Raw genomic sequence first — 144,179 nt, forward strand, 5'->3', positions numbered from 1 at the left:
AAACAAACGTTAGGTGAAAAATGGCTTAAATAACACTGGTTCAATATTTAAATTGTAAAAAATCGAAAAAAAAAAAAAAAAAAAAAAAAAAGAAGACATCTCACACCACAATTCAAACCCAAAGCTAATGAATCAACACGCTAACCAACTGAGCTAATGCGATGTACATGAAATTTAGTCAGTTTTTCAACTATTTAAAGTAAATCAGGTCATTACATCATCTGACGCATGCGTAGAACTGTCATCGTCACGAGGGGACGGTTTTTGTTGAAAATAAAAAAGCTTTCGTTTGCATTTATATAATAAATATATGTTTATGAAAGTATGAAAATAAAATTATTGAAATCAAAATAACAAAGTCTCAAACATCATAAAAAACATATCCAATCTATATATTTAAAAAGAAATAAATGAGAATATGCATGTGTGAGGACACTTCTCAACCTATATACTCAGCAAACTTTTGATCTACAGACCGGTGTATGTGTGTGTGTGTGGGGGGGGAGTGTCATCAGATTTTTATCTGTCAACTGTTTCATGAATACACATGCATAAATAGCTGATATGACAGATTCCTTATGTAAAGAATAAGTAGGTTTGAAAACACTTTTCCAAGATCATAGCAAGCTGGCCTAATGGTTATCGTACTTGATTCACTATCTTTGGATTTTGGTTTTGATCTCAGCTTGAGTATTTTTTTGTTTTACTTACAAGTAAACTGCTTAGAAAAAACACTCACATGCACATGTCTCAGTTTCTATATGAATTAAGATATAATATTTATGCATATTTCATGACTGGGCAACGCCAGGCAATCTGCTAGTACATTATAAAAGCAAAAGAACTGATTTGCCTTGTCACCGCTTCCCGTAGCACTTCTAAAAAAATTAGGAATATGTTAGCTGACTATAACCCTGTTCTCATTTTGAATGCTATTCTCAAAACATTTCTGCCAATGGAATCTCTGATCTTCTTCTGGTATGTCTTATCAAACTTGAGAATCTTTTGGTCAAACCATACATATATAATCTTGAGTTTATATACTTCAAAAACAGAAACTTTTATATATTCCTGATGATATACTCTAAATTGTTACAAATAAAAAGCTCAATAAAGTTAGTTTCGGGCTTCAGAGTATATATACTAGTAAGTTACATTTTAATGATGAAAGGATAGAATCAGTCCACAAGCATAATTTTTAATTTTTTTTTTTTTGTTTCTTATATTTTTAATTTTTTTTAAAATTTATTTAGGTACATAAATTAAATATATATATATATAAGAAATAAAAAACAAAAATATAAGTTTGTGTACTGATTCTTACATTTGGTCATTAGAATGTAACTTATATATATATATATATATATATATATATATATATATATATGAGAGAGAGCAGAACCTTCTAGACCTAGAGGATCTAGTTATTACTACAACTTTTATATTATTTTTAGCACTTGTAGTTTATAAAATGCTATTTCAAGTTACAATTTCAATGATTATTTACCATGCCAGCATACCTAACACATACGATTCATATTCAATTTTTTCAGGCTTTGCCCATCGTCAGAAAACTAATTTCCTAATTGAATCTGTCAGAGCAGATTGTAATAAGTCTGTGTTTTATGATCTTTAAGATATAATGGATACAAGAGATAATAGAATGGAACACAGAACTAAATCGGTCTGCTCCACTGGATTAAATAAACAGCTCCGTTTGAAAATTTGCAAAAGCCCAGTGATTACATTTAAACACGCACCAAAGAAAGTTATAGAGTAAAATGAGTGAAACATTGTAATAATGGCACAGCATCGATGATGATGATGATGATGATCAATGAAAAATAATGCAAATGCCAATACTTCATCTCAGAAATATTGACAAATTTAATTAAAAATCTTTTTTAAAAGATGCTTCGGATAGCTTTTTCCTTCTTCCTATATATTTTTTTTTGTCGTAAAAAATAAAAATCCTTATGTGATGTATCCTTTTGCTTGTTGCTGTTGCTCTTGTTGTACCCAGTTCGCCACAATCTGAGAACTTTCTGTACAGTGCATCTGCGTATATGTATGAACCTAGAAACATGAATAAAATTATATTTATACATACATACATAATTATATATGCATTTTAAAACGGCTTTCAAGCTTATTCAAAAAAAAAAAAATACTCAATGCAAAACAGTTTATAATTGTTTCAAAATTATTTTAATTCAGACTCAGCATTTAATAATATATTTTTTTCATTTCTAACAATAATAATAAAATAACAATAATAAAATAAAAATAATAAAATAATAAAAATAAAATAAAATCATAAAAATAAAATCATAAAATAAAACAAAATCATTAAATAAAAATAAAATCATAAAAATAATAATATAATAAAAATAATGAAATAATAAAATAAATAAAAATAAAATAAAATAAAAATAAGAAAGGAAAATAATAAAAATAATAAAATAAAATAATAAAACAATGAAAATAATAAAATAATAATAAAAATAATAATGAGATAATGAAAATAAAATAAAAATAAGATAATAAAATAAAATAACAAAATAAAATAATAAAATAACAATAAAAACGGTAATAACGCTAAAATAAAAATAATAAAAAATAATAAAATAATAAAGTAAAATAATAAAAATAAAAACAATGCACGAATCAAAATAATGTAAAAAGGAAAAAAATATACAATTAATTTTGAATAAGATATGAACATGTAGTCAAGGAATGCACAAGCGAAACGAATGCAATGGCACAAATGTGCAAGCATGAAAGAAAAAAATTGGATTTAACTCTTTCTTCCCCACCTACAAGGCAGGATGGGTATCTTTTCCGTTCTCTGGGTTTCCTCATAACTATGTTGTGGCCCTAGAAAAGGCTTATACAGAAAGACGCGAACAACAGGTTTAGGCAGAAAGAATATATTGCACAAGAAAGTGAATACAAAGAAAGGTTGTCAGTATTTCCAACTGTTGCGTTAGACAGTTTGTAGTCTCGCATTGTGTTGCAATAATTCTCCATGAGAATATTAAACTTTTATAATGATGTTCAGAAGAGTCCATTATGAGTGAATAGGTAAATCCCCATAACACTACTACAAACCAATGAAAAGACTTTCATAAGGCAATAAAACTGTAGCATTGCAGACCAGAAATGCTGCGTCTGATTCAAGTACTTCTCTATCTATATAAGAGCCAAGTACGTCCAAGGATGGAATACTGCTGCCATATCTAGGCTGGAGCTGCTAAAAACAGCCTATCCTGCCTTGACAGGGTACAAAATAGACTTCGTGCAACCTCTCTCCCACAGAAGAGACGTTGCAAGCCTATCTTTGTTTTATCATTATTTCCATGGCAGGTGCTCGTCTGAACTCCAATCTCTGGTCCCCCCTCGCCAATCTTTTACGAAAAACACCCGTCTAGCTGAATCCACTGTCAAAAATTTTCCCCACTCTTTATCTGTGCCTAAATCAAGACGTAGATTCCATGAACAAAGCTTCTTTCTTAGAACTGCACGCCTGTAGAACTCTGTTCCGTCTGCCTGCTTCCTACCTGACTACAACCTGGATGTCTTCAAGTCCAACGTAAACAAATTCCTGATGAACTGCCCCTTTAAGTAAACACTTCATTAAATCTCCACACTAACGTACTGTACTTGCAATAATCCTTATCCCTGAGTGGCTTCCGGGCCTTGATAAGTAGTGACCACTGTGTAAAAAAAAAGTACACATGTCACTTCTTTGATGATCATTGTGGCTTTATTTATCAAGTGGCCTTTCGTTGGTGTCCTTCCGTCTAGATAGATGATGAAGAATCGTGCCTGAAGGTTGTCATGAGTGGTGGCAACTGTTGCTGTGGTTGAGCAGACCAATGCAGGAGCAGCAGATTCTGTTGCACTTCCCACAGTGATACCCTCAGTCATGCTCTGCTGATGCTGCTGCTGTCCTTTTGTGTCTGCCTGTCTTCTCCTCCCACTGTTCATTTCTTCTCTCCTCACTCAGCCAGACACATTTCTTGACTTTGACCCACCAGGAGGCACGGTCTGCAGCATAGGATTCAAGGTCAGAGTTGATGGTTTTTTTTTTGGGTTTTTTTTACATGGAGTTCACCATGTATCAAGGCCCAATGGCCACTCAGGGATAAGGGTTATTGTGTGTACAGTAATCAAAGGGATAGTGTAGCAATAGTATTGGAGAATTGGTAAGGTGTCATTACTTGGGGGGGGGGGGCGGTTCATCAGGAATTTGTTTGTGTTGGACTTGAAGACATCCAGGTTGAAGTTGGGAGGGAAACAGGCAAGCGGAACAGAGTTCCACAGGCGTGCAGTTCTAAGAAAGAAGCTTTGTTCATGGTATCTACGTTTTTATTTAGGCACAGATAGGGAGTGGGGAAAATTATTGACGGTGGTTTCAGCTAGTCGGGTGTTTTTTGAGAAAGATTGGGGAGGGGGGACCAGAGAATGGAGCTCAGACGAGCACCTGCCATGGAAATAACGATAGAACAATGACAGGCTCGCTACGTCTCTTCTGTGGGAAAGAGGTTGCAGGGTAGAGAAAAGGGCATCCCCCACCAAGCCACGGAGTCTATTTTGTAATCTGTCAAGGCAGGATAGGCTGTTTTTAGCAGCCCCCGCCCAGATGTGGCAGCAGTACTCCATCTTTGGACGTACTTGGCTCCTATATAGATAGAGAATTGCATCATTAGTGAGATATCTTCTGGAGCGGTAGAAGGATCCCACCATTTTCCCAGTGACCTTGGCCACAGACTTGATGTCACACATCCTTAAATCTGAGGAGTGGTCTACCGGTTGGTCTGCTGCCAGCTGAGAACTCACCATACAGAATGTCTTTGGGGATTCGGCCATCCTGCATGCAAACGACGTGTCCTAGCCAGCACAGACGTCTATGGGAGAAGCGGCCAAACGTGTGGAAGATTTGCTTTGGCAAGAACGTCTTTGTTCAGAATGCGGTCCTGCCATGTAATGCCTAAGATCGTTCTTAGATTGCGCAGATAGAAGGTATTTAGTCTGCGCTCTTGATGCTTGTAGAAGGTCCATGTCTCACTGCAGTAGAGTAAGATGCTGAGGATACAGGCTTGATACATCCTCATCTTTGTGTTTATGGTCAGTATGTTGTTACTCCAATAATGGCCATAATCGTTGAACTGACATGTAAAAAATATACATACAATAAAATGCAGTAATCCCAATTTACTTAACTCCCTATGAAGACAAAGTTAGACACAAGGTTGTCTTTTTTTCAGTTCTCAAAAAAAAGAAAAAAGAAAAAAAAAAAATGGGGCATTCTGGTTGGTTGGTTGGTTGTTTTACGGCATATCAACCTTTTTCAGGTTATTTAATGCCGAATCTAGTTATTTTGAGGAACGATTTTTAATGGAGTATATTTTTTTTTTACGTCAGATTCTATTTCACCCATAGTTGGGACCCTAACAGGTACTACCACTCCGGGTCAGAGTGGACCAGGAAGCAATGGCAATTAAAGGGTGGCTCCACACTCCCCAAAGCCCGCAAGGTGGGACCTCACCATCGGATATAGTTTTAGGTCATATCCAGGACCGGGGCATTCTGGATATGACAAAAATAAAAATTGTTTCGGTCAAGAATGATCTGTTCTTTTTCAACCAAAGATACTACACTTTGATCTGGGGCTTCTGATGATCATTGTGGATTTGGTTATCAAGTGGCCATAATTGTTCAACTGACTCATTGCGAAATAAACCACATACAATAAAATGCAGTAATCTCAATTTACTTGACTCGGCATGAAGTCAAAATTAAATACAAGATTGTTTTTTATACAAAAAATGCCCAGCTCTCTAAAAAGAGACATTCCAGATCGGACAAAAATAAAAATTGTCCCAGTCAAACAGGATGTCCTCCTCAGACTAAAGATACTACGCTTTGATTATGGCCTTTGGGCTGGAAAATACTCCCTACTTTATTTTCTTTATAGACAAAGAACTTTGGCTGATTGAGACAAGAAGAGGTTACAGCCAGCTATAGATTTGGAAATTTCTTTAGAAGGTGAGTTATGATGGACAATAACTTTTTATAAAAATTTAATCTTTTTGTTATATGAGGGCTTCAGGAGGTTCATAGCTGGTTTAGACAGTTAGGTCACCACTATACTCAGTGACTAATACCCTCCAATATTTCCCCTTTACTGTAGGTTCCGCTATCAAACAAGATGGTGTCACCCAACATCATTATGAAAAGTGTAATTTGGTGGATAAAGAAAATTAAATTGGTGACAAAGCTACAAAAAGTGCAAGGCCTGACTAACTTCATTCCACTTTTTCTACATAGAGATGCACTTTTCCATTACCTTGAAACGAGTAATGAAGATCAGTTAGATGAGGAACAGATAGAAATGAAACTCGTGATGGTGTCAATTGAAAGATTTTTTTGAAGCCTATGAACAGCTAAAATGATTCAAGGAGACAGACATCTTAATTCTTGTGGTTAAATACAATGACTCCACAACTCAATCTTCAATCCTGCAGTCCAATGCACTTCTGACAGCAATTTCTTCTGCCAAACAAAAAAGACACCCTCTCTCCCAAATACAGGCTTTTTATAGGACAAAACCGTCCAAAGTTATTTGCATACTCTTCCCATGATCTCTAGTCTATAAATAGACGCAGTGGCCATTCTCTTCTTCTTTCACTCTCTGAAGCGGCCGTTGCCAGTGGTAAAAGGTTTGCACGATTTTTTTTTTTTTTTTTTACTACACGCCCCCATGATCATTAAAGATCATTCACATCTCATAATCCTGTGTCCAGATCGGCGCATTGCATTCTCTTTGCGGTCTCTGCATCGGCACCGGTTCATCTTCATCACTCCCTGGCTCAGTACCACCATCCTCATCACCTAAATGGACCACACGCCTTAAATCTAAAACATGTCGTGGCATTCCATTGACACTTAAGTTGTTTGGAGATTGCACTCCTGTTATCACTCCTCTTCCCCACTGCGTTGTGCATCGGGCATTAGGCGGTTTCACCCAAACTTCTTCTCCTATTTGGATTCTGGCTGGTCCTTGATCATTAATTTGCGGTGACATGTCTCTAGGATGTCTCCATTCGTAATTAAAGATTGCTCTATGTGACACTGTGTCATCTCTTTGCCCGACCTTAGGGGACATGTTGTACCAAAATGTGGCTTCTTCAGGCGATATTCTTCCTCTCTCAGCTATTGCTTTCATGGTCCGATGATGTCGCTCCACAATTTCCTCCAGGTTTGTAGGCTGCCCTGTAATAACTTTTAATCTTCCATTTTTTTAGCATCGTCTGAAAGATTTCTGAGCGAAAAACAGTGCCGTTGTCCATTATCACCTCCCTTACTAGACCTCGTTCAAGCATCACCTTTTCTAATTCAGTTGCAACTGCAGATGCGGCTTCCACTCGGAGTTCTTTCCATATCGCCAGTCTACTTGGCCCACAATCAATTATTGATAAGTACGCTCCCCCTCGGTAGTGTGCTATGTCAATAGCTAGTCTCGTTCAGTTCGTTAAAACTCCAATTTCCCCAGGATTATGTATATTTGGGGCAGGATCGATCGATTGACACCGAACACAGTTCTTTACTATCATCTGAATTTCTTCCCGTTTTACATTCGGATCCACTTGCCTCACCAAATATAATGTTCTCTCCACTCCCATGTGATGCATGTCATGCAACTCTTTAATTTCTCCAATTCCAAGACAGCATATCGGCGCCTCCTCTTTCTCAATTAACCACTGTTTTTTTATCCGTGTTAGCGCATCTGCCTTGTTTCTTTCAGAAGGCACAAACACTGCTTTTATCTGCAGTTTCAATTCAGACATCAACTCTCTAAGCATCCCTAATCTCCGCTTTATTATCACTTCTCCAGCACCCTTTGTTCGTATTCTGCCACTCTCCTCCACAGTAGAGTTCACCCAACTGAGTACAGTGGCTGAATCAGTTCTTATTTCAATATTTGTCAGTCTCCATTTGATAGCCAAATTGACACCCTTTAGAACAGCATCTAATTCAGCTATGTTAATGTGATTAAAGTCATCACTTTTCCTCAGCCAAGTTGCATCTTCCGCCACCACACCGTCAATCTCGACAACCACGCCAGTTGCAACATTGCTTGCATCACACCACACGACTCCTGTGCTCACTTCAGGTATGTGCCAAGCGCCATTAACAGGGTCTTCTTTTTTCACCTCAGCTAGAACCTCCTGCATCACTTTCATGGTTCTGCAATCAACTTTTTCTTCCCAATCCACTCCATTTGCTCTTCTTTTCACATAACTGCATGCTAATCGCAGCCATCCAGCAATTGGATAGTGCCCCAATAATTTACCACAGATCGAAAATAGCTCCCACCTACTAATTTCTCCTCCCATCTCTGGGATCTCGTTGCCTCTCCTGAACATTAGTGCACCCATCTTATTTTTCATAAGCTTAAGGCCCAGTGCTGCTCCTCCGTCCAGGGATTCCGGAGATTTTGCTGCTAACCCAAACCCCTTCAAATGTTCCACAACTTCCTGCGTCGATATTTTCGTTACGTCTACCATTATATCATCAATGTATGAATCAGTGGCCTCTTTCGTCCTACTTCCTTTCTTTAATACTGTTTTTAAAATGGCTGCCATAATCTTTGGTGCGACATTAAGTCCGAATCCTAATCGTGTTAGGCAATAGGTTTTTCCTTTATAACAGACCAGCTGGTACTGCCATAGTTCCTTTGCCACATGTAGTTGCAGGTAGGCAGACTTAAGGTCCACTATTGCGGTCCCTTCTACCAACTGTCTCCACTTTCTTATCTTTTCATCACATACATCTATTATGTCGCTCCCTGTATGACACGCCACAAAACGGTTCAACTCATGAAAGTCGAACACTGGCCTAACTTTCCCTTTTGTGGCCTGAAATACTGCCATCAATGGCAACACGCCTTTTCTTTCTCCTTTCCATGGTAACAGAATACCATCCGATATCCATCTTTCCACCTCTTTCTCGAATTCTAATTTCTTATCGCCTTCCAGAGAGTTTTTATAATATTGGACTTTGTTCTGCAATACTGGAGACTCTCCCTTCCATGTCCATCTTACTGTCCATTTATCTCCATCGAAGTTTGCTTCAAAGTCTTTATCCTCGATTTTGCAAACATTCAGCTGATGGGCAGCCACGGCACATTGTATATCTCCAAACTTCACTTTGGCTTTCTTTATAGTTACACCTCCCAGCTCATTAATCACGTCCATTCCAATTATGACGTCGATCCCATCAACGATGTGATTCATCAAGATTGCCCTCACCTTTACGTGCATTCCACAGACTTTTATCTCCACTTGTCTGGCTCCTTTACATTCTATATTCCTCCCATCAACTGCTTTCACTGTACCGCTCCTTCCATATCCCTTCAAAAGTTTGGAATTGATTAAAGTAGTGGTGCACCCAGTATCGACAAGTGCAGTCATTACAGAATCATTCACCTCTACTTCTATTATAGGAAGAGGCCAGTATCGCGCCTTCATTTCATTGCTAGGGTAGCTTGCGGCGCAGAAGCTCCCCCTTGCCCGTTTCCCTGAATCTGAGGACAATATCTCGCAATGTGGCCAAATTTTCCACAATTGTAGCATGTTGCCCTGGCCCTAGGGATCTCTGTGCAATCTTTTTTTAGGTGTGGTCCTTGACATCTAAAGCACTGAAGGCTTGATTCTTTCTTTCCCTTATTAGTCTCATTAGTTTGCGCACTTGCGGCCAATGTCCGAGTTTTTACGACTGTTTTGCTGACTAAAAGCCGTGCAGTCGGTATCAGTTTGCTGACATCCATTCTCTCTATGTTCGGTAGCTGCTGTAATGCCACAGATACATCGTCTGGGAATCCAGTTATGAATGCCAGTTTGGCTGTATGTTCCAGCCCTCTTCCCAGATATCCTGCCAGTCCAGCCAATCTTTTGATTTTATTAGCATAAACATCCACCGATTCTCCTGTCCACTTGAATCGTTGCAGTTTTTCGTATGCCTCAAAAGTCCCCTCAGTGAAGGCGGTCACGAGTCTCATCTCTATCAGTTCTGCATCTTCTTGTTCTGCATTATTCATCTCAAGATAGAGAGCGAGTGCATCTCCCTGCAAAAAAAGTGGAATAAAACTGGCAAGGTCTGGCACATTGAAAGCTTAGCCACCAGTTTTACTTTCTTTATCCATCCGACTACATCACCTTCTCCACTAAAAGGTGGTATCACATCTTTTCCCAATCTCAACATCCCAGATTCCATGATCTGTTCTTGGCCGAAATAGCTTGTGGTTAAATACAATGACTCCACAACTCAATCTTCAATCCTGCAGTCCAATGCACTTCTGACAGCAATTTCTTCTGCCAAACAAAAAAGACACCCTCTCTCCCAAATACAGGCTTTTTATAGGACAAAACCGTCCAAAGTTATTTGCATACTCTTCCCATGATCTCTAGTCTATAAATAGACGCAGTGGCCATTCTCTTCTTCTTTCACTCTCTGAAGCGGGCGTTGCCAGTGGTAAAAGGCTGGCACGATTTTTTTTTTTTTTTTTTTTTTTTTTTACTACAATTCTTGATAGCTAAACATTGGATCAATTTTCATAAAATAAAGAGTCTGTGTGACTTTTTCAAATTTCTACATGGAAGAGTTCAGACAAGACCTTGTTGTGTTCTTTTTGCAGCTTTGCACTCCAAATAAAATTGGAGATTTAATCATTCAACAGCTTAGCTTGTGTGTCAAAAACCAATCTCATCTTTTTCTGCACACCATCATTTCTATGATCAACCAGATCTCACCAAACTATCCTCACCAGAAGCACCGGTATAAAAAAAAAGCTATGTATATGTATATATATCATTCCAAAACGTTATCAAAGAAAATATGCAAGAAATGAAGCATATTGATGAAAACAAGATTGAAGAAAAATGTTACGATAGAACTATAATGAAGGGGAGGTAACTCCTTTTGTTTCAGGTGGAGTTACCTTTTCCTTTTTACTTCTGCCGTGCAAGTTCTCACGTGGAGAACAGGATATGACAGAGGGCGGCATCAACAAAAGGAGGACTTTGAATTAGAGTAGATGAAGGTGGAGATATATTACTTCTGTCTGTGGTAGTTCCTATTCACAATGCTTCCATACAGGACAGAGGTAGACACCAGGGTCGTTTTTTTTTAACATGGAGAAAAGGAACAAAGATTAAAAATTGTCTCATTTGTGAAGGATTTCTCCTCTACTGACAAAACAAGAAGTTGAAGCATAGCATTTGAAGAACAGATACTACACTTTGATCTTGGCCCATAAATGGTTATTTATTTGTTTCCCACGAAACAAAATGGGACACAAGGTCGTTTTTAATGTGGGAAATAAACCAGCTCCCCATCAAAAGGGGCATTTTGCAAAAAGTAAAATTGCCTTAGTATAGAAGGGTTTCCTCCTCCATTGACTAAGGACAATTAATTTAAGTGCAGCATCCAAGCAGACACTACACTTCAGACACCAGTCCAGTACGAGTACTGGATATCGGCTGACTTGGCCCGTAACTGTTTGTGATAGTTACTCAAGTAATATCGGACTAAGACTTATAGATGTAATTTGTATCATTCTGTGTTGCTTCCTTGTGAGTATCCTCACTTCTTCCACGACTTTCTTTCTGTAATATTATGCACACACACACACGTCTTTGGGCATAATCTTCTGCAAAGCATTAATAGCTATCATATGCTAACACTCCAATTCATAACAAAAGATAACGAGTTCATAAAAATAAACTCACCAATAAATCAGCTGCTGGTAATCGATCCTGAGGATTGGTCTGCATACTAAAAATAAACATAAAGATGTTTAGATCAATACAAGAAATTGAATAATTAGTATTTACACAGAATAAGGACTGTCCTATCGTCAGAATTTTCTGGACATCACAAATGCTGACCGATGTTTTTGATAAATACTGTGCTACAATGAAAAATTAATTGGGAAATGAGAATATTCTTTTTGTTGTTATAAAAAAAAAAAAAAATACAATGACTATTGGACAATTTTTTTATGAAACTTCAAGAAAATTTAAATTCAAATAATAAAAAATAACACTGTAAGGCAATTTCTTTGAATAAATACAGGGTGTTCCACAAGTTGTGAACACATTTGGACATTAAATATCTCAAAAACTATAAAGGATATAAAAAGTATGCTGATATATATATAATCACAGAAGAGATGTTGCGAGCTTGTCTCTGATTTATCGTTATTTTCATGGAAAGTGTTCGACTGAGCTTCAGTCTATGGTCCCCCCTCGCCAAACTTTCACAAGAAACACTCGTCTAGCTGAAAACACTATCAACAATTCCCCCCCACTCTTTATCTGTGCCTAAACCTAAACGTAGATTCCATGAACAAAGCTTCTTTCTTAGAACTGCACGCCTGTGGAATTGTCTTCCGTTTTCCTGCTTTCCGGCTGACTACAATATGGTTGTCTTCAAGTCTAATGTAAATAAGTTCTTGACGAGCCGTTCCATATAAGTTAACAAATTTACCGAATTCTCATTACTATTGATTACTATATTTTCCAATTTCTACTGTACACTCTTTAACCCTTATCCTTGAGTGGCCTCTTGGCCTTGATAATGTGGTGATGCCTGTGTAAAAAAAAAATCATTAATATTAAAGTTGAACTTGATAAATTTAGCTTTAAAATCATATCACTTTCATTTAACAAATATAGTTCAGTAGATATAAAGTCTTGAAATTTGTCCATGACTTCTGGAATACCCTGTGTTTATTTTTTTTTAATAATAACAACTGATAGCTAACAAAAAATGTTTGATCTTTTTAGATGATTTTTTTTTTTTTGGTATTTCTACACTACCAGAACGAAATTTCAGAAATTGTAAAACTGAATTTCACATGAAAACAATAGTATCTATCTATTCCTCGTATTTTTAAGATGATTATATCCAAAACAGAATTTGAAGAAAACAGTCATATTTGCTTATGTAAGACACGGGAAGGTAATTTCCTCCTGATAATTCTTGAAAAAAGCTTAATTGTAAAATCAACAGTTGCAAAAAGCTTGTATATATATATATATATATTATTTTTATGTTATTTAAGTTTTAGGCAGATAGTTATTTTTTATATTAAACAATTATGAAAAAATCTTGAAAACCAGACTCAGAAACACTATACATGTTATGCTTATTTTGTTATTTGTTTTACGTTAGTCACATTAAACATTTAGAATTACTTCCATTGTTTGTTTTCATTTCGATTTATTTTATAAAAACTAGATGGCCGCAATTTTTCACCTGCTAACACGATTAAAGTTATTTTTTAAAAATAATTCAGTAATATTCAGGTAATTTTGACTGCATAATTTGAAATCTAACATTTTAATTTATTAGAATTGACAAAAATATCAGCAAAAACCATTGTTTTTTTCTACCTGCATTATTAAAAAAAATTTTTTAATTGTGGTAGCAGGTGAAAAATTGCTGTAATCTTGTTTAAATCAAAACGGAACATTAACTCCTTTTTGAACTCTTCTGTGTCTTACGATCATTTTCATCAAATTCTATTTTTATTTTCTTGAATAAATAATTTTATACATTATCGATTTTCGTAATTTTTGGATATAATCATCTTAAAAATACGAGGAATACGTAGATACCATTGTTTCCATGTGAAATTCAGTTTTACGATTTCGGAAATTCTGTGCCAATAGTGTAGAAGCGCCGTAATATTTCTTTCCAGATATTTTATTTTGCTTATTTTTCTTATTTACTAAGAAGTCACCACCTACCAAGACCAAAAGCCACTCAAGGATAAGAGTTAATGAGAAGGATAGATTCTCAGTTGAAACGATGAAGAATATTATGAGAAGATTAAATATAACGAATAGAAGGAACAGAGTCTGATTAATTTGTAGACGGTTGATAACATTTATTTATTGACATTAGATTTTAAGATGACAGTGTTGTAGTCTGCAGGAAAGCAGCCTCATAGTAACAAACTCTACAAATGGGAAGTTATTAGAAACAAACTCTGTTTATGAAAATTCTGCCTGATACTAGGCACACAAAGGATGAAAAGAAAGTTCCTTTCAGTTGTGGCAGGAGGATAAGTTCTCGCTGTGAATGCTTTACAAGGATGAACCAAAGAGTGGAGTTCAGGCAAGTACCTTCCATGACAATAACGATAGAGTAGAGAAAGACTATGAACATCCGTTAGGTCTGCCTGCTTCCCTCCTGACTACAACTTGGATGTCTTCAAGTCCAACGTAAACAAATTCCTGATGAACCGTCTCCTTAAGTAGACACTTTAAATATCCACACTAACGTACTGTACTTACAATAACCTTTACCCCCGAGTGGCTTCCGAGCCTTGATAAGTGGTGACCACCTTGTAAAAAAAAAAAAAAAAAAAAAAAATCTCTTCTGTTCTTATAGAAGAGATTGTCTCCCACTAGATTGTGAAGTTGATTTTGAAAGTGTTTCATTTTAATATTCACACGAGTGTATATTGTTATATAACGAATGGCTCTATGTCTGACAGCGGGTACATCAGCTAGTGTTAATCTTGACAAGGGTTGAACAAAGTGCATGTTGAAGTAACAAAGTTTGGGGAGTAAACCAGTTTCCATGAAAGATGAACAAGAACAGATGTCATGTAAAATTAAGGAGGTCAAATATATCAAAAGTAAAATAAAACAAGAGACATCAGTGACATGATGCATGATGTTATGGATATCAAGGTTTACACAAAAGCTATGGTTTTAGATCAGTTTGCTGATGGGTTGTGGTGAGGCAGATCACCAATAATGCTAAAAATCACTGAAAGGAAAACTTTGATAATCGCCAAGAGCGAAATGCCACACTAAGAACTCTGTTCACTATACCCATTCATTTATCCGTGATAAAATAGTAATTAATTAGTTAAAAGAATACTAGTCTCTCTTATGTGTGGCCTGTTTCTCTCGAGAATAAACTGAATACTAAACTCGCAAAAAAACGTCTCAGCCTTCTATTCTGTAGAAATTTTTTTAAAATTACCCAAATTAAAGGAGTATTTAGAAATGGTAATGTGGTAATATTTCTTACCAAACCAGTTAAAATTCTCATAGTCTTGAAGTACATGGCGAAAATCATGAATATTACAAAAAATGCATAATCTAATATATGTTAATAATAATATCAATAAGACATATCATACCATCTTGTGACGTAGTTAACAAATTCTGCTGTAAAATGTTCATCAGGTAATCTGGGAGGTGGCTGAAAATAAGATAAAAGTTAAAGAATTTTTAAAACTTGAAATAAGAATAGCAATCTTTCTCTATATATAAAGTTAGGTATGTGTATCTGTTTATATATATATTAGATTGGTGCAAAAATAATGTTTTTTTTTATATATAGTTGAACGTCAAAAAACGACATTATTTGAACAACAACAATTCGCCGAGCAGTCCTTTTTATTTCAGCTGGCATGTTGTATATTATGGCACCCAAAAGTTGTTGTTCAGCCATATTCTTCTAACTATAACTGCACCAAGTCTCAAAGAAAAAGAAAAAAAAAAACAAGGCTTTTTATGACAATCTTTCTGAGAAGAATTATTCTTATGTCTCCTGGTGTCTGAAGATACTGACTTCCTGACCCAACACGCACTAAATATTTATGCTATTGTTTTTTTTTTCCTTTCTCTTTGCAAAACTCAATCATGCTCTGCAAAGTCTAAAACACAAACAATAATTTTCTTTACAAAACAACCAAACCAAACTCTACCAATAAATATTTGAAGATATAAAGAACTTGAAGCATAAAAATTACCATATTTGGTATTAAACAAAAACATAACAAAGTCAAACCAAATATAGTGAATAAACATTCGATGATATAAACTTTAAGCATAAATACTTTTACCAAAATACCAGGATTTGGTATTAAATAACCCGAAAGGGTTGATATGCCATAAAACAATCAAACTTATTTTTGATTCTAACTGTTATCCTTATCTTCATTGTTATTATGTTCAAAATGTTTTGCCATTGGACATTTAAGTGATATTGTTATTCGTACTTATATCATGCTCATCGTGAGAAGATGTGACACAGGGCCTAAAAAATTAGGGATTGAAAAGCAAGTGCTCAAGAGACTTGTGCATTTGGGCCCACAAAAATACCTGAGCAGCCCTATCAGCATTCCACAGCGGGAGTGCCTCAGGCGATTAACAATAGACTAACCCTTCTCACATAGAGAAAGTAAAGCCTGGGAGGGTGAATCGCCGAGAACTGCACAGAAGCAAGGTTGCCAACTCAAAAATGATCCAAACTGACAAACTGATTCTCAAAGACGTAGCTTTGACCAATATGAACCATAACTCAAGCTGAACTCCCTAGTTTATTGTTGTTCAACAATAAAGTACGGTTTGCAGATTTGCAACAAAGTTTATGAAAAAAAATATATCTTTATGATATATTTTTTTTCATAAACTTTGTTGCAAATCTGCAAACCGTACTTTATCGTAAAAAAAAAAAAAAAATGTGGAAGATTTTGTATCAAATACCATAGCACTTTTTCAATTATTTATTTATTTATTTTTATTTTTTTTTAAATCGCTTATTAGACAAAGCATGAAGCCACTGTGAAGTGCTAAAAAACATACTTCAAGGTAAAAATCTAGCCAATGATAAATGTTATATGGATAGATTCTTTCTCAAAAAACAGCAATTTCTCCCTCTTTGTCAGAAACATTGTTCATGAAATGTGAGGACTAAAGGACAAGATAAGAGAAGCGAGAGTTACAAGGCAGCTGTGGTGAAATGAACAAGATTATGTGTACAAAGTTCGAATCCAGCTGGTTCCATAGCATGCATTCATTATGGATGTTGGCAACCTTCATGTAAGTACTTGATTTTAGAAAGAACCGAGAAGACCAATGCCAATAACAGAATCGAACCAATCAAAAGTTGTACCACGCTCATCACTACAAAGCTACATGCTTTTTTTTTTCCATTCAGATATTCAGAATAAATTCTTTTGACTTTTCAGAATACTATTCTTATCTCATGTTTTGGCCGATGTAACCTCCAACTTTCTTTATGTCTATCTTGTTGAGATAAGGAGTTTTTGGTCAAACTTGTGATGTAATGGATAAAGTATTAAGTAAAATTCAGTTCTAAGTGACACTCTTCTGGAGATTGAAGGTTCAATCCTCAGTGTGGGCGATACTAAGAATACAATTGTGAATTACTTGACTTTCACTTGGTTATGGCTGACATAACAAGAATATGCTAAGCATGCAGATTAAATAAAAAGGTTTTGTTTGAAATTCTGTACAGAATCCAGAGTTTGACAAGATACACCTGAAAAAGATCAGTGGTTACATCGGTTGAAACGTTGTGAGAATAACCCTCAAGATGAGAACAGTAGTCCTAATCATCCAAAATATACAAATTATCAATCCTCATCTAAAAAAATTCAAAAGTATTATTAAATTAAGTTTTAAAAAAATTCAAAAGTATTATCAAATTAAGTTTAAAAAAGAAATAAATAAAAGATAAAAGAACATACTTACATTTTCAACAATTGCTTTTATCAATTCGCCAACCTGAAAAAGAAATTTATAACATAATCTGTTTGCTGGTTTCAGAAAAACATTGTAGAAACAATGATCATCTATCCATACAGACGGCCGTAATGGCACCATATTTATCTCATTTTTTTTTTTTTTAAAGTGTCCAGCTACGGTGCGGATGATCATTCGCTACAGTTGTAAAAAAAAAAAAAAAAAAAAAAATGTGGCTAATTAAAGCAGTTCATTTGCATAGGCTTGACGTCTTTGACAGCAACTGCCTTCACTGCAGTTTATGCTGTCACCTTATGGATCAAATACTTATGAACTTTATGTTGACAACTGAACTTCCAAACTTTCTGTCTGTTCTGCTTCATAGCTGTTTAAGATGGTTAAAACATGTAGCTCGATGTCCAGAAAGAGATCTCATTCACAAAGTCCTTCTCACCCCTTTTTTTACCTGCTTGATGTAAATGTGATAAATAGACAGTTGAACACCTGAGCGGTGAAAAGTAAAGATGGCCTTACAGCACTATCAGGCTCACACATAGTTAGCCTTTAACTATAGAATCAGAACTGGTCAGCCATATTGTGTAATTAGTTTAAGATCAGTGAAAGTGGACTATGATGGTCAGATGGTACAAGTATTCTAGCAAGTATTACTAGTGGACATAAAGTGGTTGCATAAGATTTCCTTTAGTTAGTTTGTATTACAAATGTTCATCATTGTTGTTTTTATTTTTATACTTACACGATTCTGACCAGGCATCTGTAAAAGAAGAAATGTTTTAAATTATGAAACAATTCAGAAAAATTTTGAATAAATTAGAGAAAACAAAGAAACCAACAGATTAAGAAGGAAAACAGAAAAAAAGGGACAAAAGGACATTTTCCTAATTGAATTTAAATTCAAGAATCACCAATTTATATAAAAGATTTAGAAAGCTATAACAATGCGAGGAATGGAATGTAGCCGGTGTTGAGGAAGAAAGATGAAAACAAGTGACAATGTGTAAATCAATATATATATATATGTATATATATTTTATTTATTTATTTATTTATTCAATTGTGTTATGTATCGATATGTCTTACTTGAAGCGGTCTACTGTGTGCGACAAAGTTCCATGATATATTTTGGGGAAGACCTTTTGTCAAATGGTAGATGTTACAGATCTATGCTAGATGGAAGAAGAAATAAACATTTTTTATTTCTTCTTCTCCAGAGTTCAATCTTGTAGACTCCAAACAGACTAGCCAAAAAGTAAGCCCTTCCACATCCCAATAAGAAAGGAAAGTGTTACAAAGCTGATTGATGAAAAAAAAATCTACTCTTAAAATATAACATTGGAATTAGAAATAAATAAATGCTAACTTACTAAAGTAAATGGAAATTTTCCAGTTGCAAGCTGAAAAAAAAAAAAAAAAAAAAAAAAATGTTAAAATATTTATTAATAAAGTTTTATGTTTGGATTATTCAGTCTTTTATTCTCATTTTAGTTGTTATTTTCACATAGTTTCAACAAAAATAACCTTCTTCAGGTGTATCTTTCCGAACTTGGAATCTATATGAAATTTCAAACTAAACCTTTTATTTAATCCACACGAATAGATTGTGCTTGTCACATCATTCTTGACTAGATAGAAATGTTGGTTGGTTGCTTTTGTTTTACGGCATATCAACCCTTTTCAGGTTATTTAATACTGAATCCGGTGATTTTGAAGAAAAATTTTTAATAGAATATATTTGATTTTTTTTTCAAGTCGGTTTCTATTTAACCCATAGTTGGGACCCTAACATGCACTACCACTCCGGGTGAGAGTGGACCTGGGAGCAATGGCAATTAAGGAGTGGCTCCACACTCCCCAAAGCCCACAAGCTGGGGCCTCACCATGGGTTATAGTTTAAGGTCATATCCAGGACCAGATAGAAATGTGAAGCAAGTAGTTTTTATTTTATTATTAGCTATTATTGCCTGCAGTGAGGATTGAACCTTCAACCTTCAGAACACCATCACTTAAAACTGATTGGTTTAATCCTCACTACTGATGATATTAACTAAAAATACAATAAAAATCACTTACTAAACACTTCTACCCATTTAAGGATGATAAAATAATATCAGCAAAATAATATATAGAGACTCCATTCTTTTACTCTCTCTTTTTTTCTCTCATCATCCCTCAGCTTTCCTTTATTACCTCCTCCCACAGCTTTCACACTTTATTTACTTATCCATTCACAAACTTGATCTCACTTTCTCGTAACCTGTGTAAGTGTGCACGTCTCCAGCGATAAAATATGATAAAATAAGAACAATCTACCCTGATAAATAATAATAATTAAAAAAAAGGCTCCAGTCATTTTTTTTTTTTTGCTAGTGTAATATTTAAGACAAATTTATTTTAAAAAATATGACCCTTTTCAGCTAGCTAGCTAGCTAGATAGAGATATAACTAATATTTAAGTCTATTTACATAAAAACAGTCCAAACCTTAATGGAGGTTTGAAAATTTTATTTGTTGCTGGTGGCATGCAGAATAAGAGGTGGCTAACTTTTTTTTTTTTTTTTTTTTTTCATTTTTCTTAAACTTTTTCTTCTAGGGGATGGGACATCCAACCAGATGTCTGACATTTACCCCTATTTTAGTGAGTCCAACCAAGAGATCTTTTCAGGATTCTAGCCGTCCCTTTCAGTGCAATCGTTTGTATTTCACTTGCACTTGGTTCACCGGGTATGCTTGCTATGTACTTTTTAAAGTTCTTTTTCATAAGCCCAGTTGCTCCTATGATGACTGGTATAATTGAAACGTCTTTTAATTTCCAATTTCGTTTCATATCATACATAAGTCCTTGATACTTTGTTATCTTTTCCCTCTCAACTCTGTTAAGCCCTGGATCATTGGGTACACTGACCTCTATTACTCAGTTTGCACAGTCTTGTGCATAATGAAAACCAAACTTCCTCAAAATGTGATGGTCTTTAAGTATATTTCTAGCGAAGGTCACGTAATGCCATCCCACATCTTGGAGATGGGACTAGCAGCAGAAGCAACTACATACGCCCACATCAACAATGACAGGAAGGTGACAGTGGTCCAGTAGTCAACAATGCGAGCTGACAACCTGGATGTACCAAGTTCAAACCCAGTTTGTTCCACAGAAACACTATCACTTAAGGATGTTGGCAATTGTTGAAGTGGGGTTCATTTGATTATATACCAAGACTATGGATGGAATTTTGTTATCAAGCATGTAGTGAAGCTCTTCAGAGTATGTGTAACATAGCATGGACACGCATATGTAAGGCCCTGTCGGTGGGGCATTAGAATACGCCGACTGCCCCCCTGCAGAGGGTAAAAGTGTGGCCTTCGTTATAAAGATGGCCGGCCAGCTGAAAAAATGACGTCATCGCCGAGGTCCCAACAAGCAAGATATGTGGAACTCTTAGACTGTCAATAATGAACAGTAATTTTTACAGACAGCGTTACAAAACTTCAAAATTGGATTGAAATGAAGAAAGAACACGATGATTTATACTGAAACTCATCTAATATTAATAATAAAAAAATAATAAAACACAAGTTGTTTGTTTAAGTATTATAAGCAATTGAATATTTTGTTGTATTATAGATTTTAAAGATTAGAATGCGTTCTTTAATTACTTATAAATTACATTTTTAAAAAGTGAAGGAACACGATTTGATTTGTAGTAAACTTGAAGTTTATTTAATATAATTAAATGAAAATTATGCATGTAAGATTATGAATATTTGAAGCAGAACACAAGCAAAACATTTGAAATATTAAAATTAAACTATTTTTTTAATCAAATGAACAATATTTTTTTAAATCAAAATGAATTTTTTTTTAATCAAAAGGAATATTTTTTAATCAAAGTGAACAATATTTTTTTTAAATCAAAATGAATATTTTTTAATCAAAATGAACAATATTTTTTTTTAAATCAAAATGAATATTTTTTAATCAAAATGAACCACAATATTTTTAAATGCAAATGAACCACAATATTTTTTCAAAATCAAAAACAATATTTTTAATAAATTCATGAAATATTGCACAGTAAAAAAATAATTAACCTAAAGAAAAAATCATGTTTCTTATTTAAGATTATTTCACCACATAACAAAAATAACATGCAAAATCATTTTTTTATATCCATATTTTCAGTTTGTTAAAATACGTGGGTTTGTATTACTGTAAACATAGATTCGAAAAAGTTGTCAAAAAACAAATAAATGTTATCAAAGGCAAGATAAGTTACTTTTCTACCAAACTGGACATATTTTTCGTGTTTTTATTCAATGTAACATGTTTATTCAGTTCGAAAACCATACAGTGTTTACCGATGTATTGGAAAATTTGGTTTGTATTACTGTACACATAGATTCGAAAAAGTTGTCAAAAAACAAATATATAATAAATAAATGTTATCAAAGGCAAGATAAATTACTTTTCTACCAAACTGGATATAATTTTCGTGTTTTTATTCAATTTAACATGTTTATTCAGCTCAAAAAGCATACAGTGTTTACCGATGAATTGGAAAATTTAAAATGGCGGCCGACTCTCTCTTTAACACGGTAAGTTCGGGAAAAGGTGTTATAAATAATAAACTAGACAAAATACTATTAAAAAACCACCGGATATATATCAAGTTATGTCACGGTAACTTATATTGAGCAAATTTCTAAGAGTATTTTGTCTAGTTTATTATTTATTACACCTTTTTCCGAACTTACCGTGTTAAAGAGAGAGTCGGCCGCCATTTAAAATTTTCCAATACATCGGTAAACACTGTATGTTTTTCGAGCTGAATAAATATGTTACATTGAATAAAAACACAAAAAATATATCCAGTTAGGTAGAAAAGTAACTTATCTTGCCTTTGATAACATTTATTTGTTATATATTAGTTTTTTGACAACTTTTTCGAATCTATGTGTACAGTAATACAAACCTGGAAATTTCAAGATGGCGTCTGACTCCCTCTTTAACACGGTAAGTTTGGGAAAAGGTTTTATAAATAAAAAACTGGTTAAAATACTGTAAAAAACTCGCTCAATATATGTTACCGTGACATAGCTTGACATATATTTTTTCTAGTTTTTTTATTTATAACACCTTGTTTTTCGAGCTGAATAAACATGTTACATTGAATAAAAACACGAAAAATATATCTAGTTTGGTAGAAAAGTAACTTATCTTGCGTTTGGTAACATTTATTTGTTATATATTTGTTTTTTGACAACTTTTTCGAATCTGTGTACAGTAATACAAATCCGAAATGAACGCGCGTTTTTTTTTTTTTTTACTTTTAAGTTTCATATATATATATATATAAATAAGTATTTTTAAATTTTATCTTTCTAGCTTTAAAAAAAGTTTTAAAATGTTATCAGCCGGCATAATTTATTTTTAAATATTGAAAATTTCAGGAAAATTAATTTTTGCTAAATTTTTAAAACATGTGTCAACAGCTTAAAAAAATCGTCTCTTCAAAAGAGTCGATGTTGTCTCGCATTTTCATTAGCTTTGTATGCTGTAAAAATTTTTTTTTTAATATTAGCAATTTATGTGACGCTTCTTTTGAATGGTAAAAAACTTAGGATGATAATATTGAATTAAATTATAGTTACATCGTGTTAAATACAGGGGGGAGCACGTTAAAACTTACTTTGTTGAATGGAGATATCCACGAGTCACTACCGGTGTTTACCGGTGTAAAGAAGCAACTAATGGACTACCCGTGATGACGTCAGCAGATTAAATTATTTTTGCCCACCGGCCATCTTGTCTTTTAAGACGGTCTTGGTAAAAGTCCCTCAATGGGGGTCCTGGATATGACCGTAAACTATATCCAGTGGTGAGGCCGCAGCTTGTGGGCTTTGGGGAGTGTGGAGCCACCCTTTAATTACCATTGCTCCCAGTTCCACTCTGACCCGGAGTGGTAGTACCTGTTAGGGTCCCAACTATGGGTTGAATAGAAACTGACGTGTAAACAACAAATATATTCTATTAAAAAAAATTTTCTTCAAAATCTTTGGATTCGGCATTAAATAACCCGAAAAGGGTTGATATGCCGTAAAACAAAAACAACCAACCAACGCATATGTAAATGCATGTGAAATGTTGTCACAGGTAGGGAAAAATAAAGACTTTAAAAAGATTACATGGCAGACATCACAATCATAACAATGAGGAAATAAATGTTACTGTGTTTGTATTATTTTGATTAATCGGACAATTGATCTCGTCTTGGGTGTTATTAGCACAATGTCATGGCCACTGTACCCTGCAATCTTCTTTGGGTATTGAATACATGTTTCCTTTTCTCTACTAAGGAAAAGAGAGGTTAAATCTGCATTGCAAGAATTCAAACCATGGGTTTGAGGGTGGGTCCATAGTGCCAATAACACCCAAGAATAATTGTCCGATTAATCAAAATAATACAAACACTCACATCTCATCTCAAAAATTCAGAAAATTTATTGTTACAAAAAATGTGAATCGAAGTTCTTTTCTATTCTTTGTCTGCTTTGTGATTGAAGCTACAATGTGTTGCAATGTTATATATGCACACAATGTAAGTTAAAAATGAACACATTTTGAATTCTATGTAATATATGCTATAAAAAAGAATAAAGTTTCTCTCTTTCTATAATTTACATGTTAAATTTTTTTGTCAGCCATTTTGTCATTATCAAACTTGATAAAGGCACCACTGAGAAGTTACTTAATCTGCGTTTTAAGGTTTAAATAATTTATTCATAGGTCATGTTAATAATAATAAAAATAACCTATTATGCAGCAATAATAATCAAATTCTTAATAAATGTAAATAAAGAATAAAAGAAAAAACTTACTTCAAATAAAGTAACCCCTAAACTCCAAACATCAGCTGGCATTCCGTAAACTTTGGCTTCAAGACGCTCAGGCTAAAAAAAAAAAAAAAAAGATGTAAAATAAACATGATCAGAAATAATAAAGTTATTTGTACTTAATTATTATCTCAAAGCACCAATAGCTTCATTGACCATCATGTCATAGCGCAAATAGCTTCATCGATCGTCATGTCATAGTGCAAACGGCTTCATCGATCAACATGTCATAACACAAATTCCTTCATCGATCGTCATGTCATAGTGCAAATAGCTTCATGGATCGTCATGTCATAGCGCCAATAGCTTCATGGATCGTCATGTCATAGTGCCAATAGCTTCATGGATCGTCATGTCATAGCGCCAATAGCTTCATGGATTGTGATGTCATAGAGGAAGTAGCTTCATCGACAGTCATATCATAGCGCAAATAGCTTCATCGATTGTCATGTCATAATGCCAATAGCTTCATCGACCATCATGTCATAGCGCAAATATCTTCATCGATTGTCATGTTATAGTGCAAATATCTTCATCGACTGTCATGTTATAGTGCAAATATCTTCATCGACTGTCATGTTATAGTGCAAATAGCTTCATCGATCGTCATGTCAATAGTTATCAATGGTTATGTCATAACACTAATAGCTTTATGAATATAACCCCTGATCTTCTTCAGGTGTATCTTATCAAAGTTGGGAAACTGCACCGAATTTCAGAACAGAACTTTTCATTTAATTTATGCAAAAAGCGTGATCTCATTCCATCAGCCATAACTGGGTAAAAGTCCGAAGTAATTTCCAATTACATTTTGAGAGTTCCCCACCTTGAGATTGACCTTTTAATCTCCAGAAGAGTGTAACTTACAACTGAATCTTACCAAGTACTTTATTCATTATACCAAGAGTCCTTGCCATATTTGACAGAAAAATTCTCAAGTTTGACAAAAGACACCTAAAAAATGTTGGAGGTTATTGACGGAAAGTTACAATAACACTGAAGATGATAACAGTAGTGTGAAGAATCCAAAAATTACAATTAAGTATAATTCATGCAAATATTGTCTTTGATGACTTTTTAAAATACTCACAGCCATATAAGCATTCGTACCGACATATGTTGTTGCTATGGATTCCACCAACTGTAGAACAAAACAAAAAAAATATTAATTTTGCTTCAGTGTAAAATATGAATAATTTACAATCAACCCGCAGCAATTATTATAATCCATCTAATAATAAATAGATTGAATGTTAAACATCAAATTTTTCATAATATTCATTGCAATAGTTTGCAAATTAAATTTCCTTTTATTATCATGATAGCTCATGAGAATATTGCTACAACTTAGAATTGATTATTTTTTTTTATTATTATATTTTCACCCCAAACAAGGCACATTGCCACTTTGGTGTAGGGGGCTACTATCAGGGGCAGCAACTACTGGAGCACTATGTTGGGATTTGGGCAGCAAGATGTTGGTTCACAATGCTGCAATATTTTAAGTTATAAATTTATTATATTTTTTACTAGAATATCTTGTCATTTTCTTTTCCAGTTTAAAAAACTAGTCCTTTACTTTTCCATGTTTAAACTTAACCATATTACTTTTCATGCTCACATTTTTCTATTGTAATCCATGACTTTTCCAGGCTTCCAGTAAATTCACTTGTTCTTTGTTTAATTTCAGTCTTATTTTTTTGCCCCATAAACATAACATACACATATCTAATAACAATGTACAATACTCGTCTGCTTTCAATAAAATCCTCCAATTATCTCCCTTTCATTCTTTCTGTTTCACTTGTTACTTCTCTTTTCCTGACAGCGGTGAATTGGTAGCAACACTAGTCGCTGAAGCGACGTAGTTGCTATGGAAACCAGTCATAAAAAACGTTGCTCACCTCCATACGTTTTTTACAATTTTGAACACCAGTAAATTCATCATAACTTTTGTTTTACTGAACGAAAATTGAAAATTTGCTTTTCACAATATAGCTGAGAAGGTGATCTATAAACTGTAATAATTATTTGAAATTTGGTTGAAAAATGAGTGAGCGGTGAAGTTTTAAAGCAGTTCTAAATGACTAAAACTGCCACTTAATCATATATTCAAACACAGTAGTGTTTGAATATAATGACTATTTTAAACAAATACTGACAATTTTTTTTCTCAAATAGTTTTTGGTAACAAATTTCAGAGAGAATCTCAAACAAAGTTTATATTTAAAATAAAACAAAATTAATATAAAAAAAAAACCTTTCACAGTTTTACTGTTGAGGTCAAGCTTAAACTACATGGTATATTAAATACAGAAACCTTAACTACCTTCTATGTCAGTGATTCTGTATCTTTTAGGGTGTCACAAACCCCTAAACTTAAGGACCATATTAAAAAATAAATGTTTCAAAAACTTAAAACGATAGTTATAATGAAAATTTTGTGTCTGTATTTAAAACTAGCAGGGCTACTCGGTGTTGCCTGGGACCATAAAAGTAAACAAAATAAAGTGTTTATTTTAAAATGAAGGAATAGGATAAAGGGCTTTCACGTTTTTCTCATGATACTAAGGGGAACTAATTATAGATCATATTTAGACATCCCCGCCTATGCCTAGCAGCTGTGCTCCAAAACTAATAATGATCAGTCAATTAGTTTAAAACATTTAATGCTGAAATTTTACTCTGGCTTCATTTAAGATTGCATTCAATTGTATGCCGACGGATCGTGCTGAAATAATAACATTATTATTTGTGTGTGTGTGTGTGTGTGTGTGTGTGTGTGTGTGTGTGTGTGTGTGTGTGTGTGTGTGTGCATACGTTATAGATTACACAAGGAGGGCGTAGGCCACAGTCAGGGATATTTCGTATACTTAAAAAATAGACTAACAGCTAGCGTCTAAAAAATGTAATTTACTCTAAAAATAAAAGTATATTTTAAAAAGTAAAAATGTGTGTTTGTATGCGTGTGTGTGTGTGTGCATACATTACAGATTACACAGGGCGTCGGGTTAGGGTTAGGGTTAGGGCGTAAGCCACATTTGGGATATAAATAGATAGTAAAAAGTAAAAATGTGTGTGTGTGTGTGTGTGTGTTAGAGAGGATGAGAAAGAGAAATATTGGATACACATGTTTTTTTTATCAAGTCCAAAAGTTACAAAAAAAATTGATAAATAAATAAAAGATTCCAACCCCGACATAATTAAACTGTGTAAGAAAGAAAAAAAGAAAACAAAACACAAATGAATTGATAATTAAAAAAATTGAAGGTTAAGAAGAAGAAATGTTATCGCATTCTCAGACAACAGAACCAAACACATGCACACAAATACACACATGCACAAACTAAAATTAATATTATTTGTGAAAGAAACTATGCGCTGTGAGAGAGAGAGAGCAAGAAAGAGGATGGAGAGAGTAACTCCTTTACACACTGTGGATCCCATATAAATGAAAGGAACACCAGTCTGCCTATTACGAAGCCACTATTAGATGGAGTTGTGTCATACAAACACACACGAGTGCAAACAAAACAAACTTGTCGACAAAAAAAGAAATAGAAAAGATAGTGTTGTAGTGTACATTGTGTTAAAGGCTCCATATGTTAAAATGTGTTCAATGGTTAACAAACTCAATCGCAAGGGCTGTCTAATTTTTTTATTGTTGTTTTGACGATAATGACGAAGGACTGGTTATTGAACGATTATTTAATGACTGAAATGACCAATGCATTAAATGAACTTGACGCTTAGTAGAATAATATGTCTCTTAGTGATGCCATAATTCAATGTTAGTAACCGTTCGTTTATCAAGTGAAGAACTGGATTCTGGAATATGAGAATTATCAGAACTCAGTCAATTAGAATGGACGGACTTTAGAAAGGGAGTCTTTATTATTTATGAATCGGAAATTGGAAAGGTTATGTTAGATCTATGTATATATAAGCCAGTTATGGCGGATGGTGTAATCACAGAATCTGTGGAACGTGTAGAATTCTTCTTGGTGACTACTGGTAGCACTAAATATTTAGAGAGAAAAATAGGGACTCCTTCCTCTAACAATGTTGTAATTGTGATGGTGTTGCTTGTAGGATGTAATGTAGTATTTTATTATCATGGCTGAATGCATCTTAAATGGTGTTTGAAACCTACATAAGATAGTGGCCATTAGCTTAGCTGTATTGAATGTGGCATCTGCTGTTTCAAACCTATGATACTTTTGTCCAGAGGGGAATTTCTTCGCCTACATTATCAATATACAGAAGACGCATAATGTTACATGATATTGATCATTATATTTATGGATTCATGTTTTCTTTTTCCTTACTAGTGAGTTACTACTTGTCATGGCCAAAAGCCATTCAAGGATAAAGGTTAATAAGATGTATTATCAGTTGAATGATGAGGAACATTACAAGAGGCTTAAAAATGATAAATATAATGAAGTTTGATTACTTATGGAAATGGTTTATAGCAAATATTTGTTGAAAGTTGAAATCATGTTATAGTATGCAGAGAAGCACTCCAGAGTCCAGATAAGAAGTTCTTGGAAAAAATAACTTTATAGAAATGCTGCCTGACTTTTGGTACAAAGAGGAAAAAAGGGAAAATACTTTTCAGTTGTTGTAGAAAATGAGTTCTTGTTGTGAATGTATTCACAAGTAAGAACCAGACATTGCACATCAGTCGAATGGTGCTGTTAAATCTAATAACCTGGGTTACTTAATACTTTGTTTCTTTTAAATAATATTTCGTGTTTTGGTTCCAAATAAACAGACACAAAGTCTTCATTATAATGTGATATCATTAATTATGCTGAATGCTAAGCAATTTCATTGGTTAACTTTTTAATTGCTTTTTTTATGAATGCAATTAGGACTGAAATAAATGAATAAAAAAAGTGATAAAATAGAATATATTTCAACACTGTAGGAAAAAAAAAACAAAAAAAAAACAAAAAAAAAAAACAAAAAAAAAACAAAAAAAAAAACACAATCACCGGAAAGAAACATATTCATAGCAATCACCATAGCAACCATTTGAAAAAAAAAAATAATAATTAAAAAAAATAACACTGAAATACACACCATTAACAACAAAAAAAAAAAGATGCAATTTCCCAACCAACAAAGAAAAAAGTTAATGACATAGAATTACAGGATGAAGGAATAAAGTGAAAATCAAAGATTGCCAACTGGGATCCACAGGGACACCTAGAGGTTCACAGAAGCTTTACTGAGGCAAATAAAAGTTTCTATTATGTTTTGTTTACTAGAAGATGTATGTGTGTTTATTGACATTTTATGTAGATTTTATGTTAAGAATATAAGAAAATTGATTCATTATTTGTTTTTACTAACCTAGAAACAGACATTTGATTTAAAAAAAAAATTATATAGGCATGTATGCAGTCGACAGATGATAAAATAGTTCTCAAAGGATCCACAAGCAAAATAAGGTTGGGAATCCCTAAGAACATGCGACCACAGTAGAGATTGAACTCACTACACGAGTTTGTAGTGTAATTCAAATCTTGTCCATAGCTGAATACTTGATACTTCGCTAGGGTTATCGAGGGTATTTTTTATCGTGATGCCATCATTAGGTGGATTGCCTACCATGGCTTAAGAGAGGCCCATCTACCCTTGAGAGAAGGATAGACCGCGCCAGTTTCCCAACCTGGTATTTTACCTCGCAGTAAACCTCTACTTTGTTCCTTATTTTTCTTGAACGTGATTATTGTCTTTTACTTTTTAGGATTTTTTTGTTTTAAGTATAAGACACTGCTTATTAAGGCTAAAAGCCATTCATGGATAAGAACTAATGAGGTGGATAGATTGTGACTTGAATGATGATGGTCGGTTGGTTTTTAACATGCAGAATTTCATTGTCTTATTAGACCGAAGGTTGCCATCAATTGACTGTTAGATCACTTAATGCTATGAAAGATGTATTTATTGTAGGTTCTAATGTGAAGGTTATTTGCAGTAGAATTAAATCAAATTGGTTTCTATTTTATTTAAATCAGTGGTTTGGTAGGTGGATAAAGAATGATTAAGAATATTATGAGAGGATTGAAAATGATAGATGGAAAGAACAAAATTCGATTACTTATAAGGGCGGTTTCTGACAACTATTTCTTGACAATGGATTTGAAAAGGTGAACGAGATGAATCATCAGTTGAATGATGACGGTTGGTTGATCTTTAACATGCAGAATTCCATAATTCTTATAAGATAAAAAGTTGACACCAATTGACCTTGTTAGATCACTTAATGCCATTTCATTTATTTATTGTAAATGCTAATGTGAAGGTTATTTACGGTGGTATTAAGTAGAATCGGTTTCTTTTTTTTTTTTATTTAAATCAGTCGTTCTCCAATCTTTTCTTTAGTCTGCACTCTTCAAGAAATTTCCCTCAATCCTTGCATCCCCTAAAATTTCTAAACTTGCAGTTAAATAGTTGGATTAAATCTATTCAGTCATGTATTCAATGCCCACTTAACAATACTTAACCCTAAAATGAAAGAAAGAAGTTAGTGCATCACAAAACAAAAAGAGCAACAACGTGAGAACGTCTGGTTTAAATATATAGTGGTATGAAGATTTGGGAGGTGGGTAAAGAATGATGAAGAATATTATGAGAGGATTGAAAATGATAAATGAAAATTTGATTACTTACAAAGGCGGTTTATGACAACTATTTCTTGACAATGGATTTGAAAGATAAACGAGATGAATCATCAGTTGAATGATGAGTAATATTATGAGAGGCTTGATAATGGTAAATGTATTGAACAAAGTTTGATTACTTATGAAGACGATTTATAGCAAATATTTGTTGACAGATTTTAAAATGACCATGTTGTAGTCTGCAAAGAAGCAGTCCAGATGAGAAGTCCTTGGAAAAAAATAACTGTTTATAGAAATGCTGCCCAACTCTTGGTACAAAGAGGAAAAAGGGAAATACTTTTCAGTTGTTGAAGAACATGAGTTCTTGTTGTGAATGTATTCACAAGTAAGAACCAGACATTAAACATCAATCGAATGGTGTTGTTAAATCTAATAACCAGGGTTACTTAATACTTTGTTTCTTTTAAATAATATTCTGTGCTTTGGTTCCAAACATACAAAGTCTCCATTGTAATATAATATCATTAATAATGCTGAACAGAAAACAATTTAAATTAGCCAAACAATTTCATTGGCTTACTTTATAATTACCTTTTTTTTTTTTAAGAATGCAATTAGAACTGAAATAAACGAATAAAAAAATAATAAAATAAGAAATATTTCAACACTGCAGGGAAAATAGAAAAAACAACAGCACAATCACTGGAAAAAAGCATATCCATAGCAATCACCATAGCAACCATTTGAAAAAAGAATAAAAGACAACATTGAAATGCACACCATTTAAAAAAAAAAAAAAAAAAAAAAAAAAAAAAAAAAAAGAAAAATTTTCCCAGCCAACAAAGAAAAAAGTTAATGATATAGAATTACAGAATGAAGGAATAAAGTGAGAGTCAAAGATTGCCAACTGGGGCCCACAGGGACACCTGGAGATTCACAGAAGCTTTACCGAGGCAAATAAAAGTTTCTATCATGTTTTGTTTACTAGAGGATTTACTTGTGTTTATTGAAATTTTATGTAGATTTTATGTTAAGAATATAAGAAAATTGATTCATTGCTAGTTTATACTTAGTGCACTGCAGCATCTGCTGTGGCTATAGAATTCGAAGCTGGAATTGGCTCTCCGAATTGAGGTGACATAAAGTTTCGAAAATAAACTAATTCCCATGAAAGATAACAGGAAAAGAAACCTGAAGGTTAGGTATGAGGTTCAACAAGTCAAAGTACATAGAATAAAATAAAGAAATGTCAGCTGAATAGCATGGGATCATGGATATCAAGGGTGATAAGACAACAAAGGTTTGAGATCAGTCTTTCCATGGGACATGCACAAGACATGTTGCCAATAATGCTGTAATAACTGAAAGGAAAACTTTCATAATTGCAAAGAGTGAAATGTCAGTCATTTATCTTTAATACGATAATTAATTACTTGAGTTAATATTAGTATCACTCTTGTGGGCAAGCTATTTCTCTTCCATGAAATTAAGTGACCCAAAAATACCTACATAAAAAGAATTCTTAGCACTTCAAACACTATGAGCCAGCTCATATAAACACAAATGTCTCTCTTTCCAGTTTCAACATTACAATCAACGTAGGTTAATGGTTGACCACATTATAACAAAAACCCTCAGATGGTGCTTGCAAACAAAACCTTTCTCTAAGTATTTACATACTTCCCGTTAAAATGATGTAGCACAAGTCTGGAAGGTGGAAGGAGAAAAAGTCAGTGCTCTAATGAAAATTGCAAGGTTGGCCTCTAAAAGTAGCCTTGTCAGCATTCTTTAGTAGGAGCGTCTCAGAGTCTCAAAGAAGGAAGGCAAAGTCTGGAAGTGTGGACCTCTTAAGTTTACCTAGGATAAATACCACAGTCCAACAGATAAAAGTCCACCAAAATGCCCCAATCTCTGCTAGACTGAGTGTTGAGAATGTACCTTCAACTGGTATTTAGGAAGAAGATTCAACAGGTTAATTTTATCATCAAAATCATTTTTTTCGCTTCCTCTTACAGCTGAAAGAGAGGCATTAGAAAAAAAAAAACCCTCAAATTCATCACTGGTTAACTCCCCTTTAAAATAGCTGTTCAGAAATAGTTTCAAATCAGTTTCATACATCATCGTAATGCCTACAAATTCCCATTACTCGTTTAAAAATGATTTTATTTTTAAAAATGAAACTACTTGATCAATTCACAGTTCTGAATTTTTGGAGATGAGGGATGTTTGTATTATTTGGTTTAATTGGACTAATGTTCTCATCTTGATTGTTATTTGAACAATGCTTTGGTCGGTGTAACCTTCCTTCCTTTCTTTCCTTTAGCAAACATGGCGACTTATACACCTGAGGAAGGTCGAAGGTTACATCGACCAAAACGTTGTGCAGATAACACTCAAGATGAAAACATTAGTCAGATTAAACCAAATAATACATACTTGATCAATTTACGTGATTTTTGGTATACAGTATTTTCTATTTGTCATGGGTATGTATATCATGTAAATTCACCTTTGTCTGTTCGTCTGTCCACACTTTTCTCAATAACTACGTCTTGAAATTTAAAAATTTTTTCCACAAACATTAAACATGATATGAGCAAAAAAGTATCAGAACAGATTTTCCAGGAAAACTCCGGTTGCCCCCCTAGGGGTGCCTTTCAGGTTAAAATGGTTAAAATTGACACTTTTGGGCTTATTAAAAAAAAAAGTGATACCTTGGATTTGTATAAAACTTTCTGAAAAGTTGTAACTAGCTGATTTTTATATAATTTTGTTTGTCTATACTTTGTGATAACTCTTGGGTGTGCCCCAGGGGCTCTTTATGGGCTAATAAAAACACTCCATTTTTGGGATTATTTTACCATATTTGTCCAAAATTTTCTGTGTATGTCTATTTAGCAGTTTTGAATGGTGCTGAACTCAAATTTAAATATATTAAGGCCTTGGGGACTTTGGAGGGGGAGGGGTAAATGATGGACTAAATCATTTCTTTTTTTGAATGGTGCAGAACTCAAATTTACATAAGGCCTAAAACTGTACCATTTGTTCTTTTTTACTAGAATTTGACGTCCCCTGAGGAATTTGGAGGCTAAATGGGGGTGGGGCAAATGCTGAACTTAGTCATTTTTTTTTATGCCTCGTTCACTGTGCACTCACAGGGCACAATGTATGCTTCACTTGTTTTTTTATTTTTCCTGAGGGTGGGAGTTATGGACAAAGCATCAAAATTTGTATTCTGTACATTTTTATTTTTTCGTTTCCTTTTTTCTTTATACATGGTTATGGACAATTTTTTTGTAAATTCTATTGAGCATTCATTAAAGAAGACAAGAGCAAAAAGCAGGAAGGACAGAAAGCAGAAGCAATTAGCTCAAATAGATAAAGCAAAAAAAATGGTTATAGTCAAAATCTGTTCTTTTTAACTTCCGATTTCTGCTGTCCATTTCACTGGATAATTAGATATGCTCAAACGGACAAGAAAGCCATTTTTAACATGGAGAAAAGGGAGATGGCTTTCATGTTATCTGAGAGAAAATAATCATTAATCAGAAGGGACTATATCTTGCTTGTTATCATTGTCCCATCTGCAAAGCAGAAACCAAAAGTCAAAAACAATCTTGACTATAACGGAAAAAATTAACAACCCTAAAAAGTTCACCTTAATTCTTAATTTGTTATTTTTCTTTCTTTAAGATCACGACATTTCAACTTGAAATTTTTCCTTCTAAGAGACAGTGTTTATTGATTGTTGGTCTGGCAACTCTCCTTTTAAAAGAAAATATTTAGAAAATAAAATTCGAAATGTTAAAAATAAAGCTTTTAGAAGCTATACAATGCAAATACTTTTTTTATCTTTGGCCCTATATCTGCCATAAACAACGCGTGAAACATAGTTAAAAATCTATTTCATATGAGCATTTACATATTAAGCAGTTACATATAACTAGTTTCATATATTACTAGCAGAAGTGTAACATATTTTCATCAAAATATCCATTTCTTATCTGTCTATCTATCTTTCCCCTTTCCACTAGTTTTCTCTCTCTCTCCCTGACCCTCTTTTTCTAGCTGGATATACATACACACAAACAACTCTCCTTTATATAAAAGATTACTCAAAGAATGACTCAACATTTTCTTTCCAACTGAGTGCATAATAACACTGGAAAAAAAAAAAAAAAAAAGACACTGATGAAACCTGACACAGTTAAACCCCCCCCCCCAAAATTAATACTTAAAATTTTTTAGATATTATTCATCTAGGGCAACACTGATAAAGAAAATGTGGATCTTTGTTTTATAGTTTTTGATTTTAACCTAGGTATATATAGATTATGCATACAAACAGATAAACAGACAACTACCCTTTATATAATAAACTAGATTCTCCGAGCCTAGACGAATGCAGACATCACAATATTATTAATATAAATAAATTAAAAGTAAAACGGTTTTTTTTAATAAATGTCAAGCAGCACAAATACAGACCCCACAATATTATTGGTATGAATAAATTAAAACATTGATATGAATAAAGTAGACCTAAATCGTACTTCATTTTTATAAATGTCAAATGCAAACACAGACACAATATTATTTGTAATTATTTATTTAAAAATTAAGTTGACGCAATAATTCATGGATATTTTTTTCATTCATTTAAAAATGCCTAGTCACAAAAAAATGTTTTCCATATAAATAAAATAAAATTATTGTTTTATAAAAGACTATTATTTTAACTATGGCGACTCTTGGTGATTGAGGAGTCTAACTAGGAACATAACAGACAAATCTTAGGTAAAGTGGCAAGGCTGACCATAGATCAAACACTTTTGATCTATGGTCTTATGCCTAATTTATTTTTCGATCATTATAAATTTTCAAAAATAGTTTTTTTAAGTGTAGTATCTGCTCTTCACAGCATAAGCGTCATTTGATGTCAGAAGTTTTCATGTAATTATGTCCCTTAAAAAAAAAAAAAATGAAAAATATGGATAGACACACAAAAAAACAATGAAAGTTCAACTTATGTAATAAGTGGATGTTCAGCAGATTTGTGCCATAATTTTTTTTTTTTTCATATCAAAAAGGTTGGATATACTTATGATGTGCCCATTCAATCTGCGGCACAATCACGTTGACACACCGGTTCTCGCCAGATGATTGAAGTTAAGCAAAGCTAAGCCTGGCCAATATGGGTGACCATTTGGGAAGGTGAGGCGTTGTATGTACTGCAAGGTAAAATACCAAGTTAGGACACTGGTGCAGTCTATCCTCCTCTCAAGGGTAGATGGGCCCCTCTTAAGCCATGGTAGGCAACCCATCTAGTGATGGCGTCATGATAAAAAATACTCTTGATTGCCCTGACGAAGCATCAAGTATTCAGCTACGGACAAGATTTGAATTACACTACAAAACTTGTGCAGTGAGTTCAATCTCGGCTGCGGCCGCATGTTACATTTATTCAATCTGCACATTTTATGATGAAAATGCTATTTGAAACTTATTACAGACTAACAAAAAAATCTATTTTACATTTCAAACTGATAGAGGATCATCATTTTCAATTTAACATCTGTTTTGGATGCTGACATGTGTTTGCCAACTTTTAGAAATTGACTTCAAAACTAACCTATCTCTGACCAGGTCATTATTTATACCTCTTTCTCTCAAATCATTTTTATCACTTTCCCTCAAGTTTTCCTTTATCTAACCCAGTTAATTGATTCTGCAACAGCAACCATTCTATATCTACTAATTCAAGGATTCTCATCCATTATTTCAAAGTGACCAAACCAATGAAGTCTCCTATTCTGTATCTCCCCATATTGTTCAGATTTAATCTTATCTTTCTCTGAACTAATCAGATCTAAGCCATGACAGACAGTTCTCGAACTGGAACCACAACCCGACTAACAGGATTCTGATGGAAACATAAGCAGAGTCAGCATCAGAATATGTTGTCCTCTGGTCATTTTTGTCTGTGTATGGTCAAAGACGTGTCCAGTGCAGAACCACAAATCAATAAATTGAAAGCCGCAACGTTGGTTCCTGCCATTCCTTTGTGTGTTCTGTATCAAACCTTCCCCGACTTTGCATGCAACTGCTGAGCTCTGCTTCTCTCAGTGTCAGGAGGAGAATAAAAGTCTGCAATCGTACAGGTTAACGAATAGTTGCAACGAACAAGGAGGGCTTTATACAGATCAGATAATCATGAGACATGATCTTGACACATTAGAAATAGTTGTGATAGGGTCCAGATTTATAAAATGGCAATTTAAACACAAAGTGGGGAATTGGGCAGCAAGATATGGCAATGACAACCTTGTTTTGCATCATTCCTTTGTGTATTCTGAGTCAAACATTCCCTAACTTTACATGTAACTGCTGAGCCTTGTCATTTTAGGTGTTGAAGCTAAAAACCTGCAATCTTGCTGGTTAAGTAATAGTGCTGGGTTGATTCCAATACAATTACCGATTCTGATTCCAATTCTTTCTAAATCTCTAAATATTCGGGTTTATATTACTGTACACATAGATTCGAAAAAGTTGTCAAAAAACAAATATATAACAAATAAATGTTATCAAAGGCAAGATAAGTTACTTTTCTACCAAACTGGATATATTTTTCGTGTTTTTATTCAATGTAACATATTTATTCAGCTCGAAAAACATATAGTGTTTACCGATGTATTGGAAAATTCAAGATGGCATCTGATTCTCTCTTTAACACGGTAAGTTTGGGAAAAGGTGTTATAAATAAAAAACTATACAAAATACTATTAAAAACCCGCCGAATATATGTCAACCTATGTCACGGTAACATATATTGAGAGAGTTTTTAACAGTATTTTATCTGGGTTTTTATTTATAACACCTTTTCCCAAACTTACCGTGTCAAAGAGAGAATCAGACGCCATCTTGAATTTTCCAATACATCGGTAAACACTGTATGTTTTTCGAGCTGAATAAACATGTTACATTGAATAAAAACATGAAAAATATATCCAGTTTGGTAGAAAAGTAACTTATCTTGCTTTTGATAACATTTATTTGTTATATATTTGTTTTTTGACAACTTTTTCGAATCTATGTGTACAGTAATACAAACCCAAATATTCAACTATAAAATTGTTATTTTTATCCTGATTACCATAAAAACTCATGTTAAATGTGCATATATTTTATCAAACGTAAAACAAATGAGGGGGAGGTGACTATAGATTTTAAATTTACTGGTTGTTTAAAATCAATAAATATTTGTTATTTCATTATTACTACCAGCAGTGGAAGATTTTTTAAACAAAATCAAATAAAAAAAAAGATAATTAAAGGAATCGTTTTAGGCATTGGAAAATAGGCACAAATTTTTCTGATTTTGATACCAAAAGTTTTGATTTTTCCAATTCCTGATTCCAATTAATCGTCCCAACATTATTAAGTAAAAACTATGGCCAACAAAAAGAACTTCAATCAAATTAAACAATCTAGAGGCACGATCTTCATGAGTTCTATGCAGAAGTCCAACTTATTTAACAACAATCATTAATTTACAGTCTTGACCCAGATTCCAACACTTTTGATTTCTACTGCCTCAATTATGAGAATAAGCCAAGTTTTGGGGCTAAACCTTTAATCTGGCATTGTAAGTGGACCGGATAAGTGTTGGGGTTAATAAACTGCATGTTTATGTTCTCATCATCAAGTAAATTAGCATATTTGCTAATTATGTAACTTTAAAAAAAAATATTATCCTATTAAATTTAGTAGAATTATCTCCCTTACATTTTTGATTTGGGGTTTCTTAAACTGTCATTGAATTAACATTAGATACTTTAGAACAAATAGTTTCCTTAAGTTAAAATTCCAATAATAGCAACAATACATATTCTGTGCTGATTAGAAAACCTTCATGTTGCAACAAAATAGCACAGCAGAAATACTTGGTGATGCATATCCCTTTTCCAATTATGATGTGACAGGGAACATATCGTGGCACAATAAGCTGGATTATTGTCGCAATAAAAAGATCGCAGGCAGTAATTATTTTATAGTAAAACTAGATGTACCTGGCCTTGCTCAGTATCAAATGTAACATTAAATTGCTTAAAAAAAATTTAAAAAATGAAGTAAAAAAAAAATCAGAAAGAAACTGGAGACATGTGCATGCGAGTATTATATTTTTCTAAACAGTTCACTTCTTGTAAGTAATAATAAAAAAAAATACTTAAGCTGAGATCAAAACCCAAATCTAAAGACAGTGAGTCAAGTACGATAACCATTACGCCAGCTTGACACGTTTAAAAAAGTGCTTTCAACCCTACTTATTCTTAACATAAGGAATCTGTCTTGTGAACTATTCAAGCATGTGCATTCATGAAGCAGTTGACAAACAGATAAAAATTCGCCCCCCCCTCCCATGTACCAAATTTTGCAATTTTGACCCCCTTAAGTAGCCCATTTTCTTTTTTTTTCGGATGAAAACGGATTAAAAAGTTTTCCACGTGTCTAAATACCCTATATACCAAATTTCAAGTATGTAGATCAAAAATTTGTTGAGTATATAGGTTGAGAACTGTCCACACACACATTCTCACTTTTATAGATACACAAGTAAAAAGGCCATGACATATTGCAGGATCCTCAGTATTGTTAAGTTAATTTATACAAAAGATATGAGAAAATATAACAGAAAACTTATATCAAAAGAACTACATTGTTAATGCAAGTAATTCATTAAGTTAGTTTCATGTCAATTTGTAAGCAGTTAGAATAATCAGCAAGGAAATTGAATTGTTAATCTGAAAACAAGCATTTTTAGTGCGCATGCATATATATATATATATATATATATATATATATATACTAGCAAAAGTACCCATCGTTGACTGGGTTCAAAAACAGCCTACAGAAAATGGACTCTGATTTATGAAAGTATGATAGGTTATGAAAAGGAAGGGTTGTAAAGAGAAAGCTTCAAATTTCAGGGTATCAAAACCAAAGCAAAATATGATGAAAGTAAAAATAAAATAGATAAACCCCATAATTTATTATACCATACCTGTTCACACTGAAACACTTATCACAATATTCTGTGGATCTATATTAAAAACCTTGTTAAACTTTGTGGCATATTTCCATTCTATTGAGGTCAGGCGCGAACGAACACCCCATAATTTTATTATACCATATTTCTTTAAACTGAAACATAATTATCAAAGTATACTTAACGCAGATAGATATGAAAAGTCTTTAAAGTTTGTGCCTATTTCCATTCTATGGAGGCCAGGCGTTAATGCAGACCACACAATTTTATTATACCATCCCTATTTAAGTTAAAACATACTTATCAAAGTATTATTATGTACGTCTATATCAAAAACGCTTGTAAACGTTTTTTTTAATTTTTAAATTTTTTATTTCATACTTTGTGGACAAGGCACGTACGCAGACCCCACAATTTTAATGAATCATCATTCTGCCAGATCAAACATACCCATTCCTGTGTCTCGATACATCTTCTATCATTATATGTGATTAGTTTGTTGACCATCTTCCAATTTATTCCTTTAATTTAGTTGAATTGTGTCAACTGAATTAAAGGAATAAATTGTAAGACGGTCAACATCTTGAAATTTGGAATATAGACTTTTGTCATTTACTCATTATATGTATATAATTCTAGGTTAATATTTTTCAGAGGTGAAACAACCAATGAATTTAATGAGGTTAATACAACCAAGAGTGCTCAATACCGAAGTAGGGCAAGATATGCTTTTTAATTGTTTGTCATAAGCATTTATATGTTGTTACACATCCATGCACATGCGCATGTTTTGGTCAGCCAGTTACAAGTAAGTTGAAACCTCTTCAGACGATGCTGCCTATACAAAGGTAGAGTTCGTAATGAAAATCGGAATTCACAGTAGATCTTAATCAAGAGGGCAGTCACATGATATTCAAAAATAAAGTAAATTAACAGCATTTTCCAAGCTTCATTACAGATTCTACTTTTGCATAAGCAGTATCACCTCAAGAGGTCTCTAGTTACTTGTAACTGGCTGACTGAAATATGTTCATGAATGTGTAGTGACATAAATGCTTATGTAAAACACAAATTCACTGAATTAAAAATAAATAATAAAATCAAAAATCAAATTGTGAACAGATTCTTTCTTTCGGTCATTTAAATGCAACCAACTAGTATTTATGCTCTGAAGTCAAAAACATAACTTCATTGAGCTTGTTATTTAAAGCAATTTGGACAATGTGATAAGGGATATACACCTTAAAAATACATAAGTAGGCAATAGTCATATATTATTTTTATATGAGGCTTCATAATTTTGTATTCATTTTTTTTTTTTTTTTTGCAGACTGTTATCCTCATCTTCATAGTTGTTGTTTTACCACATTCCAGCCAACTCATCCTGTAACCTTCTTCAGGTAGTTAACTGCAGTGGCATAGGAATGCTGAGTCTTGTAACTGTAACCAGTAATTACTGCCTTCCATAGTTGTTGTCGTATCACCACGTTTTGGCCAACTAATCCTTTGGCTGGCTTTGGGTAGGATTGAAACCGCTATCTTCAGACAATGCTCATCTGGAACCGTAGAGATTCAATGCCTCTATCCACTGTGCCACAGGCCCGGAAGGGCAATAAACGTCGGATTTTATGGTCTTATGATGCAATGGCTAGAGGCATGGAGTCTCTACGTCTAGACACATGTGTTAACTGTAGGAAAGGGGAAGTTGGTTTAACCAGCAGTTACCTATATATATATATACATGAATATATATAAGTACATATGTCGCTCCTAAAATAATGAACTAATCATTATGAATTTTGAAACATAGCTGCAGTGAGTAATATGGGTTAAATTTAATTTAATTCACGACAAATGAAACTAACCTGGATGCTGACCCCAAAATCACAAAGTTTCACCTCTCCTCCTGTGTTGACTAAAATATTTGAAGGTTTCACATCTGTAATGAAGGCAAAAGAGTAAAATCTTAAAAATTAATGCAAATCAAAAGCAGCAAAATTTAAGAAATTGTGTTACATAATGGATGGCACTATGCCAGATATCGAATACATCAGCTAATGTTAATCTTGGCAAGAGTTGAACTAAGTACAGCTTGAAGTGGCACAAAGTTTGGGAAATAAACCAGTTTCCACCACCAAAAAAGATGAACTTAAGTTTAGAAGAGGTTAAATAGGTAAAAAAAGAGACAGTCGACATGATGCAACTGATATTGAGATTGACAAAGAAACAAAAGTTTCAATCAGTCTGACTATAGAAACTGCTTAGGACAGATCGCCAATAATGCTGTAATAATTGAAAAGAAAACTTCGAGAATTACTAACAGTGAAATGGCAAGATCTCTGTTCAATATGTGAGTGTAAATAATATTTTGGAAGCTTAAAACATTACAATTGACTATTCATTGATTTAAGGAAAAGTAAGATCTCTTGTCAATTCATCAAAGATACATATCCAACAAGATATTGGCAGGTAAATAACTTTGAGAGTGAAATAAATAAATTAAAAAAAATAAAAATAAAATATGCATCAAGCGCACTTGAAAGCCAAAACATAACGAAATATTAGGAAAATAAACAAATATTTTACTTATTTGAAATTTATAAAAAATATATTTTTCGGCGCTATACTTCATCCTCAGTATGTTGTTTTCTTTCTTTTCTTTTCTTCTTCCTTGCCATGATGTAAAGTTGGAGAAAGAAAAGTCTGTAAAGAGCGGCGCATTGTATCTCAACAGTTATATTTTGAAATGTTGGAACTGTGTATAGGCAACGCAAGAATAACGTCAAGGGTGTGAGTTCTATATAGAAACGTTGATTTAATTTCAATAAAATAAAAATCAGAGTAGAAACAGAAAAAAACAGTAAAAGAAAAGAAAATGAAAAATAAAAATAAAACAAAAAATAAAAAACAGAACAGGAAAAGAAAAAAGAAAAAGAAAAACAGAAAAAATAGAGAAGGAATAAGGGAAATAGAAAAGAAAAACAACAAAAAGGAAAAGAAAACAGAAAAAGAAAAAAATACAGGAAAAGAAAAGAAAACAAAACTCAGAAAAACAGAAGAAGAAAAAACAGAGCAGGATAAAAACAGAAAAAATAAATAAAACGCAAAAAATATTGAAGGAATAAAAAAACAATAAAAAAAGACAGTAAAAAAACAAAAAAACTTTAGAATTAAACAGAAAAAAAAACAACAAAAAGGAAAAGAAACAGAAAAAGAAAAAAAAATACAGGAAAAGAAAAGAAAACAAAACTCAGAAAAACAGAAGAAAAAACAGACAAGAAAAACAGAGCAGGATAAAAACAGAAAAAATAAATAAAACAAAAAATATTGAAGGAATAAGAAAAACAATAAAAAAAAAACAGTAAAAAAAACAAAAAAAAAACAACTTTAGAACTAAACAGAAAAAAGCAGAAAAATAACAGTTGAAATAAAACCCTAATAGGGAAAAAACCCCACCCCAAAACACAAAATAAAAAAAAGATTAAAAAAGCAAAACATTTCTTTTTACCTCTGTGAAGAATTTTAAGACTCCATAGATATTGTAATCCTTGAACAACCTGGCATGTTATTTTTCCAAGGACAGACTGGGGAACTTGACCATATTTATCTAAGGAGCCACCTGGAATGGAAAAAACTTGAACATGTAATGATGCTTCAATTATCATTTACAATAACAGAGTCGGGACAAGATCAAAGTGTAGTATCTGTTCTTCAGATGCTGCACTTCTATTTCTTGTTCTCTTTCGGTGGAGGAGAAATCCTTCACGACTGAGACAATTTTTATTTTTGTACCTTTTCTCCACGTTTAAAAAACGACCCTGGTGTCTAACTCTGTCCCGTGGGGAGGCATAGTAAATAGGTACAATAACAGAGTATTACTAAAAAGCAAACAGTTAAAAAAAAAAAAAAAAAAATCATACAAACGAAAATAATAAAGATAAGGAATTAATATGCAGTTTCATGAAGAAACTCTAGAAATTTATGTTACTTAATTTAAAAAAAAAAAGTAAAAACAGAAATGAGAAAACATCTTGACTGAAAAGTTTACAAAAATATAAAGTAAAGAAAAAATTATGAATCAGCATAGAATACACAGAAGGAAAACATTGCATTATGGAAATAAATTTGTGCTCTCTTTTTTTATTCATTGGACATACTTTTATGTAATGGCATCAGTATATAATCTATTATATAAAGAGCAGTTGTCTATATGTATGTCTGTATGTTTGTATGACTAGAACAAAAAACAACAAAACAAATAACCACAAAGTTGATTTTCTTGATCGATGTTGCATTGAATGAATAATTTCTAAAATTCAGAAAAAATTATTTAGCTTTCATCCTAAATGTTGACACATTCCTTGAGGAATCTATAAAAGGAGTTTGTGTGGATATGTGTGTGTGCGTGTCTAGAGAGAGGAATAGGCTAGGTGGAGAAGAAAATGAGAGGTTGGAGAGGGAAAATGGAAAGGAGAAAAGAGAGAAAGATAGAGAAAGAAGTATATGCCATTTCCTCCAAATATTCCATACATGCATTGGCCAGTACTGAGGACTATCCTCCTCTTTCTAACTTCCTGACCTAAAATGCATCAAACATTGATGTTATTGTTTTTTCCGTTCTCTTTGCATGCCTCAATCAGGTTCTGCAAAGTTTAAGAGAAAAACAATTTTCCTCAACAAAACAACCAAAGCAAACATCATAAATAAATATTTGAAGATATAAAGAACTTGAAGCATAAAACCTTTTTCCAAAACTTCCTGGATTTGGCATTAAACAACTTGAAAAGGGTTGATATGTCATAAAACAAAACAACCAAACCAAACCTCTTTCTAATGCAGACACAACTTGCAAGTCGGCAGTGCTTCAATTGACATGAGCAGTCGTTATCACAGGAATAGTGACCAATTCAATATTCATATCAGCTCCACTCCATTATAACACTTAAAATTATGTGACACGAGGGCCACATAGGGTGATAAATAATAAATCAACCAATAGCTGGGAGAGTGCTCATTCTAGAACCAAGACAGGATACATCATCTTGACAGAATGCCAATGCTGTCATAGGAGCAAGTGGCTAAAAGTTCAACGAATCCTTAACGGACTTCAACGGATGAAGAGACAAAGGACTAGTTAATGAACAGAATCTACAACAAACACCAGTTATCTTAATCGGAAGCAAGCTAACAATGAAAACCGACTTAAACTGACTGAATAGGCAAAATATGCATGCTTATATAAAGTCTAAAATTTCATTGACTCGTCATCAAAAATAATTATTTTTATAATCGGATGCAGCTTACTCTGTTGTTCTAGGTGCTGGTCTGCAACGGCTTATTTCCACCACAGACATAGCACATAACTTCTTTGGAAATATGACACACATAAATATTTCTTTAGAAATGTGACATAAATATTTCTTTAGAAATGTGACACACATAAATATTTCTTTAGAAATGTGACATACATAAATATTTCTTTAGAAATGTGACATACATAAATATTTCTTTAGAAATGTGACATACATAAATATTTCTTTAGAAATGTGACATACATAAATATTTCTTTAGAAATGTGACATAAATATTTCTTTAGAAATGTGACATACATAAATATTTCTTTAGAAATGTGACATACATAAATATTTCTTTAGAAATGTGACACACATAAATATTTCTTTAGAAATATGACACATATAAATATTTCTTTAGAAATATGACATACATAAATATTTCTTTAGAAATATGACATACATAAATATTTCTTTAGAAATGTGACACACATAAATATTTCTTTAGAAATGTGACACATAAATATTTCTTTAGAAATGTGACACACATAAATATTTCTTTAGAAATATGACACACATAAATATTTCTTTAGAAATATGACACATAAATGTTTCTTAAGAAATATGAAATGCAAATATTTCTTTAGAAATGTGACATAAATATTTCTTTAGAAATATGACATACATAAATATTTCTTTAGAAATATGACACATAAATGTTTCTTAAGAAATATGAAACGCAAATATTTCTTTAGAAATGTGACATAAATATTTCTTTAGAAATATGACATACATAAATATTTCTTTAGAAATGTGACACACATAAATATTTCTTTAGAAATGTGACACACATAAATATTTCTTTAGAAATGTGACACATAAATATTTCTTTAGAAATATGACACATATAATTATTTCTTTAGAAATATGACATACATAAATATTTCTTTAGAAATGTGACATACATAAATATTTCTTTAGAAATATGACACTATGGCTGACTGGGATAGCTTCCGTACATTTATATCAGATCTACCTCTGCGTTCCATGTTTAAAAAGGATGTGTCCTCTATAGTATCAGACCTGACAGAATGGTTAATTATAGGTATAGACCGTTTCATACCTTCAAAAAAGTTCCAGCAAAAACCTAACAGCCAGCCATGGTTCTCTCCAGAATGTGCTGCTGTCATTGCGCACAGAAATCACTTTTTCCATTGCTTCCAACGTAATAGATGTATGGAGACTAAAGCCACTTTCAGGATTGCCAGCAACCATTGTAAGAAAGTAATAAAGAATGCAAGAGACTTGTATGCTCAGTCTGTGAAGTCCAAAGTAGCTGAGCAGCGGCTTGATTCCTACCAGTTTTGGTAAATAGCAAACAGAATCCTTAACAGAAGCGTGTGTTCTATCCCAACCATCATCAATGGACCTGAAGTCATCTCATCAGCATCAAACAAAGCCAAATTATTCGCCAAGAACTTTGCAGCTAATTCTACCCTATGCGACGAAGGCCATCAACTCCCTGTATTTCCTCCTATAACAGAAAACACACTATGCAACATACAAATATCTGTGCATGATGTCGCCAAGCTAATCAAGAACCTTGATTCCAGTAAATTAACTAGCCTTAACGGCATTCCAATTATAGAGTTGAAAAAGCTTCAACCAGAACTTGCCCCCATACTTACAAAACTGTTTAAGCATTGTCTTAAGGAGAATTGCTTCCCAACACCCTGGAAAACCTCATCAGTATGCCCTGTATTAAAGAATTCAGGTGACAGGTCATCTCCCTCTCAGTAAAGACTAATAAGTCTCCTGTGTGTCATGAGTAAATTGCTGGAATCCATATTAAATAAAGAAGTAGTCAACCACCTCAGTAGAAATAACCTTCTTAGTGACATGCAATATGGTTTCCGTTCTGCTAGATCTACAGTAGATGTGCTAACGGTTATATCTCATAGGATTAGTGAATCTCTCGACAAAGGCTTCCTTTCTAGGGCAATTGCTCTTGACATATCAAACGTCTTCGATAAGGTATGGCATAAAAGCCTACTTCACAAGATTTCCAGCTACGGTATAACTGGAAATGTTTTCTCAATTATTAAATCATTTCTCTCTGAGAGGCTCTTAAGAGTAGTGGTTGATCGGCAGAAATCAGAAGACCACAGTATTAATGCTGGTATCCCGCAAGGGTCCATCCTGGGCCCAACTCTCTATCTGATCTACATCAATGATCTCCCAAAACAAATCATTTGTTGAAATCTATGCTGATGACAACCATCTATGGCAACACATCAAAGGCCGTAAATGACAAAGTTCTCTCCTCTGATCTTGAGCGCGTTGTACAATGGGGAAAGAGGTGGCTGGTTACGTTTAATGCATCTTAAACCAAGTTTCTATCTTTACATCATCAACACTGACCTCATCTGGCATCAATTGAAATGGATGGCTCTCGTCTTGGGGGGGCTCCATGTTTTGACAAGCTTCTGGGATTGATCTTTATTCCTGATCTGAAATGGAACACGTACATCAAATCTATTGTCAAGGTCGCTGGAAAAATGATGGGATCCTTCTACCACTCCAGCAGATATCTCACTGCTGATGCAACTATCTATATAAAAGCCAAGTACATCCAAGGATGGAGTACTGCTGGCATATCTGGGAAGGAGCTGCTAAAAACAGCCTATCCTGCCTTGACAGAGTACAAAATAGACTTTGTAGCCTAGTGGGGGGATGCCCTTTTCTCTTCCCTGCAACTTCTCCCTCACAGAAGGGACGTTGCGAGCCTGTCTTTGTTTTATCGTTATTTCCATGGGAAGTGCTCGTCTGAACTCCAACCTCTGATCCCCACCTCGCCAATCTTTCACGAAAAACACCAGTCTCGCTGAAACCACTATCAGTAATTTTCCCCACACTTTATCTGTGCCTAAATCAAAATGTAGATTCCATGAACAAAGCTTCTTTTTTAGAACTGCCGGTTGCCTGTTTCCCACCTGACTACAACTTGAATGTCTTCAAGTCCAACATAAACAAGTTCCTGATAAACCACCCCCTTAAGTAAGACACTTTATCAGATCGCCATTACTAACGATTACTACGACATTGTCCCATTGATTACTGTACACGCAATAACCCTTATCCCCGAGTGGCCTCCAGACCTTGATAAGTGGTAACTTCCATGTAAAAAAAAAAAAAAAAAAATGTGACACACAAATATTTTTTTTAGAAATGTGACACATAAATATTTCTTTAGAAATATGATACACATAAATATTTCTTTAGAAATATGAAACATAAATATTTTTTTAGAAATGTGACACATAAATTTTTTTAGAAATGTGACACACAAATATTTCTTTAGAAATATGACATACATAAATATTTCTTTAGAAATGTGACACATACATATTTCTTTAGAAATATGACACACATAAATATTTCTTTAGAAATGCGACACCTAAATATTTTTTTAGAAATATGACACACAAATATTTTTTTAGAAATGTGACACATAAATATTTCTTTAGATATATAACACATAAATATTTCTTTAGATATATAACACATAAATATTTCTTTAGATATATAACACATAAATATTTCTTTAGATATATAACACATAAATATTTCTTTAGAAAAATGACATGCATAAATATTTTTTTAGAAATATGACATACATAAATATTTCTTTAGAAATATCACATACATAAATATTTCTTTAGAAATATGACATACATAAATATTTATTTCGAAATATGACATACATAAATATTTCTTTAGATATATGACACACATAAATATTTATTTCGAAATATGACACAATATTTCTTTAGAAATGTGACACACATAAATATTATACATAGCTAAATTCTTTGACTCACCGTCCATAAATTCTGTACAAATTGAGATGCGGTTCTCAACAAAGAAAGCTCCGTAAAATCCAATAATCGACGGAGAATGACACTGAAAAACAAATGGAATAAAACAGTTAATAAAAATGGGTTTAGTTTTGGTAATTCTATTAGAATGAATCCAACCTGACTCTAGTATTTCTGATTGTGATTTATGGAACAGACTGGAAATGGCCCACCATAACTGAACAGTCAATTAATAGCAACATTAAATAAACTGCTTTAATCATTTTCAGTTAGTTCTGACAATTGTAATTGGAAACATTTGGATTGAGTTGAGACCTCTTGTATAGAAGCATCTTTAAGTAAATTTCTCTCTTAAGAATAAATCTTTCAACTACTCTCTTACAGAAATATATTGTTAGAGTTGTAATTGCAATTTGACCATACAAACACTCACAAACTTAATTATTTCTTCATTAATTATTTTCATTCTTTAAATTATTTAAAGCTTGTTCTTAATTTGTTTGTTTATTTAATTACTGTTTGCGTGTCCTAAAGTCATAATTACTTGACATTTTAAATTTAAATTGTACCGTTATATTTTTTGACAAATATTTCAAAGTGTAATATCTACACATCATTTTTTCTGTCCTTCTCCATTGAAACAATTTATATCACAATCCAGTTGCCCCCTTTTTGGTATCTGGATTCCCATGTTCGACAAAATATACTTGAAGAAGGTCATAGATAACATTGGCCAAAACATGAGAATAAACACTCAAGATGAGAACAGTAGTCCAAATAATCCAAATAAATTACGAATATAAATATTTCTTATGGATTTTCATATACTTTATTAAGCAACCTAATTTCATGACTATAACACAGCATTTTTTTTTTTTAAGTTTTATTTTTATTTTAAAATCTTTTTTTATTTTAAATTATTATATTGAATAGCTAAAAAAAAAAAAAAAAAGAGGGGAATATAATAATAAGAGTTTAGTATAGTGTACCATTTCCTTAGGCTCGATTAACAATGACTACGTTTAAATTTTAAATATAAATTTATTATAAACTTTTAAATAAAAATTTAATTTTGACATTGGAAGTGATTTTAAATTGAAGTCAGTTTTAATTTTAAATTTGGAGTTAATATAAAAATTTAATTAAAATTGTTTAACAATTGGTTTTTAAAATTAATAAATTTGTCAAATCTTATAAATTAGTTTTTAGAATGAAATTTCGAATATATAATATAATTAAAATTTATATATAATAGGTTTCTTCAGGATATTTAAAGGAAATTTATATTTTACCCATATTGAATAAGGCGGGTGAAGGAATATAAACATATAGTATATAATAATACATATAGAAGAAAATTAAATAAAAATAATAATAAAAATAATTATTATAAATTTTAAATAAATCTTAGACTTTTACAACGTTATCTCCCTTACACTAGTTAGGATAAAATAATTCTGTTTAACACCGAAAAAATTTGAAATTAATAGATTTACAAAAACATAGTTTTTCATAGATGATGCAATAAACAATCCAAATATATAAGAATAACATATAACAGAAAAATTTTAAGTATATACAATTTCTCCTTTTCTTTTTCCCTTTTCTTTTGGTTTCTTTAGTGTCCAAAACAATAAAGTGACAAATTTTTCAATTTTATTATTTGAATTTTAAGGTTGTTTAAAAAAAAAACAAGATTTGCACGAGATCTTATAATATAAATGTATGTTTCCAATTCCAATTATAAAACAGATGAGTATCATATGAAGAGAGCTTGATATGGATATTACATCAGGTTTGAAACCGACAGTACCGATAACTTATGTAAACTTTCTGTAAATAAAAATATAAATAATACGCTCTTAGAAAATTTTCCCTATATATAGAGCACTCTGCTGGAATCCTTTTTTCCAAAAAAATATAACTAATTATAACACAGTATTAGTAGGATCTTTAATTCTGTCCTATTGTAATTTCTAAGCCATCTTGTAGTATTGTGTGGTGTTCAATCAGTACAAAATCTGAAGAAAATGCATTGTTCATCAACACTTTCCTTACAATTGCTTTATCCATAATTTCATAAAAGCAAAAGTATGATTTATTAGAAAAATTAAAAAAAAAAAAAAGGAGACTGTACCTTGCACAAAATTTCCAATTCTGAAATAATTCCATATTGTACCTCTTGGCTAACATCAAGCTGTACAACCTTTTGAGAAATAAAAAAAAAAATTTGAAGAGTTGAAAGTTTTTAACTGCTGAATACCATTTGGTGTACAAAAAAAAAAAAAAAATTGTTTTTCTCCCTCTGACACACAAGTTAACTGTATGACAAAAAAAAAAATCTGTATTTTCTTTCCGACTAACACGCAGAGTACGTACAAAATGACTCCGAGTGAGCAAAAAACATCTTTCCAATCAAAGAAATACGGGGTGAACGCAGTTGAATTTGAGTATCGGTAATTTTTTTGTGTCCTATCAGTTGGGTTTCAAGTTTTGAACATCGCACATGCCACCCTTGGCCACTTGTTTCCATGACTGTTGTCACACTCCTCCCTGATCTCATGATCATACAGGCTATATCTCGGTGGTGGTAGTCATTGTTGGGTGCTTCTTCATAATTGTGGGGCCTCTTCAGAACCATGGGCTTCATCGGGGGCGCGCATGTCTTTTACTCCTGGCTCTTAACAATCTTCTGAGTATGTTTCGTCATCAGGTATCACTTGCCGATCTGCTCTCCAAGGATGTTGTGCTGTCGGAATATTCTGATAAGAGTACACGATATTGGGGATGTAGGTCCTTCCCGTGTTGGGGCATCCCATCCATCAAGATGGACTGTCGACTGATTATCTCAATTACACAACCCTGGCTAAATCTCGTGGTACCCTGACTCTCTGGTGTCGTCACTCACACATACTCTCCAATTTGGTATGGACTATGCTCGGGGCCTGCAACTGGTGGCACAACATCGATTCCTTTCACCCAGACCTCATACTGGTATATAGCATTGGCTGGTTAGGTCAAAGATGATTCGTCTTTTGGAGTCACATTGTACAAATAGACGCCCTTTGGTATGGAGCAGTGCATTTTAGCCACAATCTGTTTTACATTGCAATAAGTACGCTTCCAATTGGTGAATTATAGTTGCCGAGTCCTGTCGTATTAATTGCCTTCACACTGAAAACCGAGAATGGCCCATAATTCATAATAGTTAGGAAATGGTAAGCACCGTAGTGTGTAATGTCCATTCCCAACCGTTGCCAGTCACTGTTCACCTCCAGCTTTCCTTTCTCCCAATGGACTGGCGCTGGATCTATAGATTGGCATTCCAAACATGTTTGTAGTGCTAATCTGACTCCTGCTTTTGTTGTAGCAGGGAAAACTCTCCGGGCAAAATAACCGGTGCATCACACTCCTGGATGTCCACTGCGTCCAGCTCAGCAACATGCACTGCACTGATTAGTGGCTTGGATCCCGCATCCTTCTTCATGGCATTGAACTATCATTGTGGTATGCACATCAATTGATCCATCATGTTGTGAAGTGACGCAACCAATGTCACATCTACTGAGAGCTCAATTCTTTGAATGTATTCAGGCGTCTTCTAATGAGCATCTCACTGGCAGCCTCGGTATGAATTCCCACTTTCCCGCTGAGAGTTTCCGACGCCCAGTTTTGTACACACGCAGAGTCTGTCTTCATGTGTAACACCTTGGTCTGCCACAGGAGTTAATTCCTCTCAACACCACATCCAATTTATCCAGATTAATATACTGCGCATCGTTCTCAGGTCGCAGCCAACAAGTGTCGTCCACCACAATTCCATCTCTTTCTAATGCTGCTCTGGTTGCTAGCATGCTGGCATTGACCTATACATTCAGTTCCTGGCTGTCCACGCACCAGTTCTCACAAGCTGGATCGTTCTGCTTTACCGAGTCCACAGTCTCGCACATCATATGGCGGAGTAGGGAGTCTGTAATCTTGTCATTCCAGCCATTTGTGATTGAACAGGTTCTTCTCTTTATGCCATGCACAGCCACACACATACTGGGAGGTGCCTTGTGAACATTCCACACAAAAAAACACAGTCCACTGCATTATGATATTTTCAATTTTATAAGAAATATGTTTTCGAAATTATAAAAAAATTTTTCTTTTTCATTTTAAAAATAAGTTTTTTTATTTGAATTTATATATTAAATATATGTTTATGAAAGTTATATATAAGATAAAATTATTGAAATCAAAATAACAAAATTTGAAATACATAATATTCCCCAAATAGTTTTAAAATAATTAAAAAAATATTTTCAATAAAAACTAAAACTAATTTCAATAATTTTTAATAAAAATAAGACTGAAAAAACTTTTCAATGATTATTAAATAAAAAAAAAAACAATTGGAAAAAAATCGTAATAAAAACGAGCACATGAACGAGGAAGATAAAGTCGTGACAGATAAAAATGAAGAAAGTAATTTGACTTGTCACCGTTTTCGGTAATGATACACTGGAAGTTAGGAAGTACGTTCCATCCGTCCATAACTTTGTAGATGCTTTTGTAGTGAGCGAGGAGTTATTTTTTTCAAAGTAGAGGGGCTCGCCTCGCACCCAACCTTCCCAGAAGGTACATACAGTGCCTAGCCTTCCAAAATGGTCACTCATCTGGTACTGGCCAAGCCCAACGTTGCTTAACTTCAGTGATCTGTTGAGAACCAGTATGTGAACGTGATTGTGCCACACTAGGAAGTACATTAACTGACTATAACCTTTTTTTATATATATACTTGCGCGCATCTCTTCAATAGCCACTATTGTGAGAAATGATGACTCGGACAGAAGAGAAGACAAAGGAGAAGTTCACGGAGACAGCGTTGGCGAGCAGGGAACTACATGGTATCACACCACAAAATTGAACTCAGTTCTCAGAGCCAAGGTATAATGACGATATGGATAAGAGAAGGTTTGATTTTAATAACTTGAATTGATTGAACGATTGAGATGAGTGAATTTTACAAGTAAATGATTATGGTATATAAGCGCTTTTAATGTGAGAAATTCAGTCAAGAAAATAACTGTATAAATAACCACTTACTTTTACAGCCATAATTTTCTGAGTTGGTCCATGTAGTGATCTAGAAGTAAAAGAAAAATCACTGTTGTTCATTGTATCGGTCATTAATTCATATCGTATAAATCCGAAGATACTAGTGTCTGCATTGGTTTCCCTAATAGTTTTCTAGTTAGAATTCTTTCCAGAAAGAGATTGGCTACTTGCCAACATCTGAAGTGAAAATGATTTTGTGCAATTGTATTGGTAAATGTGTTAAACTCAAAGTATATTTTCTTTTATATTTATAGAAATGGTGCCAAACAAGGCCAGAAGCCACTTGATGTAACTGACTGACTGATTGACCGTCAGTTGTAGACAGGTTTCCATAACTTGCATGGGTGTGTCTTTTTATGGTTACTTTGATGTCTATTCACCGTGTCTTGCAAACTTACTTAGAGCAGACAAAGTTTGAAACAAAATTTTTACAGTTGGTTGTCTTTCCTATTATCAACTCTTTTAAAAGGATGAGTATTTTATCAAGACACCATCTCACCATAGTTCTCCGCTAACTGAGGCATTGTGTTTGTCCATTGTCAAGATTATGATCATCCGTAGAACTAAGCTGTTCTCTAATGTGCCACCAGATTTTTGTTGGATGCCATAAAAACTACTGCTACCAATAGGAATAACAGAATTGTTTATTGTGGTTTATTCCTCTAGATCAGCCGTGTTCTGTCTTTGGCCATGCATATTAATAAGGTTATCTCTTGAATGGTGTGACTCTTCATCATGTACTGACTGTCATTTAGTATAGAGAGGTTGTTGCAAACTGTAACTACACAATGGGTCATTTTAAACATCCCATAGTGCTGGGTGATAAAAAATACTACTACTTTCAGATTAAAAACTGGCCAATGATAAGTGTAAGGCGGATATATTTTAACCCAGAAAACAGATTCTTTCTCTTTTGTCAAGATCATCGCTCATGAAGTCAGATTACAAACAAAGCTATTTGAGGGATATCTTCAAGCCGCCCTTGAACAGCTTCTGCTGTCCTCGTATGGTTATTTTGCCTTCGTCCACCTTTCTGAATTGCATGTTTTGTCTCATGTACTTCAACGTATGCAGATTCAGCAACCATTTGTGGCTTGCAGTCAGCTAGGAGAAACTGTTTTGAACTGTTTGAGGGATACCGTTAGGTTGTCCTAGAATCATTCCTACAGTCCTTCTATGATTCTTTTGCCTTTGGCCAGCTGAACATAAACGAGTTATCAATATATAATCATTTATTTTATCAATATTTACCATTAGAGAGGTTTGTAAGTAATAAATAAAAAAATTGGTCATATGAATGGTTGCACTCCCAAATGTGAGGAAATAAGCCATAAATTTGTTTTCGTAAGTGAATTCCTTCAACCTAATTAGCACCTCCAACCAATTAGCTTAAAGTCATTAAATATACAAAATGACAAAAAAAATAAAATGTACTTTAAATTTTTATAATTAAACAAAAAAAAAATAATAATCATCATAAGAGTAATAAATTTTATTGCAAGCAAATAATTAGTTTATATATTTCTAAAAACAATCTGGTGTTCTCCATGGTTCTACCAAGATAGAATGTGGATGCTAAATAAAAATAAAAAAATTGCAACAAATCTGTATGATGTATTTACATTTTAGGGAAAATGAATACCAGTCCAAAAAATTTACAGAAATTCATCAGTTAGTTTGGTTTTTAGAAAATAAATATTGAATGCTGAATATACCTGCCATTATTAGTATTATTATGAAAGTCAAAGGAGATGGAGGTAAAAAAAATAGGAATTATCTCCCTTGGATATAATGATTTTTTTTTTATAGATTTTCTAAAAACAAAACTAATGGACGAATTTCTGTAAATTTTTGTCATTATTTTCTCTCAAAAGTATTTACATCAAACAAGTTTACTAAACTTTTACCCACAATTGCCTCTGTATTAAAAAACAAAAATAAAAAACATGTATGATGTACATATCCATGACAGAATGAAAATGTCACATTCCAAAAATCACATAAATTGAGCAAGTAGTTTTATCTTTAAGAAAATCGAATTTTATGAGTCTGCGAGGAGGGTCTGTTTTGCATCTCCATCTTGAAGAAACAATAGGAGATAACTAAACAATAATTGAAACTTGCAAGATCAGCATTGTAATGACTGCAATTTCTCATTTATTGCCTAAAATCATTTAAAAATGATTTTATTTATGAAAAAATAAAACTACTTCATCAATTTATGAAATTTTTAGAATATGATTTTTTTGTTCTTTCACGAGTGTACATCATAAAGATTTTTCTGTATTCTGAATAAGAACCTGTTTATTACTTTTTTTTTCTAGATGGAATTATAGAGAAGCACTAAAAATCTGTTGATTTCGTTAAAATATCAAATTATCTTTCCTTAGTTCAATTTTGTTACCCACCTGCTCACTTTGCCACTGTTTCCAGAGCCAACGACTTCAATAGTCTGCAGATCTTCAGCAGCGATGTTACCACATGCCAGGATATCTTTAATGTTCTCAGCTTGAGCAGATCTTATTTAAAAAAAAAAAAAAGATACAAAAAAATAAAAAATGAAAATCTTAAAATAATAACTAACCAAATTAGCCAATCATCATCTTCATAACATGATTCTCTTGTTAGCATTGGTTTCACCAATATTTTTCTAGTTTGAATTCTTTCTAAAAAGACATTCGGTGCTTATGGGAGCGACCACATGAAGGTCGGAGTTCAGGAGAGTACTTACCATCAAAATAGCGATAGAACAGAGACAGGCTGGCGACGTCTCTTCTGTAGGAAGGAAAAGAAAAGGGCAGCACCTACTAGGTTTCGAAGCCGGTTTTGAATTCTATCAAGGGAGGATAGGGCTGCTGAGCAGCTCCTGTCCAGATGTGGCAACAGTACTCCATTGTAGGGCGCACCTGTCTCTTATACAGATAGAGGATCACATCGGGAGTGAGATACTTAGTAAATCGATAGAGTGATCCAAATATCTTTCCAGTGATCTTGGCAACCAATCTGATGTATGTGTTTCATCTCAGATCAGGAGTGAATGTCAGTCCCAAAAGCTTGCAACATTGTAGTTATGAAGATTTAATTAAATATTACTTAAATATTTGAAATTTTAAAAATATTTTTTAACGTAGCTAAAACAGGTATTTCACGATTTAGAGAAATGTGCTTACCTTTTCTTTTTTTGACTTGGTATAAACCGGCTGAATGAATTGGACAATTGTCGAGTGTTGATCTAAAACAAGAAACAAAGTAAATATGAATAGAATCAACAATCCAAGATTTGTTTTTAAAGAAAATTAAATGAATTTTCAAAATTGAGGCTATTTTTTTTTTTTTTTTTTTTTTACACAGGCATCACCACATTATCAAGGCCAAGAGGCCACTCAAGGATAAGGGTTAAAGAGTGTACACCAGAAATTGGACAATATAGTAATCATTAGTAATGAAAATTCGGTAAATTTGATGACTTATATGGAACGGCTCATCAAGAACTTATTTATGTTAGACTTGAACACAACCATATTGTAGTCAGAAAATTTTGTTACCATAGGACCATAAGGAATTGATATCGATGTGATTGCAAAAGTTATATATGGATGGAGTAAATTCAGAAACCTTCTTCCATTACTAACCAGCAAAGCGTTACTATTGCTAACCAAGGGAAGTAGAAAGTGGATGTTGGGTTTACTTTTAGAAGCCTTGTAACTCTCATTTCCCTTATTTTTGGTCCCCCGACAAAAGGAGGGTGGACCTGTAAATTCAACCTTGTCCGTTCGTCTGTCCACACTTTTGCACAAACATTAAACATGATATGAGTAAAAAGTAACTGAATGGATTTTCCAGGAAAACTCCAATTCCCCCCCCCCATCCTTGGGGTGCCTTTCGGGTTAAAATAGTTAAAATTTACACTTTTGTGCTTATTAAAATAAATTGATGCCTTGGATTTTTATAAAATTTTCTGAAAAGTTGTAACTGATTTCTATATAAATTTTGTTTGTCTATACTTCGCGATAACCCTTGGGTGTGCCCCAGGGGCTCTTTTAGGGCTAATAAAAACATTCCATTTTGAGGACTATTTTACTATAGTTGTCCAAAATTTTCTATGTGTATGTTTATTTAGCAGTTTTGTATGGTGCTGAACTCAAATTTAAATATGTTAAGGCCTTGGGGACTTTTGAGGCTTTTTTTTGCGTGGTGCAGAACTCAAATTTACATATGTTAAGGCCTAAAACTGCATTGTTTGTTCATTTTCACTAAGATCTGACATCCCCTGGGAATTTTGGGACTGGTTGGGAGTGGGGCAAATACTGAACTTAGTCATTTTTTTATGCCTTGTTCACTGTGAACTAATGAGGGACCAATGTTTCTGACAAAGTTGGAAGAATTGTTTTCTGGGTCAAAATTTATTTACTGAACACTTGCTGTTGGCTAGTTTTAAACCTTGAAGTAATATTTTGTTTTATATCCTTACATCAAGTAGCTTTATACCTTGTCTGGTGCAATTTCCATTATTGCAATATTTTTGGCATACTAAAGAGATAAGATCTAGAAAGATTTATACAATTACATATATAATCATGGATAATAAGAATGAACCAGTCTGATACCAGAATCACTTTATAAAACATAGTGAATCTCTGAATTCTTCAGTGATAACTTTCCATCTTGACACGAGAACTGCTGACTGCAATTGGATTAACACTTTACCTTGAAAAGTTTCTGACTGGATTTATGCCGCCACTTCTTTTGATTGGGACAACTACATTTTTCTACTACAAAAGTGGCTCTACACTCCAAATCCATTAAAAAAAAGAGTCTGTAAGGCATGCATATGCAGGGTGACGATGTATGGAAGTGAAACCTGATCAGTGAGAGTTGAGGACATGTGTTGCATGAAGAAATGATATGAAAGTAATAGAATAGTTGTGTACTGCAAGGCTTAAAGACTGGCTAAGATATGATGAGCTCAAAGGAAGACTAAATCTGGACAGTATAGGGTGATGCATGCAGAACAGGAGACTTTGATCGTATGGTCACATTTAAAGAATGGATAAGAATTACTGGGTTAACAGGTGTAGAACAGTTGAAGTAGCAGAGTCAGAAACAGAAAAACAAACTTTTACTTACTGTTAAACCATGGATATTTCGATGCTGAGGAGTTTTACAAACTGTAAAAGAAAAATGAAAAGTTAAAAAGCAAAAATAAAAGAAAATGAAAAGAAAACATGAAACAAAATAAAAATTATGTAAAAATAAAAACATGACACAGAAATTTTTAACAATGAAATAAACAAAAAATGAAACGTTAAAAAACAAAAAATGAAACGTTAAAAAACACAAAATGAAACGTTAAAAAACAAAATGAAACGTTAAAAAACAAAATGAAACGTTAAAAAACACAAAATGAAACGTTAAAAAACACAAAATGAAACATTAAAAAACACAAAATGAAACATTAAAAAACACAAAATGAAACGTTAAAAAACACAAAATGAAACGTTAAAAAACACAAAATGAAACGTTAAAAAACACAAAATGCAACAAAAACACAAAATGTAACAAAAACGTAAAATGTAACAAAAGCGCAAAATGTAACAAAAAACGCAAAATATCACAAAAACAAAAAATGTAACAAAAAAAAACACAAAATGTAAAAAAACGCAAAATGTAATAAAAAAACACAAAATGTAACAAAAAACACAAAATATAACAAAAAACGCAAAATTTAACAAAAAAAATATAATATAAAACACAAAGTGGAATGTAAAAAAACACAAAATGGAACATAAATAAACAAATTTGAATATAAACAAAAACAAAATGGCATGTTAAAAAATAATTGAAATGCATAAAAACAAAAATGAAAAGAATCAAACAGCCAAACAAACAAAATATATTCAAGAAAATATTTCCCTATTGTAAACTGAAAGAAATAACAAATGTTAGTTTAAGAATTAAAATATACCATTTTGATTTTAGTCATGGTCATGATAAGCCAAATACAATATTTATATAACGACAACTAAGAGTATAATAGTATGAAACATGTAAATTTTGTTATAGTACAGAGTCACCCCCTCACTAACAAAATTGCCATCAATAGAATTAGTGATAAAATTCATAGTAAATTTGTACATGTCCATCATATGTTAATTTATCCAAAAATGAAAAAAGATTCTACTTTTTTCATGAAAAACTAAAAAACAATTATTTTAGAATTTAGAGTGGGGGATCTGTTACATATATAAATTAGCATGAAATGATCATAAATTTTTGGAGCAGCAGTTTCTAATAAAATAGCATTTTAAGAACAAAACTAATGTCTAAGAAAAACGGAAAGAGCATTTTTGAGAATTGGCAAATTGAAACATTGATGAAGAAATAGGATGTGATACACCGATTGATTTCGACGTATGAGGTCTGCCACAACAACTAATTGTAAGGAAATCTACATGTGATTTGTTTATAGTGAAAGGGACGGTTAGAATCTTTAAAAGATCTCTCGGTTGGAGTAACTAAACTAAGGAGACAATGTTTGGCATCCCCAGCAAAAACAAAGTGATAAGAAAATTAAAACAAAAAAGCGAAGAAGGTTTTGTGCAGAATGAACCACACGTTTCAGTAACAACTGCTAATCTCAGTCAGTACAATGGCTGTCACAAGATCAAGTAGATAGTAGACCTCAGGTTTTACATTAGAGTTTTCCTACTCCTAGATACATGTCTTAATAAAAACTGAGGATGCATCTCTCCCATAGAAGTAGGGAATTGCATGTAAACAGCCTGAAAAAATTAGCAGTAAAAATAATTAAAAATTATGATATTTCCTCCTTACATACTACTACTACTACTACCACCCTCAAATTTGTTGGTTGGTTGTTTTTGTTTTATGGCATATCAACCCTTTTCGGGTCATTTAATGCAGAATCCAGTGATTTTGAAGAACAATTTTTTAATAGAGTATATTTGTTTTTTCAAGTCGGTTTCTATTTAACCCATAGTTAGGACCCTAACAGGTACTACCACTCCGGGTCAGAGTGGACCTGGGAGCAATGGCAATTGAAGGGTGGCTCCACACTCCCCAAAGCCTGCAAGCTGGGGCCTCACCATCGGATATAGTTTAAGGTCATATCAAGGACCCCCCAAATTTGAGATGGTAAAAAAAATTTATGATCACTAACCCTAAGTCCGGGTGGCAATAGACAAAATCGCACAGAAAAAATATCCCAACGCTATTTTTCCAAGAAATTAAAAAAGGTGGCAAAGAGTTCCTATTTACTTTACCTCCCCATGGTACAGAGTTAGACACCAGCGTCATTTTTTAACGTGGAGAAAAGAACAAAAATAAAAATTGTCTCAGTCGTGAAAGATTTCTCCTCCACCGACAGAACAAGAAATTGAAATGTAGCATCTGAAGAACAGATACTACACTTTGATCTTGGCATGAAGACTAAGAACGTCTGCTTTTAACTAAAGATAAAAACTGGTTAGATGTCCTTAAAACACTATCTCATCAGAAAATGAGTGATCATTTTATGGTAAATTTATATGCTAAACTGATCCCCTACTTTAAAATCTAAAATATGTTATTTTGTTTTATTTACATTTACCACACACTTTTCCAAGCTGTTTACATATAATTGTCAAAAAAAAAAAAAAAAAAGTATAATCTCAGTTTTCTTTTTTGGAGTGAAATAGTATATGGTGTATTAATACAATAATAACAAATTGACCACCATTTCTCTAAGCTAACCATATCAGGTACAAATAAACTTCACTCTATGCTTTACTTATCCACCAAGTTTCAACAATGAATTTCCAACAGTCTCTGTTTCATTGCCATCTATAATATAAATTTCATCTGTCTGTTTAAATGTATGTATGTTTGTATATATGTATGTATGTATGTTTGTATGTCTGCCTAAAACTTTCGACAGAGGTGACGGATTTTTACAAGATCAGTATCATTTTGAAGTGCGACCCTTCGGACGACAAATACAAAAAATTTGGGTAGAAACATTAATTCCTTCACCCTCAACTGGGCACTTTTCTACAGGGAGGGGCAGCTTTTTTCGCCAATATTTTTTAAAGTAATCCCCTCTTTTTGATTAACTAGCCTTAATTTAAACATTCGTCACTTCCGGTTTGGTGATGGGCGCAACGGCAAAGATGTCACGTTTTATTTTTCACATTCTTTTCCCCCTTCGCAGCATGGGTTCGAGCCTGCCTGCTTACTACCACATTTTTTTTTTTTTGCTCAACACACACCTCCAAACACAATGACGGGAACCCAGGCTAGTTCAATGATAAACGGAAACACTTTAATGATCATCTTATCAATAGATGTGATCCTGAATGGTCTTCACATTCACCTGAATAAATAACCTCCCAGAGTTTTATCAGTGGAATCATCTTTAAGATAATGTCTATCAAAACAATCCCTAAACTATTCTCATTTTCTTAGTTTCTTTCACTATATACAAGTCTATAAGTGAATAAACTAAGAAATGAAATGAAATACTCTAAGAAAAGAAAAAAAGCGATAAACTTGATTATATACAAGTCTACAAGAAACTAAACAAAGAGGAAGGCCCTGAAATGGCCAGTTTTCTCTTGTGATAACCGACATTAACTGAAAGCCGAAATGGATTACATAAAGGAAAACAGCTGAAAAACATTGTCATATACAAGCCTACAAGGTAAGCTGTTTCTTTCAAAACACAATATTTTTTGTTGTCCGCTTACTTCATGGCGAGTTTCTGTTACTGTTCTGGTAGTGATTTTTATCCCTTAACTGAAGAAAAACATCACAACTCAAACCAAGGCAGTGTCAAGAAAGGAGTGGATAAGAATTATCAATAATTTGCACATCATATTCGAATGTGTTTATCATTGAACTAGCAGTGGGGGTGAAAGGCGCCTTTGCCCATGAAATACGCTTAAATATGATATTTTAATTTGTCCAGATTTTGTATATATTTTTATAGTCGTGATTTCAAAAGTAAAAAAAAAAAAAAGTATATAGGTGCCATCAGTTAGAATCGAAACCAAAACTGTAGCATTCAAAGCTGGTGAAGTTACCACTGTATCAACGTGACATGTATATGAACTGATTAAAAATTAAAAATAAACTAAGATGAATGTTCAAAATGTATAACGATTTTTTTTCAATTTTGACCAATTTGTGACCCATGAAAAACAATTTTAACCAGCTAAAGACCCATCAAAGAACAGCCTATAAAAAAGCCAATCATCTCAGGCCCCTAACGCCACTCTGCGACTTTTAGTTTCGGAGGAGATAGAGTTTTAAAATATAGAGATAGACAGACTGACCGACAGACCTACAGCTGTTTATATATTAGATTACAATAAAACAAAGACTTTTGAAAATTCATAACTGAAACTTGGTGGACAAGTCAAAGATAAATTGAAGTCTATTTGTACTAAATATAGGTGGATTGCAGAAAGGATTGTGATTTTTATTAATGACGTGAGGGATGACATTTGGGGGAGTCATCAGTACTTTTTACAGTTTAGTCAAGACATTAAAAAATGAAAATATCGAAAAAAGTTTAAATTGTATGTACCCATTATAGAACAAAGTCCTCCGAAAAACAATTTCACTTAATTTCATCAAGTAGTTTTTTTTTACAGCGGAAAAACACGTTTTTATGAGAGCGCGTTGAAGGCGGCCATCTTGGATGTAAAAAAAAAAAATTGTTTGAATTTTAGAAATGACAAAGGGAGATAACTCCAGTTAAAGCACTGACACCTCTCCCCATCTCTAATACTAGTTTTTCTTCCTAAAAATCGAACATTTTGCTCGGTATCATAACAAATTGTTTTTTTGCTCTAAAAAAAAATTAAAAAAAAAAAAAAACTACTTGATGAAATTAAGTGAAATTTTTTTTCAGAGAACTTCGTCCCATAACGGATACATACAATTTAAACTTTTTTTTGATATTTTCATTTTTTAATGTCTTGACTAAACTGTAAAAGTACTGAGTCATCTTCTATCATTCATATTGATTATTTGGATATGTTCGTGTTTCTTATATCGTAAAATATGATGAACAAGGTCTTTGGATTTTCTTTTGTCTGTTCCGTCTGTTCGGGGAATTGTCCATGTCTCGATCCATATAACGCTTATGAATTCAAGAAACAAACATGAAAATTATCAGTCCATCGGATTCTACTACTTAAGAAACATCAAGGTCTTTTGGCTAGGAATAAAGTGTAGTATCTGTTCTGATGCTTTACTTCATCTTTTGGTTCTTGTCCAAAATTCTCCTATAGTAAAGAACAAAAATAAAGAATGCAAATGTATGTACTAGTGATGAAATGAAAATATTATATTCCAAAAATCATATAAATAGATCAAGTAGCTTTATTTTTAGATAAGAAAATCAAATTTTATAAGTAACAGAATAGCTGCCATTTGGAAAACAATCTGAAAAAAGAAAAAAGAAAAAACAAAAGGAGTTAATTCAATAATTCAAATTTGCAAGATTTATGTTGTAATGCCTATAAATTCCCATTAATTGCTGAAAAGTGATTTTCTTTATAAAAAATAAAACTACTTGATCAATTTACATAATTTTTGGAACATGATATTTTCGTTTCATTAGAGGTACATACATCATACAGATTTTTCTTTATTTTTATTTTTTAATATAGAGGAAATTCTAAATAAGAACATATCTTTTTTCTCTTTTATTGATGACTGGGGGGGGGGTACCCGGCGTTGCCCAGGTGTTTTTAGGTGTGTGTATGGGGGGGGATAAGTAATAACCCTGAAACGATGTTAAAAGAAATCGGAAAAACCAAATCAAAAAAAAAAAAAAAAAACAGCGGAAAAAAAAAACGCTGTGTGTATGGGGGGAGGGGGGAGTAAACTAAAGAATAAGCGAAGTAAAAAAAATATAGAAACGTTGCCCGCGTGTCTAAAGATGTAAAAGTAAAAAAATAGTTTTCGTCGTGAGGCTGGATTGAACCCGGAACGTGGAGGTGAAACTAACTCCAACCACTTAACTGTCTAGACTAAGAGTAAGAGGAATTGATTATAGTGTTAAAATAAGGGTTATAAAGCGAGTGAAAGAGGTTTGATTGACAGATAGGCACTAAATGAGGTCATCGGGGGAACGTTACGAGATGACGTAGCAGTATTTTATTTTTTATTAAATTACGTATTTCGTTTCCTGTCCAGACATCTCTCTCTATCTGTCTCTGTCTCTGTCTCTCTCTGTTTGCGTTTGTGTATGTGTCTCTCTCACTTCGTCTTCCTTACTCTAAAGACTGGAAAATGGCGTCTGGCTGTTTTTATTTTTAAAAACTTTGATCGTTAATATTTTTTGTAAGCATATTTTTTTTTTACTTCACATGTTTGGCTTATTATTTTTCGTTTAACTATCATATCTAACTATTTTGAATGTGCTAATAAATTTGATAACGTTGCCATAGCGTAGAAGTTCATAGTTTAGCTTTAATTAATTATTTTTTTGCCGATAACAACATTTTTAAATTGTAAATTCAGACTGCCATTAGAGCTTGCTGATGTCAAGATCACGTGACATGACTCAGCGGGTTTTAAATACAAGTTGACCCAAAATAAACAGCCGCGTGTATACTTTATGTAGAAGAGTTGGTGCCCGTTTTTTTTGGGACAGTTATAAATCGATTTAAAAATATGTAATCTTTAACATTAAAATGTCACTTTTTTTTGCCCCCCCCCTGCAGAAAATCGATCATTTGGCGCACTTTTGATGGTCATTTTGGGCTAATTTTTCGATATTTGTCGTCCAGAAGGTGGGGCTTTCATATGAGACCAAGTTTGTGAATTTTTATCCCGTCGGTCAAAAGTTTTTAGCAGACACACAAACATACATACATTTTCGCTTTTATATATATAGACTAGCGGGGAGTACCTGGCGTTGCCCGGGTATTTGTAGGTGTGTGTGTTTGGGGGGGGTAAATCAGAACAAAAAGGAAACTTAACGATAGCGATTTAAAAAAAAAAAAAAAGATGGGGGGGGGGCATGTGGGCTCGAACCCACAGCCCTTAGGCCTATAGACTGAGCCTGAACACCTGCGCTACGGTGACAATATTAATGTTAGAGCGATTAAAGTGAGTCAAGTCAAGGAGGTTTGATTGACAGGTGGACGCTTAATGAGGTCATCGCGGGAGCGTTACGATGATGGGCCGTTTTTCGGCGTTTGTTTACTTTGTTTCACTGTGGGATCGTTTTTTCATTCACTGCGGGGCAGTTTGGGCTTCCTCAAGATGATGAGGGGGGGGGGACCAGCTTCCCATTGTGAAAGGGGATTGTCCAAATTGAATAGCAATTGTTTGATATAAGGAAAAAACCGCATTGATCAAAGCTAATTGCTTTTGGACGCTGGGAACGATGCAACAAACTTCGTATTAGTTTCGCTTTTATTATCCAAAAAAGGCAAATCTACACGCGCCGATCGAATAATGTTGAATATTTAGCTTTTAAAAGTCGGGCAAATTAAATACACACACGACCCCGTTTGTAACGCGTAGATATTATGATTTCAACGGGATATAAAAAGTTTTAAAAATGAGCGACGGCCTTGAGAAGCCAAAAAGCAAACATACATACACACATTTTCGCTTTTATATATATATAGATTTCATGAGTGGCATTTTGAGGAAGTCATTTTATAGTAGGTCTTTGCCTTTTTTTAATATATAAAAGAGTCACCACTTATCAAGGCCCGAAGGCCACTCGAGAATAAGGGTTAATGAATGTAAGGTGGTAGTTTAGTAATCATTAATGGTATAGAATTTGGATTATTTAAGGGGACGGCTCAACAAAAACCTGTTTACATTGGACTTGAAGGCTACCATATTGTAATCATCTGGGAAGCAGGTCAGTGGAACAATGTTCCCCAGGTAGGCAGTTCTAGGAAAGAAGCCTTGTTCATAGAATCTGCGTTTAGATTTAGGTACAGATAAAAAGTGGGAGAAATCGTTGATAGTGGTTGTAGTTAGTCGAATGCCTTAAAATATTTTGGTGTTTGACCTGCTTACATTTTTCATAGAAATGCAAACAGAACTCGGTATTATGAAGTGTATTAGATTCTGTTAGTGCTATTATAAACAAAGTTCAAATACCTTTTGGATATACAATGAGGGGTGGCAGCAATCCTCTAACTAAATCATCTTCTTTAAGACAATTAAAATACTAGAAAATAAAAAAGAAAGAAAAAGAAATTAAAATAATTAAAAAATAATAAGCAGATTTTTTAGTTTTATTTTCTTTGTACGATTCATCATGCTATGATTTTTTGGTACTTATGCAGATTTTGAACCGGATATATAAGCATCCACTCAGCTTTGCCTGGAACATGACTGCAGGATTATGCCGAGTATGGCTGATGATCAAATCTTAATGGTATGAAACAAAAAAACAGTAAACTAAATGGAAATTGTAGGATAAAAAAGGGGGAAAAAATAATGATGTACTGTAATTTTGCTTTATTATTCATTTAATGTTTCATGACAGACAATTTTTGTATGCAAGGGAGGGGGATTACAATAACCACTTTTTTTTGCAATTTTTTTTTTCATTTTTGATAGGGAATGCTTAGCAAACAGTAATTTTTTTTCAAAGAAAATTGCATGAAAAAGTTAAAAAAAAAAAAAAAAAAAAAAAAAAAAAAAGATTCAATCATTAAAACCTATTTTCTTTTTTTTTGTCAAAGAAAATTGTACAAAAGCGTTTGTTCACCTCCAGCCCCATCTGTCACTTACGGAGCCTCTCTTTGCAATGATGCATCTAACACCACATATAATGCAATTCTTATTAGGATCTGATTAATTTCTTATTTTAATTAAAAAAAAACAAAAAAAAACAAAAAAAAAACTACTTCTTCAGGCGTCAGCAGTTGTTTGTCTAACATTGAAAAATCTATAGTGCTCTTAGTCTCCATGCTTTCTATACAACATACACTTTCTTATTTTTTTCCTATTTCAATATTTATCTGAAAGTCGTCTGCTTGTTGCCACGCATTGTGATTGGCTGATCAATGTCTTACATCAAATTACAGGCAAAGCTGAGCGGTTGATGCCATGTTTCAGGCAAAGCCAAGCGAACGCTTATATATAAGTGCTGACAAGGCAAATCAATTCCTCCACTGTTATGCACATTGGATATATTTTTTTTTTTTTTTTTTTTACAATGTTTGAAATTTTATTTTAATTTCAATAATTTCATTTGTTATTTTGATTTCAATAATTTTATTTTTATGTTTTCATAAACATATATTTATTATAGAAATTCAAATGAAAACCTTTTATTTTTAAAATAAAAAAAAAACTTTTATTTTACAATTTCATAAACATAAATTTCTTATAAATTTTCAAAGAAAATAAAAACTTTCTATTATTTATAATTTTGTTATTAAAAGTGCAAATAAAGACTAATTTTCATCGTTTTGTTAATTTTTATTTTATATTTTTCAACAATGTCCTTCTCTTATATTTTATTTCAATAAATCACTTCACAATAGAAAAGTGAAAGAACTGATTTGCCTTGTCACTGCTCCCAGTAGCGCTCTGCAGAAAATTAGGAAGTACGTTAGCTTACGTTTGACTTTATAATTTTGTTTTGCTTTCTGTAAGTGTAGCTTTGGAAAAAAAAATTTCTGGCTCCATAATTTTTAAATACACTGAAAAAACAATTATTTATTCACATTTCCATTTTTTTTATGCACTCTTATCATTTAAACCAAAAAAATTGTGTTTGCATTTACTGCTGGAAAGAATAAACCACAGCATTGATTTGGATGAAGAGATTTTCCTTTGCCTTATCAATCTTATCTACTGCGGCTGTTTTTTCTTTTCAACTTTTAGATATGTCTGGGGTTCTCAATGAGAGGCTGTGTTCATCAATCAGTCGGTTTGTCACACTTTTGTTTGAAAGAACATTTTCATTAATCTTGAATACTTAAGTCAAGTTAACAGCATAATCACGTTTGACACACCAGTTCCTGTCAGATCATCAAAGTTAAGCAACGATGAGCCTGGCTAGTACTAGATGGGTAACCATTTGGGACTTTCAGATGCTGTATATGCTCTCCACTTATCTCAGCATTGTTTTCAATTATCCTGGACTTTTCCTTGCCACTGGACTCAAACAGTGCGGATTCAGGAGAGGTATAGTTGGGGATAACACAACCCTTGCTACACAATTACACGCACAGCTGCCCCTATAGAGATTATCCTTTGTCTTTCAAGGCATCATCTTTTTTTTCATTCGTCAACTGTTTAAGTAGCATTCTCATCATTAAAGGAAAAGTAAATTTGTATCAGTAATTCTGGTACTTTTTAGATTGGCTGGATTCCATTGTTTGCATTGATTTACCTTCATTTTTTCTAGAATCAGGTGCTTAAGGGTAGGATCACATGAAGGTTGCCAACATCCATAATTGAAAGTAGCATTGTGGAACAAACTGGATTTGAACTTTGCACACCTAGATTATCATTCTAGATCATTATGCATTAAATTTTTTCTTTTTTTATTATGCAAAATATAAATTAATAAAAATATACAACAGTTGCCTTTTACAGGATTTGTGTGGATTGTGGGGTCGTCGGAGTTATGAAAGTGGTATCTACGGTTTACTATTGCACGTTGCAGTAGAGAAGTATGCATAATGAGTAAAAGAGTCGCTGCATTTCTCTTATCTGCAGGCATCATTATTGCCTATTTGTTTTCGCTCAACTATATCAAGAACCCTTTGACCAGTTTTAAAATCTGCAAAAGTTGAACAGGGCAAAAATAATATAGCGCATTACGCATATTATTTTTGCGTCCACACGTTTGCAATGCAAGATGAAACTAATCACAAACATTTGGCAGCCATTATAGAGCTGGAAAAGAGCAAATATAATATGGCATGCTATTTTTGCCCTTACACTGATTGCAATGCGAGACAAAACTAATCAAACATTTGCCTGCCTTGACAGACTTCAAGATAACCAAAAAGTGAATCTTTCATTCCTGGAGATTTTGAGATATTTAATACGATATGGGAAATGCCTGAATACTTAACAGATGTAGTGAATAAAACTGGATCAGCGTACTGCTTATAACCCAACTCACATGGCACAGCAAACCAACCCTACATAATATACTACATATTTCCTGCTGCAACCTAATTCCCTCTGGAGTATATGATATGCTTGGATTAGATTTGCTGTCTATTCACTGGAATGTAACAGTGGCTTCTGTCGCCTACAGATTATTTTATGGTTCTTGCCCCACAGCAATGCTTAAATACCACCCTGTGCTGTGGCTGAACAGACCAAATCTGTGATAATGTACATTCATATTAGACCCTCTGCATAATCACACTGTTTGCTCAGAGATGTATTGACGATTTCCTTTCACAATATGTTCTGCAGTCCTGAACGTACTGCCACAATATTGTGTGAATGAACATGTATCAATGTCACATTTTCAGAGTTCTGTATTGACTAACTATCGTGATGCTCCTAAGTTTTATGCATCATTAGTTTCGTAGCCTCTGTCTATTGCTAACAATTTCATAACCATGGCTTAATAAAGGGAAAAAATTAATTAAAATAAAATTTAAAAAATAAAGTCAAAGGACTTTTTTAAGCCTTTTACTAAGTACAATAGAATCAATTTTGTATGACATTTCATCTTTTTTGTCTTTAGTCAGTAAAGGAGAAATCCTTCTAGATGGAAGCAATTTTAAGTTTTGTTTGCAATATAAAATGCTTCCTTTTGAGAAGATGGATTTTCCTCAACCAACCTTGCATCTCACTCTACACCAGTGGAATGATAAATGAAAACTGCTGGGTCCTTCAGCCTCACTTTCTTTCTCACTTTGAGACAGAACTTTCTTTAGGAAGGGACTTTCCTCTCCTTTCACTGTTTTCTCTGCTTGAGCAAAAGTACAGTCGCCTATCTGTCCGAGTTCAGTCTTTTATTCTTCTAAAATCTCGGGAATTCTTGCGGTTAGTCCCGCCCTCTTTCACATAAAACCAACCACGCCTACCGCTTCCTCTTCTTCCTCTCCCAGCCCGTGTATTGACAGCAAACAGAACAGACTTTCTGTCTTTTGGAAGTGAGTGCATTAGAAGAATTACTACTACAATAAGCGAATATAGATTTGAATTCTGACAGATTAACAAACCAAAAGCTACATTTTCAACAAACAGGACTTTCAATGAACATCATCTTAAAAAAAAAAAAAAAAAGAGTTTATCACAATGAGAAGTGAGCTTACAGCGAAACTAAGAACTAAGCGGCAACTTAGTCATTGAACTGAATAGCTGGAATACAATGCTAGTTAGTAATGGCAGAAGTTAACCTAAACTTACTTCATCCACATCTCAATTCTTATAATCACACTAGCACCTGTTCCAGTCAGTGTGCCAATGGTATCACTAAGATGACAAAACTTCTCAACAGCAACAATGAAATGAAATTGAAAACCTGTTTTTGAATAAATGTATCATGTGTGACAGGCAATAAACCTATACCTCCATTGAAAGGAGGATGTAATGCCTGGAACAATAACTTCATGAGAAGAAATACAATATTTTAATGATCACAGCCAGAATAATCTGTGGATAGCAGCATGCTATATAAAACTCAAAACGTCCTTGATTGGTTAATAAAACCAATCATTTTTATAATTTGTTATGCAGCTCACTTTATTGTATCGGATGTCTGTCTACAACTGCGAGTTTGGGATAAGCACTGTCCACTTTGCACTGCAGGTGCAACACATAAAAATAAATTGATGCAGCTTCTACTGGCATGGGTGGGTGTTATCACCAGAGACAGCAAACAATTCATTATTCATATCAGCTTGACTTTAGTAGATGGATCTGAAGACGTGTGGAAAACGTCATCTTATTTTGGACGAGAAAAGCAATTTTGTTTTTCATAATTAAAATAGAAAGAAAAAAATAAAAAGCTGTAAATTTTTACACTTGTCAGCATTGTTTGCAATTCATCGTCACTCCGAACAGTTATCCGCTCTCCATCTTCATCAACATCTAAAAAGAAAAAAAAAAGATAATTAGAAAGATTTTTTTTGTTTTTTTAAATTTGGCATTCTACAAGGAGCATTCCAAAAGTAATGCTTCCTACCGTTTTATTCCACCTGAATGGATCAGAAAGGATTTCAAATTGCATTGCTATTATGACTGAACTTATGCATTCAAGACCTAAAAGTTTCACCTCTCTGTTGCAGATATTCACGTTGTGAGACTAAAAAAAAGTAACCCTTGTCATGGATGTGTTTCAGAAGCAGAGATGCGTCCTTGAATTCCTGGAAAAAGTCAATTGAGAATGGGGGTGTCTATGTAGAAAAATAAATTCCGGAGCACAAAAAGTTTCTCATTTTAATGGTACTATCCTTGTCTTCATAGCACTTTGACTTTTTTTTTTTTTTTTTTTGTTAAAAATAGGATGCATTAATTTTTGAATGACCCCTATATTTCCTTTTTTGTCTTAGGTTCTCTTGTGAACTATTATTGCCACTTGGAAACTTATTATTTTTAGATGATTTTGTTAATCAGATATAACCATTTCTTAACAGATTATTTATTCAGCTCGTCTACCCAACACTAATAGTTTATTTTGTTTTATCTTTTATACTTATTAACATGTACTTGTGCGCTCACTACCCATATCATAATCGTCCCATTCACTGTGCCAGTATTAAGTTATTTGATCCAGAGCTGCAACAAAAGGATTTTTTACCCAAACAAAAACCATAACTACTTGAAAACAAATAACATGTCTATATTTTGGGGTGATTACAAGTGCTGCTCGTTTTCCTAAATCAAATAAGAGATTTACAAAGTGAGAATTTTGCCTGACCAAACCAAGATGTATAAATCCTATTAATGCAGTCATTTAGCTAAGAGTCCTAAGTGCTCACCTAGCTCAGAGAGGCAAATTGGTCCAACTGACCAAAATTTCTCAGAAAAAACAACACCTTGAACATCCAATTCCAACTGTCTGTTAGAAATTTAGCGTACATGATGATGAAACAAATGATGCAGTAACAGGCTGGATCTTACTGCCTCCCATCAACTCCCAGAATCTCTTCACCTCCCCCCCCCACCACCACTGGAAATCTTAAATTCTGGCTTTTGTTAATGTATCATCCAGAAGCAGACTACTCGAGATATCCAATAGAGATAAATGACTAGACAGTGTCCATTCAAGTTTTATCTGAAGCCCGTTTAGAAAAATTACCTTTTCTCAAATAGATCGGTCTCAACATGTTTCCCTGTTTAATGAGGCACTTATTTTATATACAGTATAATCACATTGACACACTGCTTCTTGTTAGATCACCAAACTTAAGCAATGTTGAGCTTGGTCAGTACTAAAATGAATGACCATTTTGGAATTCCAGGTGTTGTATGTGCTCCCTGCTTATCTCAGCATTGTTTTCAGTCATCATGGACTTCTCCTTACCACTGGACTCAAACAGTGCCGATTCAAGTGTGGTTGGGATTGTGCAATCCTTGCCTCACAAATATACATGCAACCAACCTTACAGGATATCGTCTTTTGATACTGAACAGAGGTGTTTTTGCATCGTTGTTATATTTAGAATGAAAACGTTCTAGCACACAGACCTGTTATATATATATGTGTGTGTGTGAGATCTTTTCTGTCTGTGTGCGTGCAAAATTTCTCTACTAAACTCCTTCTCTGAACATTTGCTTTACAGACTTAAAAAACTTAATATACAGGGTATCAGGACCGTGGGACACTTTCAATTTGGTTTTTAGCCTGTAGAAATAGCTGCTAAGGGGTCAAAATTTAAAAAAAAAAAAAAAAAACAGCTGACCGTGGCAGGAGTAAATTGACTAACTCCTGAGCATGCACACATTGCTTAATTTTTAGTCTTTTTTATCTATCTGGCGATACCTAGGATGGTAACGATGAAAGCTGAAGCGCTAAATAACAACTAAGGGAAGAGCACTGAATGTTATGGTTTCAGTTCCAGTTGATGGCATCAAAATCATTTTTTTTTTTACTTTTAAAATCATTAGATATTGAGTACAATATATATAATCAATAGGATATTTGTTCTACAATAATAAATACAAAATCTGCATGAATTAAAATATTAAGTGTATTTTATGACCGGGCAACTAGAGAAAAAAAATACTTACAGTCAAATGCTGTCAATGGAAATTTGTGATGTAAAACCTCACTGATGACTTCCTGAAAATAAAAACAAATCTATTAGAACAATTGATTGAATTATTTGCACATTGCACTACAGGTCACATCTTAGATGTTTTTTTTGTTTTGTTTACTTGAGTACGGGAGGGGGGGAACCACCATCAAGGCCCAGAGGCCACTCTAGGATAAGGGTTAATAAGTATGCGATAGACAGTAAAATGATCAGTAATGACAGCATTTGGGTAGGGCTTGATTATTCAAGAGGATGGCTCCACGGGAACTTATTTACATTAGATTAAAAAATGACCATGTTGTAGTCAGATGGAAAGCAGTTCGCCTGTTATTCTCACAACATTTCAGCTGATATAACCTCCGACTCACTTCAAGTGAATCTTATTGAACTCAAGAATCTGTACAGAATTTTGACTTGAAACTCTTTATCTAATCCATGAGGGTTGATCATTCTTGTTCTGTCAGCCATGATCAGGTAGAAGTCATAAGTAATTTTAAATATATTCTTAGTATTGACTGTATTGAGTATTACAACTTCAGAAAACTGAAACTTAGAATTTACTATTATTTAATATTATGTTACTTAAAACTTGCACTTGGAAATGGCTGACTAAACAAGAACAATCTACTTTCTTTTTTTTTAATCCTTTTGAGATGAGGCTTCATAATTTGTGTATTCTTTTTTTTTTTTTGCGCAATGTTGTTTTGTAATTACTGGGGATAAGTTACAAAACTCAGCATTCCTATCCCATTGCAGTCAATCACCTGAAGAAGGCCAGAGGATGAGTTGGCTGAAATATGGTAGAACAATAACAACTATGAAGATGAGAATAACAGTCTGCAAAAAGAATGAAAACAAAAGAACAATCTATCTCAATGTATGAAATAATAATGGGACGATTCCAATATTATTCCCGATTCCGATACAATTACCGATTCCGCACTAAATTCCCCGATTCTGATACAATTACAGATTCCGATTCTGATTCTTTATAAATCTCTAAATGTTTAACTATATAGTTGTATTTTTCTAGGATTACCGTAGAAACACACATGTTAAATGTGCAAATATTTTCCTAAACGTAAAAATATACTTGTGGGAAACGATCTATCGATTTTAGCTTCACTGATGGCTTAAAATCAATCAATATTAATTATTTTATCATTATAACCAGCAATGGAAGATTTAGCTTTAAACAAAATTAAATAAAAAAGACGATTAAAAGAATCGTTTTGGCATCGGAAAAATCGGTACAAATTTTTCAGATTCCGATACCGATTCCAATACCCTCAAATATTCTGCATTTTTCCCATTCCGATTAATCCTCCCAAGACTAGTATTAAATAAAGGATTTAGTTCACAATTCCATAATGGTTTCTGGGTTCAGCAAGAAGCATTTGAAGAAGGTTGAAGACTATCATGGGTGAAATGAGACCAGTCATTGTAATTATCCAAATAATCAATGCTCATCTCAATAATTTTCATATATCTTTATTTTGTAAATCCCTATTGATAAAACATTGAAAAGATTATGCACACAATATCCTCAGTACTCTGAGCAAAAATTTAAATCTTTATTTACTTGGTCGTACTAAATGGACATATAAGCACAATATACAAGTTCTTTTACTAATGCTCTCGTACAATATAAATGGACGGTATCGGATAAGTTGGTCTTTTACTTAAGCCGCACTTAGCTTGCAAGACATTTATAATTTCAATACATATATCATTAATTTGTCTGAATTGCGTTTTCATTTCATCATGAAAAACACAATTCCTATCAAGACAACAACAGTTGAGCAACTGGAGCATGCAATCCACTTTTGTCAGCAACAGTTGTCCATTGGCAAACCAACTTTTTTTTTTTTTTTTTTACATGGTGGTAACCACTTATCAAGGCTCGGAAGCCACTCAGGGATAAGGGTTATTGCAAGTACAGTACGTTAGTGTGGAGATTTGATGAAGTGTTTACTTAAGGGGGCGGTTCATTAGGAATTTGTTAACGTTGGACTTGAAGACATCCAGGTTGTAGTCAGGTGGGAAGCAGGCAGATGGAACAGAATTCCACAGGCGTGCAGTTCTAAGAAAGAAGCTTTGTTCATGGAATCCACGTTTTGATTTAGGCACAGATAAAGAGTGGGGAAAATTTTTCACAGTGGATTCAGCTAGACGGGTGTTTTCTGTGAAAGATTGGCGAGGGGGGGGCCAGAAATTGGAGTTCAGACGAGCACCTGCCATGGAAATAACGATAAACAAGGATAGGCTCGCAACGTCTCTTCTGTGGGAGAGAGGCATTTATGCTGATGACACTACAATCTATGGTAGCATATCTAAGACCAGAAATGACCAAGTTCTCTACGATTCTCTCTCCTCTGATCTTGAGCATGTGGTACAATGGGGAAAGAAGTAGCTGGTTACTTTTAATGCATCTAAAACCAAGCTTCTATCTTTATATCATCAACGTTCTGATCCCCATCTGGCATCAATTAAAATGAATGGCTCTTGTCTTGGGGAGGCCTCATGTTTGGGCAAGCTTCTGGGCTTCACCTTTACTCCTGATCTTAAATGGAACACGTACATCAAATCTGTTGCCAAGGCTGCTGGAAAAATGGTGGGATCCTTCTATCGATCTAGTATGATATCTCACTGCTGATGCAATTCTCTATCTATATAAGAGCCAGGTACGTCCAAGGATGGAGTACTGTTGCCACATCTGGGCAGCAGCTGCTAGAAAGGACATCCTGCTTTGATAGTTTAAAATAGACTCTGTAGCCTCATAGGGGATGTCCTTTTCTCTTCCTTGCAACCTCTATCTTACAGAAGAGATGTTGCGAGTTTGTCTATCGCTATTTTCATGGCAAGTGCTCGACTGAGCTTCAATCTATGATCCCAGCTTGCCAAATTTTCACAAGAAACACTCGTCTAGCTGAAAACACTATTTATCTGTGCCTAAACCTAAACATAGATTCCATGAACAAAGCTTCTTTCTTAGAACTGCACGCCTGTGGAATTGTCTTCCGTGTTCCTGCTTTCCAGCTGACTACAATATAGTTATCTTCAAGTCCAATGTAAACAAGTTCTTGATGAGCCGTTTCACTTAAGTCAACAAACGGAATTTCCATTATTAACGATTACTATAGTGTCCAATTGACTACTGTATACTTTTAACCCTTATCCTCGAGTGGTCTTTGGCCTTGATAAGTTGTTATGCCTATGTAAAAAAAAAAAAAAAAAGCTTATCTTTCCTTCATTCTGCACACAAGAACTTCAAATTCACTTCAATTTTTTTTTTTCAGCGAGGTCCATCTTAGCAATAATTCTGACTACTTAATCACTAAACGTGGATTCCATGAACAAAACCTCTTTCTTAGAACTGCACGCCTGTGGAACTCTGTTCCGTCTGCCTGCTTCCCACCTGACTACAACTTGGATGTGTTCAAGTCCAACATTAACAAATTCCTAATGAACCGCCCCCTTAAGTAAACACTTCATCAAATCTCCACACTAACGTAATGTACTTGCAATAACCCTTATCCCTGAGTGGCTTCCGGGCTTTGATAAGTGGTGACCACTGTGTAAAAAAAAAAAAAAAAAAAAATAGATCCTCTTTTGTCAGAATGAAGTATAATCTGGTTTGTGTCCAAGGAAGTAAGCCCTTTCAGGCATTAACTCCTTTTGGAGTGGAAGTTGATTTATTGCCAATTGCCTGCTGTGCTCCTCACTGGGAAGTATAACAAATTCATTCATGGCTATTTTTGTACCCAAATAGAATGCCCTTGGGTGGTGTGGTGAGATGATTTTACCCATCTTCCAACTTTGTGCATTATCTTGCTGCTGCGGGGAGCCAGTGACTACCAAGGGTGTGAAGTTGGAAATTTGAAAGAAGCTGAACTCATAAGAATGCTCAGAGTCAGATTTTTTAATCTCTGAAAAATCAACAGAAAGTCTGAATATCGGAAAACTTGAAAATAAGGACTTGAAGTTGAGGTTGGATATTTTGGAATCCTAGAAGTCAGATTTTACCTTCCAACTCTGCAACCATGATACATGCCCATCACTACAGTCAGCAGATGCATGACTGGCCTAATGAATACCGTCCTGGCGTTGCATAATCTTATGCTTTAACTGGACTTGGTTCTTGTCCGATGAAGGCGATGATGATATTGATCTTGCAGTTATTTAGCTTTGATTTAAAGGATGGTGGTCATGCTGAAAAAGAAAAGCTTTCCATCTGTGCAACACGTTACCACCAGATTGCTTCCCTGAGGGCTACAACACGGTCTTCTTCAAATCAATAAACACTCATCATGAACCATCCTCTTAAGTCATCAAATTTTATTCATTCCATTTATTCTTTTCAATTCTCCCATAATATTCATCACCATTTAACTTTCAATTGATTTATGTCATTAACCCTTATCCTTGAATAGATTTGTTTTCACCGGTCGCCATGTTTGTTTTCTTGCGCAAGCAAAATTTGAATGCATGCGCGTGAAAACAAACATGACCAGTGAAAACAATGTGGAATACGGATCAAAATACCACTAAAAATAAACTTTTTAAAGGTAAGCCTTTAGTTGGTACTCTAGCGCACATCGACCATTAATTATTGCCCTTAGATTGAAAAATGAAAAATCAATTATGTAATTATGTTGTGCGTGTTCTTGTCGATGGTTCCAATATGGGGATCGATTTATTGTATTAGAACTTCTGCACACATTCAAATATACCAAAGAGTTTTCCTGTCAATTTAAAAAAAATTGTAAATGTCGGGTAAGGAAACTTGAAGATAGCTATAAATCTGCATATAAAATAATCGGAAAAGGGCAAATTTCAAGCGAAATTAAAAAAAAAAAGGTCAAAATACTTTAAAAAGGCTAAAATCGCGAAATCGGTCCTGAAAATGTAGAGTGGTTCTAAATTGGGTGATCAATTTATTACAACGATGTATTAGAAACTGAGCACCCTCTACGAATATTTAAATATTAACTTTTTTTTTTTTTTTTTTTTTAATTTTTTTCATAATCTGGTTAGTGTCCATTCGACAATAATCCGCTGAAACATTGAAAATAAGATGAAACTAAAAAACATAGGGGGGGGTACAGCGTTCGTCACGTGAACCAATGTTTGTCCCCTCTCCGCTATTAGCACCTAGATTTTTACGTTTTTTTTTTTTTTTAATTTAATTTTATTTATTTTACACCTTATTGCTTTAAATCGTAGACATTTTTTAGTAAAAAAAAAACAAACAAAAAACAACGTATTCTGTTAAAATGTCAAGTCGAAACAATTCCAAGAAAATTGTCAAACTCAAAAAAAAAAAAAGGTCGTTAACAAATAAACAAACTTTAAAAAAAAAAAAAAATGTAATAATTATTATTTCAAATTTGTTTGAAAGTTTGTTTATTTATAAAATAACGATGATTAGGTATTGGAAAATCGGTGCTAGTGCAGAGTGACCGCGCTATTTTTTTAAATCATATTTCCAAGTTTAATTAAAGTTTTATGTTTTTTTTTATTCAATTGTAAGGTTGAAGTATAGAATAGGCACAAAACACCTTCCCCTCCTCATGTTAAGAACGGCGTTTTTAAATAATAACGTTATTATTTACGTCCGGATCACTCTCTGCACTAGTACCGGAAAATCAAGTACGACCGATTGGACTTATACGGTTTACATCTTTTAACCAGCAGATATACATTTCCTTACAAAATAGAAGATAATACAAATAAACAAACAAATGAAATAAGTTTTGTTTACATTTTTTTATGACACAAGAATAAGAAGCAAGAAAAAAAAAAGATTTTGGAAAAAAGAAAATTATCAGAAAAGATCTTCTACGGAAATGTTTGTTGTGAACAGGAAAAGCAAAATTGCGGGACTTGTTGCTTCATGTCGTTTCTAGACTTAAGTAAACTTTGCAAAAAGTTTTGTTTTGTAAGAGGTCAAAGTACGAAAGAAAAACGTTACCAATGATTGTCGAAAAGTAACTTGATCCGGACGAACCATCCAATCCATGTCCATATCTTGATCCATTTCGGTTCGGATCCGAATTGTTAATCGCGGTAAAGTCATTTTCTATACACCTTAAAAAAAAATCTGTTGACTATTCTATTTTTACTACTTTGAAAACTTGTGCGAAAAAATAACTTTTCAGAACCGGTGATCGAAATCAGATTTCCTTCAAAATATTTATACCGCATTAAAAAAATAATAATCGTAGAGGAGTTGAATTAGCGCATGTGAATAAAGTTTGGGCGAAGTATTTATTATAGAATCACTCCCATTTTCAAACTGAGTTCCAAACCGGTTTATTTCTTATGTATTTTGGACCATGAGAAAAAAAAAAAAAAAAAAGAAAGCGGAATATTAGTGTTAGGCTAGGTGTATCAGAATTTTTGTAGGAATTTTTGACGCCCCTAACATGAAACTGCGAATAAAATATAAAAAAACTCTTAATTTCTCTTTTAAAAGTGGGTTGCTAATTTTCTTTATGGATTATACTTCCAAAATAAGCTATTACAATTGTATAAAAAGTAATAGAAATAGTATTTTTTTTATTTATTTAAAAAAACAGTAATGAAATTAAATGAATTTTACGAGTTCAGTATTTTTCAATTTTTAAACTTTAAAAATCTATCAAAATTTTTCTATTGATTTTATTTTTACGATATTTTCAGGGTCAATGTGAAATTTTATGCTCTTTTCAATAAACCGAATATAATTTAGACAAACGTTTTGTTTTTTTTAATTCACGCGATCCCCCCACCTATTTGGAAATGTCTATTAAAAAGTAAATAATTTATGTGCCAAAGTTTTATATATCACAAATTGAAGATAAAAGATCAATAAATAATATATTCAAATTTAAAACAAAAAAAGAAAATTTTTTTGGAAATTTACCTGTAAAGTTCGAAGTTTAAAACCCTTTTTTTTTTCAGACGACTTTGTATTTTTTTTTTTATGAATCCTTTAATTGAAAAAAAAATTAGGGTTTGAATTACATTTTTCGAGTAGTTATAAGCTTGGAAAGACAGGGGGTCGAATTATTCAATATTTTTCAGGAAGTTTCTTAGGGCACTTGAAAATCCCCCCCACTAAATAACACTCTCTTGAAAGTATTTACTTAATCTTCCACTGCAAGAACTTTGATAGCACTTTCACTTGAAAAAAGTGCTTGGGCAGCCCCGTCAACATTCCCAGGGACGGTGCCTCAGGCAATTAGCAATAAACTAACTTTTTCTCCAAGAGAGAAACAAAGCCTGAGAGAGTGGACCTCCTAGAACTGCACAGAACTAGCATCACACTGCAATCAACATGGACCAGATCAATACAGAAATGCTCTAATCTCTGTTGGTTTTGAGGTTGAAGATTGTAGGGAAACGCGTGACTTACCTAACTAGCACGTGTGCATAATTCAACGGGACGGTTGTGGAATGAAATGAATGAAGAAGAAAGAAACAAAACATATGCCTGCAATGTTACCACCTGATATGCAGATGAGATGCTCCTGGTTGGAGATAAAAGAGGGTTGATTTTTCAGAGGGCACGTTCATTTTGAAGTTGGATTTTAAAGAAGTAAGTTCACTCAGCAGAAGTGCGTTTGCAGTTAACAGAAGGTGCGTTACATATACAAAAGTTTGGAAGTTGGAAGTTTGGACAACAGTGTCAAACTTACCCAAGAAATTATTGATGTGAAGGGCAGAAGAAATAATACTCAAGTTATTAAATTATAAGCTATTTCGGTTCTCGGTGTACGGTGGCTCAAAAAGCAGTAAAAAAAAAAAAAAATGGACAGATTCGACTTTCGCTTGATACCTGAGTTTGACAGATCTACCACTGGATCGTCTATCGTCGAATAGGTTGAAAAGGCTGAGAAAATCTGTAAACTGTGCAAAATTAAAAACCCTGCCACAGTAATTCCTCTGAGGTTAACCGGAGGAGCCTATGCAGTCTATTAGCAACTCGGGGATGAATCAGACTGGGATGAAATCAAGCAAAGCCTGTATACAGCATTTGGTACAAATCCATTTGTTGCATGATAACAGTTCACGAGCCGGCGACTTCACCCCAAGGAAACAGTTGACGTGTACCTAGCTGACCTACGAAAGTTATCGGTACCATTTAGTGGGGTCAACGACAAGATATTAAGCTGTGCCTTTTTAGTAGGCTTACCTGAGGAGATCAGTAAACTGTTGCGGGCATCATCGCAAATTGATGAATTGACAACAGACGAGTTATTAGCCTGAGCTCAAAACATCTGTAAGGAACAGAAGCCAATTGCAGCAGCAGCTAGTATTCGACATGCAGCAGTCGAACCGCATGGAGGCAATGTAGATTCTCTCCCAGGTAGTAATAAGCATGTAGGCCCAGTGTGCTATAAATGTGGGGAGGCCAATCATTTTGCTAAGGAGTGTTGGAGTAATAGGAGGTGTGTATGTCCACGAGCACAGAGAACAGTACAATGCTATCGCTGCAATAAGTTTGGGCACATATCTCGCAATTGTTCGGGAAATGATGTTGGGAGCACGGTACTATCACCACCCTTGTCCCCTGCCAACCAATAAACACAGGATTACGGGTCATTGGCGTTAAAATTGACGATGTGCAGTGTTCAGCACTCGTAGACATGGGGTGTTCCCGGTCTATAGTTAGTGCACATCACTGTCAGATGTGGCAGGAGCAACCAGTCAGTATTATGACGATCAATGGCTTATCCCGAGCATGTTGTGGTGAAGGGACAGTCACAATCTGTACTGAAAAAGGTGACACAGCCCTTGGCTACGACATGTTGATTGGAATTGATGCAATACAAACACTAGGAGGCATCATAATCACAGCGACTGGAGGTGTAATGCTTGGAGAAGGGAAAGAAGTCTGTACAGCCATGTCTATTGAAGAAAAGCATAGAAATGCTACATTTGATGACAATGAAAGGGTGCGGACTGCAAAGTGGAAATGGACTATGAGCCAGGCACCAGATCGGCTGTGCAACACCATTCCAGAGTATGCAGTTTCTATGAAGAATAGGACTGCATATGGAGAAGAACTTCAGATTTGGATTGATAACGGTTGGTTAATACGATACTCACAAGAATGTCTGGGACCACCCAAAGGATTAATTCCGCTCATGGCTGTTGAACAACCTACTAAAGACAAAATTTGGCCTGTAATGGATTACCGAGAATTGAATCAACATGTTGATGCTTTCACTGGAAACTCAGATGTGTGTGCTGCTAAATTAAGAGAATGGCATCAGAAAGGGAGTAATGTAGCCCTGATGGATTTGAAGAATGAGTCATTATGGCCACTTCAGACAGTGATAATCAAGGGAAAACGATATTGTTTGATACGTTTAGGTTTTGGCCTAAACGTAGCACCCTTAATAATGACAACTATTATTAAAACTGTTTTGATGCAGGATAAGACCACAGCAAAAGCTGCTTCAGCTTACATTGACGACATCTACGTTAATGAGTATATAATGTCTGCAGATGTGGTTCGATAAAACTGGAATCGTTTGGGTTAATAAGCAAAGACCCTAAGTGCCTAAAGGATGGGGTGCCCGTGTTAGGCCTAGAGGTCTGGGAGGAGGGCAATACTTTGCAATGGAAGTGAGGGGGCGCGATTCCAGAGTTACCCAGTGTATTGACAAGATGCATAGTGTTTTCTATTTGCGGTAAATACCTGTCTGTGGATGGCTCCGATCGGCAACAGGAGTGTTAAAAAGACGAGTAAGCAGTAACCAAATGATGGGACAACATGGTGGATGATGATTCTTTCCAGCAAATGATGGCTGAAACGTTGTCCAGAGTACATAGAAACGACCCTGCCCGGGATGAGTGGCAAGTATTTGGAAACGAACTGAATGCATGAGTTGACGCAAGTTCACTGGCTACAGGTGTCGTGTTGGAACAATTGGGTGCTGTTGTGGAAGATGCGTGCTGGCTTTGTCCGAAAAATGATGCCCAGCATATAAATTTTGCAGGACTTGATGCCACGTTAAAAGGGCTTAATCTTGCATTGCAATGGCAGGCTAAGGTTGTGCATCTCCACACTGACTCATTGTATGTTTACCACTGGTTGACCGACACCTTGACTGGAAAGGCTCGAGTTAAGACTAGAGCTGCAAGTGAGTACAAATGAGATGCTCCTGGTTGGAGATAAAAGAGGGTTGATTTTTTAGAGGGCATGTTCATTTTGAAGTTGGATTTTGAAGAAGTAAGTTCAATCAGCAGAAGTGCGTTTGCAGTTGAGAGAAGGTGCGTTACAGAAGTTTGGAAGTTGGAAGTTTGGACCAGTGTCAAACTTACCCAAGAAATTATTGATGTGAAGGGCAGAAGAAATAACACCCAAGTTATTGAATTATAAAGATAAAAATCCCTAACACTCACTCGCTTGAAGAAAGGAGTGATTCTATAAAATTAACTTCAGTTGATTGAGTAGTTAACATGGTGTCAGGCAAAACAGAAGACTTTCCAACTCAAAGTCAGCAGCAAATGGTGTTCGATCATATTCAGTTCCAGAAATTAATCTTCATCCATAATATCATTTTCATCAAGAGTTTCAGTTTCCCAAATTTATAAATTAAATTCTGGGGTGATAGTTAATAAAATTCCCTCTTTTCATGTTAAGAATGGCTTTCTAAATAGTAACATTATTATTTCAGCATGGCCAGTAAACCCTAGAAGATTATTTAGAAAGACATTCTTAATGTGGGGAGTTTGTTAACTATTTTTATTTTCATTTTTAAAAAGTAAATTAATGAATAAAAATTTGTAAAAAACTTGGCAAACCATATGAGTGAGCGACCTAAAACAAGGAGTATTTAATATCAGGAACTGAATCTGACTGAACACCGTTTATTTCAGACTTTGAGTCGGAATTTTTCTGGTTTGTCATGGTGTTGGCTAATTTCTGTGCAAAAAAGGTTTATGCCACCCTAGAAATTAAAGCGAGTGTGGCCCGAATGGGGGCGGGGGACATAGGAAGGCAAGTGTTGTATCATTAATAAAGATCCGTTATTCTGACCGTTTTATTTGAATCTTTGTAGCAGACGAAAATTGCAACAAGCATAAACAGAAGCAAATTCTCGCAGTTGAAGATTTTGAATACATTTCCTTCCTGGCATGTCCAATCAGAAGCCAGCTCTCAGTCACATACCCGAATTTATAAAAAGTTAAGCTGCCAACAAGCACTCACTCTCTTTTTCCCAAGATCTTAGATGGACAATAACTCCACGTGGAACTATAGAGTTGAATGTAATAATGAAAGAGGAAAGTGCCCCCGTGTGTGTGTGTCATGCGGTCATACAACTTACCTTCGGATGGGATCCGAGAGAAAGAGAAATTAAAGATGGCAGCCATGGATTTATAAGGTGTAGTCTCGTGGAATCTCACGAGATCTCATCTTCCACTTCCGCTGCACACGTATGCAAATGGAATGGGGTCAGTTTTCTGATAAAATGTCTGTTGGCAATGGCAGTTGGGAGAGACGTGCTGAAAGTTGAGAGAGAAAGTTTTCAGTGACGAATTCTAGCTGGACTTTTGCGTATTGTATTTGGTTTATTTTGTTTTGCTGTTTACCAGCCCATTTAATGTCAAGCTATTTCGGCATAATGGGGGACAAATTCGACCTTAAATTAATACTGGAATTCGACGGCTCGACCCTGGTACTTGACTGGGTGGAGAAGGTGGAACTACATTGCTTGTTGTCTAGTGTGAAGAACATTGAACATGCGGTTCCACTTTCGCAATATATCAACAGCTTAGTCCTGAGGAAAAACAGGATTATGAAAGGATCAAGGCGGTATTATACAAGGCGTTTGCTATCGACTCCACCACTGCTTGAGAGCAATTTGAGGCAAGAACCTTGCATCCCGGTGAAACTGTTGATGTTTATTTGGCCGAGTTGACGAAATTGACGGTATTGTTTGGTGGGCTGCCTGAGTGGGCCTTGGCATGCAAATTTTTGGCAGGGCTCCCAACCAGAGCAAAGCAACTCCTACGGGCTAGCTCAATCATAGCTTCATTGTCCCTTAACGACCTTGTAGACCAGGCCAGGACCGTGATGATGAATACTTGAGATGGGAGAACCGGTAGTCGCTGCTGCACAGCGTGCATTAAATGAGGATAGACCGTCCCAGGGGCCCGTCCTGCATGGTGAAGTCATGTGTTATAGGTGCAATGACCAGGGCAACATTGTGAGGAACTGCAGGCGGCGACTGATAGCTATTCGCTGCTACTGATGTAATAAGACTGGTCATATGGCCTGGAATTATTCGGGAAAAGGGGTCGGGGACAAGTGCCAGCGTCAACCTCTTCTCCAAACAGAAATTAGATGAGACTCTTCCGACCATTCAGGTCTATGTCAATGAGACATTGTGCTCAGCACTCTTCAACCCTGGGTGCTCTCGCACACGTATGCAAATGGAATGGGGTCAGTTTTCTGATAAAATGTCTGTTGGCAATGGCAGTTGGGAGAGACGTGCTGAAAGTTGAGAGAGAAAGTTGTCAGCGACAAATTCTAGCTGGACTTTTGCATATTGTATTTGGTTTATTTTGTTTTGCTGTTTACTAGCCCATTTTAACGTCAGGAACGGACCTGTCGCTCCCAACTTATCTCTTATGATACCCTAGAAATTAAAGTGAGTACAGCCTGAATGGGGCGGGGGAGTAGGAAGGCAAACAAACACAATGTTTTCCAATTTATTCTCGCTCTTTATCACCATGATGATAATGAGGGAAGAGAGAGAATGCCAGTCTCTGTACATTGAAGTGTCTACTCAAACTGATTTATATTTGCCCAGGAAATAGCTGGGTGGAAACAAGTAGGCTTCCAATGTATATGTCCTTGATGTGCTAATCACCTGTGTATCAATACACCTATTTGTACCAAGTGGACTATAACTTACCATAATGAACAATATTTTGCATATATATATATATATATATATATATATATATACATACATAAAACAAAAAAGTCAGTTGTGTAACTGCTACAGAACTTTTCCTTCCGCCATGTGCCTAACATCAGATAAAATTTTCTTAACCAGAGTTTCTTTTCTGGCATGTCCAATCCAAAGCCAGCTCTCAGTCACATGATCGAGTTTATAGAAAGTTAAGCCGGCAACACTCTCTCTCTCTCTCTCTCTCTCTCTCTCTCTCTCTCTTTCTCCCCAGATCTTGGATGAACAACAACTTTCAAGAAGTTCTCACTTGTTGAATGCATTACCACAGGTGAGGTTCATTGTAGACTAAAACACGGTTGTCTGCAAATCAAACATCAACAAATAGTTGTCATAAACCATTCCCATAAGTAATCACGCTCTGTTCATCATTTTCAATCCTCTCATAATATTCATCATCTCATAACATTATTCAACTGGCAGTCTATCCATCTTGTTAACCTTAATCCTTGAGTTACTTTTCGCCTTAATAAGTAAAAAAAACAAAAAAATTAGTAAATTATTATAATTAGTAAAATTATCTATATATCTATGAAAGTGAAAATATCTGTGTGTGTTAGTATATGTGTGTGTGTGTGTGTGTGTGTATTTGTCTGTCTGTGTACATTTCCTTACGCAATAACTTTGTCAATTTTCAGTCTGCAGACTTGAGATTTGACATAAGGGGTATTGAGATTTGGGAAAATCTTTTTAATCAGTTTTTGGCCAGAAATTTGGCTGTTAAAGGGTCAAAGTTCAATGTTTGAACCATTGAGGTCTCTACCTTAAAATTTTAGATATAGGTTACTTGGACATGGATCTAACTTTATAATTTGATTTGAGCCCAAAACAATGAATTTTAAGGGGTCATAATTGATTAGTTATTTAAAAAAACTGCGGTCTCTACCAAATTAATCAGCCAATTTTTGGGCTAAACATTTAAAATTTTACATTATGTGTATTGAGACATAGAGCAAGCTTTTTAATCGTTTTTTTTTTTCTGAAAATTTGGCTTCCAAGGGGTCAAAGTTCAAAAGATTTGACATTTGTGGTCTCTAGCAAACTAATTAGCCAATTTTGGGTCTAAACATTTGAAATTTTACATAAAAAGTATTCAGACATGCAGCAAGCTTTTTAATCAGTTTTTGAGCGAAAATTTGGCTGGCAAGAAGTCAAAGTTTACAGAGTTGACTTTGCAGACTCTACCAGTCACGTCGACCGAATCCACCAGCCGAAGGATTCCCAGCAGCAGCTACACCAGCCGTCTCAGCAGCAGTTCAAACAGCCCTTATCAGGGCTAAACAACCAGCCCTTATCAGGGCTAATAAGTTTTTCTACTAATGCAATTCACTACTGCTTGCCTCCTGAAACCCACCAGCAGCGAACTTCACTCCCAGTCTCCAGTGCTTCCAGCTCACTCCAACGGCTTCTTGCTCATTTCTGCAGCCTTTCCAGCCCTATGGTGCCTCCAGCGCGTCTAGCTCTGCAGCTTTCCAGCCCTCAGTGCCTTCCAGCTCCTCCTGCAGCTTTCCGGCCTGCAACCTCACTTGCACCTTGTTCCTCCGGCCTGCGACCTCACCTGCACCTTGCTCCTCCTGTCTGCAACCTTGAATGCACCTTGCTCCTTTGATCTGCAACCTTGCCTGCACCTAGCTCTCTACTGACCATCCGTTCCTTAACGCTGGGCCACCTCATTCTCAGTGTCCACCATCTGTTCTGGATCGCCCCAACATCCAGCTGATTGTTCCAGACCCAGTGAACAACCCTAAACCACGCTACGTCTAGAGTACCTGTTCCAGACCTTAAGACCTTAGCCTCTGATGACGTGCGACCTTCCGGACAACCAGCATCCAGATCATACGATTTTTTCATTTCCTTTACAAATAAAGGGCGAACACTCATCTTTAACCAAACAACCTCTGTCTGTCATTCTTCTTTGCCTATTTGCTGTTTACCTTTTGCCCGTGTCTACCTTGTTAGTTGTTGGGGCGATTGTCCCCGGGCAACCGGCCTCGCAACAAACCAAAGCATTCAGTTCTTTTCTTTTTTCTTTCACTTCTCCTTACAGTTTGCATTTGTGAATTCTTCAATTTTGGAGAGTGACTAGTTTTTGGAGTTACTGATACTTCCCTTAGTATTTCCTTGTTGTTTGGAGGTTAAATTTGGAAAGTGTCATACAACACTTCCATTCGTAGCTCTCGGTTTTTGACCGTTTCCATGCATCTTGGTCTCAATTAGTTTACATGTCTTTTATGGGTAAATGTGCATCCTTTTATGATATAGATCATTCTCCTGATTTTGTTTTAGGCTATTCCATCTTTCTAAAAACTCTTTCCTGCTTTTAAAGAAAACTTTATCATTGTCCTTATATGTCCTGTACTTTGTATTATCTTTAATAATTTTTTTCTCTTTTTTTTCTCCAAATTAATCGGTCAAACCCAGAATGTACTTTTCTGGCAAACATTATTTCAGCTGGTGATAAATTTACATTAGTATTCTGGTTTGGGGTTATCCTATAAATTGTTAGAAATTTTTTAATAGTTTTTCCTCAGTGTCAATGCTGTTGTTGTTTTCAATGCTCTTTTGAAGGTATCAACAAGCCTTTCTGCTTGCCCATTGGACCGAGGGTTACAAGTTAGTACTGTGATATGTTCCATGGCCAGTCACTCACAGTAGTCCTTAAATTCTTATTCTATGAACATTATCGCAAACAATTGTTTTTGGTACTCCAAAACGACCAAATACCTTGTCTAATGCCTTTATAGTGTTTGCAGCTGTGGAGTGTTTGTATTTATAAATTTCCGGACATTTTGAAAAACTATCTATGATTACCAGGTAATAATATCCTTTCAGTGGTCCTGCGTAATGTATATGGATGTGTGTCCAGGGTACATCTATTTTAGGCTAAGATTGCGTCCTTATGGGTGTAGCTTTTGCTGCTAGTTGGCAACCTTTGCATAATTTTACCATTTTTCTATGTCCTAGTCCATTTTAGGCTAGTATGTATATCGTCTCATTAGAGCTTTCATTCTGGAGATTCTAAGATGGCCCATATGAAATTCTTTCAGGATTTTCATTTGTAACACTTGTGGTATTACCATTCTACATGCATACATTAGAGTTTTGTCACATATCAAAAACAGAAACTCTTTTAATCTTTTTTCTTTTTTTCATTTTGCCACACTTGTTTTTTTTTTTTTATCTTGTTAATGAATTCGTCCATTTTTTGCTGCATTTTTATTCTTTGAGTGGTACCGGTAGTTCTCTAACAATATTTATTAGTATGTCTATTAATTCATTTTCTTTCTTTTACTGCTGCTATAACCGTTTCTTTGAGCAATTTCGTTTTCCTTAGAATCAATCTGGACAGACCATCTGCATGTGCAATTTTGTTAGATGGTAAGTGTTGCATTTTAAAATTGTAATTGAGCAAAATAATGTCCCATCGCTGCAATCTGTTTGTGGTATGGGTAGGAAGTCTTTTTTTGAACCAAAAATCGACAGCAATGGTTTATGGTCGGTTTGCAGGAAAAATGATCTTCCATGGAATAATCTATGAAATTTTTTCATAGCGTACACAATTGCCAGACCTTCTTTCTCAATGTGACTGTAATTTCTTTCTGCATTGAGGCGTAAGCAATTGGTTTAGTAGACCCATCTTTTAATCTGTGTAGAAGCACTACTCCTAAACCATATTTGCTCGCATCTGCTACTACAATTAACTCCTTCTTCAGATCGTAATGTGCCAAAGTTAGAGCCGATAACAAACACTTTTTTTACTTTTTGGAATGTTTCCTTGCATTCTTTTTGCCCAGTGCCATTTTTTTTTATTCTTCTTCTATAATTCATTCAACAGTGCTCTTAATTTATGCATATTTGAGATATAAGGATTATAGTAATTTGCTAGACCCAAGAATGACTGTAATTATACTACATTGTCTGCTCTAGGCATGTCTCTAATTGCTTCTGTCATATTTAGGTTAGGTCTTCTACCTTTCCAATCAATTATTTGTACTAAATATTCAATTTTGTCCATATCAAATTCACATTTTTCGAGAACCACTTTGAATATGTAGTTTGCTATTCTCTCGAATACCTCACGAATATGGATTTTATGTTCTTCAATATTCTTGCTTCTTATTAGAATGTCGTCTAAGTAAGCCATTGCAAAATCTAGGCCTGATAACATGGTATCCATAATTTGTTGGAATAAATTTAGGGCTACTTACAACCCAAAAGCCAACCGTTTTAGGGCAAATAATTCTTTATGGGTATTTATAACAATCTTCCTGGACTTTAACCTGCAAATATGCTTTTGATAAATCAATTTTTGAGAAAATTTTCCCCTATTCAACTTTGAAAAAAATTCCTCGGCTGTAGGGAGGGGATAGTTATGATCTTTTAAGCAATCATTTAGTCCAGTTGAGAAATTTGCACATACCCTGATCTTTTTCTTTTTCTTTTTTATATATACTGTGGGTAATACCCACTCAGAGTAGTCTACTTTTTTAATTACTCCATTTTCTTTGAGTCTCTTTAGTTCTTCATCTATTGTTTCCAGTGAAGAGAATGGTACCTTCCTTTTAAGTTTGAACACCAATTTAACTTTACCCTTCAGTTCAAATTTAACTTCAATCTTAGTACAATAACCCAGTCCCTCAGAAAATACATTTGTAAAATCCTTTTTTAAATCCTTAATAAATTTTTCTGGCAGTTTGGAATTTTATATCCCTGTCACATTTACTTTTCTACAAAATGAGTTTATGGGTTTCTCCCATAAATGTAATAGTATCATCAAGTCGATACCAAATAAATTAGAATTTGTTCCTGGTATGACATAAAGTTTGCGCTTTACTGTATTTTCATTCAGTGTCACGTTTATATAAAATTCACCTTTGAATTTTAGTCCATTTCCAGAAACACCTCTGGCAATTTTTTAAGTATTTTGTAACTTTGGATATCCAATTTTCTTCCAAGTTACTTCAGCAATTAAGGATATATCAATATATTGATGTCAAAATTAACGGCTGAAAACTAAACTGTCTTCTGGATACTGGGAGCAGTATCCAGAAGACAGTTTAGTTTTCAGCCGTTAATTTTGACATCAATATATTTTCTTTTCTTACAATTCATGGGCTCTTTTTTTAGATCCAATGGTATTTATTCTTTCAGGCTTATGCAGGCTTATGTTATTTTTTCTTTTTGCATACTGTTTATTTGTGACCTTTATGTCCGCACTCATAGCATATTTTATTTTTAAAGTAACACTCTTTTGTGAAGTGATTTTTTTCTTCAGTATTTTTTTTTTCATAGTCGACACACTGTTTAACTCTTTGTACTTTGGCAATATTTTTTCTTCAATGCTTGTATTGTCCTATTTTAAATTCAACAGCTTTTGACACTCTTTCGTAACTTTTTGTAAAGCTATCTCATGATTGATAATATCCTTGAATGAATCTCTTTATCTTTAGTGGCTGTTAAACCCTGAACAAATATTAAACATTTAAACATATCTTCTTTGAGGTCTTTTATCCTGAATAATTGACATTGGGCATTTTCTTTTCCTGCTTAAGCAATAAAATCCTCCTCGTTTTGTTTCACAATATTTAGACATTTATGACGCGTATAAAATAAGCTGTCCCGATCCCCGACCATTCTCGATAATATATCTATCATTTCTTTAAAAGAAATATCTCCAGGTTTCTTTGGAAGAATGAAATTTCTATACTTGGTATTTTCCTGAGTACCAAGTTTTTGTAACGGCAGAATAAGTTTTCCCTTGTCAGAACATGACTGATATATTTTAGAAAAAATATTTTCATATCTTCTAAAATACGCAGGAAAAGTTAGACCATTTGTTGCTTCATACAAAACTTCTGATACAGAATTTGTAATTCCTTCAGGTGTAAACCGACAATATTTTTTTTCTACTTTCCTCATTAATATAGTTTGTAATACTTCACTTTGTTTTTATTGTTGTTCTTGTAAATATTCCATTTGCTTTTGTTGCGTTTGCAGGGCCAACTGCATGGTTTTTGTGAGTTCAGTTATTTGCTCCATATTAAACTTTTAAGCTCAGAAAAAAAAAGAATAAAAATATTAATTGTAAAAAAAAGTGCAAAATAAATTCAATGAATTTGTTTAAAAAGACACATTATTTCATAACAATTTAGAAAAATTTTGGATAAGAACATGATCCTTTTTTTTTGCAATCTTATTTATTCTTACTAATTTTTTCTTATTAGAAGAAAATAAATTTGAAATGGATTAGCAATAGAAAAGATATTTTTCTTTCCCTTTTTTAGTTTTTAGTATGAAACTAAACAGATTGAATTACATTTTTTTTTCTTTGGAAAAAAAAATACTTACTTTTTTGTGTGTCTTATTTTGTGTTGTCTTTTTGTATTCTTTAAAAAATTTTCTTTTTCATTTGGTTGAATTATTTCATTAGTTAAGTTTTTAGAAGTTATTTCCATCTTTCGTTCAGGCTCAATGATTTTCTTTGATCATGAGGATTCCTAAATTCAGTCTCACTCTTTTTCCTTTTGAGTTCTTCTTAGAAAGATTTTTTTTTATCTCCAAAATATCATATGCTCATCTTTCGTCGCCAAATGATATATCTTTCTTTAGATAATCATAACACAGGACATTCACTTAGGGTTAATACAAAGGTTTATTTACAAAGGGGATACAAGGCGAGAGTCTCTCTCTCTCTCAGTGTCTTGGAACTCTCTGATTCCCGGAGGAGTATATCTACATTGTCTGTATATTATTGTATAGAGGGGTGCTAGGTCATTCCATTATAACAGTGGTATTTATTAATGCTCTTTAAAGTGCTACTATAGGCAGTTGTGTTATCTGCACAAATATCAACAAATGATGTCAGAATACAATTTGTAAGATCCTTAATGAAAATCCAGAAGAGAGTTGGGCCGATAATAGATTATTGAGGTTCACTAACATTTATACTATGTGCCCATAAACAATCACAATTATAGACCTATAAGAAAGAAAGGATTTAGAAGACATTTTCAGATACTCCATATCTAGCAACATTGTGAAACAACCCTTTGAGCTAGACTTTATCAAAGGCGTTTGTCATGTTAAGAATTTTTGCATTAGTGACAAAGCCTGCATTGAGTGATTCACTGATCCGGTGTAATATTAAAGTCAACTCATCAGCAGTTGACCTTGCAAAACGAAATTCAAATTGCTTGTTATTAAAGTAGATGGATTTTGTTAATTTGATTAATGATTTTAGGATTTATCACAGACTAGCAGGGAGACTCAACGTTGCCCAGGATTGAATAAGGATCAATGAGTGTTTCACCCTCCCATTTTTTATTGTCATCAAAATCAGTGAAATCGCCCATTTTTTAATAAAATTGATTGCCTGTTCTAGTTGAGGACCCTCTGTGGTGCACAAAGAGGAAGTTTCACATGCCTTCCTGCAGTGATTTAGTCCACAATACATTGTAGTTTACATTGCACTGTAGAGACCGTACTGTTGATTTTATAAAGTTTTATGTAATGGCTTGAATTAAAGCTTGAAATACAAAAGTCAAGTATCATGGTTCAATTCTGCTCTAAACAAAACATTCATTTCGAACGCGCCCATGTCATATCAAAGAACTGTTGATTTTATATGCTGGGATTTTCTACTTGGCTTGCATTAAAGTTTAAAATGCAAAACTCAAATATTATGGTTCAATTGTGCTCTAAACAGAAACATTCATTTCAAACATGCCTCTGTCATATCAAAGAACCTCCCGTTGATTTTATATACCCTGCCTTTCTACTTGTGCGGCAATAAAACTCCTCAATTGCACTTGTGATGTCTAGCTGTATAAGGTGTTAACTTTAGGTAAAATCACTTATTCCTTCTTTCATTGGATTTTTTTTCGATTATCGATTACACTGGTCTGCAAAGTTTCAAAGGTAAAGCATCTGGTAAGTGATTCTAGGGTAATTTTCTATGCAGAATCTAATAATCACACTCATTTTGTTCAATCAGGTCACGTATTTGAGATACAAGGCAGTAAAAATAATTAAAAACGCCATTTAGTGCCATTTATTACTTTTAATTTTGGAAAACAATCTTGACAAACGAATAACTTTTTCTTGCATAGTTCAGAAGATAAAGAGGATATATTACAGAAAATCTAATCATGGATGAAAGACCTTTCTAGTGACTTTCTTTTGCGTTGGGCAGCTACCATGTCTCATTTCAAACACCAACAGTAGTCCACAAGAAAGTTCACATCCCACCAGCCGTGGTAGCCTTCTTCCATGACACAAATATCCTGGTGGAAACGTTCTCCCTGTTCCTCACTGAAGTCACCACAGTTCTAAGAAAAATAGTCTAACTGGGACCGTAAAAAGTGCATTTTGACTGACATACGAGCCCTTAATTTTTGATAACTGTTCAAGAGCTCATCGACTTCTTTCTACTATTCTGCACTTCAGTTATTTCCTAGAAAGTTTTTTTTATCACTGACTTAAGCGACCACCAAACGGACAGCTCAGCTGCATTCAGTGCAACATCAAATATTGAATCCTTCATAAGTTCCCCTTATCTGAGGCCCATTAAAGATGCCAGCCTTAAGCTTTTCCAGACTGATTCGAGGAAACTTCTGCTGAAGAAAAGTAAACCCCATGCTGTCCTTGTCCATTGTCTTCACAAAGTTCTTCATCAGTTCCAGTTTGATATGTAAAGGTCGGAGTAAGACTTTGTTTGGTTCAACAAGAGAACGAGCCTGAACATTGTGTGAACCAGGTTCCAAACGTTGTTGTAGTGGCCATTCTTGTCTGACAAAATGTTAATTATCAGCCTGACTATCCCACGAACACAAAAAGCATGGATACTTTGTGTACCTACCCTGTAGTCCCAAAACCAATCCAACTACCTTAAGATATCCACAGATCAACCAATGATGGTCATTGTGGTTCAGAGCAGACAATAGCTGATCCATGTTGTCAAGAGTTTCTTTCATTTGCACCGAATGACCGATTGGGATTGAAGAGTATTTATTTCCATTGTGAAGGAGGACTACCTTGAGACTTCTGCTGGAAGAGTCGATGAACAGTCTTCATTCAGTAGCAACATAGTCCAGCCCCATTGATTGAGTCAAACCAGCAATGTTGTTGCAGTAAACTAATGATGAGTCCTTCTGGGTTGTGAAGAACTGTCTAAATTCTCTTTCACGCTCTTGGTACCAAAAGAATATTGTTTCAGGTGCTAGCAATTTTTTCTCACAAAGACGAGAATCCAGAAGCTGTGCTTATTCCTTTGATAGGTTTAGATCCCGTGTCAGGTTATTGAGATCTGCGTGTGTTAGAGGCACTGGTCGGTCATTCTCTTCTGGCATGTATTCTCCACCCTCTGCCCTTTCTAGTGTGTGATCAGATACCGATTTGGAGCTAGATTCTATTGCAACATCTGGCTTGGGAACGGGCAGGTCTGGACCATGAGGGACTGACCGTATGGTAGATGGAACATTAGGATACTGAATACAATGTTTGATCTTGTGGTTGACTCCTTTAAGATTAATCATGCAGAAATAGCAATCTGACACATGATCTTTACCATCTCTCCAAACCATTGGAACAGCGAATGGCATACTCTTCCTTTTTTTATTTCTCCAATCATGCAAGTTCTCGACACATGTTTTGCAGCTAACATGAGGTGCAAATGGTTTGTCCTGGTCCCCAAGCTTAACTCCAAAGCAAGCATGATATGCCTTCTTCACAAAATCAGTTATATTTGCGAGTCGACGAGGAAGAATCACACTACCACATATGTAGCAGAACCTATCAGGATGATTTGTTCATTTGCGTTCCATTTTCTGTCAATTTAAAATATGTGTCCAAAATAGAAACACAAGAAGCACAAATTCTTGTAAAAAGCACAGATTCTTATAAAATCAGTCACATTGATTGGAGATCACACTTTTTTAAACCATTTTCAGTTTCAGTGTTGTCAATGCAGGTTGGCAATATAGTCAATGCAGTTTCATTTTCAGTTTCGATTTCAGCTTCCTGAAAGTAAACAAAAACATCACTAGATTTCAGTATCAGTTTCGTGGTGCTACAGCATAATTTTTATGCAAAAAAAAAAAAAAAAAAAGAATAGACTATACCTGCAGCCTCGTTTTCCTTATTCTTAGTAGTGGACAAGGCCCAAAAGTTGCACTTCTCATATCTCAAAAACTAGAGCTCATCCAAGGAAACGGATGCCATTTTTGGATTCAGTGCACCAAAAAGCTTATAAATCACTTGAAAAACCTTTGACCCTTGAAAAAAAAATGCAGACCAGTGTTATTGATATTTATCGAAGACATTCCAATACAAAGCCTATTTAAAAACATTGCCAGGCACATAAAGTACCTTTGTGTAAAATTTGGAAAAAGTCGCCCCCCCACCCCCAAGTTCTTTTTATATAATAGTAGAATAGAATAGATAGAGTGATAGATAAATTCAAACAACTTACTTATGATACACAGACGACTGTTTGGTTCTGATTGTACTGAGATAAAGAAAACTGATTATAAGTATTAAAAAAAAACTGATAATAAGTATTAAAAAAACTAATAATAAGTATTAAAAAAACTGATAATAAGTATTAAAAAAACTAATAATAAGTATTAAAAAACTGATTATAATATTAAAAAAACCTGATTATAAGTATTAAAAAAAACTGATTATAAGTATTAAAAAAACTGATTATAAGTATTAAAAAACTGATTATAAGTATTTAAAAAAACTGATTATAAGTATTAAAAAAACTGATTATAAGTATTTAAAAAACTGATTATAAGTATTAAAAAAAACTGATTATAAGTATTAAAAAAACCTGATTTGACCAACAAAGTTTTCCAAGATGGAAAATATTTTCCTTTTAAGCAACGATAACGATAGGAACAATCAGATTTTTAATCCAAATGAGTTGGTTTATTGGTGTATAAAGTTTACAATAATATGAAAACAATTTTATAAAAAGTATTGGAAAAATTACACAACGAGTGCGGCACAAGTGTAACATAGCACGGATGGCTAAATGCAAATACTGAGCTGTGAGCAAAAAAGAATATCAAAAGGAGAGAGAGCATGTTCGAGAACATGGTCATGTGTCAGACATCACAGCTGTAATGAGAAGTCATCTGTGGTGGGAGAATAAGGAAATAAATGTCGTTAAAGAAAAAAAAATGTGAGTTGAAGTTTTTGTCGTTGTCTTCTTTGCAACTGAAACTACAACATATTGAATCAGATTGCACAAGGCCAAATTAAATGAAGTTGGATAATGGTCGTGTATCATTCTTTTGGTGTATTTTCTTTAACTAATTTCACTCACAACAATACCACATTCACATTACAGTCAATCCTAATTAATGTGGTCCCCAGGTTTTGACTATTTTTATTTACAAGAAAATATATATTCAATTTCAATTCCATCTGTAGGGGGTAAGAAGTATTTACAGCAAAATGGAATAAAAAGGTAGTTAGTAAGACTCACCCAAATCAATCAGGATAGAAATGAGCTGCTCACTGTTTTTCAGAGTCTTTTTGCCACTGAAAACGAGCAAATCGCAATGACTAATAACTGTTGGCGGACCTTTGGCAACCTAAAGAACTTTCTATCTTTCCTTTCTTCACTTGGAATGGACACTATTCAACTTTCTTCTATTCTTCTAGCTATACCAAATGGTGCAGATGATTAAATAAACTCTTCTGTTGATAGTTATAAAAAAAAGGTCTATCAATAATGGTGAGAATAGAAGTCTTACATCTGTTCAGCACTGTTTAGTATTCTACAAAATTCTTAAAAACCAAGTCTCTTTTTACCAATTCTGGATTCAACAGATTGTGCATAGGACTCTATGTCGCTACACGAAGGAGAGAGAGCGCTAGAAAAAAAAAAAATAAAAAAAATAAAATAAAATAAAAAAATAAATATATATATATATATATATATATATATCTTCTATAATATAAAGCTGAATGTGTGTGTGTGTGTGTGTGTGTGTATGTCTGGTCATGAATAGGCTCCTATATGGTTGACTATTTCAAAAAACTGATTACATATAATGATAGAAGATGTATCGAGACACAGGAATGGGTATGTTTGATCTGGCAGAACGGTGGTTCATTAAAATTGTGTGGTCTGCGTTCACGCCTGGTCCACAAAGTATGGAAATAAAAAATGTAAAAATTAAAAAAAACGTGTACAAGTGTTTTTGATATAGATGTACATAAGAATACTTTGATAAGTATGTTTTAACTTAAATAGGGATGGTATAATAAAATTGTGGGGTCTGTGTTCGCACCTGGCCGCCATAAAATGGAAATAGGCACAAACTTTAATAAAGACTTTTCATATCTATCTGCGTAAGTATACTTTGATAATTATGTTTCAGTTTGAAGAAATATGGTATAATAAAATTATGGGGTATTCGTTCGCACCTGACCTCCATAGAATGGAAATATGTCACAAAGTTTAACAAGGTTTTTTAATATAGATCCACAGAATATTGTGATAAGCGTTTCAGTGTGAACAGGTATGGTATAATAAATTATGGGGTTTATCTATTTTATTTTTACTTTCATCATATTTTGCTTTGGTTTTGATACCCCCAAATTCAACCCTAATTTACAACCCTTCCTTTTCATAACCTATCATACTTTCATAAATCAGAGTCCCTTTTCTGTAGGCTGTTTTTGAACCCAGTCAACGACGGGTACTTTTGCTAGAGTATATATATATATATATATATACATACATTATATATATATATATATATATATATATATATATAATGTATGTATATGTATATATATATTTGTTTTCACAAGTGACAGAACGGTCCTTAACAAATTCGTCCACGCAATTTCGAACACCATCGCCGAATCGACACGCCACAAACAAATAGCGCTGAATTAACACACACGTTCCCAAGCAGGACCAAATAATCTCGCCGAATCAACACACCACGATACGAAAATGCAGTAATGTAAGACACGTTATCAAAGAAGTCTATTTCAAAACCTGCAAATCACTTATCGGCTTATTCTTTTCATAGCTGTGGGGTGAAACTAAATCCTCACTTTGAGGTAAGATGGGTGTAGTTCATTAGTGGACTTGATTTGTAATCGAAACGTCCTGGGTTCGCTTTTCACCGCAAGTAGACCTGACTCCTATGCTTGTGCGCATACTCAGCGCACTCTATAACCCTTTTCTGTGAGCAATGGCAGTAACACATTCTGGATTATATCATGACTAGTTGTTTGGTCTCTACTAGAATTTCTTAAGAGTGTATGTCGGGAAAAACCATCTCCTCCAAAAAGGATACTCTGAATTGGGACCAAAATAAAACTTGCCATAGTCTAGAAAGATTTCCTCTTCACTGACTGAGAAGAGAAAAGATCAAACATAGTATTGAAACACAACTTTGCCGGCCTTCGTGACAAGATCAAAGTGTAGCATCTGTTCCGGCAGATGTTGCACTTTGTGACCATTGCCCTTGTGGCAATTGGTTATTGGTACATGTAGGGGCAACCCTATATGTACCATCCCCTTCCCCTCCCTCCCCCTTCACCTCACATAAAACCGACCTTGTGTCACATTTTGCTTACGTGGGGAAGCAAATAAATACCTACTACACTTTAACGTTAATTCTATTTTGAAAAGTAAAAAGTAAACCGAAAAGGAAAAACAGAAACCCAACATTGTATCGAGAACAGAGTTTAAAAGAAGGTTGGTTCTAGGTAAAATCCACCGACTAAAAAGAAAAATTATTGTAACATTGGCCAATATTCAGAAAGGACGTAAAAATCAGCACTGATTTTTATTTTTTACAAGTATCAAAGGCAGATGATTTTATTTATTTTTTAATTGATTGGTTAATTTGAGTCCTGTTAGATAAATCTTTAATTGTGGTACAGGTGGCCACTAGCAATCAGAGGCAGATATAAAATGTGCTGCTAAGCAATCATTTTCCAAATAGTGAGAAATGTAGCTTCTTTAAAAGGTGTAGGGTGCTCCAGATAAGTCCCAAATTTGCCATGATTGGACCTGCCAGCATTTCTTAGAACATTTCAGGACATCAGAAATACTGCCTAACCCCCAATGAGGATAGACTAATATCATTAAACCCACCACCAAAACTGTATATAATTAGGAGTTATAAGTTTTCCCCAAGCCTCCAAGCTACCAGAGTCTATACCATTTTTGAAATGGATTGTTCTTTTTGGGCTGAGGTATGGTCCTGTGCAGTTCTAGAAGGTTCATCCTCCGAGGCTTTGCCTTCTCACCCTTTAAGAAGAGTTTAGTTTATTGCTAATCGTCAAGAATGCTGATGGGGCTGCCCATGCATTTTTTGTAGGTCAGAGTGTCCTTCCTCTGGGACACTGGCTTTTCAAATCACACTTTTCTGGCTTTGTGTCAGATCTTCCAATATTATTTATTCAAAAATAATACATATGAAATGTATTTCAAAGGCTAAAAAAGAGGTATGGAGAATAATTGGATCTAACTAACATTATTTAAATAATTTAATTCTCTCCCACTGCAAGAACACTGACACCAGGATCAGAAAGTGGGATTAAGAAATCAGCGTCCAGAGGAGGGTCATTCTGACCTGGGCAGCACCGTCGGTATTACCCAGTAAAGGTGCCTCAGGCGATTAGCTATAAACTAACCTCTTCTCAAAGAAAGGAGGCAAAACCTGGTAGGGTGGACCTCCTAGAACTGCACAGAACTAGCTTCACACTGCAATCAACAGCAACTAGATTATTACTGGAATACGCTAATCTGTTGATTTTGAGGTCGAGGATCAAAATCCTTTCCCGGATTTAACTTAACTAGTCACAATCACAAACAGAAAGTACATAAAAAATTAACCAACAATATATTCTAATAGTGAAAAGGAAATAAATAGTAAGCCTTTAAGGGGAAATAATCTGGAAAATCTATTTCCGGTACATCTACGCATGCGCAAAGCATACTTCCTTTTTAACCGTACCTACGCTACTGGTACGTGTTTACTTTTGCAGATAAGCTTGAGATCATTTAATTCAGAAATATCCCTGATCGTTTGGATAAAATACAAACATGGTAAGTAATTTTTTAAGTGTAGATTATGTTAGAATAATCATTTCAAATATAGACGTCGAGTTTTTGTGTAGTATTTGTAAATATTCTGTGTGTGTGTGTGTGTGTTAAAAAAAAAAACCAAACGCACGTGTCATATCATACTTTTTTACTTACTAGTAAATAAAGAAATAGTTTGTTTTATTTAATTTCTGTTTTACGCCCAAATATTTTTTTTGAAATTAAATAATGTCTATAACGGTAATACGTTCAGTTGTAGAAAGAATACGCAGCATTGAAAATGTCACATTTTTTTCGTCTATATTTTGGATTAATTGTGTTTTGCTTTTTAACTTTGTAAAGATTTGAACTTTTTATTCAACGATTTTTTTTTCAGTCCCTGCGCACACTAAAAGATATTATTGGCGATCGTTATTGAATTATCGATTACCAATGTTTTCAGGGTGCTTGTGCACTTATTGAACCGCGCTATTTTAAAACTTTAATTTAACTTAAAGTTTTACGTTTTTTTTTTTTTTTTTTTTTTTTTGTAAATATTTATTTAAACTGTAGCACAACGCCAAACCTTCTAGTTGTGTTTTCGGGGACGCTGACAACGAATCTGATATCCAAACACGTCGTAAATTTACCGTTTGCATAATATTAACCCCTGGATGATAGGACTATTTTGCGTCATTTCACCTATTTCATTTATAAATTAGATACAACGCCATTTGTGTTGGGGTTGTAGTCCTGTCTATAACTCTTAACTACATTCATTTTTACTCATTCGTACAAGTATTGTTCTTTCATTCTTTTGACATGTGTTCATCCACTTTCACTTTAGCAGTCGCCACAATACCACATTTACTTTATGGACTATCTTCCCCATCTCCGGTGGTTTCAAATTGGTTTTATTTACAAAATATCATTCATAATTTTATGAGTGGGGCAACCAAAAAGAAAGAAATTAAATAAAATCTAGTAAAAATTAGCGAAACCCTTGAAGCAGATTGCTTACCGAAAAACAAGCAGGTTGATCTCGAAATTAAAGTGAGATTTAAGTAAGAAGAAATGAAACCGGGGTGCATAATAAAAGTGGGGCGTATGCCTTTTGAAGGAATTCGGCGCTTTTACACTATTGGGACGAGATTTTGTAGTCAATAAATGGAGTTTTCAGATAAAAACGATGATTTCAACTGATTTTTTTTGTCAGTTCTAATAGGTTACAGTGGTAGCCTCCAAATTATGCAGTCGGAATTACCTGAACAGTACTGAATTATTTAAAAAAAAAAAGAAAAAAAAAGCAACTTTAATCGTGGTAGCAGGTAAAATTGCCGCCATCTTGTTCAAATCGAAACGGAAAATTACCTCAATTTTGAACTCTCCTGTGTCTTACGATCGTTTTCATCCAATTCTATTTTTTATTATCTTAATAAATAATTTTCTACCTTATCGATTTTCGTAATTTTTGGATATAATCATCTTAAAAATATGCGGAATACGTAGATACCATTGCTTTCATGTGAAATTCAGTATTACGATTTTCGAAATTCCGTCCCAATAGTGTAAAAGCGCCAAGCCTTCTATTACCGAAAAATAATAGGTGACAAGACTCTTTCATTTAAAAGTCTATCATAACTTGAGTTTAAAAAGCCCTAGAATTAAATGCACCATGATGAGGCAGGAAACTCATACCTGACTCCCTGAAATGCCCCAAAACTTGCAATTTCTACCTTTTGTTGAATTCTATGCAAATGTAATCTTTTTCGATACTAATCCAGTTTATAGTTCAGTCTCTGACAACTTCATCATCTTCTGGCGGGTTACATAAGCAGCTGAAAGATGCTTAAGCAGTTAGCCAATCAACTTTCAAAAGATGACAAATTTTGACGAAAGCGTAAAATTCATTAAATCAAGAACATTTTTTTTCATCAAAAAATATCTTTCCACATGCTATGTCAATGTTAAGAATGGCATTCTAAACAGAAAACCATTCTTAACAAGGGAAGGAGGATGAAGTTCACATTTTGAATTAATCATCTGGCAATCTGACATCTTCCGGCTGCTTTTCTGTTGAAAGGTGCGAATGCAAAGTTGCTGAAGATCAGCTTGTAAACTGAATAAGTGTCTCTCTTTCTATCCCATCTAACTTTAACCTTAAGCAGAAGCTTGAAACAAAAAAATAGAATTCTGAAGAGAAAAAGGTTCAACCTCAATCATTCATATTGTATTTCTAGCTATGGCCAGGATTGTGAGAAACATTGGTACAAGTCCAACTCGAGACTTTTCCCAAACTTCCAACACGGCACAAAGGGGCACTCTAAGTTAGGATAAAAATAATTTCATTGGTCTCGAAGAATTTCTCGCTGGATAATCTATAAATATAAAAGCGAAAATGTATGTATGTGTGTTTGCTTTTTCTGTATGTCTATAAAAAGGCTTTTTTCAGAGAAGCGATCGGTCGGTTCGCAACTTTTTAAAACTTTTTATATCACATATAAATCGTAATATCTTAACAACGAAGCTCGCCTGTCTATTTAATTTGCTCGATTTCGGGAAGATAAATATTCAACATTTGTCGCTCGCCGCATGTGGGTTAGTCTTTTTCCTATAACATCTTGGGAAGCATTCCCGCAGTAAATGAAATACTGTCCCGCAGTCAAACTTGACCTCATTAACTCATTAAAACGGGCACCTGCCAAATCCAAGTAATTACTAAATTCAAACGTGTTTCCGTTAGCATCTCGCGGTGGGGCAATGGTTAACGTTGCACTTTATTTTTTTCACACTTTAATTTACAACTGTATCTCAAGGGTTCGGGTTCGATCCTCATACTTACTTTTTTTTTTACCCCCCCCCCCGAGTTTCCACACACACCTCCAAACACCTGGGCAACGCCGGGTACCCCTCGGTAGTTGGAAATAGAACACTTTGATAATGCTAGAGTTTTTTTAAATAATAAACATAGACTAAATGTAAATTCACAGTCGGAACACATTGTACTGCTTCCAAGATTAGGAAATCTAAGACTGATAGCAGTCACAAAAACAAGCAGCAAAGGGTGGCGTGTGTGATACTTGAAACCCGACTGATAGGATATGAAAGGCGACATGCTCAAGTTCGACCACATTTTAATTTGCATATGTCGAATTTGAACATATAAAAAGCTTGTATTTCTTTAAAGAGAAGCTTTTTTTTCTTTTTTTGCTCACTTGGAGTCATATGAAAAAAAAAGACATTTTTTTATTTCATATGGTTAACTTGTGTGTCAGAGGGAGAAAAGAACGATGGATTTTTTTTTTTGTACACAAAATGGTATTCGGCAGTTAAAAAGTTCAATTTCAACACTTCAGAGACAAAAATAATTTAAGATAAACAGAATGCTTAGTAGTAGTGAAGCGGCATTCACTTAATTAGGTTGAACCAGCTTCTTCCAAGGGAGGAAGTATCATGGGAATATCAAATTCACAAGCGATCCCAATCACATATATATCCCAGTATGGGGAGATGACGACATTAGTTTTTGCAGGGAGGTGTCTACATATACAAATGCAGCACCTGGTATTCCCAAATACACACCCATCTTGTACTGACCAGGCTCAATGTTGCTTAACTTTGGTGATCTAATGGCCACTGGTGTGTCAATCTGATTATGCTGTATAAAGAATGCATAGTAGATGCTAAGATATTTCATTTGTGAATCTAAATTGGAGTATAAAAATAAATTGGTAATTTTATAGAATCGCTCTTCGTTTGAAGACTAAAATGATTCTATAAAAATAAGTTAATTTCAGATTTTGTTTTTTGAGAAACTAATTTAAAAAAATTTTTTATTTTAAAACAGCCACAGAACGAACATATAGAACTTCACCGGAAACGGCATGGACGTCGTCTGGATTATGAAGAAAAAAAGTAAATTATTTGTTTACACTTAAAATTATATATTTTTTTAAATAATTTTTTTTAATAATTTTTTTTTTTCCTTGAATTGCCATGCATGAATATGTGTAAATATTATGTAATGTTTATATTTTGATTTATAGGATTAAATTAAAAGATTATATCCTTCAGAACAAAGGGAGATAATTCTTTTATTGTTTTCCATAAAGTACTAATGTTTTTAGCAATCCACAAAATAGATACTTTTCATATACATAACTTATGTATATTAATAATTAAAATTTTGACATTCTTTAATATTTTAGTGTCATTTCTTTTAAGTATAAATTTATATTTTATTTACTTTTTAAGAGATCAAATGGTGAAAACGAAACCTTTTATTTCATTGTTTAGATTATTATGTTTCATTGTATTTATTTTTTTGATTTTCAGGAGGAAGAAGGAAGGGCGTATGCCTCATATTATGTCAGACAAAGCCCAGAAACTCCGTGGATTAAAGTAAGTGTTTGAAAAAAAATATGATTTAAATTTATTGAAATACATGTTTTGGATCTCGTTTAAACTATACAAGTAGAATTTTCCAACTATCTTAATGTTACGTTTAAAAAAATTTTTTTTTTATTTTTCGAAATCATAAATAAATTTTACTCAATTTATTTTGGAAAATCATTCATAATATAACTTGCTACTCGCGATCGAATTCACAACAGCTTTGTCCATAGTGCAATGTTATATGCGCGTAAATGCTGGACTCCCACTAGCTATGGTGGTATAGATATTTTAAATTATGTTTTTACTCAAAATTCTTTCTAGAACACACTGAATGCTTATGGGAAGGGACCACAAGAAGATTGCCAACATCCTAAGTGAAAGTGATTTTTGTGGAATGAACTGGATTCTCCCAAAACGATTCACAACCAATTTTCCTCGATGAAGAAATCCTTGAAGAGATCCAAAGTTTCAAATCCATTTATCCATAGCCTTGAGCCTCTGGAAGGGCATAGGCCATTTACAACTTTGTAGATACTTTTATAGTGAGGATTTTTTTTTTTGGAGGGTGGGTGCTGGTGCATGCCCAACCTTCCCAGAAGATACATACAGTGCCCAGCCTTCCCAAATGGTCACCCATCTGGTACTGGCCAGGCACAACGTTGCTTAATTTTGGTGATCTGGCAAGAACCGGGGTATCAATGTAATTGTGCCGTACAAAGTTTCAAATACCTGGGCTCTGTCACCACAACAGGCTAAGGAGAAGAAGATATTGGTAACTGTTTCAACAATATCTGTATCGCCTTCACACCTTAACTCTGGTCCAGAAATGAAATCAAACTCCGTACAAAAACTTGAATATACCAAGTTCTTGTCACCACCATTCTCCTATACAGATGCGAAACCTGGCCAGTATGAGTTTGTGACCTGCACAGACTGGAAGTTTTTTGACCACTAATGTCTTCATCTTCAGGTTTGCTGGCACCAATTCTGTTCCAAATGTCACCATCTGTTTGCGCTGCTGGATACCATCCCTCAAACAGACTCTCTTTTCAAAACGTCTCTGATGGTTTGGACAAATTCTGCGCCAGCAAACAGATGACTTCATCTAGGTCACCATCAACCTAGCCTTACTCCAGGGTTGAAAGCATGGCTCAGCACGGTGAAACAAGATACCGATATGATCCTATGTTCTCACCTCTATGGAGTGCCCTGCTGGAACCATGAATGGCTGGACCTGATATTGACTACAGCTTCAAACCGACATGCCTGGGCAACGTCTATATGAGATGCAGAGAATTCAGTTAGAGAAGCCGGTTTAACTGACCCACAGTGAATGCTGACACAACAACTGGATTTGAACTCTGGACTTCCAGGTCCTCAGTCCATGTCGTTACACTTCACTACCACCTCTTATGAGGAAAAGGCAGGCAGACTTGGAATGACTCTATCAAAGATGGTCTCAAACAATAGTACATCAAAACCAATGTAAATGATAGTTTTATAGAGAAAGCCAGCTTGTGTAGCACTAGTCACTGTCTAATTCAAATCTGATGTGAGAAAGACCTGTCAATTTAAGAAGAATGAATTTTTATATTTTTAAAAACTCCAAAGATAAATCTTGATTTTAGTAATTTTTTTTTTTTTTTTTTTTTATTGAAGATTTTAGTTTTTTCATCATTCAGTAATAATGTAGGAATATTTGATATTTTATTTTTATGTTTTTATATTGATGCACAAGTGTCACTTCTCTGACACGCATTAGCTATGTTTAGCATGTTGGGTTAGTGTGAATGGCACTAGGTCAGAATATAAAAGAAAAAGACAATGATGAAACTTGAAACTAACAATGAAGGAACAGTTGAATAATTAGGTTGGCAGAGCATTCATTTTGCATGTAAGTGGCTTGGGGTTTCAAATCCTGAGTTCAGATGTGTTCTAACAGTGAGTTTAAAAGTAGTGCTTCTAGTCTGCGCCTTTCATTATTTGTGTGAGCTGTGGCATTGTTTGATGACATGTGTATAGTTATTTCTCAAGATAAATGTAGGAGAGACATAATTTAATATGAAAATATGATGTAAATGCGAATATATTTACATTAATATTCCCTAAACACAATTGTAATAAATATAATTGCCAGAACAAACAATTTATAGAATGAGTAAAATAAAAATAGATACGATTCATATTATCTGGAATGAATGCTGCAGCCAACGGAAAAGAGTCATGCTAAGATGGCTAGCTGTGAAATACCAAGTAAAAATGTAGAGCGAGATAAACATTGACATATTTTAAAATTAATTGCCTGAAAAGAAAAGCCTCATTTTGAATCTCGCACATGTGTGGAACTAATTTTTCTTTAACATCTTGAATAGAAGAGTCCAATTTCTTGTTTTCCAGTAAAGTTCAAGGGAAATAACTCTTGCATATTCTGAGCCTACACCAGTTTTGCTTACTACTGCATAACAGAAAAATTATTCATAATTAAAACTAAAATAATATTGTATCTCTGAGTATTAAAATAAGCTGTTATAAAACTGTACTAGTTAACATCAATTTCTATTAAGAATATATTAATATGTATATATATTTGTTTTAAGAATATATTAATATATATATATATATTTGTTTTAAGGGCTAAACTTTATCACAAGAAGCGACATGCTGAAAAGGTGCAGATGAAGAAAACGTAAGTAATTTTATTTTTTTACTTTTTATTTTTTTTATCGTGAGATTAGATTGATATGAAATATTTTTTTTTATCAAAAAATGGTAAAAATCTGGTATAACGATTATTTGTATTAACTGCAAATAATATTGTGAAGACTACTTGGCTTGAAAATAGTATTTTATATATTAAATTTTATTGTTTCACTAAGAATGACATCTCCTTATTAATAAAATTGTAAGACGGCTTTATGTATGTCTGTTTTTCTTGCGACTGCATGAATTATTGATATATTTATAAAATTTATTAATCAAATATTTATTGAAATTAATAGTGTAAAATAAAACAAAATTTTAAAAATCTTGTTTAAAAAAATTTAATTTTGAAATTAAATCCATCAGAATTCGTAAACAAGTCAACCATTTTAATCTTTTAATACTAGTTGAAAAAAAAGATGCAATATTTTGATCATTTGAAATTTGTAAGCATGTAGTGATGTTATTTGTGAGATATACAATGAACATAAAGAAGAATTGCATAAAAGTCTTGTATAAATCAATCATCACAAAGTGAAAAAATAATTACTTCTTAATCCAGAAACCTCTTACTTGGAGAGAGGTCTGTAACATATTAATCCAAGATTATCTTTCTGGGAATGTGCAAGGGACATGATCCTACTCGTGAAATCTTTTTGGAGCAAGTAAGATCATCAAGGCAAAGAGTTGCTTCCCTTTTAATGTTATCTTGCTGAAAATCTTTCATTTAACTGAATAAAACAATTTCTGATTTTAAAATTAGCAAATCCTCATGTATTGAATGTTTTGAAGCTAATTACATCCAATAATTTTATAAATAGAGGTTAAAACAACATCACCTTAACAAGCATGAGTTATAGCAGGGCTCTACAGACAAATTTATCTTTAGTTGACCTTTGACAACTAAATATTTTTGTTTACTAGCCAAATAGAAAAGTTACTAGCCAAACCCACATGATTTTTAGAATATGACATCTTCGTTTCATGACGAGTATGTACATCATAAAGATATTTTGTTTTTTTAATAAGTGTAATTCTAAATATACAACAAATTTTATGTTGATACTTGAAGGTATAAACATTCTAATTTCTTTAGATATTTTTTTTAAACAGCCTTTGTTAAAAAAAGTATATTGTTCTATTAAATTTTTATTGTTTAAATAATTTAACTTTGTTTGTTTTTATAAAAAAGAGTTGAAAAGATATTTTTCACTCAGTAGTGAGCCTTGGAAGAGTGTCAATGAAAGCAATACAATCGCCAAAAGATAAGCGTTTTGTTATTTCAAGTCGACACTTTGAAAAATCACTCACAAATGTGAGTGTTTCACTTGCAATGTAGAACCCTGTATAGTTTCAGCTCGGGTGATAATCAGTTCATACCACTAAGTTAAATTTATCATTCAAACTCATAATTAAAACCAAATCATAATCTTAAAACCATGATTGAAACAAAAATGATATAAAATTTTTTTTAAAAGACTAGACGAATAATCATAGAATATTAAATTAAATGTTAATACGTCTGTTATTAAACTTTTTTGTTATGCATTCATTTTTGTTTTAACCTCTGAGGAAACTAATTGCTAATTTTCAGAATTAAGATGCATGAACAGAAGAAGACCAAGCAAAAGAATGATGATGTTGTGCCTGAAGGAGCTGTCCCAGCCTACTTGTTGGACAGAGAAGGACAAAGCAGAGCTAAAGTATTGTCCAACATGATCAAACAGAAGCGAAAAGAGAAAGCTGTAAGTTACTGTTTCCTGTATTTCATTCAATTAAGAATACAGGGTGATCCAAAAAAAAAAAACCCAAAGCTAAATGGAGGCCATCTAGAACATATGCTGTAGAACGGAGAAAAAAAGGCCAAAGACCCTAGTGTTTTGATGTGATGTTTTGAATATAATAAACTAGTTATGACCAAATTTTCATTTCATTTGGACAAAACACTAAGAAACGGGGCCTAATTAAAGTTGGGGCCCGTTTTTTTTTTGGGGGGGTCACCCTGTATTAGTGAAATCTAAAATATTTTACTATTTAATTCTAAGTATTAAACATAGCAATGAACATTTTTCTGTTAATAAACTCCGATCAGACTCTGCATATCGGCTCTAATTCCCTGTTGTTGAGGGATAAGGAAACACAAGCCATGAAGTGGAAAGCGAGAAAAATTGGATGTTTTGAGAAAGCTTGATTGCTAACAGTCAACAAGGATTTAATGTGAATTTGAACGAACTTGCTTCTCAAGGCTGTCAGGAAATGTCTGATCTTTCAGGAAAATAAGACAATAAAATGGATACTGATCAGTGATTCGAAAGTGACTGCTTATTTGTAAGTGCTTATAAAAGTATTATTGATATAGTTCTTACAAGAAATGAATATGAAAGGAAAGTGTATCATCATATTTGGTTTGATGTCTGTTTCACATGCTGGCATGTGTTGGACAGCTTTTTAGAAATTTGCTTCTAAACTTATTTATCTTTCGCCAGGTCTTCATTTATCCCGTTTTTTCTTAAATACATCCTTATCACTTCCTCCCATGTTTTCCTTAACCATTCCAACTGACCCCATTACTTACATTGTTCTACATCTACTGACTCAAGAATTGTATGATTCTTCCAATGTGACTAAACCAATGAAGTCTCGTGTTCTGCGCATATCCTCTATATTGCCCAGATTAAATTTTTTTTTCTGAGGTCACCAGATCTAAGTCTATCTTTAAGATTCACATTTCATATCCATCATATCAATCACATATAATTTCTTTCCATGCAATGCATATCCTCAACCTCCAATGGCCAGGTTTCACTTCCATATATCATAGTGCATGCTTGATGGACCTTCTCTTGGTCCACCATGGTAATGCTCTGCTGGTTAATAATGGTACTTCATCCACTTCTAACTTTAGTAATCCTACTGGCTGAAAATATTGGCAGAATTTGATTATTTAGAACAAACCACTAAATATTTATTCCTTTCTGGGAATAACATTAAACTACATCCAGTGGTGGTGCCCCAGGAAATTTTGGCCTTTGTAGAATAACCACTTAGTTACCATTGTTTACAGCTCTTCTCTGGCTGGGAATAGTAGTACCTGCCAGAATCTCTTTTCTGGATTAAATAGAACCTGTCATGAGAATAACAAGAAACTTCTTTATCAGTTTTTATCTTGACTATTAGTATTTTATTCATTTCTTCTCCAGTGCACTCTGGTGTATAAAACATGCCTGGGCAACTTCATTGATATTCTTTGGTATGACCACTGCAGGCGATTAGCAATAAACTAACCTTTTCTTAGAAAGAAGGTAAAGCCTAGGAAGGTGGATCTATCAGAACTCAAGAAAACCAAATCTCAGAGTAACAAAGCCACTGTTGGACTGATTGTCAAGGATGCATCTTCAACTGGTATGAACCCCTTTTTCAGTTGTTCCAGGTATTATTAGTATTCGATCGATTCAAATTGTGCCATATCCTGGAAGTAGCATTAAACTGAATAATGGTAAAGTCCCAACTTGAAAGAATGTGTGGAGTAACCCTTAAGTTCTTATTGTTCTAAATAATCAAACTCTGTCTGGTCACAACCATCGTTATTAATCCTTTAGACACACTCATTAACTCTTATTCTTGAGTGGCCATTGGAATTTAATAAGCGGTGACTTAGTATATTAAAACAAAAACATGAATAAATATTTGAAAATAATAAGAACTTGAAAAATTTTAATTTACAAAAAAAAAAAAAGAAAAAAGAATTATTTTATTAAAGTGACTGGATTTGGCATTAAATAGCTCTAAATGGATTGATATGCTACTAAAAAATTGTTCATTGCTAGAACTGATTTCTGTATCAAAATTAAGATCAATGACCTTTTTTATTCTTACTTCCAGATTTTTTTTTTTGTTTTTATTCTTACTTCCAGATTTTTTTTTTGTTACAGCGTAACAATGAAGTGATACTTTTTCTATTAGTTAATTTTTTTCTTGTCTGGTACATTTTAGGAATAGGTATCCACAAAATTTTCAGTACTTACATCATGCCAAACACTTCCCTAAGATTGGTGAACGTTAATGAACTTAATCATACAATTGGCACAATACAACCCAAACTGTTTTTTATTTTTAATTTTCACTTTAAGTTAACCCTAAAATTAATTTTAGTTTACAAACTTGGGGTTTGTTCGATTCTAATTGTGTAGAAGCATCTGAACATTCTCTTTTCATAGTTGGAACTGCTTAGGTCTCAATTGTAAATCTCTTGATGCCTATTCCTAAAAAGCACAGTAGTTTGAAATGTTTATTTGGAGACAAAATTATAATGAAAGTAATTATGATCAGGTTAGTTTTCTAATTATAACCCTAACCTGAGTTTATTGAACACTTTTGAGACTGGCAAACGTTTACAAACTTCATGGAATACAAACAAAACAGTTTTAGTTTGCAAAGTTAATTTAGTTGAGTTTACATTGTGTATAAGTCTTTGAAACTTGAGTTGACTTTCTGTTTGCAGTCAGAATTACTTGTGTCGCAACTGTAAATTAAATGACAGATTGGGTAATAAGTCAGTTATGAGCAGACATGACAGCTTTTTATATTTTTTCTTTTCAGGGTAAATGGAATGTCCCACTTCCAAAAGTGAAAGGTGTCAGTGAAACAGAAGTGTTCAAAGTTGTCAAAACTGGCAAAAGACAAAGTAAATTTAAAAATTTTTATTCTCGTCTTTTTTATTTTCCATATCTGTTTTTATTTTCCTCATCTGTTTTTATTTTCCTCGTCTGTTTTTATTTTCCTCATCTGTTTTTATTTTCCTCATCTGTTTTTATTTTCCTCGTCTGTTTTTATTTTCCTCATCTGTTTTTATTTTCCTCATCTGTTTTTATTTTCCTCGTCTTTTTTTATTTTCCTCATCTGTTTTTATTTTCCTCATCTTTTTTTATTTTCCTCGTCTTTTTTTATTTTCCTCGTCTGTTTTTGTTTTCCTCATCTTTTTTAATTTTCCTCGTCCTTTTTAATTTTCGTCATCTGTTTTTATTTTCCTCGTCTGTTTTTATTTTCCTCGTCTTTTTTTATTTTCCTCGTCTTTTTTTATTTTCCTCGTCTGTTTTTATTTTCGTCGTCTGTTTTTATTTTCCTCGTCTGTTTTTATTTTCCTCGTCTTTTTTTATTTTCCTCGTCTTTTTTTATTTTCCTCGTCTTTTTTTATTTTCCTCGTCTTTTTTTATTTTCCTCGTCTTTTTTTATTTTCCTCGTCTTTTTTTATTTTCCTCGTCTTTTTTTATTTTCCTCGTCTTTTTTTATTTTCCTCGTCTTTTTTTATTTTCCTCGTCTTTTTTTATTTTCCTCGTCTTTTTTTATTTTCCTCATCTTTTTTTATTTTCCTCGTCTGTTTTTATTTTCCTCGTCTTTTTTTATTTTCCTCATCTTTTTTTTTCCTCATCTTTTTTTATTTTCCTCATCTATTTTGTCTATTTTCTTCATCCAAAAGAATCTCACTTACAACAGAATTTTACCTAATACTTCATCTGTTATGCCACACACATCCTTGCCAGTAATCCGAACCATCTAAATCATCATCTAAAAAAATTCACAAACATAAAAGTGGTGCCGTTTTAAAATGAATAGAATTATTTATTTTATTTTATATTTATAAGCTAAAACTTTTGATATTGAAAAGTATCTCCTTTGGTGCAAAAATTAGTTTGTTTTGTTTTATAATGTGAAAACGAAGTATAAAAAAACTTTTGCTTTGAAGATATGCCACTTCTACACTCAGAACAAAATTTTGTCATCAATAAATGGAGTTTTCAGATAAAAACCAACGGTTTCTACTGATTTTTTTTGTCAATTCTAATAAATTACAATATTAGCTTCCAAATTATGCAGTCAAAATTACCTGCAGATTTTGAAATATGTTATGTTGAGGCATCTGCCTTATTTTTTGCAATTTATCAAAATGGCTTCTCTCCATAAAATTTGATTTTCATAATTAAAAATAAAACTGCTTAAGTAATTTATGTGATTTTTGGAATAAATATTTTCTTTCCATCTCAATTATTATACATCATGCTAATTTTCTTTATTTTTGTGTTTCTAATCTAGGTGGAATTTTAGACAGGCACCATATTTTTTTAAATAGTCCTTGAAGGAGGCTTTACTTTATATAGACATTTCTATTGTTAATGAATGTTAACTATTTGGGGTTTATTGAAATGTTTTAATGTATATATATATATATATATATATATATATATATAAAAGCAAAAATGTGTGTGTGTATGTATGTGTGTGCACTTTTTCTGTATGTCCGCAAAAGGCTTTTTTGCAGGGGTGCTCGGTGGAGTCACTCATTGTAAACTTTTTATATGCTGTCTAAATGATAATATGTACAAGTTACGAACAAGGGTTGCACATGTATTTAATTTGCCCGACTTTTACGCGCTATTTTTTCGAGATTTTTCGATCGCCGCGTGTTTCTTTCACTTTCCAGTATAAAAAAAACAAAACTAGATTCGAACCCACAGTTCCCTGCGGGGGCTGGGCATGAATCTCGAAGACCATATGTAGCAATCAGTTATTGGTCACTGTAGGGGAAACCCTTCATACCAATTGTCACTATCGAGCTCCCCTACTCCCCGGGGAGTTGGTCCCCATTTCCTCTTCACTCTCTCTAAAACAGCCATGTGCCTAATTTGCTGAGTGGGGAAGCAAATAAATCTGGCAGTTCCCTGGCCCACAGCTGGGTGGTCTCTGGAAAGTGATGTAAATGTTTGGTCAATGTCAGCTTTTCATATCAGACAATTGCTTTCATCTGGACACTCCCCTAATAAACAGGAAGCTGGTTTTCTCCAAAGTTGGGTAAAAATAAACAAACCGGATTTTTGACCTCATTAAAAACTGTTCCGCAGAAAATGTTAACTGCTGAATAGTAATTGCTTATGTCGTCGTAACGCTTGCAGAAAATATAGACTCCGCAATTTCTATTTGACCTCATTAAGTGCGGGCACTTGTCAATTCTCTTTCTACTTAAATAAATTCAGGCATCTTTCAGTTACTCTTTCTTGCTGGCCAAGTGGTTAACGTGTCACGTTTTTCACACTTTATTTTCCAACTTCGCCTCAGAGCTTCGGGTTCGATCTTATACCTACCAAAACTTTTTTTTAGCACACACACACCTCGAAACACCCGGGCAACGCCGGGTACCCCCGCTAGTTAGTTATAAAAAAATAATCTTCAAATAAGTTTTCATTAGATTTACCAATCTGTTTTTCTTTTGTATAAAGAAACTGTTGAATATTTATTAATTTTTTTTTTTTTTTGTCATCAGAGAAAGCTTGGAAGCGAATGGTTACCAAAGTTACATTTGTTGGCGATGGCTTCACACGCAAACCTCCAAAGTTTGAAAGATTCATTCGACCGATGGTGAGTAATCAAAAAAAAATTTCTGAATAAATTAACAAGAACGTGTATTCTTGTTAGAGAATAGATTGCGAAAGAGAGGGAGGTGTGTAAATTATGTTGTAGACACGTTTACAGGAAGTGAGGGTCAGCTGATCGGATGTGTGTGAGTCACATGATCAGGTTAGCTAAATCGAGGAGATTGGTTTTAGACATAAAAGGCGATGGATGGCTTAACATTCGTTCCCTCCCTTTCACTGGAGGGGACGGGGGCGCTGACGTGTACCACGCAAGCCAGAGATTCACTTCCATCCTTCTGCGGTTGACATCTGGAAGGTGAATAAAAAACTATAAAACCAATTCATCGTTTGGAGTGAATAAATCTTCGTCCCAAAGCAGGTACCAGTCTCCCTCCAAAACATGAGATGAATTGAGGTGGACCAACATCGACGACGCATCTCAAAAATACATGAATCCCACACGCACACACACAATGGCATATGAACAAATAGACTGGACCACTAGACGATCACACGACGTTCTCCCTTGTTAGATAACTATACAACATTCTTATTTAATATCTGCATTTTGTAATTTCAAACTTAAGCATAAAAGATGTTAAAATATATAACTATAGACATACAAGAATGCACATTTTGAGAAAATTCACAAACTCGGTATCATATTGAAGCCCCATCCTTCGCCTGAAAAATATCGAAAAATTGGCCAAAAACGTTCATTTTTTTCACCCTGAAATCGACAATTTTCAACAGGAGGGTGAGGGGGGGTCAACAAAAACGGTCCTCTTGTGACGACGACCAGTTCTACGCATGCGTCAGATGACGTCATGACCTGATTTACTTTAAATAGTTGAAAAACTGACTAAATTTCATGTACGTCGTGTTAGTTCAGTTGGTTAGCGTGTTGGTTCATTATCTAAACATTTTGGGTTCGAATCGTGGTGTGAGATGTCCTTTTTTTTTTTTTTTTTTTTTTGATTTTTTTAAAAATTTAAATATTGAACCAGTGTTATTTAATCTATTTTTCACATAATGTTCGTTTTTCTGTTTTTTTTTTTTTTACTTCGCTTATCCACCCCCGACCACACACCCAAAAATACCCGGGTACCCACCGATTTTTTAAATTTTAATATCGAAACAGGCTTATTTAAGTCACTTTTCATGTGTTTGTTTTTCTGTTTTCTTTTTTGTTTTTTCGATTTTTACATTTAACATTGTTCGTTTGCCTTACGTTAGTTTTTTTTGATGTTTTGATCCCCCCATCCCCCCCCCCCCCCGCTTAAGTTTTAACGTTCGTTTTTATGTTTTCTTTTTTTACTTCGCTTATAACAAACAAACCTGGTCATTGACCTCATTTGCTGAATAGCTATTGCTTACGTCGTTGTCGTAACGCTCTACGACTTCCGTGCGGGTACCTGTCAATTTGGTTCTTACTTAAATAAATTCAAACATCTTTCAGTAACTCATTCTGGCTGGCCGAACGGTTCATGTTTTTTTTCACATTTTATTTTCAAACTTCGCCTCAGGGCATCGGGTTCGGTCCTACCCCCTCGTTTCTTTTTTATTTAAGAGCACACACACCTCCAAACGCCGGGTACACCCGCTAGTATATATTAGATGAGACTGACTTTGTGTCAATTTCTATCAAACTTGACTTTGAAACTACTGTTATTATCTTGAGTGTTATTCTCACAATGTTTCAGACGATATAACCTTTGACCATCTTCAGGCATATATTGTTCAACTCAGAAATTTCCAACATAACCCTATATGTAATCCATAAGGATAGCATGTTCTCATTCTGTCAGCTATAACTGGGTAAAAGTCGTGAGTAATCCGCAATTGTTTTCTTAGTATTTTATTTATTTGTGGACTATTATCCTCATCTTTTATAGTTGTTGTTTCACAGTGTCTCAGCCAACTATTCCTCTGGCCTTCATCAGGTGGTTAACCGCGACGGGATAGGAATAGTTGTCCGAAATGTCATGAAACAACAACTATAAAAAATGAGGATAATAATCCGCAAATAAATAAATAAATAAATAAAGTATACAAATTACTCATCTCAAAAGAATTTCAATTATTAAATAATGTATTCTTAGTATTGCCCACACTGAGTATTGAACGTCCATTCTCTTGGAGATTGTCACTTAGAACTGAATTTTTACTTAGTACTTTATCCTTTAAGCCACACGTCCTTAACTTAGTAGATTTTAAGATTTATTGTCAGTAGTGCGACTGACTATGGAAAGGGAAAAGCTCTCAAATTTAAGAAGAAAAAATTTACCTTCAACAAATGAAGATATTTTAGACAAAAAATTTTTTCATACTTTTCTCTTCTATAAATCTTTTTTTTCCTCTCACTTTATTCAGGGTTTGCGTTTCAAAAAAGCACATGTCACTCATCCTGAACTGCGTGCCACATTCAATTTACCGATCATCAGTGTGAAAAAGAACCCCAGTTCTCCTTTCTATACATCACTTGGTGTCATCACAAAAGGAACAGTCATTGAAGTAAGTAAATAAAATAAAAACATATACACGTTTTTTTTTTGTTCTTGTCCAGAATTCCTCCTTTATTAAAAAACAAATTAAAGAAAAAATCTGTTTTCTTGATGAAACAAAAGTATAATTTTCCAAAAATCACGTAAATTGACCAAGTTCTATTTTCATAAAGAAAATCCTTTTTAAGTGATTAATGAAAATTTGTAGGCATTGCAGCAAATATTACAAATTTGAATTATCTCCCTTTGTTCGTTTGTAAATTGTTTTCCTAATGGTAGACAAGACACCTACTCTTTGGTTACTGATAGAATTTGGTTCAGTTATTTGAAAATAAAACTACTTACTCAATTTACGTGATTTTTCAAATATATTTTCATTTTGTCATGGGTACACATATACTACAGATTTTTCTTTATTTTTTAATAAAGAGGGAATTTTCTTTTAATTAACATTTTTTTTATTGTTTTCATTAGATAAATTGCAATTATTTTAACTTTACCATTTTCAAAGTGGTTTCCTCAATTTGGTGGTTAATATAGTGTTTATAACTTTTTCGTTATTTAATTTTTCATTTTCTTGTCAAAAACTACAAATAAACCAATGTGAAAGATCCAAGTCACGAACAAGGACAAAAGGAGACAAATGCGCAATATCAAGAAAGATGGAAGCAGAACAGGGAAACACAAAACCGCCTTCCAAAAACCAAAATAAGCAAAAAGCAGAAACAGTATTAATTGAAAACGAAAATAAATTTGAATTTATTGAGATCGAGAGCTGGGAAGGACACATAAGACAGAGCAAATCAAAAAGCTCCAAACCAAAACATAAAAAAAAACCTCAGCAAGAAATCTTAGCTGAGACACACACTAACAAGAGACCCCCCCCTACATCCAAAGAGATAGAGATAGATGAGAACTAAAAAAAGATAACTAAACCCAAGACACCTAAATAACAAACTAAAATACAAAACATGACACACAGAATCATATCGGATAGAAATAAGACAAATAATATAATCCGGTGGAATTGTCATGATTTAAAAGCAAACCTAAATGAGCTCACTATTCTACTCGAGAAATTACTCCCAGTAGTAGTCTGTCTCCAAGAAACCTTTATGAAATCGGATGACAATATAAAAATTAAGAACTATAATCAGTATAACCCTATACACAATACTGGACTCAGAGCCTCTGGAGGTACATCAATCCTTATTAGAAATGATATACCCCAAAGTCAAATACAACTTAATACTTAACTGCAGGCTACTACAATGAAAGCAACTCTCCACAAAACCATCAACATTTGCTTGCTATACATACCCCCCCCCCCCCAATGAAAGCACTTCAGATATTTAAGCAAACTAATACAGCAACTTCCAAAGCCATACATCCTTATGGGAGATTTAAACAACCATAATGAGATATGGGGAAGTGAAAAAACAAGCAAAAGGGGAAAAACTATAGAAAATATAATAACGAAAACTTATATCTCTTTAATGATAAAACACACACTTATTTACACCCAGGAACTGGTACATTCACATCAATTGATTTAACATTGTGTGATCCAACACTTGCCTTGGATTACAAATGGAATGTACTAGAAGATTCTTATGGAAGTGACCACTTTCCCATTACACTTGAAAATAATGATCCAATACCAGAAAACAAAATACCCCAATGGAACTTAGAGAAGGCTGATTGGAAAAAAATTCCAAAATTTATGTCGGACTAAACTAACTTCGGATAATAATCCAAACCAAAATAATATCACATATTTTACCAATACACTGTATAATATTGCTGAGGAATCCGTTCCAAAAAGTTCTACCTCGCCAAAACATAATAAACCCTGGTTTGATAAAAAATGCAAAGTAGCCATCAGAACTTGTCAATCTGTACTAAGGAAATTAAAAAAAGAACCAACTAAAGAAAATCTTGATAAACATAAAAACAGTAGCGCTAAAGCACGCAAAACCATTAAAGAATCGAAGCAAACATCATGGAAAAACTATGCATCAAAAATAAATACAAATACAAAAAATAAAAAGGTCTGGGACATGATCCGTAAAATCTCAGGGAAAAGTAACAGCAACCCTACTAAACACCTGACCTATAATTACCAAAAAATTACAAGAAAGAAATGGTAGATTGTCTTGCTGAAACTTTTGCAAAAAACTCCTCCTCCAAAAACTCTAAATTATTAAGGAAGGAAACGCAGAAAAGGAAAACTCCAGTTCCAGACAAATAATACAGAAAAATACAACCAGCCATTCTCTAAAAATGAATTGAAAGTATCTCTAAGCAAAGCTCATGACTTGGCTGTTGGCCCTGATCAAATCCACTATCAATTTATAACACAACTTCCTGATACGTCTACAGATTACCTACTACAAATATTTAGTGATATTTGGGAAAGTGGCAACGTCCCTGAAATATGGAGGCAGGCCATAGTAATCCCTATACCTAAATCATCAAAGGACTCTACAAATCCCATGAATTACCGACCTATAACACTCACTAGCTGTATTTGCAAAATAATGGAAAGAATGATTAACAGCAGATTAATATGGTACTTTGAGACAATCTGATTACAGATTATCAGTCAGGATTTAGGAATGAGAGAAGTCTCGTGGACCATCTGATTCGGCTAGAAACCTTCATCAAGAAAGGATATCGTACAGCAGTCTTTTTCGATATTGAAAAAGCATATGACTCTGCATGGAGCATGGCATTATAAAAGATTTACAAAAGCTAGGATTCTAAAGCAGAATGCCCATTTTCATCACAAATTTTATAAATGATAGACAATTTAATGTACGATTAGGTGATACTCTATCCATCAGTAAAAACCAAGAAACGGGGGGGGGGTACCACAAGGAAGCATCCTGTCTGTCACACTTTTTAACATTAAAATAAATAACATCGTTAAAAATATAAATGTAGGAACAGAATGTGCCCTCTATGTGGATGATTTCCTGATTTGTTATAGATCAAAATATATTACAAGAATAGGATGCCATTTACAACTGTGTCTAAACAAAATAAATGGACAACAAAAAATGGGTTTACATTTTCAAAAGAAAAAACCAAAGCCATCCATTTCTGCCAAATCTGGAAAATGCACCATGACCCAATATTGAAACTGGACAATGAAATAATACTTGTAGTTGATCAATATAAATATTTGGGCATCATCTTTGATAAAAAACTAACATTCATTCCTCATATTAAACACCTAAAACAAAAATGCAACAAAGCCATCCAACTCTTAAAAGTAGTAGCTCATACAGACTGGGGTACAGACAAAGACTCAATAATTAAATTATACAGATCCCTTGTCAGATCCAAGTTGGATTATGGATGCTATATCTATGGATCTGCAAGAAAGTCTGACGTAAAGGAATTAGACACAAAGGCTAAGATTGGCTCTAGGAGCCTTCCCCACCTCCCCAGTGGAAAGCTTATATGTAGAAACAGATGAACCCTCATTGTTACTTAGAAGAGAAAAACTAGGACTACAATATTATTATACAAACTTGACTTCATGTCCAACTAATTCTGCCTATAAATGTCTTCCACCCCCCCATACAAAGGGTTGATATGCCGTAAAATAACCAACCAACCCCCCTCCCCATACAAAAACCTCTGTGATAGAAAAGAAAATGCTTTAAAATCATTTAGCCTACGTATGGAAGAACCCATAAATAAAGACCAGATAAATATTGCAACAACACACGAATCTGTAAAACCTAAATATACCCCCTGGCTGACAAAACAACCAAAAATAATATCCGACCTAATTAAATACCCTAAAACAAAAACCAATCCAATCATATATCAAGAAAAATTCCAATTAATTAAAGATAAGTATTCCAAACACTCAACAATTTATACAGACGGTTCAAAAGATGGATACAACGTTGGATGTGCAGCCATACACAACAAAACAATCCTAATCCAAAGATTACCAAACAAAGCATCCATCTACAGTGCCGAAGTATCAGCCTTTGGTATGGCACTCGATCTTATAGAATCCTCTAAACATAAAGAATTCATTATCTATTCAGATGCCAAATCAGTACTCGAAACACTGGAAAACAGGAAACCAACGAACCCAATCATCACCAAAACCCTAAATAGATTTGATGATTTTCCTAACGATAAAAACATCTTTTTTGTTGGATACCAATTCATACCAACATAAAGGGTAACGATAGAGCTGACAAAGCAGCAAGAGTAGCATTAAAATTGACCCCAACCGTAGATAAGATCCCTCATACCGATCTAAAACAAACCATTAACAAATATATTAGAAACACATGGCAAGAGTCGGAACTCCTGTACTAAAAACAAACTATACCAAATTAAGGAAACCATAGAAAAACAGAAACCAAACAAAAGAATGACCAGAAGGAAGGAAGTTATAATAACAAAACTCCGAATAGGTTATACCTCTATAACACACTCCTACCTACTCAAAAAAGAAAAAAGCCCCACTCTGAATACCCTGCCAGGAACCATACAGCGTCAATCATATATTAACAAGATACGAAGACTTGAAAACAAACCGACTGAATCTATATAATGAAAAAAACTCTAAGGGACATATTCACTCATGTAGACCCCACTACCCTTCTCAAGTATCTGAAGATAACAGGGTTACTCAACAAAATTTAAAAACCAAAAACAAAAAAAACAATACCTTGTCTAACTATACAAACATCAACACTGAACACCAGATATAATCATAAAACTTATAACTATTAATGTATATGAAAAAAAGACTCCGGCATTAAATGACCACATAGGTTGATATGCTGTAAAACCAATCAATCAATCATATAAAATCATTTTCTTGTCTCATGCCGAGATTAAATACCTCATGATTGATTTTTTCTGTCTGTTACCAATTTTGCTTGGCCACTCCATGATCAGATTGTAATTAATATACTGATTCCCTCGATGTCTCAAGTGGTTTACTACATAGCTCGAGTGTGGGACTCACTTTAGAGTGTTTTAGATGACCAACACTGGCCAACTTTTCTGTTCATGGAATTACGTATTCTTCTAATCTATGATATAAATCTCACCTGTCTGTTTAGATGTATGTATGTATGTTGGTATGTCTTCCTAAAACTTTCGACAGAAGCGACGTATTTTCACGAGATCAGTATCGTTTTGAAACTCGACCGTTCGCACGATAAATATTGAAAAATTGCTGAAAACATTCGTTCACCCTCAACTGGGCTATTCTACAAGGAGGGGTTGCTTTTTTCGAGAATATTTTCGAACGTCATTCTCTCTTTTTGATTAACTAGCCTTAATTTAAATCTTTGCTACTTTCGGTTTGGCAAAAGACGCAATGGCAAAGATGTCACTTTTTTTTTTTGCTCAACACATACCTCTCCAAACATCCGGGCAATCAGGCTAGTTTTATATAAAAAGCAAGAGTCAAGGCAGAAATTTTATAGAATTGAAAAAAAAAAAACAAAAAAACAATCAAGTCAGTTTTATGCTTCCAATGCACAATAAAAAATTCAGCATCGTTTGAAAAATAATACAGAACATTAATAAATTCAATGAATCAACTGCAAATTCATACACTATGCCATTCCGAATCTCTCACAATATGGGATGAATAATAATAAGAAAAAATAATGATGGTAAAAGAAAATAGTGTATTGTTGATATCTATGTTGTTTTATAAGAAATAGTTTTAGCAGACGTTTAGTTAATCAATTTTTGAATTTAAATTTTTTTTACTGATGTTGACATGACACATAAGTCTAATGTTTTTTTTTTAATTAGAATGAATTTTTTTGAAATTGCACAAGTACCTAATCTATAATATAAATCTCACCTGTCTGTTTAAATGTATGTATGCTTGTATGTCTGCCTAAAACTTTCGACAGATTTTCATGAGACGGATTTTCATGAGATCAGTATCATTTTGAAGCTCGACCCTTCAGATGACAAATATCGAAAAATTGGCTTAAAACATTGATTCCTTCACTCTAAACTGGGCACTTGTCTACAAGGAGGGGTTGCTTTTTTACCAATATTTTTTAAAGTCATTCCCTGTTTTCAATTGACTAGCCTTAATTTAAACATTCATCACTTCTGGTTTGGCGATGGGCGCAACAGTAAAGAGGTCACTTTTTAAATTTTTTTTTCACGACTTTTCCTCCTTTGTGGTACGGGTTCGAGCCTACTAACACTTTTTTTTTTTTTTTTTTTTTTTTTTTGCTCACACACACCTGGGCTATGCCGGGCACCCAGCCTAGTTTTTAATAAAAAATATTTGGATCTTAAACATGTCTTCAGTGGCATTTTGTCTGTTTATTTAAAATTTCTTAAAGAGGTTTTCTACAACTTTCGCCAAATTTTAATAGTTCTTATATTTATATGACTGGCTCTCATATGACCAAGTTATAAGTTATTTCCTCTAACAACAAAGAATATTTATTCGATAACAAAATTATTGGTGCATGTTTATAAAAAAAAATCTTTTCTATCAATTTTTCACGTTTTTTTTATTTTTATTTTTTTATTTTACTTTAGGTAAATGTCAGTGAACTTGGTTTAGTAACACAAGGTGGAAAAGTAATTTGGGGTAAGTTGAAAGCTTTTTTACTCATTGGGCCAAATTTAATGCACAATCCAAGTTTTCATCGGGTCCTTGTCCAGAATACCTCCCTATATTAAAAATAAAAACAAAAATGAAATAAAGGAGAGATTCTTGTCCACAATACTCTCTGTATTAAACAAAAGTAAAGAAAATCTGTATGATGTATGTACCCATGACGAAATAAAAATATTGTATTCCAAAAATGGCATTTTTATAAAGAAAATAATTTTTAATTGATGGTAATTCATAGGCATTACAACCTAAATCTCACAAGTTATTGAGTTAGCTCCCTTTGACTTTTTTTTTTTCTTTTTTTAAAGATTGTTTTTAAAATAGCTGACAAAACATGATATTTTTGCTTTGTAATGGGTACTTTCATCATATAGATTTTTTTTTTTTTTTTTTTTGATATAAAGGGAATTCTGAACAAGAACTGGAAAAGATAACGAAATACCAAGGTTTTATGTATGACATGAAAAGAAACTGGAATCTCAGGAAAATCTCTATCATTCTAGTAACTATAGGAGCAAACTATATCAAAACTACCTTGTGAATATACCTAATGAACCAAATGCAAGAGAGATTTTTTTTTTTTTTTTACACAGGAATCACCACTTATGAAGGCCCAGAGGCCACTCGAGGAAAAAGGTTAATGGGTATACATTAGTCAATGTGATTATAGTGTAGTAAACATAAGTAGTGGAAGTTTTGTAAATTGGATTACTTACGGGGGTGGTTCATCAAGAACTTGTTTGCATTGGACTTGAAGACAAACTATTGCATTTAAAGAGACAGTTAATATCTTCAAAAGATCTTTGCCTTGGATTTTCTGAAATAGCTGGGAGAATGCCTCTTATATATTAGTCTAACTACATTTAGAAGGGGAGGAGTCGCACAAGCCTGCGTCACGGGACCAGTTAGTGTAACCAGGCCGGGTGGGTCAATCACGCATGAGCACAGTCAAAGCATGACATGCACTAAAGTCCTAATGGCCATACCTTTATCTTCGTCTAGTGATGGACCCTTTCAAAACGTAACAAGACACTCACTGGTCACTGGAAACCAGCGCTCTGATGCTCTGACAGCACAAAACATGCACAACACCAAGTCTGTGTGGCAATACCTTTAACTCATTAGTTGACCATTTGTTGTCAGATGCTGTGGTTGAGTTCTTCTACGTAGGTGCTTTGGTGAATGGCTGGTATATTGCTTCTCTTCATGCAGTTTAGCCTTGGTTGTGTTGGCATTGTAAATAACTGTATTTCCAAATCCAAGCAATTCAATAATCAATGATAAGTCTGAGATAATTTTCTTATAAATAAAAATAATTATTGCATGAAATAATTTCAGATACAAGTTGTGCAAATAAAAGTTAATTTCAAATTTTTCTCTGTGTTTAAGGGATAAACTAATGTTTTTGAATGCAGGCTTGTCGGTTTAAAGTAAAATTCAATTAGCTTTCTCGTGCTTGGGGATTTAAAACTAACTTTCAGCTTCTCCGAATTCACAAAGCCTGGATCTATATCTTTGGTTGGTTGGGGGAAGGGAAGCAAGACAGGGCAGAAATCCGCAACTTTGACTGGTCAAGACGAGAAGACTATATTATCTGCTGAAACAATTATTTTTATAAATTTGTGTTTTCCTCTCCTCTCTAGGCGAGATTACCATTTCGTTCTCCTCTCTTTTTTTAATCTCTTTTCTCTCTCTCGCTCTCTTTCTCTCTTTTCAATTCTCTTTCATCTTCTTTCTCTCTCTGTCTGTCTCTCTCTCTATTTCCCTTGTTCGGAGCTCTTGTCTTTTTTTTTCTTAAAGAAACTCTGGTTATCGATTAAACCAATTCTAACGCCCCCCCTCTTCATCCAAGTTATTCCTTATCATATCAAATCTCCCTATGAGGTGGGTCTCTCGCTGACATGCATTCGCCATTTTTTTCACTAATGAAATGACAACAACCTTTGTTTTAAATATTTTACAGATGGCTATAACGATTTTGTTGCTATTTCCTAATGGTCTTTCCAAAAGCTGTCCTCCCAATTACAATTGAGAAGTCCACTCCACCCCTCTGCCATCTTTGAAAAATAACATTTTTTATCATTCTGGCAAGACATCTGAATTCTTTGATCAAGTGTCAAACATGCATCCAACCACATCTGACCTAAATAAGATAATCTGGTGCTGCCCGGTGCATGCAACAGTGTTATAGTAGGATGTCACATCCCCAGCAAAAACAGAAAGATAAAATAGAAAAAAAAAAAAAAAAAAAATGAGAAAGTGGGTTAGGGCTTGTTTTGATAAAACAAGATTACTTTTCAAATCTATTCTATATTAGCAGCTCTGTTTCATGCTTCCGTTTGTTCAGGTGGGACTATTCTTTGAATGATAATGATGCCTATATTGTTTCTAATGTATTGGTGAGGAAGGAATGAAGGAACTGTTGTTAATGTAAATTAATCAAATAAATTGAAGACGATTTTATAATAGACATCTTGTTCTTTTATTTGGTTTTGTAATCCTTCATCGGGGCACACTAAGGAATGAGACAGACTGAAAGTGGACTAATTTATGCTGCTACATTTAAAACTTATTTGTGCACAAATACTTTTCATAGGATCTGACTAAAATTCACAATTACCAGTCATTACGTGGCTCACAGATTTTCTTCTGCTTTCAAATGCTTTTCAAATTTAATCTTAATAGATAATAGCTTTCCTTGAACAGTTCAAAAGTCCCATTCCACCTCTGCACAAACTTGACAAGGCTGTGAATTTTGTCTTGAAAAGAGCTTGAAAAGGGATTAAATCTCAAGGTTTGTCTTGGAAAGGCCTTGAATCTCGAGGTTTGCCTTGGAAAGGCCTTGAATCTCGAGGTTTGCCTTGGAAAGGCCTTGAATCTCGAGGTTTGTCTTGGAAAGGCCTTGAATCTCGAGGTTTGTCTTGGAAAGGCCTTGAATCTCGAGGTTTGTCTTGGAAAGGCCTTGAATCTCGAGGTTTGTCTTGGAAAGGCCTTCTATTATTACCTTGAAGATGGAAAATATCTTGAAAAGGGCTTGAAAATTGTATTCTTTATGTCCAGTAAAAAATTATCAGAATAAAAAATGAAATCAAATTAAATACTATCAAAATATTTGTTAAATATTAAAAATAAAATCGAAATACATTCTGAGATTGCGTCATATTATTTCTGTTATTGTTAATACAAGAGTTATGCCCCTTTATCATGAAACCATCTGATGTTATCCGTATACATTATGCATGTAACTGAAGTCAAATTCAAAATTGAAATGAATACTGTTGAAGTATTTTTAAATATGAAAATATTATTAGATTTTTTTGTTTGTTATATCATTCTTAATACATAAAATTTTATCAGTTAAGGCACCTGTCTTGTAATCCGTTGCTTTTTCTGCTTCTTGTAAAATCATTTCTCTCTATCGCTCTAAACACCTTCTCACACCTGGGGCTGTTCTCTATCTCTACAAATCTACTATCAAACAATGTATGGAGTACTGTTGTCATATTTGAGGTCTTAAATCTCTATACCATTTAACAGTTCTTGGTAAAATGCAGAAGCATAACTGTAATTTGATTGACCCACCTTTTCTTTGATTGACCCACCTTTTCTTTGATTGACTCACCTTTTCTTTGATTGACTCGCCTTTTCTTTGATTGACTCACCTTTTCTTTGATTGACTCACCTTTTCTTTGATTAACTCACCTTTTCTTTGATTGACTCACCTTTTCTTTGATTGACTCGCCTTTTCTTTGATTGACTCGCCTTTTCTTTGATTGACTCACCTTTTCTTTGATTGACTCACCTTTTCTTTGATTGACTCACCTTTTCTTTGATTGACTCACCTTTTCTTTGATTGACTCGCCTTTTCTTTGATTGACTCGCCTTTTCTTTGATTGACTCACCTTTTCTTTGATTGACTCACCTTTTCTTTGATTGACTCACCTTTTCTTTGATTGACTCGCCTTTTCTTTGATTGACTCGCCTTTTCTTTGATTGACTCACCTTTTCTTTGATTGACTCACCTTTTCTTTGATTGACTCACCTTTTCTTTGATTGACTCACCTTTTCTTTGATTGACTCACCTTTTCTTTGATTGACTCGCCTTTTCTTTGATTGACTCACCTTTTCTTTGATTGACTCACCTTTTCTTTGATTGACTCGCCTTTTCTTTGATTGACTCACCTTTTCTTTGATTGACTCGCCTTTTCTTTGATTGACTCACCTTTTCTTTGATTGACTCACCTTTTCTTTGATTGACTCGCCTTTTCTTTGATTGACTCGCCTTTTCTTTGATTGACTCGCCTTTTCTTCTCCTCTGTAACCTCTCTCTCACAGATGTGATGTTGCTAGTTTCAGTCTTTTAAAAAATTTTTTTTTAAATACTATTATAGCATATGTTGTTCAGAATTGTCTGATTTATTTCCTGCCTTCTTTTGTTCCAGCTCGTTTGACTCGTTGGTCTAGTAGTCTTCAATTCTGTTTTGATACTTCATTATAATACAGCTTCCTATTCTAGTAGCTTCTTTTCAAGAACGTCAATCTTATGGAACTTTCTTTCTGTTGATTGTTTTTCTCCTATCTAACAACCTTGATCTTTTTTCAAGAATAGGCACCTTATGTCTTTGCAATAATCTTTTGTCAGTGTTAGCTCCTTGCATCAAGTAGCTTCATGCCTTGTCTGGAGCAATTTCTATAAAAAAACAGAAATGATTATTTATGAGTGCACATCCCCCTGCATAGGTCAGTGTACCCAATGATACAGGGCTTAACAGAACTGACAGGAAAAAGATAACAAAGTATCAAGGACTTATGTATGATATGAAACGAAATTGGAAATTAAAAGACGTTTCAATTATACCAATCATCATATGAGCAACTGGGCTTATGAAAAAGAACTTTAAAAAGTGTGTAGCAAGTATACCCGGTCAACCAAGTGCAAGTGAAATACAAACGATTGCACTGAAAAGGATGGCTAGAATCCTAAAAAGATCTCTTGGTTGGACTCATTAAAATAGAGGTAAATATTAGACATCTGGTTGGATGTCCCACCCCCTAGAAGAAAAAGATGAAAAAAAAATGAAAAAAAAAAAAGAGAGAAAAAAAAATGCTTTGTCAGTTTTTGTAATAAGATTTATATAAAACTAACAGAGTTACCCGGCATCACCTGGGCAAAAATATAGCATCACTCCTATCCCCCTCTTTTCCATCCCTTTCTTCTTCTCGGTCTGTTCCTTCTTCTGGACATAACTTGAGTCTATGTAAAGAAAATAACCGTAAAAAACAAAATCAGTTGCTTCTCTTTAACATGGTAACATTAAAAGATGTGTGTACATCTTGATAATATTAAATGATTTAAATGTCCGTTTGACCCTCAAATGTTAAATCTATTATTTTTTTTTTTATTTAGATATTATACATCTGGAGTTACACCGATCTTTTTTTTTTTTTCTAACTTATGGGTGTTTGTTATGCTAGACATAAAACAGATATTTACTCTTTATATAAAAGATAAAGAAAATGTGTAAAGTAAAACTAAAAAGAAGAGAATGTCTCTAACTAGAAAATTAATATATATAATTGGTAAAAAAAGAAATTAAATATCTCCTTACGGAAAAGAAGGATATCTTTCTGAATTCATTTAATGGTGGGTAGCGGTCGTTTGACTTGTTATTTGCTTTCCGTGTTACTCTAAACACTTCAAATGGTTTTGTTTGGCAATTTATTTTACTTGCTAACTTTGCTGTGACGGGGCGAATATACATTTATTCATATATTTATATACAAATAAATACAGTTTTGTATAGTGGACGACTTATTTATTTACAATCTTGTTTTATTTTATCCACAGGTAAATATGCTCAAGTTACGAACAACCCAGAGAATGATGGCTGTATTAATGCAGTTCTGTTGGTGTAAACAAATGGTTTTAAAGACTTATCTGCTCATAATAAAAAAATTATATATATGTGATGTATATTTGCTCATGATAAATAACATTTTTATATATATATATATGTATATTGATGTATTTGTTTTCATTGATTAGTTTCTTGGTAAAAATTTTTTTTTTATGCCTGTCCATGGAGTAAAGGTTATTTTTGACATTATAAAATATTTCAAGGAAATGAAATTACACAAGTTGGAAATTAATTCAAAATTTAGTTTTTAATAAGTTTATGATATGTATGTTATTAAATCTTAAGTATATTATTTAATTAAATAGCATCAAATTTAAAAAAAAAAAAAAATCTAGTTCTGAATTTCTTTTTAGAAATTCATTTTGGAGTTATAAAAAATTTAAGTTCTTGTGCAATATAATGGGATTTCAAAAAGTCTTTTAAGTAAAAACACCATTATGTACTTGCATGTCATGTCGAAATTAGTAAAAATGACAAAAATCTCTATTATATAAAAGTCACTTTTGTGTGTGTGTAAATTCCGTCCTCATAACTTCCAAAACAGCCGAGCCTATCTTTTGCAAATTTCACACAAAGCTAATTTACGTACCCGGCAGTGTTCTTAGATATGTTTTGATCAGAAATTCATCCAGTAAGTATCAAAAATTAAAAAAAAAAATCCAATCTTAAAAAAAGTTTTTTTCTTATAGATAATAAAAGAATCATTTCTATGGGGGGACTTTTATACATTACACCGCTACGGGAGATAGTAAAATCTTAGCAATGATTTCTTAAGAAAAAGAATTATTGACATCTGGAGATATTTCAGTTGCAGAGCATTCGACTACAGATCAAATGATCTTGTGTTCAAGCCCAGGTATACCTCACCATTTTATTTTTTTTTCCTTATTAATGAGTTCCAATTTACAATAAAAGAAGAGGTACCATTTAAAATTATCGCAAATCATTTCTTCATTTGCATATTTAAAAAATAAACATTAATCAGAAGTGATTTTTCCGGAGCATTCATCATCAAGCCCAAATATCAGCTGACATATTTTAAACAAACACAGACGGAATTAAATGAATGACATTATCATTATTATTTAAAAAAAAAATTCTTTTTTATTTTTATTTTATTTTATTTTTTTGTGTGAATTCGTCCATGGGGCAAATTATTCCTCGTAATATATAATCAATAGAGGATTGATTCTATAATAATACATATGCAATCTGCATAAATTAAAATATCATGTTTTAATGTATTGTACAACTGGGCAACGCTGGGCATCCAGCTAATTATAAATAATTATAGAGTAGAAGATATGCTAGAATTATTTTTTAATAACAACAACAAAAAACAACATAGTGGTCTGCCAGTTTCTATTTTTAAATAGTGGATTTGTCAAAATCATAGTTTGTGGTTACCTCCCCTAGATTTGAAGAACTCTTAAACATAAACTGATACAATAAAAGTATAATTTGAAAAATTTTATTTTTATCTGTAATTATTCTTCTAATCAATCATTTTTTTGTTGTAATTTTTGAAGTTTTTACTAATTTTGACATGACATGCAAGTACTTGTGTGTGTGTGTTTTTTTTTTAATTTTTTTTTACCTATAATGCATTTATTTGAAATCCGATTATATTGCACAAGCACCACAATTTATATTAATGGCATCAACAGCCGTTCGATGCTTGTATTCTGTCTTGAGAGACAATGGATACCCCTTGTAAGGGTAGTTGCGTGAGTAATTGTGAGACAAGTGTTACGCAATTTCCAACCATGCTCTGCCTGAATCAGCACTGCTTGGGTCTAGTGGCAAGGAGAAGTGCTAGACGACTGTAAACAATGCCAAAATAAGCGGTGAGCACCTAGAATTCCCAAATGGTCACTCATTTTAGTACTGATCAGGTTCAATGTTGCATAAATTTTGTGATCTAATGGGAACTAGTGTGTGAACGTGATTATGCATTAATCAACAAATTAACATCAATAATATAAAGGTGATAATCACATCGTCATGCACTTAATCAAATGACTGTCTAATTTTAAAAATATATTTTTGATATTTATTTACATTAATGAAAAACACTTCCTTAACCTTCAGGCCAAGATTACAGTGTAGTATCTGTTCTGATGCTACATTTCACCTTTTCTGTCCTGAGACAATTTTAATTTTTTTTCCTATTCAAAGTGTCCCTTTTTAGAGAGCTGGATTTTCCACATTAAAAACCGACATTGTGTTTAACTCTGCCCTTGTGGGGAGGCAGGTAAATAGGAACATTAATTAAAAACATATCAGAAATTATGGATTTATTAGAAAAATAATTTATATCATTCAAAGTAATCTTAACCTTAAATTAAATGAAAGATACAAACCTTTAAAAGCATGGGTAACATGGTCGTTACACTTTAACTCGGATCCAATGTTGTGTATGAGTCTTGCAAAGAAACAGGAACAAATTTTGACAATTTTTTTTTTTTTTTTTTTTTTTTTTTTCAGTTGAAAGGAAATGCATTTATTACTGATTGTTTATACACCAAGTCGTCTGACACGTATTTCCCAAGCCAGTGACAATATGGTCATATTCTGACTTTTCCACTCTGGGTCAATTAACAGTTTCTTAGTAACTGTTATGTCTAATTTGTTCCACCGTATATGGTCGTCTGAAAATCTTGTTAAAAATTCAGAGGATAAATGAGTCCTGCATTTTGTTTAAAAGTTCCTGCCGTTTGCCAAGTGGTTAAAAAAACCTCACTCTGCTGTGTTGACATATGCTTTTTCTCCTGCATCGATACATGCTTTCTTTTTACTCCTGTTTTTCTTTTTATTTTTATTTCCTTCGATCATGCTGTGATGTCGCACTTGCGCCACGGCCTGGTCACTTGCATATGTTGAGATACCGTTACGTGTCAGTGGCACACATGTAAGAGCATTGTCTTTTTGTTTAAATTTATTTCCGTTATTATGGCATTAAGATGAGTACATATTAAAGAAAGACAAATGCAAAAGTCTGGGACAGTATTGCATTGTCATCGTAAAATTTATGGTGAAAATTTTTTTAGCTCCAGTTTCTCTTTCAAATACAAAGTTTAACTGATTAAATAACTGGTACTTGTGTACTTTAGATAATTATTTGTTGTAGTTTCAGAAACGTGACACCTTGGGGGGGGGGGGAGACATTTCAAAATTTCAATGATTTTTAGTGAAATTTTGTATATAAATCAAAACAAGTACATTAAATTAAGGAACTAACACAACAGAAAACGTTAACTATCGGACTCTTTATTGAAATAAATCAATTAAAAGTTATTGTTAAAAAAATAAAATATACCAAATTGACTTGTATTTCATGTCTAAATAATTTTATTTTTTCAAAGAAAAAGGAATCCTATAGTTGAAAATTCATTTTTAAATGTTCTAAATTAACTTATATTTTATTTCAAATTTTTAAAGTACCCTAAACTAATCTCTGATTTACTTGGAAATATTAACTAATAAAATAAAGTGTTCGTTTTAAATAAGTTTAAGTTTAAAAAAAAAAAAAATTTCAAATGTTCTGGTAATTATGTTTCCGAGGGCCAGGCCGCATCCGTCGCTATCCTGGTTCATGGGAGCATACTTGTGATGTACTTCTGGCCGTGTTCATCGCTCCCAGCTCACAGGACCATAGATGCAACCCAGCAGGGCTACATTCTTACTTGTCTAGTGGTGGACCCCTTAAGAGTGACCAGACTCTCACTGGTCACTGGAAAATATCTTTCTGCTGCTCAGGTCACACGAAATGTGCATGACCCCAAGTCCGTGTGGCAACATTGTCGATTTCGGCCGTTACTCTGGCTTTGTGCTGGATCCAATCTGTCTCCTTCATCCTCTGGCGTCAGGGCATACTTGAAATAATCTGCATCGTCATTCAGGCTGGCAAATCGAGAAACAAGGAAAAACTCTGGGACATTTTTATATAACGAAACAAAATAATTATTCATAAATCGTTTTACACTTGTTTAGTCGAGTTCTTTGATTCAAGCTTCATGATGCAGGTTGTATACTTGTTCCACTAATCAATTTCCCAGCTAAGAACAAGAGCTTTTCAATTTAGCTCTTATGAGGTTTCTCCCCCACCTCCACCCCCAGGCGGGGTGAGAGCGATGTGGACGTCTCAAATGCCAGTCAATAAAAAAAAATAAGGACTCTAACGTGAAAAAGTCAATCGTTTTTATCAAATCAGAAATTCCTCCTTCCACCTTTTTGGAGTTATTCTTTTTTTTCAGAGCTTATCTCTACCAGACCTCAACCCCCACCTGCACCGAGGTTTTTTACTTGTTACCAATTAGGCATGATTAGTCACCCAGGTCGAACAATGCCTGGTGGTGACCCCTACGTTTTGAACCCCATTCTTCATACTTATCACAGAGGTTTTTAAAAGCAACCTTTTCGTTGTTGATAGATGTATTCTCGTTTGTCTTTCTCTTAAAACCCCACCCCGACACTGATGTGATAAGCGATAACTATTTATTTCCCATTGAAATATTTTATTTCTTCTGGACATTTTTCATAAACATCTGTTTTTCCTTGACGAAGTGTCAGCATGGCCCCCCCCCCATCATGCCTCATCCTCTCCCATCTTCTCTTCCTCTATTTGGAAAGCAAGATCATCTGGTGTCGCCAGGGATCTCGTCATAATTTTTCGCAATACCTAGAAGGACTTCCATAAAAAAATAATCTCTAAAAGATACTAAGTTTAACTGATAAAAATACCGATAGTTTTGATATAAGAAAATATGATGATCGAAAGTTGGAAGGTTCTGTTTATAGGCACTGGCGATAGGAATTGCCCAATCAAATGAAGCCACATTCTGCTAACAACCAATCAGAAACCAGAATTGCTCCATAAAACGTATTGAATCTTTTAGCATTTCGGCACATAATTTTTTCATGTCAACACAAGAAATCTCTTTTGCTCTTTGCCTGCAAAATTTTAAAGTTCGAGACTTATACAGAACAGCTACCCATTGAAAACTTTTCATCCCTAGAACTTGTACAGAATAGCTACCCACTGGAAGCTTGTAAAAAGTTTTTGACTTGTAATGGGGGTATGAGACGAATGGATTCGCCAATCATTTTTATAACCAACGGCTGTGCTAAACAACCAATGAAAACGTCGCAAAATTATTATAAAAAATTGTCGAATTTTGGATTCAATCAGTTCGCTGTTTGCTACGTCACGGACCGCATTTAATTCTACGCTGCCATCTTAGTTTCTGATCTGAATTACGCCGCCATCTTTGTTCAACATAATATCTCAGAACTTAAGAGGTTAACTCCGCCATGGACCGCATTTGATTCTTGGTCGTCATCTTGGTTACTGATCTGAACTACGCCGCCATCTTTGTTCAACACAATGTCTCAAAACTTAACAAAGCTCTTCTGAAATTAAACATGGCTTTCAATTCATGTAATCGCGTGTATGTAAATTGTATCATTATTAACATCTTGCTACCTCAAATCTTTATATATGACCACCGTCTATTCGGCAAACTTACTGTAAGCCATTAGTTTGATGCTTGAGATCTAATCACGCCAATGTCAATGAGATGTGACATAAATTTCTTGTAGCTTCTGATGAACAAGGTTTTTTATCCCTACCCAATTTGAAACATGCATATTGTCTCATGTTCAGGTTGATACCATTGTTGCATAATAGCCTAATCATTGTTTTTATATAACGGAAATAAGCTTTCACAGGAGAGGGAGTGAGGAGGAGTAATAATGTAATTGTTATGCTGTGCGATGAAGTAAATGCCAAACAGTTGAAGTTGCGGGATCAGTTAGCAGGTCGAGGGTAAAAGAAAGTGATAAAGATAAACATGAGAGAGGGATAAATAAAGACCTGACCAGAGATAGATTAGTTTGGAAGTCAAATTCTAAAAGCTATCTAACACCAGCCAGGATATAAAATACATATTTAACCCGATATGATAGTTTGTTTTTCTTCATAGAAAATAGTACAGGGTGATCTTAAAATGTCACTCGGGTAATCATTTATAAAATTTGTGTGATGTTTTCTGCAAACCAGCTATATTTACTACAAATAAACCACTTAATTTCTGACTTGTCTACCAAGTTTCAGTTATGAATGCTCAACAGTCTTTGTTTTAGTCTTCCCCATCTCCACCCCCACATATATACAAAGAGTTTGAATGCCTACTAAACAAAACTATCTTTAGGTGTCTCTAGTCTATCTGTACATGTGTTTGTCAGGATTGTCTAACCTGAAAATATTTCACCTTACAAGTAAACCCTGACCAAATATTGAAAATCAAATAGTATTCAACGGCCAAACAAGATCTTGTCAACATGACTATACACTGACTCATATGGGGAAGTGTATACTTTCTACTCCACCAGATTAGATGAAAAGAAAAAGTAAAGAAGGCGTTTTTGTATAATTCGTCATTTATCTGAGGGAGATAACTCTATTTACTAAGAGATTCGTTCATTTTTTTTTTTTTTTTACATACAAGCATCTAAGATGTGGAAACTAGCACAAGTTCAAGAAATTGTAAAAAAAAAAAAAAAAAAAAAAAAAGATGCGATCACTTTTTCTTCTTTAATTTTTTTATTTTCAATTAGCCTGGATGCCCCGGTGTTTGGAGGTGTGTGTTGAGAAAAAAAAAAAAAAAGCGAGTGGTAATCGGCAGGCAGGCTCGAACCTGTACCGCGAAGAATGAAAAGAACGTGAAAAAAAAAAAAAAACGTGATGTGTTTGCTGTTGCGTCCATCGTCAAACTGGATGTGACGTAGGTTTAAATTCAGGCTAGACAATCAAAAAGAGGGGATAACTTTCGAAAATATTGGCGAAAAAAGTGACCCCTCCCTGTAGAAATGTGCCCATTTGAGGGTGAAGGAATTAATGTTTTTGGCCAATTTTTCGATATCTGTCGTCCGAAGGATCAAGCTTCAAATGATACTGATCTCGTGAAAATCGGTCTCCACTGTCAAAAGTTTTACAAACATGCATACATACTTTTAAACAGGCAGGTGAGATTTATATTATAGACTAGCTGGGGTACCCGGCGTTGGAAGGAGATAAATCAAAACAAAACAGAAAATAAAGAATAAGCGAACGATGTTAAAACTTCTTAAAAAATCAGAAAAACAAAAAAAAAAACAGCGAACATGATGCAAAAAAAAAAAACGAATGAAAAAAAATGGCATAAATAACCCTGTTTCAATATTAAAACTTTAAAAATTGAAAATAAATATATCTGACATCTTGGCTCGAACTTGCAAATCTTAAGATAATGACGCTATTACCATACCGACTTGTCTATAACCGCGTCAGTGAAATTGGGTAGTTTTTTTTTTAATATTTAAACTAATTCAAGAAAGGACGTGTATGGCTAAATTGTCATAAAGGAATGATTTTTTGATACCCCTCCCTGTAGAAAAGTGCCCAGTTGAGAGTGAAAAAATTATTTTTAGCCAATTTTTCGATATTTGTCGTTTGAAGTGCTGATCTTCAAAATGATACCGATCTTGTGAAAATCCATCTCCTCTATCAAAAGTTTTTTATGAAAGATACAAACATACATTCATACATACATTAAAAAAAAGATTTTTGCCCTTTATATTATAGATAACTGTTAACCTTAAAAAAAGAAAAGTTTATAACATTAATACTAAAAAAATGTAGTCCTTAACATTTCATAAAAGAAAATGAAATGACTGTTGCAGAAAAATTGGAATTTTTATTAAATTAAACTGTGACGCCAGTACTTTTTTTAGACTGACTTTTTTTTTTTTTTATCGCTTATTATTTTAGTTCTTCAGAATACTATTGAATAATCTAATTTTTAGATGATAAAAATACATTTTCAAAAACGTATAAAGTTAGAATCCGTTTGCACCTGTTATGAATAGAAGTGTTGGCATATCCTAACTATTAATGCCTTGCATGAGATTATGCCTGAATGGTGTATGCATAAGCGTGTAGTACATGTGTGATAAAAATGACCCGGGGTCACTAAGTGCTGAGAAGACCAGTACAAAATGACTAACAATGAACCTATAGATATTTTTAGATCGAGCTTTTAGATTTGACAAATGGCAATAGAAATCTGTAGAACGGATAACAAAGATAATCAACGACACTTGACGGGGGGTGGGTGGGTGGGTGAGGAGTCAATAAGATGCTTAGAGAGGGAAGGGTAGCTTCCGGTTAGCCAGGGCGGGGGATTTGAGATTACGACGCTGACTAGTCAGTTGATAGCGGACAGCGATTGATGATTGACAGTTTTAAATCTGACAACGAGACAGAGATCGAGAGGAGTTGTGAGCTAACAGACAAACGCAACATCGATAGAATGCAGAGAGGGCGCACATTCACTCGCAGGTCCAACCGTCAGATATATGTGAAACATTAGCGTTGTGTTTTTCTTTTCTTTGTCCCACGACTTATTTTACTTCCATTTTGTGACCCGCGTGTGTTCTGTCGGCAGCCACCAGTGTGAACAAGATGATGACACGGCCAACAAAAACAATGAAGAGGTGGAGATAGTAAACCACGGCACACAACTTTGAGGTCAGTGGCTTGTCAAGGGAGAGGCCATGTGCTGTTACATATGAATTATATAAAGTAGTGGAAGAAATGAGAAAACTCACAGTTGACGTAAACATAGACATTTTATGTGCAAAAAGGCAATACATAGAACCATAAAAAATTATATCTGTTAGTCTTAGTCGGATATTACATGAGTGTGTGTGTCACAACTATCAGAAGCAGGAGTAGTATATCCCTATCTCCATTTACCCGGATTCAAAGCCATCCTTTTGTTAGTGCCTAACAACGTCTGTCCCGTCTCATTCTCGCATCTTCATGCAAGAACTTACATAACAGAAGTAAAAGTGGAGAGGTAAATCTGTCTGAAACAGAAAAAGAGTTATCTCCCCTGGATCGTAGTTCTATCGTTCAAATAGCAACATTAATCTATAATATAGATCTCACCTGCCTGTTTAAATGTATGTATGTTTGTATATCTGCCTAAAACTTTTGACAGAGGCGACCGATTTTCACAAGATCAGTATCGTTTTGAAGCTCGACTCTTCGGGTGACAAATATCGAAAAATTGGCCCAAAACATTAATTCCTTCACCCTCAAATGGGCACATTTCTACAGGTGGGGGGGGGGGTCACTTTTTTTTCACCAATATTTTCGAAAGTCATCCCCTCTCTTTGATTGTCGAGCCTGAATTTGAACCTACGACACATCTAGTTTGATGATGGACGCAACAACAAACAATGTTAATTCCAGTAACTTGCTCATGACATGCAGGAGGCTGATTGGTCTGTATTGAGATGCAGATGACCGATCTCCAGAATTTTAAGTCTATAATCTATTATAAACTCTACTTTTGTATAAGCAGTATTACCCGAAGATATATGGCATAATCACGTTGACACACCGGTTTGCGCCAGATCACCAAAATTAAGCAATGTTGAGCCTGGCTATTATCAGATGGGTGACCATTTTGGATTTCTAGGCACGGTATGTGCTCTCCGCTCATCTCAGCATTGTTTTCAGTCGTCCTGTACCTCAACTTGCCACTGGTATGCAACAATGTTGATTCCGGAGAGACGTGGTTGGAGACTGTGCAACTCTTGCCACACAAATTTCACGGGCAAGCACCCTTACGGTGGGTATCCATAGTCTGTCAAGACTGAAGGAAGCCATCGCCCGAAGAGGTTTCTAGTTACTTGTAACTAACTGACCGAAAAATGCTAATGAATGTGTAGCATATATAAATGCTTATGTAAAACAAAAATTATATATATATATATATAATTTTCTTCCTTCGTTGAAACATAACTTCACACACAATTGATATTAATTGTTGATGTGGTCACATCTAAAAATGCTATCATCGTCCAAAAATATTGATACACAAAACTCTCCAAAATTGATAGGAGTATAGATACTCCTATTAATTTTTTTTTTTTTTTGTGTATTGATATTCATATTAAAAACTCTTTTTTTCTATTTATTGGTATTTATTTGCTTTCCCGCGAAAGCAAAATGTGACACAAAGTCGTTTTTAATGTGGGGGTAAAACCAGCTCCCCCAAAAAAGGGCAAATGGGGCACTCTGGTAGGTGCCAAAAATAATAATTGTCTCAGTATAGAGGGTTACCCCTCCATTGACTGAGACAAATTAACTGAAGTGTAGCATCAGAACAGATACTACACTTTAAGATATTAAATCTTTTATTCAGGCTAAAATGTTAAACTTGAACAAAAAACTTAGGCACAGGGCCAACTCAAAAGGGGGAATTTGGGGGTCATTGGTCATCCTTGTCACTACAGAACTAAACAAAAGTTTCTCTTAGCTAGTATCTTCTTCCACCATAATACCACATTCGTCCTTTCATGCTTGGGGACGTCCTACTTAGCACCCAATTGTTTAAAACATTTTTTTTATCAACGTGTAAAAACAAAAAAGATAACAATAAAGGTAATACAAAAATTCATTTGTGTCGAGGGCGGGGGAAGAAAAAATACAATAGTGGTTAGTAGGACCTTTCTAATCCCATCTAGTTGATAGACCACTCGTTCCACTTCAGTGTGCAAAGGAACGTGAGCTCCTGCGAGACAGTCTCTAAGTGGGGATGTCCTCTAGATGGGACGAAATGGAGAAAAGAAAATTTTGTGGGTGAGAGATGGGTGGGTTAGTGATTGATTTCTTTCTCTCCAAGATGGGTGAAATTTAGAGGGAAGGGTGAAAAGAAAAAATTGCAATTAGGAAGGGGTGGGGATCTTGGAGGCTTCGTAGTTGGGGAGGGATGAAGCACTCACTCGGCTAGCTAAGAGGCTAAAGATTAAGTTACACTTGATTGAACTGCGCGTTCCACACCTAGGTGAGGAACATGTATTCAAATTTGGCTCCTTTTCATATACACAGACTAGCTACATGTATCCATTTTCTGTCAAATGCTGCGCGATGCAGCCTCTTTCTATCACATCTGATCTTCACTCGTAGTTGGTGTTTAAAGAAAGCAATCAGATCCTGATCAGAAAAAGACCCTCCCCCCCGGCCACCCTGCAGTCGCAATGTCCAAATCACCATTCTTGCCATGACCAGGGTCATAATGTAGACAATTTGTCTTTCCTGGTCCCACGGCAGTCTCACGTTGTAAACGACTGACATTGGATACGGTAATTGGGTGAGGATGCTCGGGATCGATGCGAGCCATCACCTTGCTGACATATGACCAGTAGCGGCAGAGTTTGTGGTAATCGAAGAAAACATGATCAGTCGTTTATACGGCCGTTGTTCCGCAACAGGGACAAGCAGGCGACTCCACAAAACCGGAACTGCATTGTATGTTGTTGAGTGGAAGTGCATTTTGGGCCAATCACCAGGTCAGAGAGAACTCCGAGTTGTTCAGATGACTCGAATCCGGCGCCCAACTTACTCTGCTACCAACCCAAATGCATGCATAGCAGATCGTTGGCGACCCCCCCCACCTCACTAGATCCCTGTGTAGTTCCCTACGGGTAGAAGTCACAAGGTCGGTGGTCTTTGGTAGTTGTTTTAGCGTGGCTTGGCACTCTTTTAGGAAGGCAGATTCTTCCCACGGTCTGCGACGGCTCTCGACAGAGGGTCGAGAATGAGGTTGGGAAAGGCGGCAGTAACCGCAGAGTGCCACGGTTGATCATCTTGAATATAGTGACTCAGGAAGGCCAGACTCTCAGTGACTTGATGACACTTCAAGTCCGGCATTCCCAAGCTACCCTCACACAGACGTTGAATATAGACCTCTTTGCTGTCCAGTGTCTTCCTCTGTCCCAAAGGAGCAAGACAAAAGAGTTCAATGAGAGCTTTTAGGTGTTGTGCAGGCTGGGGAAGTACAGCCAGTCGG

At 34.0% G+C, this 144,179-nt stretch overlaps 2 protein-coding genes across 2 annotated transcripts; one reads left to right on the plus strand and one right to left on the minus strand.

Moving 5' to 3' along the window:
- Positions 1–1,863: 1,863 nt before the first annotated feature.
- On the minus strand, positions 1,864–80,979 carry LOC145276943 (dual specificity mitogen-activated protein kinase kinase 5-like). Its single transcript, XM_080128449.1, has 20 exons — positions 80,647–80,979; positions 74,647–74,698; positions 72,437–72,504; positions 67,582–67,651; positions 59,572–59,612; positions 57,615–57,676; positions 56,853–56,963; positions 54,433–54,472; positions 51,479–51,547; positions 49,345–49,426; positions 43,681–43,791; positions 42,038–42,111; positions 25,582–25,632; positions 24,477–24,548; positions 18,968–18,997; positions 18,340–18,357; positions 17,592–17,624; positions 15,230–15,291; positions 11,796–11,841; positions 1,864–2,076 (listed from the first exon to the last, which is right to left on the minus strand). Exons 1-20 carry the CDS (start codon positions 80,749–80,751, stop codon positions 1,975–1,977), a joined length of 1,299 nt encoding a protein of 432 aa, XP_079984575.1. The 5' UTR covers positions 80,752–80,979; the 3' UTR covers positions 1,864–1,974.
- Positions 80,980–102,594: 21,615 nt separating this feature from the next.
- Positions 102,595–132,376, plus strand: LOC145276944 (ribosome biogenesis protein NSA2 homolog). The gene is made up of 10 exons (XM_080128450.1): positions 102,595–102,734; positions 106,558–106,625; positions 107,046–107,111; positions 109,738–109,791; positions 111,400–111,550; positions 114,405–114,489; positions 117,121–117,215; positions 119,585–119,725; positions 126,280–126,331; positions 132,207–132,376. The coding sequence occupies exons 1-10, from the start codon at positions 102,732–102,734 to the stop codon at positions 132,272–132,274; spliced, it is 783 nt and encodes a 260-aa protein (XP_079984576.1). The 5' UTR covers positions 102,595–102,731; the 3' UTR covers positions 132,275–132,376.
- Positions 132,377–144,179: the final 11,803 nt, after the last annotated feature.

This window comes from Euprymna scolopes, chromosome 5 (assembly GCF_053919585.1).
Source record: "Euprymna scolopes isolate OS-2025 chromosome 5, ASM5391958v1, whole genome shotgun sequence".
NCBI classification, from domain to species: domain Eukaryota; kingdom Metazoa; phylum Mollusca; class Cephalopoda; order Sepiida; family Sepiolidae; genus Euprymna; species Euprymna scolopes.

Excerpts from the sequence above, each read along its gene's own strand:
- LOC145276943 (XM_080128449.1), bottom strand. The coding sequence starts at position 80,751 with ATGACTTTACCGCGATTAACAATTCGGATCCGAACCGAAATGGATCAA. Across the intron at positions 59,613-67,581 it reads CCTCATTGTATATCCAAAAG|TTTGTAAAACTCCTCAGCAT; the intron begins GTATTTGAACTT and ends TTTCTTTTACAG. Across the intron at positions 54,473-56,852 it reads AACAGTGGCAAAGTGAGCAG|ATCACTACATGGACCAACTC; the intron begins GTGGGTAACAAA and ends TTTTACTTCTAG.
- LOC145276944 (XM_080128450.1), top strand. Across the intron at positions 107,112-109,737 it reads CAGAAACTCCGTGGATTAAA|GGCTAAACTTTATCACAAGA; the intron begins GTAAGTGTTTGA and ends ATTTGTTTTAAG. Across the intron at positions 109,792-111,399 it reads AAGGTGCAGATGAAGAAAAC|AATTAAGATGCATGAACAGA; the intron begins GTAAGTAATTTT and ends GCTAATTTTCAG.